This window comes from Pan troglodytes, chromosome 13 (genome assembly GCF_028858775.2).
Source record: "Pan troglodytes isolate AG18354 chromosome 13, NHGRI_mPanTro3-v2.0_pri, whole genome shotgun sequence".
NCBI classification, from domain to species: Eukaryota; Metazoa; Chordata; class Mammalia; order Primates; family Hominidae; genus Pan; species Pan troglodytes.
In genome coordinates this window covers 53,326,858-53,430,395 of record NC_072411.2, presented here as the reverse complement: position 1 = coordinate 53,430,395, position 103,538 = coordinate 53,326,858, and the positions used below count along the sequence as shown (strand labels likewise).

General features: G+C 40.6%; 1 protein-coding gene and 2 long non-coding RNA genes across 3 annotated transcripts; 2 read left to right on the top strand and 1 right to left on the bottom strand.

Annotated features, from left to right (window-relative positions):
• Positions 1-15,493: 15,493 nt before the first annotated feature.
• On the bottom strand, positions 15,494-37,971 carry TNFAIP6 (TNF alpha induced protein 6). The gene is made up of 6 exons (XM_516218.7): positions 37,795-37,971; positions 31,486-31,623; positions 29,352-29,513; positions 25,321-25,549; positions 21,971-22,011; positions 15,494-16,177 (listed from the first exon to the last, which is right to left on the bottom strand). The coding sequence occupies exons 1-6, from the start codon at positions 37,886-37,888 to the stop codon at positions 16,008-16,010; spliced, it is 834 nt and encodes a 277-aa protein (XP_516218.2). The 5' UTR covers positions 37,889-37,971; the 3' UTR covers positions 15,494-16,007.
• Positions 16,170-57,790, top strand: LOC134808041 (uncharacterized). The gene is made up of 3 exons (XR_010150078.1): positions 16,170-16,353; positions 22,647-22,768; positions 56,217-57,790. It is a non-coding gene; the product is annotated as an uncharacterized LOC134808041 (long non-coding RNA).
• A 32,049-nt stretch (positions 57,791-89,839) lies between these two features.
• Positions 89,840-92,409, top strand: LOC134807983 (uncharacterized). Its single transcript, XR_010149757.1, has 2 exons — positions 89,840-89,912; positions 91,816-92,409. It is a non-coding gene; the product is annotated as an uncharacterized LOC134807983 (long non-coding RNA).
• Positions 92,410-103,538: the final 11,129 nt, after the last annotated feature.

Below are 103,538 nucleotides of genomic sequence, written 5' to 3'. Positions count from 1 at the left end.
CAATCTTCAGACCAACGGGTGCACTTACTGGGCTCCTTCTATCTAAATTTCGTTGGTCTACTAGATCAGCTGCCATATGAAATCAGTATCAATAACCATTTGAGCTCTGTTTTCATTGAATCCCTATTACTGCATTTATTCTTCTATTCTAGGATTTATAACTAAGTAGATCCATTAGGACTAGGTGTTTGTACCAAGTAATTAGACAACTTTTGGTTCAGAGAAGCACCATTTAGTAATCAGACCCAGGTATTTAATAAGGTAATTATTCCTTTTACTCTGGAGATGTACCATTTGAAAATGTTTGCCATCAATCCACTTATTCTCCTGCTGCTTGCTTTTTTCTTTTTCTTTTTTTTTCCGAGACAGAGTCTCGCTCTGTCACCCAGGCTGGAGTGCAGTGGCACGATATCAACTCATTGCAACCTCTGTCTCTCAAGTACAAGTGATTCTCCTACCTCAGCCTCCCGAGTATCTGGGTCTACAGGCATGCACCACCACGCCTGGCAAATTTTTGTATTTTTTGGCAGACATGGTTTCACTATGTTGACCAGGCTGTCTCGAACTCCTGACTTCAAGTGATCTGCCTGCCTCAGCTTCCCAAAGTTCTGGTATTACAGGCGTGAGCCACTGTGCCCAGCCTAAACTACTTTCTGTCTCTATAGATATGCCTACTCTGAACATTTTATGTAAATTGAATCATATAACATATGACCTTTTGTGATTGGCTTCTGGCACTTAGTATTTTGTTTTCTAGGTTTATCTACATTGCAGCATTATCAGTACTTCATTCTTTTTGATGGCTGAATAATATTCCATTGAATAGGTATACCCCATTTTGTTTATCCATTTATCAGTTGATGGATATTTGAAGTTGAATTAAAATCCCAGTCTAGAGCCAAATTAAGGACCATAATTAAGAAATTACAGTCTTCAGAGAAATAGCCAAAAATGTGCTATAGAATCCAGGTTTGTAAAAGATGAGTGTTGTTCTAAACTATAGACCTGTACTAAGTAAGTCAATTAATTGTAAGACCTACCAAAGAGAAAAATGTCTAAAAGCAGCAAATCATGAAGGAGATTTAAATAATGCAACTGTAAAATGTTTTAAATACAAAAATATACACTAAATAAAGCAGTTATAGAAGCCTTTATTTTAAGGATATAATAGACAAAGATTAAAGATTATAAATTAGATAAAAATAAAAAATAAACTTTGGGAAACTTTCAGTATTCTGGGTCAGATCTAGTATCTGAAGTAAAAGGGGACTTACCTTCTCTTTTTGTAAATGGGCTTAAACCTAATTTAGGGGATTTAATTTTTTTAATGATTTAAAAATATATAATTGCAAGCTTAGAAAAATATCAACTATATGGTCAACATTTTCAGACATCTTTAAAATATAAACAAACTGGAAATCAATACTTGTTACGGCACATTGTATTAAATAACCCATAGTGTCTCTGTTCTTTAAGATGTTGAAGCCTGTAGATAAGGACATTTGTAAATATCGTGAGCAGAAGGGCCATTAAAGAAACTAATGTGGCCGGGCATGGTGGCTCACGCCTGTAATCCCAGCACTTTGGGAGGCCAAGGTGGGCAGATCACGAGGTCAAGAGTTCAAGACCAGCCTGACCAACATAGTGAAACCCCGTCTTTACTAAAAATACAAAAAAAAATTAGCTGGGCGTGGTGGCATGCGCCTGTCATCCCAGTTACTCAGGAGGCTGAGGCAGGAGAATCACTTGAACCTGGGAGGTGGAGGTTTCAGTGAGCCGAGATCATGCCACTGTACTCCAGCCTGGTGACAGAGCAAGACTCCGTCTCAAAAGAAAAAAGAAAAAAAAAGAAACAATGTATCACACTGGGTAGCTAAAAAACAGGACAATTATCCAAAAATCCATCTAGTCATGTGGCTCCAAGGTAGACATGAGCACCCAACAATTCCGAGTCCTTTTTCTAATTCCCAAGGGAAATAAAACAACTTTTCTGCTTAAAAAAAAGTTTTTTTTTCCTCTGAGAGAGTCTTGCTCTGTTGCCCCGGCTTGAGTGTGGTGGCCCATCTCAGTTCACTGCAACCTCCACCTCTCGGGTTCAAGTGATTTTCCTGCTTCAGCCTCCCAAGTAACTGGGATTACAGGCATGTGCCACCACGCTCAGCTAATTTTTGTATTTTTAGTAGAGACAGGGTTTTGCCATGTTGGCCAGGCTGCTCTGGAACTCCTGACCTCAGGTGATCCGCCCCCTCGGCCTCCCAAAGTGGCCGGGATTATAGCCGTGAACCACTGCTCCCAGCCAGAAAAAGAAAATTTCTATTAAAAATGACAGTGCCAGATTGCTTTACCAAAAAAAAGATAAGACAGATTTGAACATACATAGTAAATTGTGAAAGACTTAAGGAAAAATAAACATTATTTACCTTGGTTTAATAGAACCACCCAAGTAGTAAAAATCTAACAATTTAATGTCTCACCTATAACTGATATTTTGAGATCATTATCAGAAGAATATTCTTTATTCTCTGTGATAGAAATTGTGCAGAAAACAACATAGGACCCCCGAACTGCTATCCTCGGAATAGCCCAATTACACGATTGTCCCTTAGCTGGCATCTAGAAACTTAGATCTGGGGAGGGTTTTCAACATTTAACTGATAAGAGTGGCTCATTGTACCTAAAACTGTACAAACAATGTGGTTTTTTCTGAATACTTGCTTTTCTTTCTGAGAGTTTGGAATTTGTGTACATGCCAGGCAGGGGATGCCTACATGCTTACCCCCCAATAGAAGCTTTGGGCACAGTGTCTCTAGTGAGCTGTCCTGGTTGGCAACATTTCACATGTATTGACACAACTCATTGCTGCGGAGATTAAGCAAGTCCTATGTGAATTCACTGAGAGAAGCACCTTGGAAGTTTGTGCCTGGTTTCCCCTAGACTGTGCCCAGGTGCCTTTTCCCTTTCCTGATTGTGCAATAGGTCAGTAAAGACATATATAGATATCATCTATATGCCTTAGCCATGAGTATAACTATATGCTGAGTCCTGCGAATCCTCCTAGTGAATCATCATACGTGGGGGTGGTTTTGAGGACCTCTAACCCAAACATCTGGACAGGCGCGGTGGCTCACGCCTGTAATCCCAGCACTTTGAGAGGCCAAGGAGGGCGGATCACCTGAGGTCAGGAATTCGAGACCAGCCTGGCCAACATAGTGAAATCCTGTCTCTACTAAAAAATATAAACATTGAAAAAAAATACTTATTACAACTTCAATCACTTTTACCTTCTACCTTGCATTTCTGGTTTTGTAAGAAACATCTCATATACTAGAGCAGTTTTTCCCTCTTCTGCCTACAATATGTGAATGAGCTGTTGATTCGACGTAATTATCAAGTACGGTAGTCCCTCCCCTTCTCTGAGGGGATATGTTTCAAGACCCCCAGTGGATGCCTGAAACTGCAAATGGTACAGAGCTCTGTATATACTATGTTTTTGTCCTGTACATACATACCTATGATAAAATTTATATTTAGGCACAGTGAGAGATTGATAGCAATAACTAATAATGTAATAGACCAATATACTCTAATAAAAGCTATGTAAATGTGGTCTCTCTCTCTCTCTCTCTGTGTCTCTCTCTTTTTCTCTCTCAAAATATTGTATTGTGCTATGGGCAGCAGAAACCATGGAAGGACTACTGTATTTCAATATATTAGTGATGTGGAAAGAGCTGCTTTCAAATGCAACTGGCCGCCTAGACCCAGCCTTCTGAGGTTTGCCAGTAACTGCTGCCTGTGTACCTTGCCAACATCTGATTCTCTGTAATATTTAAAAGGACTATGCTGTCTGATGTTTTCCAATTGCCTTTGGGGTAGGTGCTGTCTTCTACATCTTGAATAAACCCTTACAAAGGGGAAGCTTTGTGGGAATCTATTGGGAAATGTTTTGAGACATTGATTGGAGCCCTTGAGAGAGAATACTTAGCAGCATTGTCCAAGAACATTGTGGTCATTTTGGATTAAAAAGAAACATACCAAACAAAATTTAAGTTAGGAGAAAAGGCAATTTTCTAACAGACAATGTTTTCTTAGAACTGACATACCTTAGGCTTCTGTCCAAAGTGTACCATTTAATATTTTAAGCAAATCTTTATTACTCTAATTCAAATATGGATACTTTCCTCCATAAATGAGTGCGTAAGACATATTCGTAATTGCTGCAGTTAACATTAAGCGTTTCTAGCCTTAAATAGCCTCCCTTTGATCAATTGTTTCCTTATATTCTTGAATTTACCATTCCTGAACAGTTCATTATTAATATAGCTACGACTTATAACAAATTTGTCCAGTAGACTCTGGCAACAGATGGCATTTTCATTTTAGAAAGTCTAAATACTCTGCCTACATTATTTCAGATGGTACGTTTGTGGAATAAAGTATTGAAATATGCCATATAGTCCTCTAAGAATACAGCTTTAGAATAGGAAACAAATTTTTCCAAATACTTAATGATATGTAACATAGTACGGTATCTACTATGATAATTTTTGGACATAGATATTGTGCCTGTATGTATTCTGTTTCATGCCTCTCCACTTCAAATCCTCCCTTCATTGCCTGCCCTATGAAAATGGAGGTGAGCCCTTTAAAATTTACTCTTTACCAGCCTGCACACTCTGTTAAGCTTTGTCAATAGAGGGTGATGGCTGGGGATGCGGTGGCTCACGCCTGTAATCCCAACACTTTGGGAGGCCGAGGCGGGTGGATCACTTGAGGTCAGGAGTTCAAGACCAGCCTGGCCAACATGGTGAAACCCCGCCTCTACTAAAAATACAAAAATTAGGTGGCAAATGCTTGTAGTCCCAGCTACTCAGGTGGCTAAGGCAGGAGAATTGCTTGAACCCGGGAGGTGGAGGTTGTAGTAAGCCAACATTGTGCCACTGCATTCCAGCCTGGGCAACAGAGTGAGACTCTGTCTCAAAAAAAAAAAAAAAAAAAAAAATAGAGGCTGCTGGAGAGATGGGGAAGGGACTTTCCTTCCTAGTTTCAGGGTTCCTGCTTAGCAAGTTCCTGCAGTGTATGTGGTTCATGTGGCTCCTTCAGCACCTAGCTCCTGCAGTGTCACGGGGTCAGGAGCACCCAGCAGCCAGCAGCTTCCCCTGGCACCTGCCTCAGATACTTTTGTAATGGAGGGTCTTCCCTAAGACACCTCTCTTTGAACAGCATTCCCCAGAAGCGTGATTTCCAGCGAGTTCCACCAGTGCTGTACCACAGCAACTTCTCTCCATCTAGTGAGCTAGAGTCACCCTCTCCAGCAAGTTCTGGATCTCAGTCCTGGGGGCTGGAGGCTCCTCCTTGAGTGCTCTTTCTCATAGCTGCTCTGTATATCTGCTTATATCTCCTTATGCGTTTACTTTTCACTAGCCAATCTCTCATTACTCCATTCCTCCGTAACAGTACTAGCATAGTAATTCTTTTTCTAAAAAATATATATATATTTTTTGAGACGGAGTCTTGTTCTGTCACCCAGGCTGGAGTGCAGTGGTGGGATCTCAGCTCACTACAACCTCCGCCTCCTGGGTTCAAGCGATTCATCTGCCACAGCCTCCTGAGTAGCTGGGACTACAGGCATGGGCCACCATGCCCAGCTAATTTTTTTTTGTATTTTTAGTAGAGATGGGGTTTCACCATATTGGCCAGGCTGGTCTCGAACTCCTAAACTTGTGATCTGCCCACTTCAGCCTCCCAAAGTGCTGGGATTATAGGCTTGAGCCACCACGCCCAGCCAAAAATAATGCTTTATATTAAATGTTTCCCTGTTCAAATTTCCATGTGGATTCTGTCTCCTGATTGGACCATACTGATACAGATATGAAACATGTATACTCTATCACCCAACTCTTGGCAGATAATAAGAATATTTATCCTGAGCCAGACAAGGTGGGAAGGTGGCACCGCCTATAGTCCTAGTTACTTAGGAGGCTCAGGTAGGGGGATCCCTTCAGCCCAGGAGTTTGAGGCCAACCTATGCAACATAGTGAGACCCTATCTCTTAAAAAAAAAATTAAAAGAAGAGGCAGGGCATGGTGGCTCATGCCTGTAATCCCAGCACTTTGGGAGGCTGAGGCAGGTGGATCACCTGAGGTTAGGAGTTCAAGACGGGCCTGGCCAACATGGTGACACCCCGTCTCAACTAACAAAACAAAAAATTAGCCAGGCATGGTGGCAGGTGCCTGTAATCCCAGCTACTTGGGAGACTGAGGCAGGAAAATTGCTTGAACTTGGGAGGTAGAGGTTGCAGTGAGCTGAGATCATGCCACTACACTCCAGCCTGGGGAAACAACAACAACAACAACAACAACAACAAAAACCCTGTCTCCATAAATAAATAAATAAATAAAATATGTAGTATGTAGTATGCTAAGTAGTTGATCAGTTCTAGGGATTTTTTTAAAAAGTAGGAAAGAGGATATAAAATTTTAGGGAAAAGGTGGTTGAAATAAAGGGCCAGGAAGACTTTACTAAGAATATGGCTTTTGAGTAAAGAGCTGAAGGCAACAAAGGAGTGAGTCATATGGCTATCTGGGAAGAGTACTCCAGGCAGAGGGAACAGCAGGGATCAAGGCCCAGAGTTGAGAGTGTGCTAATACGGCACAGTACAAACACCAGTGTGTCTGGGGTGGAGATAATGGTGGGAGGTGGGACGAGGGGTGACGGGAGATGAGATGACAGAGGTAAGAGGGGGCCAGATCATGATGGGCCTTCTAGGTTACGGGATGTGCCTCCTAGGTCACCCTGACTTTCTTCTGAGTGAGACGAGAGGCTGTCACCATTACAGTGAAATAATATACTGTTATTATAAACGCTCTTGTTTGTGCTTGAAAAATACTAAAAACTAAAATACTTGGTGTTTTAGAAGGGAAAAATAAAAATAATTCTATTAAGATTATTTTGTAAGTGATCCCCATTCACTTTTGCAGGGATAGAATTTCAGAAGGCAATGTGAAAATGAGCTGTGTACTGAATTATACACGTATATTTATTTTAAATGAACATATTGACTCAATTAAAGCTAATACCATGAAACTTTGCCTGTGGCATCATGAGACTCACTGTGAGGTTATTAAAACTTAGACAAAATTTAAAAAATAAAAATAAAAAACTTAGGTACGTAGTGATCTTATTTATAATTGACCGTAAAGTAAATGCTCAAAAATGATGATTTGTATTTTACAAACACTGTTAAGGATTTGGCTCTTCCAGTGGAATCCCAAGAGCCTGTGTCTTTAGGGAGTTTACTTTTCTGCACTTACGCTTTGTGGGATCTGATTTCTTCTAGTGGTTTGCTTTGTTGGGCATTTGTTTAGAAGGAAACAAAATAGCTATGGATATATGCTTTAGAAATCTAAAAAACAACACGAGACATGAAAACAACTTGCTTTCACAATAACAGAGGAAGAAAAAAGTTTTTTTGAGGAGGAAGAGTTGAAAAACAAATTCCTGAAAAACTTCCTTTTAAAAAATATTTAGTCCAAAAACCTGAACTCAAATCTTATATTAAACAAAATACTGAATATATACATATACCAACATCGGTACATTTGTTTTATTTTCAGAGAATGATTTTAATATAAAGAACATATTAAATTAAAAGTAAGCATTACTTAAAAAAAAAAAACCACCTCCAAACCCACACATAAGCACAGCAAAGAAAAGAGTAATAGAGAAAAGTCTACAAATAAATCTGAGCTGATATTAAATTAAAAACATTCAAATAAAGTAGAATTACTAGACACCAAGAATAATAAAGCAGACATGCAAGAGGATGCTAAGTTGAATAAAGAAAATTAAGTTTTAGACCAGGCGCAGTGGCTCATACCTGTAATCCTACCACTTTGGGAGGCCAAACCGGGTGGATCACTTGAGCGTAGGAGTTCAAGACCAGCCAGGGCAACATGGCGAAACCCCATCTCTACCAAAAAATACAAAAATTAGCCAGGTGTGGTGGCCGTGCCTATAAGTCCCAGCTACTTGGGGGCCTGAGACAGAAGGATTGCTTGAGCCCAGGAGGTTGAAGCTGCAGTGAGCTGTGACTGTGCCACTGCACTCCAGCCTGAGGGACAGAGCAAGACCTTGTCTCAACAAAAAAGAAAAAAAAATTAAGTTTTAAAAATATTTTTGGGCCAGGCGCAGTGGCTCATACCTGTAATCCCAGCACTTTGGGAGGCCAAGATGGGTGGATCACCTGAGGTCGGGAGTTTGAGACCACCCTGGCCAACATGGTGAAACCCCGTCTCTACTAAAAATACAAAAAATTAGCTGGGCATGGTGGTGGGTGCCTGTAATCTCAGCTACTCAGGTGGCTTAGGCAGGAGAATCACTTGAACCTGGGAGGCGGAGGTTGTAGTGAGCCAAGATTGCACCACTGCACTCCAAACTGGGCGACAGAGTGGGACTCCGTCTCAAAGAAAAAAAATGTGAAGGTAAGAGCAATTTACTGAAAGAATCATCTATATATATTATAAGGCTTTCTTTAAATCAGTTGTATAACCTATTTTTATAGGTCTTAGGATATATAATTATAATGTATCTTAAATCTTGCTAGTAAGGTTTATAAGTGATTCAGCCAAATCTGCAGAAGTCATTGTAACCTATCTCTAACCCTACTTCTACTACACTATTGAGATATGGGGGAACCTAGGTCAGCAGTAGTAGATGGTATTTAACATTATTTGAAATATTTCCACACATTTGTTTTTTATTTTTATTTTTATTTTTTTGAGACGGAGTCGCGCTCTGTCACCCAGGCTGGAGTGCAGTGGCACGATCTCGGCTCACTGCAAGCTCTGCCTCCCGGGTTCACACCATTCTCCTGCCTCAGCCTCCCAAGTAGCTGGGACTACAGGCGCCCACCAGCACACCCGGCTAATTTTTTGTGTTTTTAGTAGAGACGGGGTTTCACCGTGTTAGCCAGGATGGTCTCGATCTCCTCACCTCGTGATCTGCCCGCCTCATCCTCCCAAAGTGCTGGGATTACAGGCGTGAGCCACCGCACATTTCCACACATTTGAATATTATTCTCAGGAAACCCTAAAGGACTTACATTTATCATCCATATCAATAATAAGAGTGGCTGGGCGTGGTGACAGAGTGAGACTCTGTCTCAAACAAATAATAATAAGAGTGCATTGTACTTTTTAAATTTGCACACATTCTTCAATTTCCTATAAATATTACTCCCAAAGAGAACCAAAAAAATGAGAATTCTGATAAAGAACAAAAAACCTATGGAGGTGAGGAAAACAAAGTAAAAAAAAAAATCCATAATCAAGAAAGTGAAAAAGTATTAAATGTAGTAAGAAAACATATAAACAGAGAAATGTTATACAGGCCTTATTTAATATTCACCTTTAACATTAAGTTAATTTCTCCGAGTTTAAAAAAATAACAGTCTTCTGTTCATGGCTTCTTGTTTATGCTTTGTTATCTAGAATTATACTTTAATTCCTCAAAGTTTAAGTCTGCATGAAACTGATTATTAAGAGATGCATTACTTTTCTATCACTGCTGTAAAACATTACAACACACTTAGTGGCTTAAAACAACACTTATTTATTTATTTATTTATTTATTTTTGAGATACAATCTTGCTCTATCGCCCAGGCTGGAGTGCAGTGGCACGATCTCAGCTCACTGCATCCTCTGCCTCCTGGGTTCAAATGATTCTCCTGCCTCAGCCTCCCAAGTAGCTGGGATTATAGGCATGCGCCACCATGCCCAGGTAATTTTTGTATTTTTAGTAGAGACAGGTTTTCACCATGTTGGCCAGACTGGTCTTGAACTCCTGACCTCAAGTGATCCACCTGCCTCTGCCTCCCAAATTGCTGGGATTACAGGCGTGAGCCACTGCGCCCGGCCACATTTATTATCTTACAGTTCTGTAGCTCAGAAGTCCAACGCGGGTCTCACTGGTCTAAAACCAAGGTGTTGTCAGGGCTGTGTTTCTTTCTGGAGGCTCAGGGGAGAATCTGTTCCTATACCGTTTCTAGTTCCCAGCTGCAACCCACGTTCTTTGGTTCATGGCTTCCTTCCTCCATATTCAAAGCTAGCAACATCGCATCACTGTGACCCTGCTTTGTTGTCACCTTTTTTTCTCCGACTCTCTTTTTATGCTTCCTTCATCCACTTTTAAGGACCCTTGCAATTACATTGGACCTACGTGTATAATCCAGGATAAGCTCCCTATTTTAAGGCACTTAATTACATCTGCAAAATTGCTTTTGCCATGTAAGATAATATAGTCACAAGTTCCAAGGATTAGGACTTAGACATTTTAGAAGGGTGGAGGATTTCTGCCTACCACAAAAGGTTACGTTTAAAATCCCATTGTCTGACAACTACCTCCTATCTCTCCATTCATTCTCTCTTATACTCTGATTCCACAGTCTTTGAGCCTTTGTGGGAGCTTCACTTCATCAAGTCTACCACTTTTTCAGTGTGCCTTATTTCCCGATGTCCTCTCTTCCCTTCTAATTAAATTACATTCTGGCCGGGCATGATGGCCCACGCCTGAAATCCCACCACTTTGGGAGGCCAAAGCAGGCGGATCACTTGAGGTCAGGAGATTGAGACCAGCCTGACCAACATGGTGAAAACCTGTCTCTACTAAAAATACAAAAAATTAGCTGGGCGTGGTGGCGTGTGTCTGTAATTCCAGCTACTCAGGAGGCTGAGGCGGGAGAATCGCTTGAACCTGGGGGGCAGAGGTTGCAATGAGCCGAAATTGAGCCACTACATTCCAGTCTGGGTGATGGAGTGAGACTCTGTCTCAAAAAAATAAACACATAAATAAATGAAATAAGAAATAAAAATAAAAAAAAATCTGCATTCCATGGGTTTTTACAATCCCTCCTTTAAGCATGCACACTTTTTCCTCCCTTGCCCCTTTCTTGTTATACTCACACGGCAAAAACCCAGCAGTGGTTAACCCAATTCTCCCTCTAGCCTGTCTTTTTCTCGTGAAGCTGAATGTGGCTAGAAGAAAACACCCTTGCTGACCACTCTCCCGTTAAAGTCCATGACCATGAACTTCAGATGGGCCCTTCGTGCTGCCTGGTAATCACATGCTATTTCCTAGTTCATTCACTTTCCCACTTTCCTAGAAGACTCTTTCATGCCTTCTCTCTTCTCAACCTCTCACATCTACCTTTCCATCCTCACTGTCTTGACTCTTTCTTCACTGAGAAATGCAAAGCAAGAAGAAGTTCCTGCAGATTCCCACCATCTATCTTCCCCACCTGTCGACTTCTGTGGCCTCACACTCTGCCTTCCTCCTAAAGGGTCTGGGGGCAGAATCCACAGGGTCGTGATCTTGCATGTGGGAATGAAAGTTTATTTCCAATGACTTTTATCTGAAATCTAGCATGTCTTTCAACTATGAATGTAGTTAATAAATGTAGCATTAGCAGTACCTGTGCTTTTAGCCCCGAAAGACACTACAGATATATGAAACAGTTTTTGTAGAACTCATAAAATATTGTATACGTGTATTACCACTTTGAAATTATTATTATTATTATTTTTGAGACAGGGTCTCGCTCTGTCACTCAGGCTAGAGTACAGTGGCAGTGGCACTATCACAGCTCACTGCAGCCTTGACCTCCCAGGCTCAAATGATCCTCCCACCTTAGCCTCCCAAGTAGCTGGGACTATGGGCACATGCCACCACACCCAGCTAATTTTTTTAGAGACAGGGTTTCTCCATGTTGCCTGGGCTGGTCTCAAACTCTTGGGCTCAAGCCATATGCCTACCTCGGCCTTCCAAAGTTATGAGATTACAGGTATGAGCCACTGCACTCAGTCTACTTTGAAATTATGGTAGTTACTCGACCCACTGCTAGATCTTATATACAGCATTAATAAAGAAACACATGCTTTAATGTATCACAGTTTTTTTTGTTTGTTTTTAGATATGGGGGTCTCACTATATTGCTTAGGCTGGAGTGCAGTAGGGCTATTCACAGGCATAATCATAGCTCACTGCAACCTCAAACTCCTGGGCTCAAGCCATCCTCCTGCCCCAGCCTCCTGAGTAGCTGGAACTATAGGCATGTGCCACCACACCTGGCTTTGATTTTTTTTTTCAATGATTTGATAACTGTGTTTTAATATAATTAGTTTTCTTTGTATTCCTTTATATTTTATGCATTTGAAAACATTATACTGACCATCCAGAAATTTCACCCATCAAAGAATTTATGGTATATATAAAGGCTAAGAGTCCCTCCTGCAGGTGAATTATCCATGTCCCTCTCTAAATCCAGTCCCTCTATTTGTGCACTAGATACTATCTCCTCTCACTGTGCTAAGTGTCCTCCTTTTGCCCTTCTGGATCTGTTCTCCACCTTCTCCTTGCACTGGGCCCTGGAGCTGATCTCTGTGCAGTATCAACCAGATCTCGTTGCATTCTCACTTCTGTTGGGATGAGACAATGGGAGGTACAAGTAGTACAGAGAAGGGTGGAGGAGGGAGACTTTAGGGTATTTATCCTCAATCCCTCCCCATGGCCTTGGGTGGGCAGAAGCTCTTTTCCGGCTTTGGTTAGGCAACCCTTTCCTGTGGCTAAAGCTCCCTGTCTTGATTTCATATAACTGCCCCTGATTTTGCTCCTTCATGGCCCTCCTGCTTTGTGAGCACCCTGTGATTCACCATTCCTTGAGTGCTTCTCTTAAGTCAGCCCATTCCTCTATTATAATCTCTCCAGGCTCCCTCTTTGGAGAGTGTCATATGATTTTTGCCAGGGGCCTCACAACTGCATGGACTCAAAGAAATGGCCCCAGCAGCTCTCCCAGCTGAGTTCATTCATTCTCATCAAGAAAGTCTCCTTTCAGCCCACTTGTCCTTACAGCTACCACTTCCTTGTTAGCCAGACCCACTGTCTCCAATACCTCTCCTTTCTCCTCTAGTTCACTTTTCACACACTTCAGTTGGGCCTTTGCCTCCTCCCCACTGAAACTGCCCATCCAGGTCACTGATGATCTCACAGTGTCAGTAGTTTATAATGCAGCACTCTAACCTATGTTTAATATGTAGTCTATTTATTATGTATATTAATTATTATCTCTCTCCCTCCACCAGAACATAAGCTCCTCAAACCTGGGGATTTTTGTTCCTTTGATTCTCTGGTATTCCCTAAGTGCCTAGAACAGTGCTTGGCACATGCTTTTTTTTTTTTTTTTTTTTTTTTTAGAGAAGTCTCACTCTTACCCCCAGGTTTGAGTGCAATGGCTCAATCTCAGCTCACTGCAACCTCTGCCTCCCGGGTTCAAACGATTCTCCTGCCTCTGCCTCCCAAGTAGCTGGGATTAAGTCGCTTGCCACCATGCCCGGCTAATTTTTGTATATTTTAGTAGAGACGGGGTTTCACCATTTTGGCCAGGCTGGTCTTGAACTCCTGACCTCAGGTGATCTGCCCGCCTTGGCCTACCAAAGCGCTGGGATTACAGGTGTGAGCCACTGTGCCCGGCCGGCACATGCATTTTTGTTTAATTTAATTAGATGGTAATCATTGCTTGTTTAGGGATGGAAAGGCGTGATACCTTTCCTTACCATCATAAGGCCAACACTCCTATAACAAAGGCAGGCTAACAAAAGAAAAGCATTATAAATTTATTTAGTCAAAATTTTATGTGACATGGGAGCCTTCAGAAATGAAGACTCAAAGACCCAAGGAAAATTGTATTTTTATGTTTAGGTTTGATGAAGAATAGACGGCCATGTAGAAATGTGATTGGACAAATCATGTGATCTCATGGCAATAGACCAAGTGGGGAGGCCCAGTAAGGCCTGTCTGTCTAGATTCTTCTTGGCCTCTCTGTGTAGCACTCCTTCCTTCTGGGTGTGGGGCAGGACTCTTCTGGAATGAGGGTCTTCAAGGGAGAAGGAGGACAGAGAGACCTTTCTAGGTTTTATGGCGTGCTTTTTGGGAGAGGAGTCTGTAACTAGACTTGAGGAAGAGGAATTTTGGTTCTGGTTGCTTTTTTTTTTCTTTTTTTAAAGACAGGATCTCACTCTGTCTCCCAGACTGGAATGCAGTGATGCAATCATAGCTCCAGTGCAGCCTCAAACTCCTGGGCTCAAGTGATCCTCCCACCTCTGCCCCCCAAGTAGCTGGGACTACAGACATGTGGCACTATGCCCAGATAATTTTTAATTTTTTAATTTAAAACTTTTTTCATAGAGATGAGGTCTTGCTATGTTGCCCAGCCTGGTTTTGAACTCCTGAGCTCAAGAGATCCTCTGCCTCGGCCTTCCAAAGTGATGGGATTACAGGAGTGAGCCACTGCGCCCGGTGAATTCTGGTTTTTATGACTTGCTTTGGAAGAAGAAGACTTGGGGCAAGAGGGAAGATGGAAGGAGAAGGTCACAGAGATCTTGCTTCTGAGGCCTTCCAGTCTCCTTTAGCTCAAAGTACTTAGTATCCCAAAGTGTCATACTTTAGGGTATCGTCTGAGTCCCAACATCCCTCATTACCGAGTAACAACTGTGTTTTTCCTCCCTAAAAAGGTGAAGTGACAAAACAAAAATAAAATATAGATGAATACATGTCATATCTTATAATGGGAATTTTTATTCTCTTAAATAAAAGTTATAGGAGGTCATTGGTTTGGACTTAGCTTCTGTACCAGGCCAAAGAGACCAAACCAAAATGGAGTCACTCATGCTAAAGTTTCACACCACCAACCTGAAATTAGTTGTTTATCTGACCTCCCAAGAAACCAAGAGCCACAGAGAGATAATAGCCAAACCCTCAAACAGACCAGTTTTAGCTGGCATGATAAGGAAGTTGCCTCTGCTTTAACCTTCATAAGAAAAGTAACTTTGAAACAACCAGTCTGCTTTTTGTTTTCTGTTTCTGCTCTCCTCAGCCCTTTTATATCAATAAAACCAACCTCCTCTGCTCAGCTCATCAGAACACTCATTCTATGTTAAAAATGAGGTGCCTGATTCTAGAATTGCAAATAAAAGCCAATTAAGATCTTTAAACTAAATTTGTTGTCATTTTGTCTTTTGACAGTCCTAAACATAAATATGAGAAAAGAGACCTCAGCAAAATCAAGTATAGTTGCAAATAAATTTTAACATTTGATATATTTTAAAGAACCATAAAAGTAAAAGACAAAATATAAACTAAAAATTAAATTACAGCATATATGACAAACATGGACATATATAATAATTTCTAACAAATCAATAGAGAAGATTATATCAGTTTTTAAAAATAGTGAAAAAAGGGAATGGAAAAATAATTCACAAAAAAAATTAACAAAAAATTATATAACCATCAATCTCATGAATAAAGAAATGCAAATTCAAAGTACAGTGAGGCCTCATTTTTGCCTATCAAAACAGAAAATTTTATTTTAATTAACCTTTGATTCAGTAATTCTATTTCCAGGTCCTTGTCTTAAATAATTAGAGAGGTGCACAAATATGTGTGTTCAAGGATATTTATTGCAACAATATTTATGAAAACGACCTGAAATTCCAACAATAGAGACAGACTTAAATAATGCATAAAACATTCATATCATAGAATATTTTACAGCTGTTTAAAATCATGTTTTTGTAGAATAATCAATGATTTCAGAAAATGTTTATAAAGTTCAAGATTTAAAAAGTATAATACAAAACTGTACATAGAGCAGGATTCCAAAATTTCAAATGCAAATACATATAGGTACATATATACATATACCACAAATAGAAAAATGACTGAAAGAAAAAAATATGAAAATGTTAACGCTTGTTATTTCTGTGCAGTGGGATTATGAGAGATTTCATTTTCTCGTTTAAAGTTTCCTATATTTTCCAATTTTCCCTAAATTATGTATTGCTTTCACATTTAGAAAAATAATAAATAAATGTTAATAATAACAGTGAGATCAAAGGAGTTCCAAAAGATTCCAACATAAACACTGTGTGTTTTGATCATCCTTTTTTTTTTTTTTTTATAAGTGGCTAAATCTTCCAGCTAAAAAGTTTTTATTTCCAGTAGAAGTAGTACTTGTATTTTTTCCTTGACTGGATTTGGATACAGGATCCATTGCAACATATTTGATTTGGAAACCTCCAGCTGTCACTGAAGCATCACTTAGAAACTTCAAGGTCATGACATTTCCTGTTGCGGGGAAGGAGGCAAAAGAACAAAGATGTTACTCTCCTTTGATTTGGCTGACAATTCAAAGACTCTTCATTCTCATAGGAGAATATAAGAATTCATGAACAAGATTCCCAGAATTCAGAGGTCGATTCTCAAGCTGAAGAGTCTGTGGTTTCATTGCCTCATGGGACAGGGTGAGAGACGTTTGTATTTTTTCCTTTGCTCCTTCAATCTATCCTACAGGAAATTTTGTCTATTGTATTTATTTATTTATTTTTGAGATGGAGTCTCACTCACTCTGTTGCCCAGGCTGGAGTGCTGTGGCGCAATCTCGGCTCACCGCAACCTCTGCCTCCCGGGCTCAAGCGATTCTCCTGCCTCAGCCACCCGAGTAGCTGGGATTAAAGGCACACACCACCACACCTGGCAGATTTTTTGTATTTTTACTAGAGATGGGGTTTCACCATGTTGGCCAGGCTGGTCTCAAACTCCCGACCTCAGGTGGTCCAAGCACCTCAGCCTTCCCAAGTGTTGGGATTACAGGCGTGAGCCACCGAGTTGGCCTCTCTCTTGTATTTAAAAGGTACTCTTGGGCTGGGCCTGGTGGGTCACGCCTGTAAATCCCAGCACTTTGGGAGGTCGACGTGGGCAGACCACCTGAGGTCAAGAGTTCCATACCAGCCTGACCAACATGGTGAATCCCCGTCTCTATTAAAAATACAAAAAATCAGCCAGGCGTGGTGGCGTGTGCCTGCAATCCCAGCTACTCGGGAGGCTGAGGCAGGAGAATCCTTGAACCCGGGAGGTGGAGGTTGCAGTGAGCCAAGATTCTGCCATTGCACTCCAGCCTGGGCAACAAGAGCAAAACTCCGTCTCAAAAAAAAAAAAAAAAAAAAAAAAGAAGATACTCTTTGTAGAAGGAACATCCACGGAATTACAGGAGAATGGCAGGGCAGGTCAAACCAGCGATGGTTGGATGAGTTATTTACTAAATGATGTCAGAGCAACAAGTTTCACATTTATTAGAAATGAAGCTAGATTCCTACTTTACACAGAGCACCTAAACACATTTTACCGTAATATAAAGACCAAAATGTGCTAAATAAAAAGGAAAAACTTTATTATATAACATAAAATATAGGAATATTTATATCTTTTTCAAAAAGGAGGCAAAGGCCTTCTTTTTGTTTGTTTTTGGAGACAGGATCTCACTATGTTGCCCAGGCTGGTCTCAAGCTCCTGTGCTCAAGTGATCCTTCTACCCCAGCTTCCCAAAATGTTGGGGTCACAGGCATAAGCTGCAAATATATATAAACAAAAGCAGAGTATATACATTCCTAATGCTTGCTTTTATCTATTAACTCATTTAACCCCCACAACAACACTGCGAGGTGAGGGGGATACTTTTTAAATATTCATTTTACAGATAAGAAACTGAGGCACAGAGTGACTACTAAGTAGCTTGCCCAAAGCCACAGAACTAAATGGGCAGAGTCAGGTTTGAGCACAGGCAGTCTGGTTTCCGAGTTCATGCTCTGATTCTCAGACTGCTATTTTCTCATATTTGGAAGATTTGCCTAAATATAAAAAAAAATTTTTGCACGAGACAGACTGAGAGAAAATAGGGTTAATATCTCTAATATACAAAGAAATAAAAAAGAGAAAGACAAAAGCGCCAAAGAATATGCAAGAAATATAAATTCATAGGCAATTCATAGGTGTTCAAAGGGCTAATAGACATTTAAAAATGTGTTCAAAAACACTACCAAAAATTCAACTTAGATTATTAATGATACTTTTTTGCTCTTCTATTGTGAGAGAATTCAGAGAATATTCAGCTGGTTAAAATGCAAATTGGTTAGGTATGAGTCGACAGGCCTTATTAAAAAACAAACAAACAAACAAACAAACACAAAAATGGCCGGGCACGGTGGCTCACGCCTGTAATCCTAGCACTTTGGGAGGCCGAGGGGGGTGGATCATGAGGTCAGAAGATTGAGACCATCCTGGCTAACACAGTGAAACCCTGTCTCTACTAAAAATACAAAAAATTAGCCAGGCGTGGTGGCGGGTGCCTGTAGTCCCAGCTACTTGGGAGGCTGAGGCAGGAGAATGGCGTGAACCCGGGAGGCAGAGCTTGCAGTGAGCCGAGATCGTGCCACTGCACTCCAGCCTGGGCGACAGAGCGAGACTCACTCTCAAAAAAAAAAAAAAAGAAAAGAAAAGAAAATGTAAATTGGGAGTCAGCCAGGCAAGGTGGTTTATGCCTGAAATCCCAGCACTTTGGGAGGCTGAGGCAGGAGGACAGCTTGAATTCAGGACTTCAGGACCAGCCTAGGCAACATAGCAAAACCCCATCTCTACTAAAAATAAAAAATAAAAATTAGCCTTGTGCGGGAAAATCACTTGAGCCTAGGAGTTTGAGGCTGTAGTGAGCTGTGATGGTGCCCTTGCACTCCAGCCTGGGTGACAGAACAAGACCCTGTCTCAAAAAAAACAAAAAAAAAAAAAAAAAAAGAAAAGAAAAAGAAATGTAAATTGGCACTGTAGGAATCTATTTTTTTTAAAGTAGAATTACTGAGTAAAGACAGAGGTTTTAAAATGTTCATTGAAATGTTGAATAACAAAAGAAAAAAATCAGAATCAAATGCCTCAGAATGTTAAATATTAGTACATGACAAATTACAGTATATCCATACAGTGACCTATTAGTCACGAAAAAGAATCTGAATGATCTAAATATCGTACTCTGACATGGAAATATGTCCATAGTTTCCACGTATATAATGTTTGTATAATAGAAAAACATCTGGAAGGATGGTCACTACAGAGTTATCAAATGCCTTTCTGGGATGGAGAGGTGAGGAGAGTAGGCACATCCTTACTTTTATATCTCTTATTAATGTGGTAGGATTATGGACAATTTCAGGTTCTTTCTTTCTTTCTTTCTTTCTTTCTTTTTTTTTTTTTTTTTTGAGACAGAATATCACTCTGTCTCCCAGGCTGGAGAGCAGTGGCATGATCATGGCTCACTACAGCCTTGACCTCCCTGGACTGAGGTGATCCTCCTACCTCAGCCTCCCGAGTAGCTGGGACTACAGGTACGCATCAGGATGCCTGGCTAACTTTGTATTTTTAAATTTTTTTTGAAAGGGAATCTTACTTTGTTGCCCAGGCTAGCGTGCAGTGGAGCCATCTCAGCTAACTACAACCTCTGCCTCTCAGGTTCAAGTGATTTTCCTGCCTCAGCCTCCTGAGTAACTGGGATTACAGGCACGTGCCACCACACTGGGCTAATTTTTTGTGTTTTTAGTAAAGATGGGGTTTCACCATATTGGCCAGGCTGTCTTGAACTCCTGACCTTAAGTGATCCACCCGCCTTGGCCTCACAAAGTGCTAGAATTACAGGTATGAGCCACTGTGCCCGGCTGACTTCTGTATTTTTTTGTAGAGACAGGGTTGCATCATGTTGCCCAGGCTGGTCTCAAACTCCTGAGGCTCACGCCTCTCACCTTGGCTTCCCAAAGTGCTAGGATTATAGGCACGAGCTACCATGCTTGGCCAATGTCTTTATTTTCTATTTTTGTTTTGTAATCTATACCCTGGGTTGAGTAAGCGTATATTTAAAAAGAAAACCAGATCAAAATGTTAATAGTATTATGCTTGATAGGAATTTTTTTTTTTTTTTTTGAGATGGGGTCTTGCTCTGTCACCCAGGCTGGAGTGCAGTGGCACAATCTCAGCTCACTGCAACCTCTGCCTCCCAGGTTCAAGCGATTCTCCTGCCTCAGCCTCCCAAGTGGCTGGGACTACAGGCGTGTGCCACTGCACCTGGCCAATTTTTTGTATTTTTAGTAGAGACGGAGTTTCACTGTGTTAGCCAGGATGGTCTCGATCTCTTGACCTGGTGATCCGCCCACCTCATCCTCCCAATGTGCTGGGATTACAGGCATAAGCCACCACACCAGGCCTATGCTTGATAGGATTTTATGTTAACTGTATCTTATATCTTCTTTTTCTATTACTTTGTATCAATGTCCTCTTCCTGATTTTTTGCTAAATCTTTGGCTTTTTTGTTTTAACTATATTCTTTTCTGTTTCTTGATTTGTTTCTCTTTGAATGATAAATTGTGTGGGGTTTTTTTCCCCAGTTTCTTGAAGTTGTGCCAATAAAACCCCACCACTGATTTGATTACATTTGGAGTAAGTTGTCTATTTTAGAGAAAAAAGGAAAATGTAAAATTTCAGACTTCTTTTTTTTTTTTTTTTTTTTGAGACGGAGTTTTGCTCTTGTTGCTCAGGCTGGAGTGCAATGGCGCTATCTTGGCTCACCACAACCTCTGCCTCCCGGGTTCAAGCAATTCTCCTGCCTCAGCCTCCCAAGTAGCTGGGATTACAGGCATGTGCCTCCATGCCTGGCTAATTTTGTATTTCTAGTAGAGACGGTGTTTCTCCATGTTGGTCAGGCTGGTCTCGAACTCCTGACCTCAGGTGATTGGCCTGCCTTGGCCTCCCAAAGTGCTGGGATTACAGACGTGAGCCACCGCACCTGGCCTAGACTTCTTTTTAACTTCTTTGTTTAATAGGATTCTCATCCCCCAACTACCTCCTACAGCAATAAGATGTTTTCTTTCAACTTTCTGTTATTATAAAATATATTTTCAAGAAAGGAATGAGAGATAAGTAAACGGTTTAATTTAATAGGTTATCTTTCTTAAGGGAGTTTGTAACAGAATAATGAACTAACAAGGTTTAAGCATTAATCATTCAATAACAGAGCAGGAAGTTCCATCTGTTACAGTTATGACGAATAAATTAGAATTGAGTCACTGAAAGGCTGGGGTGTGGGAGTAAGTTAACTAGTAGTATCTGAGTACTTAGAAATTGCAACTCAATGTAGTTTTGTTGTTTATAGTTGCAGAAGTACTGTGATAGTTTTATGACATGGGAGAAAATAGAGCACATAAAAATGCCAGCTGCTGGTGCTGGTGATGGAAATAAAATAAAATACTGAATACATGTAAGAAAGGAAGTTTTTAGCCAGAAAATAGCAGTATGGGATAAATTAAAGAGTGATATTGCATATTGAGATAAATTTATGCGACTACAGGGCATTTCTTGAGGTACATTTCTTGGAACAAAGTCACAGAAAATAATGGGGGGGTGGGCAATATTTGGAAAGCACTACCTATTATATGTGGTCTTTTCAGATTTACTACGCATGATTAGCATATTAAAAGATCCCTGCTGTCTTCCAATAAAGAAACCTGTTTGATATTGTTTAACCCAACGTTTTCCAAATTTATTTGACCTTAGAGCCCTCTTCTCATGTAACATCTATTTAAATCTCACAGAACTTTGTTATTTGAAACATTCTCTGGAGAATATTGTACTAAGATAAAAATGTAATGAATATGATGTAAGATTGTTTTAGTGACAAAGATTTTTAATGACTTTATAAATGACTTCAACCCTTTATCAATGAAAAATTTCAGCCATTTTATTAGCACATTTATGGAAATCATAAACTATAGCAATATTTGTGGATTTGCAGATTCAAGACTCTCAGATACATTACATTTTCAGCAAAGAAGAGTTTATACATTTTTTAGTGCAAGCAGTTGGCATAAATCTTTAATTTTTTTTTTTTTTTTTTGCATTTTACAAGCTAGCAAGCTGCATCTAGTGTTGGTTCTTTCAACTTTAAAAAGTGAATAATAACTACTATTTACTATTTAACAGTGTCCCTTTACTTTCAGGGACACTGTAAAGAAACAAATCATAGTTTTGGTCCTCAATTTAGAACCTTACCTGTACTGATGATGTCATCTGGAAGCTCATCTCCACAGTATCTGAAAAGGAATTTTTAGAAAAGAGATGTCACACAAATGAATATTATACAGCTAGTAAAGTGGCTGTTACTGATAATTAAGCCTCTAAGTAATAGCTCATTGTTCCATAATTTTTAAAATTTCTATTGTTATTTTACCTGGATTTGTAAGAGAGAATAAGAGTTAAAACAAAGTTTGTTATTTGAAATAATCTTCTTACAATATTGATGATATTTTATTTTATTTTATTTTATTTAGATGGAGTCTTGCTCTGTCGCTCAGGCTGGAGTGCAGTGGCGCAGTCTCGGCTCACCGCAACCTCTTCCTCCTGGGTTCAAGCGATTCTCCTGCCTCAGCCTCCCAAGTAACTGAGATTACAGGCATGCACCACCACACCTGGCTAATTTTTGTACTTTTAGTAAAGATGGGGTTTCACCATGTTGGCCAGGCTGGTCTTGAACTCCTGGCTTCAGGTGATCCTCCCCCCTCAGCTTCTCAAAGTGTTGGGATTACAGGTGTGAGCCACCGCACCCAGCCAATGAGATTTTAAAGGAAAGATATGTGTGGCATTTTTACTTTGTGTAACTAGAAAATTTTGTGCAGCAGATAATTTGAATCTATTTGGAAAAATTAAAATTTTCTTTCTTTTTTTTCAGATGGAGTCTCGGTCTATAGCCCGGGCTGGAGTACAATGGCACAATCTCAGCTCACTGCAACCTCTGCCTCCTGGGTTCAAGTGATTCTCCTGCCTCAGGCTCCCGAGTAGCTGGGATTACAGGTATGTGCCACCACACCCTACTAATTTTTGTATTTTTAGTAGAGACAGGGTTTTGCCATGTTGGCCAGGCTGGTCGCAAACTCCTGACCTCAGGTGATCCAACTGCCTCGGCCTCCCAAAGTGCTAGGATTACGGGCATAAGCCACTGTGTCCAGCCTTAAAAATTTATTTCTAATTAATTTTATAAAGTTTTCTTCACAGTTGTAGAAGAATGGGCATATGCTTGGTGATATTAATATTTTGAATTCTAGGATAGACTGATTTAAATCTGGAAAAATTATTTTGGACCTTATAGGTGTAAAAGGATTTGATTTTTATCTGAATCATGACTTGAAAGGAACCCTTTTACACATATAAAAAGGTAAGGGTTTTACAGGTTTCTAAATATGTAATTTATTCTAGAGGAAAAGTCTAAATTTACCTAAAGGGTAAATTATATAATATAAATCCAAGAAATAACAAATTAGCCTGTTCAAACCTCCTAAAGACAGTAGTTTATTATTTTATATAAGATAGGATGTTGCTGTATTGCCCAGGCTGAAATACAATGTTTATTCATAGGCTTCTTCCCAATTCTCAGCACGGGAGTTTTAATCTGCTTGTTTCTGACCTGGGCAGGTTCACCCCTCCTTAGGCAACCTGGTGGTCCCCGACTCCTGAGAGGTCATCATATTGATGCTGCTCTTAGTGTGGACACCCCACCAGCATAGCGCACTGTAGCCCAGAACTACTGGGCTCAAGTGCTCATCCTGCCTCAGCTTCCAAAGTAGCTGGGACCACAGGTGTGCCTGCCTGTACTTTGTTCTTAATTCCCCAACTCTACTTCGTGTCTTCATCAAACTATTTTTATAAACTATCTTTTCTCTATAGCAGTAGTCTGTCAGCTAAAGAAGAAAACAAGGCCAGGTGCGGTGGCTCACGCCTGTAATCCCAGCACTTTAGAAGGCTGAGGCGGGCGGATCACCTGAAGTCAGGAGTTTGAGACCAGCCTGGCCAACATGGTGAAACCCCACCTCTACTAAAAATACAAAAATTAGCCAGGCGTAGTGGTAGGCGCCTGTAATCCCAGCTACTCGGGATGCTGGGGCAGGAGAATTGCTGGAACATGGGAGGCAGAGGTTGCAGTGAGCCGAGATTGTGCCACTGCACTCCAGCCTGGTGACAGAGTGAGACTCCGTCTCAAAAAAAAGAAAAAAAAAAAAAAAAGAAAAAAAGATGTAGAAAGAAGAAAACAAAACAAAAAATATTTTCCCTTAAAAAACTCTTCATTTTTGCAAGAAATGCCTTTGGTTTTCTTTGTATTTAAATTACACGTTCAAAATCAACATAAAAAGGGATTGAGTTTGTCATTTTTAAGTTGTCCCCATTACCATTTTTTCCCCATTAAATTACTATCATGTATAATAGAGAATTGAAAACTGATAGTCTATTGATAATTGATAGTCTAAAATATGGGTTATTAGGTGGGGACCTGAATATATAAAATACCTAATTGTACACTCTTTAATTTGCAATATATCATAAGACACTCAAAATTCAAAGTATATTAAAGATTTGGAGTGTGAAGAAAAAGGTTGTGTTCTAGCATGTTGAAAAGCCAAAGGAAAAATATTAAAGAGAGAAAGGGTTAAACTTTGCTTATTTACCTTACTTCCATAATACTTAGCACAATGCTTTGTAGGAAGAAGAAAGGCAACAATTACTGAATTTATAATCCTTTTTTTTTTTTGAGACAGAGTCTTGCTCTGTCACCCAGGCTAGAGTGCAGTGGTGCAATCTTGGCTCACTGCAACCTCCACCTCCCGGGTTCAAGTGATTCTCCTGCCTCAGCCTCCTGAGTAGCTGGGATTACAGGCGCCTGCCACCACGCCCGGCTAATTTTTGTATTTTTAGTAAAAACAGGGTTTTGCCATGTTGGCCAGGCTGGTCTTGAACTCCTGACCTCAGGTAATCCACCCACCTTGGCCTCCCAAAGTGGTGTGGATTACAGGCGTGAGACACCGTGCCCGGCCCTATAATCATTTTTAAGGTTGTAAGAAATTAGAACTTAAAAACCTGAACAATTTTTGCAACTCACATATCTTTCTTCCTCCTATTGTTAGTCAGATCTTGAGGTGTTTATAAAATAGACTAACTAGTTCTTACAACTTAGCCATAATCAAAAGGCAGCTCTCACTACTTTAATAAGTATGTTATAGTCAGATCTTGAGGTGTTTATAAAATAGACTAACTATTTCTTACAACTTAGCCATAATCAAAAGGCAGCTCTCACTACTTTAATAAGTATGTTGTAGTCAGATCTTGAGGTGTTTATAAAATAGACTAACTAGTTCTTACAACTTAGCCATAATCAAAAGGCAGCTCTCACTGCTTTAATAAGTATGTTGTAGCAGCCAGCTAAGAAAAATCTTTGTTGAAAAATGATATGGTGCTTTAGGAGAGTAGAACTATTCCAAAATCAATATTATAGGGACAGTTGAGGGAAAATTAAAGAAGCATCAAACAAAATACTGGACATTCATTTAACTTCCTGTATGGGGACCCATACGTACCTTCCCACAAAGCCATGGACATCATCGTAACTGTCATATATTTCAACATAATCAGCCAAGCAACCTGGGTCATCTTCAAGGTCAAAATCTAAAAAACTCAGGTGAATACGCTGACCATACTTGAGTCTAATGTGCCAGTAGCAGATTTGGTTATCTTCGTACTCATTTGGGAAGCCTGGAGATTTAAAAATTCGCTTTGGATCTGTAAAGACACCACCACACTCCTTTGCTGAAATGAGAAGAAAAAAACGTAAAAACCCCAAAGCATTAGGAAAAACATTATCCCTGTTAAAAATGACATTTCTTAGCAATCTATTACTTTTTATGAAATGTTAAGTGTCTTAGTATACAGCATCTATGGTATATTATGTATGCTTTTAGCTAAAGAATAAATGTATTTTTTCATCAATAGTTACTAAATTCTCTAAAATGAACATGGACTCTTTGTGAATTTATTTTTATTTTTATATTTTGAGACAAGATCTCGCTCTGTCACCTAGGCTGGAGTGTGGTGACCCAATCATAGCTTATTGCAGCCTTGAACTCCTTGGCTCAAGCAATCCTCCCACTTCAGCCTCCTAAGTAGTTGGGATGACAGGCATGTGCCACCCAGCCCTGGTAATTTTTATTTTTTTTTGTGTGGAAATGGATCTTGCAATGTTGCCCAGGCTGGTATTGAACTCCTGACCTCAAGTGAGCCTCCTGCCTCTGCCTCTGAAAGTGCTGAGATTATAAACATGAGCCACTGTGCCCAGCCATGAATTTTAAAAAAGTAAATATAGTAAGAAAAAAATGGCTAGGTGTAGTGATGCTCACCCTTAGTCCCAGCTAATTGGGAGGCTGAGGCAGAAGAATCTCATGAGCCTAGGAGTTTGAGGCCAACCTGGGCAACATAGTGAGACCTCCAGCTCTAAAAAATAAAAATAAAAATAAATTTTAAAATTAAAACAATTGTAATGTAATTAATTGTACTTTAAAAAATATTTTTATTTTATCTTTTAAGGCATAACATAACAAGTGTTTTGTGCACACGCCTATTTTTTGTTGTTGTTGTTTTTTGAAATGGAGTCTCACTCTGTTGCCCAGGCTGGAGTGCAGTGGCACAATCTTGGCTCACTGTAGCCTCTGCAATTGTTCAAAAAATTCTTATGCCTCAGCCTTCTGAGTAGCTGGGATTACAGGCATGAGCCACCACGTCTGGCTAATTTTTGTATTTTTAGTAGAGATAGGGTCTTGCCATGTGGGCCAGGTTGGACTTGAACTCCTGACCTCTGGTGATCGACCCACCTCAGCTTCCCAAAGTGTTGGGATTATAGGTGTGAGCCATGGCACCTGGCCTATGTCTATGTATTTTGACAAATATATACACATTTATATTACAAACAGCCCTATCAAGATGGTAGGGACTTTGCCCTGTGGTGTCACCATATGTCTTCAGGGCCACAAGCACTTAGAATAATGGATCCCATAAATTCTGCTTGGAAAATCATTATACAATTTCATGATCGCAAGAGACTTTAAAGTCACTCTAATCCACTTAAAAGGAATAATTTATAATTATTCTGTATACTGCCTTTACTGATTTTAAACTGATACCCTAATCCTAATATTTTAAGATTTGATGGAGATATTCATGTTTGTTTTTCCAAGTCATTCATCATTTAACAGATTTCAGTATGTTATAAATTGTCATAAGAAAAACAAACACATATAAAACAAAACAAAAACGCTGTCTCAGAATCAGTGGTTTGCAATATGACCTAGAGGGAAAGCTAGGAAGAAGCCCTGGTTAATTTTAATTCCATATCAGGTAAGTGTCTAATGTCTAGAAAAAAGGTGCTCCCCAGCCTTTCTATGCTCCTGTTCTGCTTTGATGAAATAAAGCAGAACAGGAGCATAGAAAGGCTGGGGAGCAACAAATGAAGGTCAAGGATCTAGTTCAAGCTTGGTGACTACTCTACACTTCATTTTCTTCATTGGTAAAATAAATGTAGCCATACCTTTCCCATTATCTATCACACAGGGTTATTCTAAGGATAAAATACAGAAAATAATTTAAGGATGTTATGCAACCCATAAGCTATTCTTACTGTATAATAAAATATACAACACATAGTTTGTATGTCTGCATAAGGATGTATATTGCCAGCTTTAGGAGTGAGTTGTTCCATCCCATAGCATCCAATCTTTGTTGTATATATTAATAGATTAGAAAAAATTCAAATATTGAACTAATTTGGCTGCCTATTTGGCTATATTTATTTAGATCTATATTTTATGTTATATCTAGTTACTGCCTCATCTATTATTTAGAATATCAGCTCTAACTTGGTGACATTGATTAATCAATAATGATTGCTTTATTTTTGTGAAGCCATTATTTTTTTTTTTTATTCCAGTGATGTTTCAGTGAACTGTTCCCCTAGTGCTAGTTCAGGCGGTCAAGTCTCCTTCAAGTTAACCACATCCTAAATAGTCAGCATACCGCCAAATCCAAAAGCGAGCTCAATGCACTGAGAATTGGGTAAAAACAAATCTCCCAGGATTCTGTATTCCCAGAGTGTATTCAGCCTCTCTGAGAAAAGAAAGCAACTTATAATAATTTATAATTTAGGATTATATTCTTATGAAAGGGCAATGAAATACTGAAAGGACCGTTTCATTGGCACTTCTTCAATGACTCTAGAGTTTAATCTATGGAAATTATCCAGTGGAAGCTCAGAGATCCTAAAGTTTATCAAGTGAAAGAAGAATCAGAGAATACATTTGAAAAGAAGAGTTACTCTTAAGAGTAAAAAAGAGTGGTCTGCATAAATATATTTAAGAAAATGTAAGAGAGGGAGGGAGGAAAGGAAGATACATATTGTTGACATAACTAAATATAGGACTAAATTAGTACTGTATAGTATAGGACTAAATAAGCTTAAAGCATGTCAAAGTGACTTGAAAGTTAAAGTTACATAAATGCACTGTTAAGTATTTATTCCTATTTTGTCTCAGTTAAGACTAGTTGTAGCTGTAGGCAAAAATCTTTCTACTTGGACTACACATAATTTTGAGATATAGGTTAGTTACAGACATGAGAAACTATTCTCCAAATGTTAATATCATTAAATAATAGATTTTATAATAATACACTAAAACCTCACTATGTAACTCTCCTACTGTGTTATGGAATTTCTTATAGGGTAAATCCAAATGGGACACATCTGAGGATGTTTATGATCCTAAATGCCAGGAAGACTTTGTAACATACTGTAATATTTTGTAACATTGTCCTGGTGGAAATATACCCAAAAAGAACAGCCTACTTTTTCTCCAAGACCATGACCTAAGAATAATTCTTTATAGTAATTATGAGTTAATTTTCTCATTATTTCCTAGTTGCAAGCAAACATGGAAAAAATATGAATAAAAATATATGGTATAATGATAGCTAGTATATACAGTATATAATTGTTAAACCATAGAATTAGAGTTGCTTAGTTTGGAAGGACTAGCATATATACACAAAAAGAAATTAAGGAAAGAATTTATTTGTTTACTTTGTCTCCTTTTCCCCATTGTATCAAAAGGACAATTTTGAATAGTTAACATTTGGTAGCATCACTTTATTGTTTTAGCTAATTTACTGTGACAAGTTTTTAATCTGCTTTTTTATTTTCTTTTTCTTTATGGCTGGGAAGTTCCCTGGCACAGAGAAGATCTGAATTCTCAGTCCCATCTGCCTAATCATTATTGACTCCTGATTTGGGGTTACTTAATTCTCTAAGTTTCAATTTCCTGATTTCTAAAATAGGTATAACAATAGCTCCTTGAAGAATTATTGTGAATATTAAGTTAGAGTGTAGACGAAGGAACACAACTCAATGTCGGGTATAGTATAAGCACTTTATGAATTGTAGTTATTAGTAGTAGTTATTATTACCAAAATCAATTATTTCTGGAAAAAGTAGCCATTTCTTTTTTAACAACCTCTTAGCAGCATGGAACTGTTTTTGCAAAACATAAAATTATTATTTTTAACACACCGTGTGGGTTGTAGCAATAGGCATCCCATCTTTCACTCCTATTGAGACGGACTCCATAATCAATAATGCCAGTTTTTCCAAATCCACAGTTGGGCCCTGGCTTCACAATGGGGTATCCAACTCTGCCCTTAGCCATCCATCCAGCAGCACAGACATGAAATCCTGCAAGAAGAAAAAGAGTTATGGACTAAACAGGTAAACTGTCTTGGCTAAGCAAAAGTCATCTTAGCAAAGATAGCCACTTCCAATAGTAAGTTTCTTAACTGGTCAAATCCAGTTCATGTAAAAGGGAGAAAATTGCTTCCTTAATTAGACAAAGTGTGAATACACATGAAATATAACTTCTGATTTTTATTGGAAAACTACCTCTTACTTGAAAAAAATGCAAATGGACTACAAATTATTGTGGGTATGAAACTAATCCAAGTTCAGAGCTGGCTTCTTTTCACAAATGACTTATGGAATGCCATGAGACAATTTCTGAAATTATCAATTTTGAAAAAATATTTTCAAGTGGTAATTTAATTTCTATTTTAGGATCAATTAAGATATTTGTAATATCTTATTTATTTATTTTTTGAGACAGAGTGTCACTCTGTCACCCAGGCTGGAGTGGGGTGGTGCAATCTCGGCTCACTCCAATCTCCGCCTCTTGGGTTCAAGCAATTCTCCTGCCTCAGCCTCCTGAATAGCTGGGCTTACAGGCATGCACCACCATGCCCAGCTAATTTTTGTATTTTTAGTAGAGATGGGGTTTCTCCATGTTGGCCAGACTGGTCTCAAACCCCTGACCTCAAGTGATCTGCCCACCTCAGCCTTCCGAAGTGCTAGGATTACAGGCATGAACCACCACGCCTGGCCTATTTATTTATTTAGAGACATGGTCTTGCTCTGTCATCCAGGCTAGAGTGCAGTGGCATGAACACAGCTCACTGCAGCCTCCACCTCCTGGGTTCAAGCAATCCTCCCACCTCAGTCTTTAGAGTAGCTGTGACCACAGGTGTGCATCACCACAACTGGCTAATTTTTTTGTTTTTTTTGTAGAGATGAGGTTTCGCTATGTTGCCTAGGCTGGTCTTGAACTCCTGAGCTCAAGCAGTCCAAAGTGCTGGGATTACAGGTGTGAACCACTGCACCCTATCAGATATTCGTAATGTTTTAAAAGATTTGAATAAAGATAAATTCTCTCATACATTTCAAACAAAGGCTCAGCCCTGTTTCCTTTGCTCAGCCTCAGAGGCTGTTTTAGTATCTGTCAATGCCACCAAGAGCAATTTTACTAGAGGTCCAGGATGGAAAGTAAAGACTATGGGCTTTGTCTCTTCCATTCCAGTTACTATGCCCCATGCTGCCCCCTGATTACAGACCAGCAGTCATCTGGGCAGGCTTTGGGGCATTTGAGAAAACACTCTTATTTTTTTTCTTGAGTAATGTATCAACTTTGCCGGATGTTATCCAGTCAGCAAAGGAGTTCTGAATGGGGGTGGCCCATTCTCCCCAAAGGCCAAGAGAGATGGTAGCAATCCACTTTTGTATAAAGAAGCATGTAACACCAGTTGATTGCTGGGATTTTCACCAGGTCTTCTGATACCATCTTCCCAGTTTCTTTCTGCTTCTATCTCACGACCTTCCTGTCCTCCTTTTCCTTATAGCTTTTGATCCTGAAGTACAAATACATTCTCCCACTTAATGGAAAAAAATTGGGGGAAAAAGCCACTAAATTCAATATTTCTCTACCAAGTAAATTTCCTTGTAAGACTCAATATAGTACTATAGCATCATTTAACAGCCTCCATACTGAGAAGTCAAAGAGACAGAACAATACTAAAAAGAATAGCAATGGCATTGAAATTAATGAGAAATTTAAATAATATTGAAATAATGAGGTTTTCATTTTCTTTTGACTTGTATTTTATTAGGTCACACTGGGTTAAGACTCCACATAAGTTGCTGGTACTAGAAACTGTCTGCCAACTCTAGGCAGATGGATAGAAGTCAGAGAGCAGAGATGTCCTAGGGGCTTAGTGATATATCAGAAGGGGGTTGGAGAAAGAAGTCTTACTAGGGCTTAGGAAAGATGGATTTTTTTCCTCCAAGGATAAAAAAGAAGAAAAATCATTGTGAAATCAGTTACCAATTTTTCTGGCTGCCTCTAGCTGCTTGTAAGTTGCGAGATGGCCGCCTTCAAATTCACACACCGCCTTAGCTTCTGCGTAGGTGAGCTTGTATTTGCCAGACCGTGCTTCTCTGTGGTACACACCGGCTGCTCGTTCTGCAAAATCAGATGATGTCGTAAAAGCACTGTTGTTCCTTCTTAAGGAACAGGGGAAATTTTGTGGCCTCAGCTGGAAGATTACAACAGCTATTGTTCCTGCCAAAGGGCTTTCTGGGTTGGCTGCCTTGGGTAGCTAAGTTTTCACTGTTAGGAAGCTTTGGGGAAAAATCTGAATGAGGGGGAATTTTAGGGGAATTTGGGGCCATAAACAGAAACTTTAGGCTAAATTATGTTTTTTTGTTTGTTTGTTTGGTTGGTTTTTGTTTTGTTTTGTTTTTTTGAGACGGAGTCTCTCTGTCTCCCAGGCTGGAGTGCAGTGGCGCGATCTCAGCTCACTGCAAGCTCCGCCTCCCGGGTTCACACCATTCTCCTGCCTCAGCCTCCCGAATAGCTGGGACTACAGGTGCCCGCCATCACGCCTGGCTAATTTTTTTTTTTTTTTTTTAAGTAGCGACAGGGTTTCACCGCGTTAGCCAGGATGGTCTTGATCTCCTGACCTCGTGATCCACCCGCCTCGGCCTCCCAAAGTGCTGGGATTACAGCCATGAGCCACTGGGCCTGGCCTAAATTGTGTTTTTGATCTGATAGCCTGAAATAAAGTTTTCGTTTTTTTTAATTTTGTATTTTTATTTTGTGAGACGGAGTCTCACTCTGTCGCCCAGGCTGGTGCAATCTGGGCTTACTGCAATCTCCGCCTCCTGGGTTCAAGCGATTCTCCTGCCTCAGCCTTCCGAGTAGCTGGGATTACAGGCATGTGCCACCACAATCAGCTAATTTTTGTATTTTTAGTAGAGACGAGGTTTCATCATGTTGGCCAAGCTAGTCTTGAACTCCTGACCTCAAGTGATCCACCTGCCTCGGCCTCCCAAAGTGTTAGGATTACAGACGTGAGACTCTGTGCCTGGCCTAAAATAAAGTTTTTAATACAACATTGTATTGCAACACTATCCACAGGTGATAAAGTTTTGGCTTTCTGTTGGATTTAAGCTATATAAAAACTTGCAAAGGTAAGCAATAGGGGAAAGAAAAGGAGGTGAAGGCAAAAGAAACTAGTGAAGATGGATCCATTATGTAGGCTCACAATGATGTAGAAAAATAAGCTAAAATATCCAATTGAGGGAAATGACTAATGCAATATAATTAAGAATTTAGGCCGGGCGTGGTGGCTCACGCCTATAATCCCAACACTTCGGGAGGCCGAGGCGGGCGGATCACGAGGTCAGGAGATCTAGACCATCCTGGCTAACACGGTGAAACCCTGTCTCTATTAAAAATACAAAAAATTAGCCAGGCGTGATGGCAGGCACCTGTAGTCCCAGCTACTCGGGAGGCTGAGGCAGGAGAATGACATGAACCCGGGAGGCGGAGCTTGCAGTGAGCCAAGATTGCGCCACTGCACTCCAGCCTGGGCGACAGTGAGACTCTGTCTCAAAAAAAAAAAAAAAAAAAAAAAAAAAAAAAAAAAAAAGAATTTAGTAAAACAAATAAAAACTGAGGAAAGATCTGAAGGGATCCAAAGCAAATACTAAATTAGGGAAAAGAAAAATAGATTCAAACACAGCAGAGAAAAAACTGGACACACCTAACTACCAGTTAATGCCTCAATTTTTTATCTGATTTGTCTTTTTTAGTTCACATATTTTTCCCAACATATTTTAGGCAGTGTTAAGTCATACATGAGTTGTCTTCCAATAGATCACTGTTTAAATGGATTGTTTTGAGTTTGGAGTCCCTTCTACCATAGAAACAATGTGAAAAGATTCCCAGGACAATAGTCATAACATTAGCTCTGTAGTTAGCTCTAATAGTTCTATGTAGTCTGACATTATGGTTAAGTCTCTGTATCCTGACCTGTGCAATCAGCCACCCTTAGGACCATTTGCAGTGAGGACATACATATTTCTTGGCACCAAGAAATGAATCCAGGAGAATTAGAAATATAGTTCTTTGTTTTCCACCCCAAACTGAAGTTGACATTGCCACAGCTCAATAAGAGAGGGTGCTTGTTTTTCTGAACTCCAAGGATCCTGCTCTTATACATTACATAGTAAATCCCATTACTCACACACAGAGGACCTTAGTCAATCTGATGCTCGAGGTCAGAGAATACCAGGAACATCAGTCAAGTTGTTTCTCTATTGAAAGATGCCTGCTGCCCAGTGTCCTTCATACGGCAAAGCCTCATTAAACTTTTGCTAGTTTTCAATTTAGTTACTTTGAACATCATACCACGGGGTATTTTGCTAGGTGCTGTGGGTCAGGTTCTATCCTCAAGGAACTTGGACACTAGTGAATATTTTGAATTTCTTTATCTTGAAATAGAGGAACACCAAAGCTTTTGGTAGAGACAGGAGGCCTGTTTAGCTTACTTACGTATTATAATAGAGATTGTTGTTAATCATTAAAAATGTTAAAAATTATATTTCCTAAGAATAAAGATTAAAAGACCTGTATTTGAAAACAAATTTTGTAAAAATTATTTTAATGTATACAAAGTTTTCTCAAACTGATTTTCTTCATATTTTATTTCAAAATTAAAATGTGATGTATACGGAAAAAATTAACGGAGATTTGGCCGGGCATGGTAGCTCATGCCTATAATTCCAGCACTTTGGGAAGCTGAGGCGGGTGGATCACCTGAGGCTAGAAATTCCAGACCAGCCTGGCCAACATGGTGAAACCCCGTCTCTATTAAAAATACAAAAAATTAGCCGGGTGTGGTGGTGCACGCCTGTAGTCCCAGCTACTTGGAAGGCTGAGGCAGGAGAATTGCTTGAACCAGGGAGGCAGAGTTGCAGTGAGCAGAGATCATGCCACAACACCCCAGCCTGGGCGACAGAGCGAGACTCCGTCTCAAAAAACAAAAAAACCAAAACAAAACAAAACAAAAAAATTAACAGATTAAAAAAATAATAATTTTAAGTTTTCCTCCAAGTAATTTTTCATTTTTTAAAAATCTTTTATTTTAAATTCGGGGGTACATGTGCAGGTTTGTTACATAGGTAAACTCACATCACAGGGGTTTGCTGTACAGATTATTTCATCACCCAGGAATTAAACCCAGTACCTCTGTTCCTCTCCCTTCTCCCACCCTCAGTAATTTTTCTTAAACTTTTGGTACCTACTGAAACTTGTCTAGTAATAACATAATAACAGAAATAGCAAAAAATTTTTGTTATAATTTCTGATTTAATTTATTAAATATTAACATTCCACTTTGTTCCTCTAATAGCACCAAACTTCCCAGTATGTTGCCATATGAACAAATAGAGAACTCTTGGAGTATGTACCTGACAATTTTAAATAAGGTGTTTTATTAAAAATATTTCTCAATTCAGAATTTTGAGCTATTAAGATGGACCTTTGTACAATGAATCCTAATTTTACCTTTCAGAAGCAATAATATTTTATTAATTTATCTAGTCAATAGTCATTTATTAAAACTGAAAATTTGTTTAATAAATGTTTTCTCCTTTTAGTGAGTGGCGGCAGTAGAAATGGACTTTGGTTCCACTGCTGTTTCTACCATGGAGTTGTATAACCAGATGAGCCTCAGTTTCCTCATTTGTCAAATGGGACTAATGATAGCTTCTGGACCACAGAAGGAACTCAAGATACGTCACTTTTCCTTTCTTTCTTTTTTTTTCTCTGAGACAAAGTCTCACTCTGTCACCCAGGCTTGAGTGCAGTGGTGAGGTCACGGCTCACTGCAACGTCTGCCTCTTGGGCTCAAGTGATCCTCCCACTTCAGCCTCCTGAGTAGCTAGGACTACAGGCATGCACCGCCACACCCAGTTAATTGCGTTTTTTTTGGTAGAGACAGAGTTTCTCTATGTTGCCCAGGCTGGTCTTTTTAATTCCTGGGGTCAAGCAATCTGCCCACCTCAGACTCCCACAGTGCTAGGATTACAGGTGTGAACCACCGCATCCCACCTTCCTTTCCCTTCTTTTTCAGATTCAACAATAAAAATAATTGCTTATCTGTGCATTTTTTATTCTCATGATCCATGTAAAATGATTGTAATTTCTTGTCCTTAACTGTTGTTTGTTTTTGTTTTGTTTAAGGTACTATTTTAAAAATTAGATGATACCGGAGTTAAAATAAGCCTTAGGGATCCTTTACTTCAACCTTATCATTTTACCAGATTGGAACCATAACCTAGAGAATTTAAAGTAAACTTGTCCAACTTGCGGCCTGCCAGGACGGCTTTGAATGTGGCCCAACACAAATTTGTAAACTTTCTTAAAACATTATGAGTTCCCTGGGCCAGGTGTGGTGGCTCACGCCTATAATCCCAGCACTTTGGGAGGCCAAGGTGGGCGGATCACGAGGTCAGGAGATTGAGACCATCCTGGCTAACATGGTGAAACTCTGTCTCTACTAAAAATACAAAAAATTAGCCAGGCGTGGTGGCGGGCGCCTGTAGTCCCAGCTACTTGGGAGGCTGAGGCAGGAGAATGGCGTGAACCTGGGAGGCGGAGCTTGGAGTGAGCCGAGATGGTGCCACTGAACTCCAGCGTGGGCAACAGAGCGAGACTCTGCCTCAAAAAAAGGAAAAAAAAAAAAAATTATGAGTTGCCCAAGACAATTCTTCTTCCAATGTGGCCCAGGGAAGGCAAGTGTCCTGTTCTTGATAGTTGCTAACAGATGTATCCCTTCTAATCCAACTATCTTTCCTTCCTAAATGGTTTCTAAAAAGATTATATTGATCCAACCAACTATAAACATCTGTTCTAGGCTGGCTGGTCAAAAATTTGCCCCAGATTGAAGCAATTTGCAATTATCCTGACCCTCAGATTTGTAGCATACATTAATAGACATTTGAATTTGCTTCTCTCTACCTCTGGGGCAAAACTTCTATTGTCCAGGTTTATATTTTTGTAACATATGACAACACTTTAAAAGACAACTCTAAATTACTTGATTATTAGAGGGTTTGATAATATTTCAAAGTTTATCTGCATGGATTTAATTCTTACTAGCTTTATGACATTTAAAAAAAATCCTGACAAATATGAGCGTATTTCCTATATTTGACTGTATACAACAAAAATAAAGAGATGGGCTCATTCCTCTACTAAATTTCAGATCCCATCTTGGCCAAATGGATCACAGTGAAATTCGTTCACTGGCTCAAGCTGAAAAAAATAGGCGGCAAGGCTGTGCATTACAAATTAGGCTTTTTAATGAAATCCGCATGGTTGCAGTTATTACCAGAGAGAAACATGCTGAAAGGGAAAATATTCTACAACTGTGCTGTTTAGCAAGCATAAAATCAAAATCTAGGTTAATTTCGCCTTCTCTTTATTTCTTTATTCTATGCAAGAATCTATGCATTTTCCCCCAAGAAATTCAATTTTTTTTACTATTAAACACAATAATGAACATAGAGCAATATCAATTTGTATCATGAGAATTAAAGCATTGTTTAGCATACTGTAATCTAAGGGGTGTTTTGGATTTTCTGCATTTTCCTTTTTTGATCTATTGTTTATCTTCACTGTTTGGCCTGTCTCATTCCTTACATTTTACAAAACAAAATAACAAAAGAAACTTTCCTTGTCTAACAAAAGGGTCAGAAAAGTATTTATATGGATAGTAGAAACAGAAAGAATCAAAGTGGTAAGAATGCATTCAGAAGGAGAAACATTTTTCACTTTTTTCTGTACTGCAAGCTGGCTTGGTCAAAATAGTCAAAATGTTTGAAAAAACTAAGATATAGACTATAGCTCAGAGTACATGAAGCAATTATTATAAAATTTTCGTATACTCCAATTTACCTGTTAGGATTCTGAAATCTGATTGCAAATGCATTGACATAAAAACAGAAGACTATATTGAAGTTTCTAGTTGGTTAAAGAAATACTCCTCACTGTACTACTACATCTGCTTTGAAAAGTTTAAAAATATATTTTCATACTGAATATAAATATTAACTGCTATTTTCTACTGAACAATTCACTTTATAAAATGCTATTTTTAAATTTTAGAGGACAAGAACACTTAAAAAAAAAAGCATGTGTATTCCAAAGGCTATCTTTCCTAAGCATTTTCTTTGAGAACATCAGCCTTGTACAGAATAGAAAAAGTTACTGCTTTAAATTTCCTTCTCCATGATTTAAAGAATTGACATTCTCAACAAGAGGCTCATGAGTGAAGGTTCTTACCAAGCCATATGGAGTTATGAAAAATTCCATCCTTGAATCCCCATCCTTGAGTGTCTTCCCATAGCAAGAGAAATAAGTAAATTAAGATGATCATATCGTCAGTTGTAGTGAAGTAACAGCCTGTTAGGGGCTGCTCACAAATTCTCAGAGCAGCGGCTGAAATGTGACTGAAACATCTGGTTTCCACATCTTTTAAATAGTTTTTTTCAACTGTGAGGTCAGCAAGTACTCTCCAATGGCATTTTCCGCTGTAGAGTTACACAATTATCTCAGTGTCTGAAGCAAATCCTCTGACTCATTTGCATTGGCAACCAAAACTAAGGAGATAGAATGATCATCTATGTTTTAAAATTAACTTACTAAGAACGGAGTTCATTTATTGTTAGTCACAAACACTTTTCTGTTAGAAAGTTTGTGTAACTTGATGCAGATTTAGCAGTGATTAAAAGAAAGTCAAACTTCAGTAGGAATTTCAAGATAAATCCTAAATGTCTTATTTGCAGTGTCAATTATGGGATATGGGGTTAAACACTAATCTTTTATTGGTAATGTTGGACTGGCTTTTCTAAACATTGTCAAGCCTGTGGAAAAAATTTAAAACAAAAAGTATGCACAGCTTGGAGAATCCTAATTTTTCTCCAGTGATATATGACTTCCTTACTCTCGGTCTGCTTTTCTTCCAGGGTGGGGTCTGTTGCAGTCTTTGGTTTGTTATGGTCAGCAGCTTAATAAATGTATCAGCTCCCAGAAAAGTCTTTCAATTTCAGAGCGTCAGGATGTTCCAGCAGCTTTGGGATGTCCTATTATAACACAGTTTTCCCAGGCCACAAATTCTTGAAGTGTTGGGAGAAAGGTGGGTAGATTAACAAAGTTAATAAAAATTTGTCCCTAGCTTCCCTAGACCACTCTAACTTTGAAGAAGACGATCAAGGTAATAGATAATAATTATTACAGTAAAGTCATCATGTCTTCAAATATCCCAAACTTTCCTCTTCCTTTGTGTAGAATCCTTGGGTAACATATCTGATAATACTCCCACTACCGCTGATGCTAATGGCATTTCCTATTGTTCATTGATAGCCATTTATTGGCAACTTTTGATTTTTTTACAAAATTGGTCATTTTTTGCTACTTAGATTCTCTACTTTTGGTCTCAAATTGCTTCCCATTCACTCCTATTATAGCATTCATTTCTCTCATGCTTTCTTAGTCCCTCCAATGATGTTGGAGTTCTTTGAAAAAGCCAACTTGCTAGACATGCTCTGGTTTGAAGTTAGCTTTGAATCCCTTAGACATCTTTGCTTTGAACATCTCAGGTGTGTTCTGGTCTCATCTCTTCTCAAAAGAGCAGTTAAGGGGATGTAGGCTGAGAGTACAGAATTTATTGGATGCTCACTGAGGTACACATAAAGTTACTAGCATTGAAAATCTTTATTTTGGGCTGGTGGCACATGAAAGATGAGGGAATTGTATCCAAGTTCACAGATAGGGTTAGTGAATTTAAGTTTGTTGCAAAAGAGAAAGGTATAGTTTAGACCAGGTGGGTGTGACTATGGAGAAGACAGGCATGGTTACTGAGAGCAAGATTCATAGGTAGTTGGAAGGAATAAACCATGATATTTCTTTGGAAAGTATAATTATATGCGTATTTTAAGTTTGTGGTTTAGGAAGTAAATATAACTTTAGTTGTGCAGTGCTACAGCAAAACCTTCCCATAGTCTTTCCAATTCTTTGCTTGTCACATCCTCCAGCTGTGCCCTTCCTGCATCTCTCTCAAGCACCTAATTTCCCCCTAGTTCTCATTTATCAAAAATTACTCTCAGGAAAGGGTTTGCAATTAATCTTTAGTTAGGCCAGATTACTAAGAACAGATACCCTTCTGTGTTCATTTGCATTTTAATGAAGCTCCAAGTAGAGCGAAGTGTGAATGTTCAACTTCTTTTAACACGAAAATTTAATGAGTTGCTTTGATGAATTAACCCAATCTGGGGTGGAGGATTTCTTTCTCCTCTCTCCCAACTCTCATGCAGAATATAAATATTTCCCCTTACCTCTGCATAGTGTCTGAAAATCTCATCCTCCATATCATCAAGGAAATAGAGAGTAATGCCTAATGATGTAAGTTCTGATTCTGAGGGGCATTCAATAAAGGAAAGAGGAATTGGGTTTTCATATGGAAAAGATGCAGAGGGTAATCCTGAGGACGAGAGAGAAGAAAAGAGAGAGTAGCAAAGGAAATGTTGCCTATGAACTTACCTTGGAAGTTGTCTAAGAAGCACCCTCTGCCCAGCCTCCAGCACACACCACCCAGGATAAGCCTCATGAGGAGCTGAGAGAAGATACACTGATAAAAGTTCCTTTCAGGCCGGATGCAGTGGCTCATGCCTGTAATTCCAACACTTTGGGAGGTCGAGGCAGGCGGATCACGAGGTCAGGAGTTCGAGACCAGCCAGACCAATATGGTGAAACCCCGTCTCTACTAAAAATACAAAAATTAACTGGGTGTGGTGGCTCGCTTCTGTAATCCCAGCTACTCAGGAGGCTGAGGCAGGAGAATCGCTTGAACCCGGGAGGCGGAAGTTACAGTGAGCCCAGATCGCGCCACTGCACTCCAGCCTGGGTGCCAGAGCGAGACTCTATCTTAAAAAAAGAAAAAAAAAAAGTTCCTTTCAAGGTTCTGGAAGACTTAACCAGTCAAGTATTTTGCCTTCGCAGAGGAATGCCCTCCCCTCCCACTATCTCTGGGTCAAGATGTGCAGTGGCTCCTTTCGCACATATCACCACTAGCTGAAAACCCAGCAAGACTGCTTTTTGTAGAGGAGTTCCTGTTTTGGTTGCTTTTCTACAATGTTCCAATGCCCGTAAGCCTAAGCAGCTATTAGATACCTAAAGGCATGGTGGAGAGAACTCCGTATCTGAATTGGGATAGGGCTGCACTGAACAAGCTTAAGATCTCTTAAGCTGCCACGATAGTTAATGATGTCACTATTGCACAAAGTTAACTGAAAAAATGAGACACTAGCCAGTGTGGTGGTGTGTGCTTGCAGTCCCAGCTATTCAGGAGGCTGAGGCAGGAGGATCACTTGAGCCTAGGAGTTGGAGGCTTCAGTGAACTATGATCATATCACTACACTATAGCCTGGGCAACAGAGCGATATGCTGTCTCGAAAGAAAAAAAACAGCAAGAGAGACGCTAAAGTAGAATTTTAAACATCTATTAGCAGTTAAGAGGAAATATTTTATATCCTTTTGACATGCTGAGTCTCAGCTGACAGGGAAAAGGGATGGAGAAGTGTCAGGTGAATATAGACAGGAGAAAAAGAAAGAGAGAAGGAAAACAGGTTCTAAGACAACGTGTCTGATTATACTTAAGACTGGATTTGAATGGCAAGATGTGCAAAAATGCAATTCTTTGATACACTGTATGAAAATTAAAATATACATTATATCCTTTATTAAGCATATGTTGCAATCTTGGAAAGAGCAGGAAAAAAACCAAGATGAGATTAGCAAAGGGTGGAGCTCCGTGAATCACAAAATATGTCAATACAGGACATTTTTAACACTGCCAATAAGGACATAAAATTGCAATACAGGAATGCCCCACCCATCCCAGAATCTCCACATGGACTAGGATAGGAATAAAAGCAATAAATGAAGAAAAACCCATTCCCCTTGAGTGTGACTTAAAACGATTGGAGAGAAATTCTTACGTGTGACATAGAACATACTTAAAGAAATGAAACATGTGGCATTGTACTCGTTCATTCAATAATCAGTGCAAACTTTTACAGGGTCAGTGAGCAGGATAGAGCCTAATTAGAACAATGGGAAATCTTTGGAAAAGTGAAATATTTATTTATTTATTTTTTTGAGACAGAGTTTCGCTCTTGTTGCCCAGGCTGGAGTGCAATCACAATCTCGGCTCACTGCAACCTCCACCTCCCAGGTTCAAGCAGTTCTGCCTCAGCCTCCCGAGTAGCTGGGATTACAGGCATGCGCCACCATGCCCGGCTAATTTTGTATTTTTAGTAAAGATGGGGTTTCTCCATGTTGGCCAGGCTGGTCTCGAACTCCTGACCTCCAGTGATCCGCCCACCTCGGCCTCCCAAAGTGCTGGGATTATAGGCATCAGACACCATGCCCAGCCTATTTAATTATTGTATATCAAAAAGCTTTGAGACAGTGAATATGAGCCTATGTACAACACCGAATGGAATAATGCACTTTCAAGTTTATGGGTAAACAGATGTCACAGAGAGATCCAAAATTGATGTCGGACTTCCAATTGTTAATGCAGTGTGACAGTTGTTAGTAATCTTCACCAAATATTTCCAGCTCGTCAACTTCCAGCAAACATGATAGCATTGTACGTGTGTCCCTCTGTGGTTTGGTGGAACCATGTGATTATTTTTGGCTAATGAGATGTGAGCAAAAATTATGTATGTCATCTTAGAGTGAGAATTTGATTGCTAATGCTCCAGAACTCTTTCCTTCCGGCATGGCGGGAAACATTTGTGATGACAGCTGCTCTTTCACCCTGATTCCTAATTGATCCCTGGATTTTATATAACATGAATGAACTATAAACCTTTGTTGTTTTACGTTATTGAGATTTTGGGGTCATTTATTACTGCTAGCATAACAATCTATCCTGATTTGTAGGAAGAAGTGAGCTAATATAGATATTAAAACAAAGGGTAAGTTTAAAAGGTTAGCAGTCTAACGACATTCAGATGCAAAAACTAAGACAAGAAGGAGAAATACGAAGAGGAGGAAATAAGAATGAGGAAAAGAAGACAGTGATTAATGGATTTAATATTCTTCCTCTGCTCACCTCCCAAACTCCTAATAACACACAGCTCCTCGATCTATGATTTGCCTCTCCAAATTTATTGACCAGTACCCCCCACCATATGCATTTATTCCAATCAGACTGCTTCCTGTGCCTCTAAGTCTTGAAAACATGTCTTCTTTCCTTGCCTCTTGTCTTCTCTAACTAGTCAGGGAATCACCGAACTCAGTGTTAGAAACCAAGAGATCAGCTGGCTCAAATTCTATCTGTTGTAAATCACTGCTATGCTGCCCTTATTTATTTATTTATTATTTGAGAAGTGAGGTCTTGCTATGTTGCCCAGGCTGACCTCCAACTTCTGTGCTCAAGTGATTCTCCTGCCTCAGCCTCCTGAGTGGCTGGAACTATAGGTGCACATCATCACACCTTCGTAACCTGAAATCCTTAAAACTTTGGCTCATCCTTAAACTGAGGCCTACAGAGTAAGTCTTACTTCCATTGGCTTTCAGGAAAAATTTCTATGACCTATGAAGCCCAGAGCAAAGAATCAAGCACATATATTTGAAAACAAATTTAAAATATGCTCACTTAAAATTTCACTTTTAAATATTTTTACAAGATGGGTTCTAAAACATTACGTTTAGAGTGATCCTATGTGATAAAAGGTACATCTTGAGCCTAGAAGTTCAAGGCCAGTCTGGGCAACATATTGAGACCCTGTCTTTACAAAAAAAAATTTTTTTAATTAGCTGGGCATGGTGGTGTGTGCCTAACTATTTGAGAGGCTGAGGCAGGAAGATTGCTTGAGCTTGGGATGTCGAGCTACAGTGAGCTATGATGGCGTCACGGCACTCCAGCTTAGACAACAGAGTAAGACAGCAAGACTCTGTCTCTGTCTCTCAAAAACAAATGAAAAAAAATTAAAAACAACAAATAAAGAAAAATATATGTGTAAATATATGTAAAGGGAAAGTCCAGAAAGATATACACACAAATGCCAAATATCTCTGCATGGTGGAGTTATGCTTTGATGATTGGGAGCTTTCTAATTTCTTCTTTTTTTTTTGTATTAAATGAATTTTTGTCTAATAAATATATATCATTTGTGTAATGAACATGCATCATTTGTGTAATGAATAAGAAAAGTTATAATTCATATACATATATTTATTTTTTATTTTTGAGACATATATGTACATATATTTAAAGGTCTTGGCCTAATTGACACAGCAATGAGACTGTTAAAGAATATTTGCTTATTTATTTTTATTTTTTTATTTGAGTTTATTTTTTTTATTTGAGTCTTGCTCTGTCACCCAGGCTGGAATTAAAAAAAAAAATTAAAAAACTAAAAAAAAAAAAAAAAGAAAAAAAGCAAGCAAGAAGATGGTAATATATATATATATTTTTTTGAGACAGAGTTTTGCTCTTGTCACCCAGGCTGGAGTGCAATGGCACGATCTCGGCTCACTGCACCCTCTGCCTCCTGGGTTCAAGGGATTCTCCTGCCTCAGCCTCTGGAGTAGCTGGGATTACAGATGCTCACCACCACACTCAGCTAATTTTTGTATTTTTAGTAGAGACGGGGTTTCACCATGTTGGCCAGGCTGGTCTTGAACTCCTGACCTCAAGTGATCCACCCTCCTCGGCCTCCCAGGTGCTGGGATTACAGGCATGAGCCACCACACCTGGCCTAAGATGGTAATATAATTTTTGAAAATAAACTTTTCCTTTCCATCATGTAGGCAGAGGCTACAGTGAGCCGAGATCATGTCACTGCACTCCAGCCTGAGTGACAGAGTGAGATTTTGTCTCAAAAATAAAATAAAATAAAATAAAATAAAATAAAACACTGTGAGAACAAGAGTATTAGGATTTTACAAGTTCCTAAGAAACTGGAGTATTGTGTTTTTAACCAAGTACGTGGTTAAAAGGAACTATTGTCTTTCCAAAGAAAAACAGATTAGTCATTATAGGATGAAAGCCAAGTAATAATTCATAGATTTGTGCTAGGTTACATGGAACAGAAGGTTACTTTTTAAATTTTAATTTTAATTTTTTGAGACATGGTCTCACTCTGTCATCCAGGCTGGAGTGTGATTATGGCTCATGGCAGTCTCAACCTCCCCAGGCTCATTTTTGTATTTTCTGTAACGATGGAGTTTTGCCATGTTGGCCAGGCTGGTCTTAAATTCCTGGGATCAAGTGATCCTCCCGCCTCAGCCTCCGAAAGTGCTGAGATTACAGGCATGAGTCACTGTGCCCAGACAACTTTTGGATAACTCCAGTGTACTTGAGGTCTATATCTTAGCGTCTAAATAGATATTTAATTTTTTGCAAATGTTTACTGAGGGCATTGTTTATGTTGAGCATTATGCTGTATATAGTAGGTAGGGATATAAAGATTAATAAAATATCATCTCAAAGAGTTCACACTTTCCTATTTGGAATATTCTCAAGTTGATTTGATTATTCACTTGGAAGTTTTGGAAAGGGGTTTAGTTAAATGTAATGCTATGTCCATTGTCATTCCACATCCTCTGGCACAGTGAAGGGAAAAATCTACCAGGAAAATGTTTGATCTTAGGATCTTTGGTACTGATAACGCTGGCAAGAGTAGCTGCCACCAGGGCTAGTGGCTTTGTCCATGAAGTATTAGATATAGTTAGGTAGGCCGAGTGCATCCTTCTTCAAAGAAATAATTTGTGTCATCGGAAACAGCCTGCCTTTAGAGACAACTTCCTTTCTGCCTTGATGTCCTGCTCAATTGCTATGGGCAAGATCTTTGCATCTTCTTCCACTCATCATCCCTTCTTTCAGTACAACAGGTAGGATGAAGGGAAGGAGAGAAATCAAGCACATCTCCTAGATCTTTCACCTCTGTTACCAAGAAGCACGAGTGAGAGAAATCCTAGGTTTCGTTCTTGATTTCTCTCACCAATCTCATCCAATCCACTTCCATGTCCTGTGGTCTCTACCTTCAAAGACAAAATGGTAGCAGAGATTGTTGGAAGATTACCACAAAGGTTCTCTTTTTCCTGGGCACAGTCACAGGCTCTATTTCCCTGCCCTTTGCCATTTTGTGCAGTCAAGTGGCTAGATTCTAGCTAGTAGGATGTGAGTTAACGTGAAGTATAACACTTTCTGTCCAGGCCCGTGAGGCGTTTGCTCATTTGCGATCTGATGCCTGAATGAGGACTTTTGAGACTTTGAGGAGAGTGGAACCAAAAGACAGAAAAAGCCTCATTTTCTGTGTGACCAGGTAGAGGGGATTGCACCAGTCAGGAACACCAAACAAAATTCTACTCGGTTAAGCCACTGGGATTGGGATTTACTTGTTACCCTAACTAAACAATACCACTGATTGGTCTGCCTCTTTCCATCTCTATGCTACCACCCCAGTCCATGACACCACCATCTCTTGCTTAGACTGTTATAATAGCTTCTTATCTCCTCCCTTTCTCTTTTGCTACCTAGAAGTCATTCTCTGTAAGGCAACCTGGATGCTGTTTTAAAAGTAGAAATCAGACCTTGTAACTTCCCTGCCTAAAAACCCCTCAAGTTTTCCTGTAGCACCAAAAACAACATCAATCACTTGATCCTGGATTCCAAGCTGCCTGCCATTTCCCATGCTCTGGGTCTTGTCTACTTCTTAAACCTCACCCATCCTGTCTTAACTTGAGCATGCCAAGCTTGTTCCCACTATAGGGATTTTGCAATCACTGTTTCCTTTTTTTGTGATAAATCTTCCCTTCATCTTCTTTCTTGCATTCAATCTCAGCTTAATTACTACCTCCTCGGTGAGGACCTTGTTACCCAATCTAAAGTAGCATTCAGTCACTTGTATTTTAGGACCCTATTTCTTTTTTTTTTTTGAGGCAGGGTCTCATTCTGTCACCCAAGCTGGAGTGCAGTGGCATGATCTTGGCTCACTGCAAGCTCTGCATCCAGGGTGCAAAAGATCCTCCTGCCTCAGCCTCCCAGGTAGCTGAGACCACAGGCATGCACCACCATACCTGGCTAATTAGGACCCTATTTTCTTAAATGTCAGGTTTTTTGAGGTATAATTTATGTCCAGTAAGAGTTACCCTTTACAAGGTATACCATTCTATGAATTCCGAAAAACACATTCAGTTGTGAAACTGTCACCATCACAATCAGGATGTAGAGTATTTCCGTTACCCCAAAAAGTTCCCTCAATATCGCTCTACTTTAGATCTCTGCATTGAATTTATCGCCATCTAATATTCTTACTTTACGTATTCATGTATCTTTTCATTCATTTATTTAATTGTTGTCTTCTACTAAAATATATGTCCATTTAAACAGAGATCTTATTTCCTCACTCACCTCTGAATCCATTGGTATGCTGTAGAGTCTCAACAACTATTTTTGAAGGAAAGAAAGTGAGAAGGAAGAAAGGCAGGGAGGGAGGGTAGGAGGGTCTCTATGACTTCACATGTCCAGAGGGGATGTGTAATAAAACCTTTTCTAGAGTGCTTTTGAGGACCACAGGAGATGTTGACTAAAAGCCCCTAGCATCATGCCTGGCATTCAGTAGTCTACAGTCTATGTAGTTACCATCGCCTTTGAAGTTAGTTTATCAGTCTTCCTTGGCCAGCTTGATGTTTTCAGTAAGACTGGTCTTCTTCTTCTTCTTTTTGCTGTTTTGTTCCATCCTGCTTCCTTCTACTGGTCCAGGGCTTTTTTCTCACTAGTGAGACAACTTGACAACTTGACAACTTTTCAAGGCATGCAGGTCACTGACCTCTCTCGGCAGCCTCCATACTAGCAGGAAAGGGAAGCTTTCAGGTTCCTTCTTGCTCTGGCCAATAATTGCATGAATTTCTTTCACAAGACCCACAGTCCTATATTAAGGAGTGAGATAAGGGATTCTCTGTTGTCTCCTGTCTTTACAGCTCCAGTGACTCAGCAGACAAGCTCACTGATATGGTTCTCATCTTGAATTGTAGCTCCCATAATCCCCAGGTGTTGTGGGAGGTAATTGAATCATGGGGGCAGTTACCCCCATGCTGCTGTTCTCATGATAGTGAGTGAGTTCTCATGAGATCTGATGGTTTTATAAGGGGCGTCCATCCTCCTTCCCTCGGCACTCACTTCTCTCGCCTGCTGCCATGTGAGACATGCCTGTTTTGCCTTCCACCTTGATTGTAAGTTTCCTAAGGCCTCCCTAGGAATGGAGAACTGTGAGTCAATTAAACTCCTTTTCTTTATAAATTACCCAGTCTTGGGTAGGTCTTCCTAGCAGCGTGAGAATGGACTAACACACTCGCTCTGCTGTGAGATTCCTGAGCTCTCTCAAGGATTTACTGTTCTTTCTAAGCCCCCTTTAGTGTGCAACCTTGACCTGAACCTCAAAGGAGTCAGCACCCTTCATGTCAGCCCTGATATCGTTTCCAGAGAGGCATTTGCCCATAGCTGATGCTCACTTAGCTTCAGGTTGCAGTTTTCAGATTTCCTATGGCATCCAATTGAAACTGCTCTGTCATCATTCTCTACCCCCCATCTCAAGGGGACTTCTGAATGTCTGCATGCACGGGGGACCTTTGTTTTAGTTCTTCTTAGCCAATTTAGCATACTGTGCAGCAATGTAAAGAATGAGAAGGAAGAATTCCAGTACTCATGGGGGGACATTTATTTAATCAGTATTATTTGAGTATTTTAAATGACAAGTAGTTACTGAGTAACTAAAATTAAATTAATCTAGAAATGTAAAAAAAGCCAAAACTGATTTGATCTGTTATCTAACTTGAGACCTGGGAGAAAGTTTCATGAGCCTCTTTCTGATACCCTCATCTTGCAGACATAAAAATGGATGCCCACAGAAATTAAACTGGCTAGTCAAAGTCATATTTATCAGAATCTGAACTAAGACCCAGGTCTGTTAACTCCTGTTCACAAATCATTACTAAAGTCAACATGCTATCTCCTGGCGAGGGAAAAAGGGGTGAAGGCCCAAATGAAAGCCTTTCTGGCTATTTAATACACTGTCACAGCACAGCCAAAGCTCAGAGATATCGATAGCCTAAGAATCAACTGGGGGAGGCTGGCACATAAATCATTGCTGTGGCACCCTTGAAAAAGAAGATAATATTGCATATATTGGGATGAAACAGTAGCTAATAGCGATAAATGCATTCTTTAAACAAAAAATTATCTTTAAACAGTGTTAGTGTCTTGATGAGATAGTCTTGCCAGGGCCAAAATGTTCCAAGTGAAGGGAAACACATTTATGGAGGTTCGGAAATGGAAACAGATGACTCCTTTGGAGAAGAGCAAGTTCTTCAGTATAGCTGGGGAGGAAGGGGCATAGTAGGAGATGGAGAGAAGTGGTAGGAGTTGCAGCCTGAGGGAAGCACCGGCCAAGTCTTCTTTGCAAAAGTAAGGAGTTTGAATTTTATCCTGAAAGCTAGGGGCAACCTGTAGGGGCCAAGAAACTTTCTAAAACATGTTTCTTTTCTTAATTACTTAAGCCTCAAGACTCTTTTCAGAGGTCCTCTCATTCATGAACTTGTTTGACTCCTTGGACAGTTAAGTGTATTTTATTTATTTAAGAGCTTTAAGGGTTCCAATCTGTTTGGAAGGAAGATACTTTTTAACCTGATGGTTCTCTCTCTCTCTCTAGATACACAGATAACATATATTTGGTATACTTTGCCATCAGGTGCTATTGGGAAAATAAATAAATATAAACAAGAACACACATTCCTTTTTTTTTTTTTAAGACAGGGTCTCACTCTGTATTTCTGCTCAGGCTGGAGTGCGGAGTGACACAATCACGGCTCACTGCAGCCTCGCCCTCTCAGGCTCAAGCGATTCTCCCACCTCAGCCTCCTGAGTAGCTGGGACCACAGGTGTGTGCTACCATGCCCAGCTAATTTTTGTATTTTTTGTAGAGACTGGGTTTCACCATGTTGCCAGGCTGGTCTCAAATTCCTGGGCTCAAGCAATTTTCCTGTCTTGGCCTCCCCAAGTGCTGGGATTACAGGCATAAACCACCACTCCCAGCCACATGTAATTTTAAAAAAATAATTATTTGTCCATGTTTGTTTCACTATCACCTAATGAATACCAGTTAGATTTTTTTTTTTCTTAGATGGAGTCTTGCTCTGTTGCCCAGGCTGGAGTGCAGTGGCGCGATCTCTGCTCACTGCAAACTCCGCCTCCCAGGTTCAAGTGATTCTCCTGCCTCAGCCTCCCGAGTAGCCATGATTACAGACACCCACCACAACGCCTGGCTAATTTTTATTTTGTATTTTTAGTGGAGATGGAGTTTCACCATGTTGGCCAGGCTGGTCTTGAACTCCTGACCTCAAGTGATCTGTTGACCTCGACCTCCCAAAGTGCTGGGATTACAGGTGTGAGCCACCGCGCCTGGCCCTACCATTTAGATTTAAAAATCTCCTCCTTAGAAACAGATTGTAGCCCTTAAATCTCTCCTATAGAGAAATTACAGAGCTGCCATGAAAGATAAAAAAATTAAAAAAATACATTCATAAAAGGACTAAAAACTAGAAAAAATATTGTCATCAAACAGACATTTTGAAAAATTCCAAAGAGAAACAAAATTAGCTGGGCACAGGAAAATACATAAGCAGGAAAGTACTTCTACTAAAGGTGGAAGTGGCTCCAGGATTGTTCTAAAGACACAGCAACGGATGTAAAGAGTAAGAGGGGTCTCTCTAGCAATCATTAGTGTGATGGGGGAAGCATCCAGCATGGTTAGTTGGTTCCTGTCCTGGCAAGTGGAAGAGAGCATAACTGTTCCCTCCTTGTGGGAGGACTGAGGGTGAGTACTGCAGTCAGAGGAAGGGCAGTATCCTGGAGGACTATTTTACCCTCAGAAGGGAAGAGAAACTGGTATTTCCAGTAGACAAGCTATTGTCACATCCCAAGAGGGCAGCAGACTCTACTCCTTCTTCACAGTAACTGGTGCAGACTCTGTTGAACAAAGCAGAATTCTCGGATCCCAAATACCCATATGAACTGAAAACCAAACATCATCAACCATTAAAGGAAGAGCAAAATCATGAAAGAGAAGCACCGAACTCAACAGACAGAACTAACACAGAAGGAAGCTGAATTTATATATCAAAAAGTAAGAGTAGATTATAATCATGAAACAAGAATAGAATATTCTGAAACAGAACCAATGAATGATGATGGCAATATAATCATTGAAATAAAAACTCAACTGGTAACCTGAAGAGCAGAATGGACACAATTGAAGACTGAATACAAAATGGGAAATTAAAAAGAAGAATAATTCCCGCACGTAATGCAAGAGAACAGAAAGATGATGAGTATGATAGAAATGGTGAGACAAGACTTAGAGACCCACATTTTTCACATTTATCTAGGCTATCTAGGCAGATCCTAAAATAATGAGGTTGAATATATTCTTATATGTTTATTATTTGTATTCCTAGCTCTGGAACCTTTTTTTTTGAGACAGGATCTCACTCTGTCACCCAGGCTGGAGTGCAGTGGTGCAATCATGGCTCAGTGTAGCCTCGACATCCCGGGCTCAAGTGATCCTCCTGCCTTGGCCGCTCGAAGCAGTGGGATTACAGGTATGAGTCACTGTGCCTGGCCTGGAACTTCTTTTTTATGCTAGGCTGAATCACTGAAGCTGGTCACATTTTTAAGTTGTTTTTTTTTTTAAATTTTTAAATAAGACTGTCTCACTGTCACCCAGGTTGGAGTGCAGTGGCACAATCTCAGCTCACTGCAACTTCTGCCTCCTGGGTTCAAGCAATTCAGCCTTCCGAGTAGCTGAGATTACAGGCATGCACCACCACACTCAGCTAATTTTTGTATTTTTAGTTGAAATGGGGTTTCGCCAAGTTGGGCTGATCTCCAACTTCTGACCTCAGGTGATCTGCCCACCTTGGCCTCTCAAAGTGCTGGGATTACAGGCATGAGCCACTGCTCCCGGCCTGCTGGTCAAGTTTTAAGGATTAGCAAGAATGATGACTCAGACTAGGCTGAGACTACCTTTGCAAGAACAAGGACACTGATGCTCCAGGTATGTTCTTTTTTTTTGAGACGGAGTCTCCCTCTGTTGCCCTGTCTGGAGTGCAGTGGCGCAATCTCGGCTCACTGCAAGTGCCACCTACTGGGTTCATGCCATTCTCCTGCCTCAGCCTCCCGAGTAGCTGGGACTACAGGTGTCCGCCACCACGCCCAGCTAATTTTTTGTATTTTTAGTAGAGACAGGGTTTCACTGTGTTAGCCAGGATGGTCTCGATCTCCTGACCTTGTGATCCACCTTCCTCGGCCTCCCAAAGTGCTGGGATTACAGCACTTTGCCACTGCGCCCGGCCCCAGGTATGTTCTTTTCCAGTGCATCTCATATTTGTCATGAAAGCATACCTACGGTTTGGTTAGCTCTGCTACCTTTAAGAAGGTGGAATCCTTCAGGTCAGAAGATCCCAGAACTATGGGTCTTTTATTCTGTTTTGGTTTGGGGAGGTGGGTAATGAAAGTCAGAAATGTTAGCAGGTGGGCACGGTGGCTCATGTCTGTAATCCCAACACTTTAGAAGTCCTGAGGCCAGGAGTTCAAGATCAACCTAGGCAACATAGTGATACTCCATCCCTACAAAAAAATACAAAAACATTAGCTGAGTATAGTGGCATGCACCTGTAGTCCCAGGCACTTGAGAGGCTGAGGTGAGAGAATTGCTTGAGCCTAGGAGGTGGAGGCTGTAGTGAACGGTGATTGCACCATTACACTCCAGCCTGGGCAATAGAGCAAGACCCCATTCCTTAAAAAAATTTTTTTAAAATGTTAGCACTCACGACTTTAACTTATGATCACAAAAGGGATTTCCAGTGTCACAATGGTATACTTTCATGTTTTATTTTTGCTTTGCCATTGGATGTACTCAGAGTTTCAGTGCTAAAGGCCTGCACCTTGCTTCTCATACAATCTTTGCCTATTTTTTCATTAAGTGTTGACATTTGCCTTTTTTTTTTTTTGAGATGGAGTTTCACTCTTGTTGCCCAGGCTGGAGTGCAATGGCCTGGTCTTGGCTCACTGCAACTTCCACCTCCTGGGTTCAAGCGATTCTCCTGCCTCAGCCTCCCGAGTAGCTGGGATTACAGGCACCTGCCACTATGCCCAGCTAATTTTTGTATTTTTAGTAGAGACGAAGTTTCACCAAGTTGGTCAGGCTGGTCTTGAACTCCTGACCTCAGGTAATCCACCCGCCTCAACCTCCCAAAGTGCTGGGATTACAGGTGTGAGCCACTGCGCCTGGTGACATTTGCCATTCCTTTTTTTTTTTTTTTTTTTTTTAAGACGGAGTCTTGCTCTGTCACCCAGGCTGGAGTGCGGGGGTGCTATCTCGGCTTACTGCAAGCTCTGCCTCCCAGGTTCCTGCCATTCTCCTGCCTCAGCCTCCGGAATAGCTGGGACTACAGGTGCCCACCACCACCCCCAGCTAATTTTTTGTATTTTTTAGTAGAGACAGGGTTTCACCGTGTTAGCCAGGATGGCCCTGATCTCCTGACCTCGTGATCCGCCCGCCTTGGCATCCCAAAGTGCTGGATTACAGGCGTGAGCCACCGCGCCCAGCCGACATTTGCCATTTCTAAGCATTCAATATAACATCTATGTTTCCCTTCCTTCCACTGGAAAAGAAACTATTATTATTCAAAATTCTGTTTCCTATTCCCTTATGAAACTCCTTTATCCTCCACAGGTAGAATACATTTCAGTCAGATGTTTTTAAAAGAAATTTTTTTGTAGACGTGGGGTCTTGGAGTCTTGTGATGTTGGCTAGGCTGGTCTCGAACTCTTAGCCTCAAGCAATCCTTCTGCCTCAGCCTCCCAAAGTGTTGGGATTGCAGGCATGAGCCACCATACCTGGCCTTATCTTAGACTATCTTAAAAAGAGTTCATTCTTATGATAACAATATTTTCTGAGTCAAAAGTGAGGTCAGGCATTGGCTTAGACAAGGATTTCATGACCAAAAACCCAAAAGCAAATGCAATAAAAACAAAGATAAATAGCTGGGACCTAATTAACCTAAAGAGCATTTGCACAGCAAAAGGAACAGTCAGCAGATTAAACAGACAACCCACAGAGTGGGAGAAAATCTTCACAATCTATACATCTGACAAAGGACTAATAACCAGAATCTACAACGAACTCAAACAAATCAGTAAGAATAAAACAAACAATCCCATCAAAAAGTGGGCTAAGGACATGAATAGACAATTCTCAAAAGAAGATATACAAATGGCCAACAAACATATGAAAAAATGCTCAACATCATGAATGATCAGGGAAGTGCAGATCAAAACCACAATGTGATACTACCTTACTCCTGCAAGAATGGCCATAATCAAAAAATCAAAAAAACAGTAGATGTTCACATGGATGAGGTGATCAGGGAACACTTCTACATTGCTGGTGGGAATATAAACTGGTACAACCACTATAGAAAACAGTGTGGAGATCCCTTAAAGAACTAAAAGTAGAACTACGATTTGATCCAACAATCCCACTACTGGGTATCTACCCAGAGGAAGAGAAGTCATTATTTGAAAAAGATACTTGCACATGCATGTTTACAGCAGAACAATTCCCAGTTGCAAAAATGTGGAACCAACCCAAATGCCCATCAATCAACGAGTGGATAAAAAAATCTGTGAGATATATATATATATATATATATATATATATATATGATGGAATACTACTCAGCCATAAAAAGGAATGAATTAACAGCATTTCCAATGGCCTGGATGAGATGGGAGACTATTATTGTAAGTGAAGTAACTCAGGAATGGAAAACCAAACATCGTATGTTCTCATTGATATATGGGAGCTAAGCTATGAGGATGCAAAGGCATAAAAACGATGCAATGGACTTTGGGGACTTGGGGGGAAGAGTGGGAAGGGGGCGAGGGATAAAATACAACACATGTGGTGCAGTGTATACTGCTTGGATGATGGGTGCACCAAAATCTCACAGATCACTACTAAAGAACTTACTCATGTAACCAAGTACCACCTGTACCCCAATAGCTTATGGAAAAATAAAATAAAATAAAATAAAAATGAGGTCAGGGCCGGGCATGGTGGTTCACTCCTGTAATCCTAATACTTTGGGAGGCTGAGGCAGGTGGTTAACTTGTGCCCGGGGGTATAAGGCCAGCCTTGGCAACATGGTGAATCTCATCTTTACAAAAAATTAGCTAGGCATGGTGGTGTGTACCTGTGGTTCAAGCTACTTGGGAGGCTTAGGTGGGAGGATCACCTGAGCCTGGGAAGTCAAGGGTGCAGCGAGCTGTGACCTCACCACTGCACTCCAGCCTGGGCGATGGGAGTGAGACACTATCTCAAAAAAAAAAAAAAAAAAAAAAAAAAAAAAAAAAAAAAGGGGTCAGGACATAACATTGACACATGGTAAGATTTGTTGAGCGCATAAACAAATGTATTCTTTTTTTTTTTTTTTTTTTTTGAGACGGAGTCTTGCTCTGTCGCCCAGGCTGGAGTGCAGTGGCGCGATCTCGGCTTACTGCAAGCTCCGCCTCCCGGGTTCACGCCATTCTCCTGCCTCAGCCTCCCGAGTAGCTGGGACTACAGGCGCCCGCCACCAGGCCCGGCTAATTTTTTGTGTTTTTAGTAGAGACGGGGTTTCACCGTGTTAGCCAGGATGGTCTTGATCTCCTGACCATGTGATCTGCCCGCCTCGGCCTCCCAAAGTGCTGGGATTACAGGCTTGAGCCACTGTGCCCGGCCAACAAATGTATTCTTTGAAAACACTCCTGTTGTGGAAAAGCCACGCCACAAACATAGCAGTTATTTCATTGAATGTATAGGTGTGGCTTAAAAAATAGCACCTGCAACCTAAGGAGCATACCAATCAGCATCAGAATGGTAATTTGTAAGAACCATACAGCCTGGTACTAGGAAGAACGCAGATTTGAATTCAGGTGAATTACCTTTGTGACCTTAAGCATATTACTTTCTCGCCGAACTTCAGTTTACTTGTCTGTAAGATGTGGGTACATATATGCTTTGCAGTGTTCCTCTGAGATTTAAGGAAGCTAATCTATGAAAAGGGCTTGCGATATTTGATGCACAGTAGGCACTCAATGAAAACTCATTCCCTTGTGACTTTATCATGCATTTCTCAAAGAGGTCCTCATCAAGTATTTAATTAGATTATCATAATACAGATAATATTTTTAATTTTGGAAAATTAGTTTTGAGTACACCACAACTGGTCTGGAATATTTCATTCGCAAGTTAGAATAAAACATAAATCCATTTAAAAAAAGGTCTTCCATTTCAGTCGTCATTATCCTCATTTCTCTCCATCTTACCAAAAGAGCAGTATCAATGGCAGTGGAATTGCAAACCAATTGGCAGCTGAATAACTTTCAACACTGTCTCTGTCACACACACACACACACACACACACACAAGCATGTGCACATGCACACAGGCTGCCTGAGTGCCTGTGTGCACTGAGGCACACAGTTTTCTGAAACAGAAAAACATTCCAGGAGACAGTGATGCTTTTAGGATTTTCCAAGTGGAATTTCCTCTCTTCCTTTCTTTTCTTGGTTTTGTGCCTCCCAGCAGGTCAGAAGAAGGTGCACAGCAGGATGTGGAGATCTCTCTGCTCTGAGCGCGGGCTGGTTCTTTGGATGTCAGGGAACTTCTCAAATGAGAAGAGACGGAAGAAGAGATTTTTGAGGGAGGAGAGAGAAAGTCACTTTACACCAGGGAAGAGGAAGAGAGGAGACTCAGAATGCAAGCAAACACTGCTGTTCTTCTTCCGCTTCGTTAACACGAATTACTGCCAACAATCTGCTGCATTCACATCTTGCTGGGTGTTTAAAAATCCATCCCAAATTTGCCTCATTTCTGTCACTCTTCTTGGTGTGCTTGTAGATGAATGGTTATAGAAGTTTATTTGTAAAAATGATACATATTACTTCTCTATTAAGATCAAATTTTTTCTCGAAAGAGTCAATACAACTAATTATTATGAAAATAAATATAATTATTGTACTGTTGAAATACTTAATATAATTATATGTTGTGTGGCGTCTCAGGCTACTTGCCCCTGACTGTCTCACCCACCCCTTGCTAACCTGGCTGCCTTTTTCTGTGGGACAATTTCCTCCTTAGCTTCCTGAATATTTCTCTATGTCAGACTTATTTTATCTTATTTTTCCAGATTAGAGGTTTTTGGTGGTTGGGAGAAGAAGTGCTGCAGATATACATGGCTTAGCTTTTCTCTACAATATGATTTTTAAAAGTAATGTTCATCTAACTAAAAAGCAAATGTTTTTCTCATCATTGTCAATTGGTTTTCAAATACTGTCCCTCTCTCTAGATACTATCTCCCACCCCTCCAGCCACATCAAAAGTCTCACTATAGGAGTATTGGGACTATGGCTGAAATTTTACTGTCAAGCGAACTTTTACTGCTTTTCCAAAGTTCTATCCAAATACCATCTCCTTTGTGAAGTGTTCTTTGCTTCTCTTGAAAGATTAATCACTTGAATCATTTCCTTCTCTGTGTTCTCATAGCACAAAGGACATACCTCTACTATGCGTAGTATATCTTTTTGCATATCCGTCTCCCCAACATTGGTTGTGACGTGAATAAGTGTTTTAAGCACTTTTATTTTTATTTTTGTAGACATGGAGCTTTGCTATGTTACCCAAGCTGATCTCAAACTCCTGGTCTTAAGCAATCCTCCCATGTTGGCCTCCCAAAGTGTTGGGATTACAGGCATGAGTCACCACACCAAGCCACACCAGTTTTAAGCACTTTTAATACATAAGGACAACTTGCCCTCTAGTTGAGTACCTTTTCTCCTCCACTCCAACAAACATTGGATAGCATAATTCTAAAACTCTTTGCTAACAACTTACATCACTTTGATTACTTTTGAGATGAAACATTAAACAATATGATTTTTATAGTAACGACTGTTTGTGTTTTAAACTGATCATGTTTTGAGGTCAGTTCAATTCTATTATTATGATGTGGCTCACCTCCCCCCAACCTATTACTCCTTCCTATTTTGCACTCTGGGGATTATATGGTAGTGTACTTATCTTGCAAAATATTGCACTGTGGTAATATGATTAAGTTATTTTATCAGAATATAGTATTAAAGCTATAATATGTTCCTGGAAAATTATAGTGCTGAGCCATTTCTTAATAGTTATTTCTGCCCAGTCACACTACTTCTGAATTACACATCACTACTAGTAAGTCCAATAAAAATTTATTCCAAATGACGTGTTTGCTAATAAATCTGGAGAAAATTTGAAAATTCCCTGGGAGTCAGCAGAAAATAGTTTTGTTTTTTTTTTTTCCTGAGACAGAATTTTGCTCTTGTTGCCCAGGCTGGAGTGCAATGGCGTGATCACAGCTCACTGCAACCTCCGCCTCCTGGGTTCAAGCTATTCTCCTGCCTCAGCCTCCCGAGTAGCTGGGATTACAGGTGCCCTCCACCACGCCTGGCCAGGTTAGTCTCAAACTCCTGACCTCAGGTGATCTGCCCATCTTAGCCTCCCAAAATGCTGGGATTACAGGCGTGAGCCACCGTGCCCGGCCAAGGCTTTACACATTTTAACAAATTTAGTCTTTATAATGATTTCCACCTTCTCCACCCTACTTGGTTTCCTGGGAGGCTGAGATTTGTAGACAGCATTATCAGGGTCACTTGCCCTCTGACCTGCAGGAGTGTATGGCTGATGGGAGGCACTGGCATGAGATTGGAGGAAGGAAGGAGGAGGGTCAGGTTGGGATATGTGTTTCCTGACCCCCTTCCTGCCAGATTGAGGCAGTTGTCTGCATCCCTGCTAGAGCATGGAGCCCTTGTGGCCGCCTACATACAGCTACCATCTGGGTGCTGATAAATCATTTCTCCCTTCCTGCCTGGGAGTGGTAATGGTGTTCTGCCCAAATCTTTATAACCAGTGTCTTTATTAAGCCTCCTCTGTTATCCTCCTGGAGTGCTCCATCTCTTTTCTGCCAGGATCCTGGCTGATATGCTTGATTGATAGTTTGGCTGAATGTAGAATTCTCAGTTAGAAATAACCCCTCTCAGAATTTTAATGACATTGCTTATTGCTTCTGACTTCTGGTATTGCTGTTGAAAAGTCGATATTTTGATTCCTGAATTTCTGTCTCCCCAACCCTAAAATCTTGTAAAAATCTTTTTGTCTCTGGTGTTCTGAAATGCCACAAAGTTGCATCTTTTTGAAAGACTTTTTCTACCACTGTGTTGGACAATGAGTTCTTAAAATCTGAATGCATATGTCCTTGAGTACTGGGAATTTTTCATGATGATTTTGCTACTGATTTTCTCCTTTCTTTTTTTCCAAGTTTTCTGTTTCTAGGATTCATGTTTCTATATAATAGATGTTGGAACTTCTAGTTTTACCCTCTAGTTTTCCAGATCTTTTCACTGTTCTTTTATACTTTTTGTCTTTTTTATTTACTTTCTGAGAGGTTTGCCTAACTTTATCTTCCAATGCTTCTATTGAGTTTTTCATTTCTGCCATCACCCTTCTTTAATTTCCAAGATCTGTTTTCTGCTCCTTGAATAAGCCATTTAAAAGTAGATATTTTTCTTTCATGAGTGTAATATCTCCTTTTGACTATATAAGGATATTGGTTATGTTAGTTTTTGAAGTTTACTTCTTCCTTCTTAGACTCTGTTTCCTCCAAGCTCCTTTTGTTCTTTTGTTTTCATCATCATTTTTTATATTAAATGTTTCTGCAATTCTGATAACCCATGAGTGTTTGCTCATATTTAAGAATGGGGAGTAAAATAATGAATAGTGTCCTGAGTGCACGGGTGAGTCTTGTTGACTATGACATTCATTCTAGGGTGATCTGGCTGGGCTATATTGTTGAAAAACCCTCAATGTCAGTATCTTTAGGTCTGAACCCTTGGACTGGTCCTGGCTGTCAGGTTGCAGGAGTGGTGTGGGGGACGAACGCCAGGGTCTCATCATTCATTATGCAAATATTCGCTTAATCATTCTGTTTTTAGTATATCACATTTATTCTCCATTGTAACTGATTTTGCCCTGTCCAGAGACCCTCTATTTTACTGCCTTCAAGGACAAAGACCCTCCAGTCTTCCACAGGGAAAGGAGAAGGGTGGTGGCCACGCTGATCAGGGTTGGGGCATGGATCTGGGAGTTATGATGATTCCACAACAGACTTTCAACCAATCTTCACATTTTTTCGACTTTTCTAAGTATATGGCACTATCAATTCCTGAGGCTTTTTTCTTTTTCTCTATAATATAAACCAGTTAATGTTCTTAGAATGCCTCACTACTGGAATAGGATTTAACTATCTTTACTGCTAAGGTAGTTGCCCCTCTCATATGCTTTCTAGCTTCCAAAACCTATATATTAGAGATTTTTAAGAAATATAACCTTTTAGTGTCATTTTAGCAGGATTTTAGGATGGAGAGAATATTGATGCTTTTGTTAAATTCACCATCTTTACCTACTTAAAGCTGATTATAACTTCTCACAGCTGAAAAGAGTAATCTATAATAGCCGGTTCTTTGCCTTCTATATACTTTAAAGCACTTGCTTCCCCAATATTTGGCTGTTTATTGATCGCTAATGAAACAAGACCACTTGATAATTTGTCGCGACTGGTAAGATATATTCTTCTTACATGGAAATGAACAATCTTTTTTTTTTTTTTTTGAGACGCGTCTCGCTCTATCGCCCAGGCTGGAGTGCAGTGGCGTGATCTCTGCTCACTGCAAGCTCCGCCTCCCGGGTTCACGCCATTCTCCTGCCCCAGCCTCCCGAGTAGCTGGGACTACAGTTGCCTGCCACCACGCCTGGCTAATTTTTTGTATTTTCAGTGGAGACGGGGTTTCACCATATTAGCCAGGATGGTCTCGATCTCCTGACCTCGTGATCCGCCCGCCTCGGCCTCCCTGAGTGTTGGGATTACAGGCGTGAGCCACCACGCCCGGCCAGAAATGAGCAATCTTATGAAAAAAGCAAGGGTGACTCAAGAACTGTGCTCTGAGTATTGTTAGAGCACCATTTTAACAACTTAATATGTCCCTATTAGGGCCAGGTAATTTTTGCCCTTGGCCACGGCCACCATGAAACTGTGGCATTTTGTTTTAGCACCTTCTTCTGTCTTTTGAAAACTCTCTCAATACATATGTTCTCAGGAGGAGGTAGTAGCCACCTTGGCCTCGGCAGATTCAGGGGACATGTGACCTTGGATCATCCTATTGGACATTCTCTCCTGCACTTTTTCATTTAACGGATAGAAGGTCGTGGGAACAGATGGAGGCCCTATCTGTCACAGAGGCAGAGGCCTTGTTGTCCTGTTGGAGGACAGTTGCCTGGGTTTCTGTTGTTTGACCTGGTCACACAGTCCTCCCTGAGATTATTCTCAGTTTTCAAGCCTGCTCATCTGGCCACTCATTAATTTAGTCAGCCTTGATGACCTTCTAATAAATTTCTCTTTTACTTAAGATAGCAAGCCATGTTTCAGTTGCAAACAAAAGCCCTGACTAAAAACACTGCAACCACAGGAAATAAATGTGCGAGTGCCACAGGAGGCTGGGAGGCTGGGATGGAAGAGAAACAAATCCACCAGGCCTTCAGTAAATAAATTTAAAATATTTGCCCCTTTAGGAATGGATTGCCAGTATTCACTGCCTATGAAAACAATGGTGGACTTTCACAATTTTTTTTTCTTACAATCTAAGAGGATGTCAATGGCCCACTTCTGTGCCTCTGAAATCCCATGTTTGTTTTACCAGAGCCAAAGAGAATGAGTCACTAATGAGGACCAGATTTGCCTTGTCTGAAATGCCAAGGGAGTTGTTTAGTAATATTTGGGAGGAATCCCTCATAAATAGCACCAATCTAAAATAGTTCAATAAATTAAATGGGAAATTCAATTGATTTTTGGGCTACCAATATTATGTCACTCTTATATACTCAGTTAAATCAAATGAGTTCAATTTGATTTACGGAGTACTAGTAACAGTTACTCGATTGACAGCAATCTAATCTGACACACACACACACCTTAAAATATTTTAAGTACCAAAGAAATAAATGAAGAAATCTTATTGTAAAAGTAATTTTAAAACAGCACAGATATATTTAAAGTAAAACCTGAAAAAGCCTCTTTTTTAATCCTCACTCTCCCCAATCTACCCCCAATCTCATTCCCTCACCATACATAACCTCTGTTAACAGTTAGATTTGTGTGTCCTTCCAGACCTGGCTGTTACTTTTTCTTTCTACATATCTATACACACATTTGTAGATGTGCCTTTTTACGTATTTTTAGTCTTAACCATGTTACTTTGAGGCGTGCTTTTTTATTTATCCAATATATTTTAGAGATCTTTTCAAATCAATACATGTAAGACTCCCTTCATTTTTTAAAAGACATACTGTATTATATAATATGGCTTAACCACAATTAACTTGGTGAGTACCATATTTCTGAACTTAAGTCGTTTGCATTTTTTTCTCTATTATAAACAATGCTAACATGGATATTCTGTGTTATATATTAAATGCCTATATGCACATAAGTATTTTGGTATAGTAAATTATTCCTAGAAGTAGAGTTGTAGGTTAAAGCTGTGCATGTTTAACATTTTCAAAGATCCTGCCCCCCATCAAATAGTCTCCTGTGGTTTTAATTTGCATTTCTGTGCTTACTAGGGAGTTCGAGCATCTTCCTTTATATCTTTGTTGTGAAATTACCTGCTCATACTATTTGTTGACTTTTCTAGTAGATTGATTATACCTTTCTTACTGTTTGCCTGAGTAGTATTTTCATAGTAAAACACTTACTTTTTTTTTTTGAGTCTGAGTCTCGCACTGTCACCCAAGCTGGAGTGCAACAGCGTGATCTCGGCTCACTGCAACCTCTGCTTCCCGGGTTCAAGCGATTCTTCTGCCTCAGCCTCCTGAATAGCTGGGATTACAGGTGTCCACCACTATGCCCGTCTAATTTTTTGTACTTTTTTTTTTTTTTTGAGATGGAGCCCAGGCTGGAGTGCAGTGGCGCGATCTCGGCTCACTGCAAGCTTCGCTTTCTGGGTTCACACCATTCTCCTGCCTCAGCCTCCCGAGTAGCTGGGACTACAGGCGCCTACCACCACACCTGGCTAATTTTTTGTATTTTTAGTAGAGATGGGGTTTCACCATGTTAGCCAGGATGGTCTCGATCTCCTGAACTTGTGATCCACCTGCCTCGGCCTCCCAAAGTGCTGGGATTACAGGCGTGAGCCACCACGCCCAGCCGATTTTTTGTGTTTTTAGTAGAGATGGGGTTTCACTATGTTGGCTAGGTTGGCCTTGAACTCCTGACCTTGTGATCCACCCGCCTCAGACTTCCAAAGTGCTGGGATTACAGGCATGAGCCACCATGCCTGGCATAAAACACTTTCATGATATGCAGAACTTTAAAAGCAAATGACAATTTCACCTCCATTTTGCCTTAATTGACTTATCTGAAGCAATATAAATACTTACTGACTTGCTGAACTTTTTAAGTTGCTTGCCAAGAAGTATATCAATGCCACTCACGTGCATTAAACTGACTTATACTGTATATCTCAAAAATAATTTAAAAAGACAAATAAATTACTGAAGTTATATTCGCTAGATAGCTCTTTTAAATGTTATACTTTTTTTTTTTTTTAAGAGACAGGGTCTCATTCTGTTGCCCAGGCCAGAGTACAGTGGCACGATCCTCCTACCTCAGCCTCCAAAAGTGCTAGGATTACAGGCATAAGCCACTGTGTACAGCCATTATTTACATTTTAATTAATTTAAAAATTAGCGTGTTTGTAGACCTACGCAAGTTTATGCTAACATTGATATGGAAAGGCACGAGTTCTAAAATAGGCAGCACAATCTTGAAAGAACATAGAAAGAAGAATCACTCTACCTGATATTAAGGCATACTATATGGCGATAGTAATGAAGACAATGTGTCCTGGCAGAGGGATAGACACAGATCAATAGAATAGATTTTAAAATCCAGAAATAGATCCACACAAATATGCTCAACTAATTTTTGACACAGGTGAAACATTTCAGGAGGAACAGACATTCAACAAATGATGCTGGAAAAATTAGGCATCCATAAGCAAAAAAGTGAGTCAGGACCTAAACCTTACACCTTATTCAAACATTAACTCAAAACAGATTATGAACTCAAAGGTAAAATGTAAAATTATAGAAGTTAGGGAAAAAAGAAGAAAATATTAAGGATCTATGGCTAGGTAAAGAGTGCTTAGATGGTATCAAAAACACTATTCATAAAGGGAAAAATTAATAAATTGGACCTCATCGAAAGTTTTAAAACCTTTGCTCTCTGAAAGATCCTGTTAACAGGATGAAAAGACAAGCTACAGATTAGGAGAAAGCTTTGAAATCCATATAGTTAACAAAGGACTAGTATCTGGAATACATAAAGAATACTCAAAATGCAACAGCAAAATAACAAACAATCCAATCAGAAAATGGGCAAAACCCATAGACTGTATACACTAAAGAGGTGTACAGACAGCAAATGAAAAGATATTCAACATCATTAGCCATTAGAGAAGTGCAAAATTAAAATCATGATGAGATATCACTATCAGAAGGGCTAAAATTAAAAATAATGACAGTAACAAATGCAGATGAGAATGTGGATAAACTGAATCACTCATATACTGCTGGAGGGAGTATCAAATGGTTAGTCAATTCTAAAAAAACAGTTTGGCAGTTTCCTAAACTAAAGAGGCAAAAGACAGTTCTTAGAATGGGAGAAAAAACTTACAAACCATGTATCTGATAAGGGTCTAGTATCCAGAATATATAAAGGACTCATAATAAAAATTGAAAAATTGGCACAGGATCTGAATAGACATTTCTACAAAGAAGATATTCAAATGGTCAATGAGTGTGTGAAAAGATACTCAACACCATTGGTCATCAGGGAAATGCAAATCAAAAGTAGTTCATGCCCACTAGGATTGATAGAATAAAAAATCAGATAATAACAAGTGCTGGTGAGAATATGGAGAAGTTGGAAACTTCATCCACTGGTGATGAGAATGTCAAATGGTGAAGTCACTCTGAAAAACAGTCTGGCAAGGATCCTTGTGGTGAAGTGTTACCATTGAGGAAACTGGGTAAAGGGCACATAGGAACTCAGAACAATTTCTTTCAATTGCATGTGAATCTATAATTATTTCAAAATTTAAAAGTTTAATTAAAGAACAAAAAACAACAGGCACAAAGAGGCTTAGGAATTTCGTTTAATACCTAACAGAAAAATCAATAATTAAAAAATTATGGTAGATATCTTCAAGTCAACTCTATATCAAAAAATGTTCCTTCTTAGAAAGGAAACACCTTTTTAAACAGCCTTGGCTTTTTAAAATTTAATTTTTATACTTATCAGAGTTTAAAAAGTCAGATAGTTCTAGAAGACTGAAAATACGGTAACTTGCTAGACTTCTCAACTGCTGCCTCATAATTCCCACTTTCAAAGTCAAACATTTTACATTATTTCAGAAGTTTCTTCAGGTATTTGGCTCTGTTTTTCTATAATAATTTGCTTATAGTGCTATTTCTTATTTTTTCATTTTAGACACCATTCATTTTCAACTATTTTGTGTATCATAAAAGATGAGGATTTAGCTCTCTTATCTCCTGCCTACCATCTCTATACTTTCCTACTCCCATCCTCCCAATATAGTTCTATCAGAAATGTAAAGAATATTAAGTGCTTATATTATCATGAGTATGCAAATATTATTCTTAGCCGAGTGTACTATGATTAAATATTAATTCTTGCACAAGTCTTTGTTTTTCTCTGGAAGTGATAATTGCCTTTTCCCTCCTATTTACTTAGTTTTCTATGTACCTGTTCCTAATTCAGCTCCAAACTGTTTACAGAATTATAAAACTGCATTCAATATTTGAACTTGATTGGTTTGCATGAGAATACAATTCTATATTGTTAATCATTTTTCCTTAAAACTGTAAAAGCTTATTCCAACATCCAATTTCATTGAAAAGACTGTTGTCTTTACGGTCTGTAATATTTTGTATGTGACCTATTTTTTTGTCTCTTTCTCTGGAAGCTTTTTGGATCCCTTCCTTCCTTCCTTACTTCCTTCCTTCCTTCCTTCCTTCCTTCCTTCCTTCCTTCCTTCCTTTTCTTTCTTCTTTTTTTTTGAGCCTCCAGTTTAATAGTTAATATTCAGCCTCCAGTTTAATAGTTTCTTGTTCTTTTGTTCTTAAATGCTATATATATTCTCTTATCCTTGTTAGAATATTAATTATAAGTTTTAAAAACATATTCATCTGTTCCTTGCATTATTGTGCACCCACATATTTGTTTATCTCCCTCTTCCAAGCAAGAAGCTTTTATCAAATGTTGGATGATCCTTGACAACTGGAAGCTCTGTATGTATGAGGTCTGACAAGTAGGGAGTTTATAGCAGAGTGATTGTTCAGGTATCTGTTTTTTTTTTTTCTGGGCAGTAGCTGTTGGCCTTCTTTTCTGGGGCTGGTCACTCTCTCCAGAAAGGAATCCTCCACTTTCATCTCAGGATGGTGGTGATGGAATGATCTGGGTGCTGAGGTTGGTAAGTCTCATTGTTCAGAATGCAGATTTGTACTTGATCTCTGTGTTGCCAGTAAGTTACCTCAATCATGCCTGCATACCTGCTATCCTTGAGTCTAGAGATTTTTCTGGTTTAACCTCCCCTGAAAATAATGTCAAGCCTTCTGCAGAAGAAGGAGGGTCAGTTGCCTGGCTGTGCAGGTTATGAGGAGATGTACTGGTTGAACTGCTTTTATGCAAGACATCAGCCAGTCCTCCCGATTTTAGCCTCATCTGCTTCCTATATTCAGAGACAACTTGTGGCTCTAATTTCTGGGCCTTTGAAGGACTTGGTAGCCAAATCTATGTGCTTCTTGGCATCCCTCATCCTCACCCCTACTGCAGTCATTTAGTTTCAGCTTCCGCTAGTCTGCTAAATCAGTTATCATAAGTCTGTTTTGTTGACATCTCTTGGTGGCTATTATTTCTTCTCCCATTCTCTCTGTGCCTATTACTTTTTGAAGTTTTCTTTTTCTCTCTCTCTTTTTTTTTTATGACGAGTCCCGCTCTGTTGCCATACTGGAGTGCAGTGGTGTGATCTCGGCTCACTGCAACCTCCGCCTCCTAGGTTCAAGCGATTCTCCTGCCTCAGCCTCCCAAATAGCTGGGATTACAGGCATCTGCCACCATGCCCGGCTAATTTTTGTTTTTAGTAGAGATGGGTTTTCACATGTTGGCCAGGCTGGTCTTGAGCTCCTGACCTCAGATGATCCACCTGCCTCAGCCTCCCAAAATACTGGGATTCCAGGCATGAGCCACCGCGCCTGGCCTAATTTTTGAACTTTTCCTTCTTTCTTTTTTTTTTTTTATACAAGGTCTTGCTCTGTTACTCAGGCTGGAGTGCAATGATGTGATCATAGTTCGCATAGTTCACTGCAGCCTTGAACTCCTGGGCTCAAGTGATCCTTCTACCTCTGCCTCCTGAGTAGCTGGAACCATGCCTTGCTAATTAATTAATTAATTAATTTTTTTTTTTTTGGTAGAGACAGAGTCTCACAGTGATGCCCAGGTTGGTCTCCAACTCCTGGCCTCAGGTTATCCTCCTGCCTCAGCCTCCCAAAATATTGGGATAACAGGCATGAACCACTGCACCCGGCCTCCATTTTACATTTCTTTACCAACAGTTTGGTGAGATTTTGGGTGGCAGTGAGGGTGAACAGGTGTTTTACTTTGCCGTATTTGAATGGAAGTCTAAATTTTTTTTTTTTTTTTTTAGACAGGGTTTCACTCTGTTGCCTAGACTGGAGTGCAGTGGTGTGATCTATGCTCACTGTAACTTCTGCCTCACGGGATCAAGTGATCCCCCCTCCTAAGCTTCCCTAGTAGCTAGGACTGCAGGCACACGCCACCATCCCTGGCTAATTTTTGTATTATGTTGTAGAGATTGAGTTTTGCCATGTTGCCTAGGCTGGTCTCCAATTCCTGGGCTCAAGTGATCCGCCTACCTCTGCCTCTCAAAGTGCTGAGATTACAGGCTTGAGCCATTGCACCTGATCTGCAAACTTCTTGCATTCTAATATAAACGGTGGTTGCTTCCAAAGGGTAAGTCTTATGGAGTATCCGCGTACTCAGGGAGTAAGAAAATAATGCCAGCACTGTCCACTGTATGTTCTATTCTTCTTTAGTAGGAATTTTCACATGGGCCTAAGACTGCCTGCTTAAGGACCATATCTCTGCATACAAGGCTTGCCAAGTGGTAGATTTCACAGCCAAATCTAGGTGTGTCTATGGGACTAATTTCTTTCTTTTTTTTTTTTCATTTTACTTTAAGTTCCGGGATACATGTGCAGAATGTGCCGGTTTTTTATATAGGTACTTATTACATAGGTATACATATGCCATGGTGGTTTGCTACATCTATCAACCTGTCATCTAGGTTTTAAACCCTGCATGCATTAGGTATATGTGACTAATTTCTTGCCAATTCTGTGATCTGGAATATAAAGCAACAAGATAGAAAACAATCTTCAATAGCAACCCTAGAGATAACACTACAGAGCAAGACAGAAAAATCTGGATTCTTGACACTGTGAAACTGCCGCTCCCTTGTGCTTGGAATGCTGTGTAAGAGAGACGTTAACTATAACTTCTATTTTGTACAACCCTCTCCTATTGCTTTTTATTTGTTCATGTTGTTTTTCTTCCACCAAGTAAATATTTTAATTAATAAACAATATTTTATGTTGAGGAAGTCAAGAATTATGACATGTGGTAAAGTGATAAAGAGGAAGGATGAAAAAGGAAGAAAGAAAAGAAAAATGGTTAATAATAAATATTTAAGAATTTTAAAATAAAACAAAAACAAAAGAATAAAACATTATTCCTTTAAGATTTAGAGAATAAAAAATTCTCTTCCTGCTTTTGGCATCTTTTCTACAAAGAGCTTCTGTGTACCATGTACTTTGATTTTTTTTTTAATAAGAAAATCTTGGAGAAAAATAGCATCATGTAATACTTGGTAGTTGACTAATCTTAGGTTTATTTTATTATTAGTGAAAAATGGGATGCCTTTCTTCCATTTCTATATTTTAGTCAGACATTATATCATGCAAACTGATTCCATTTTTAATAGTTGTTTTCTGGTGATTCAGTGTCTTTCTCATTTATTCCTTCACCGTGTCTAGATTCTTGTGTTGGGAGAAGATGATATTAGGCTGATATGTTTTATTTAACATTGACCAAAAAAGTTCAGAATGTTGATATTACTTTTATTTTTAAGAAATAAAACCAGATTACTCTTTAAATATCTGTTTTTATTTTTCTTTATTATTATATTTATGGGCATATAGTTTACATACAATAAAATGCACAAACATTACATGTTCAGTTCAATGAGTTTAGACAAAATAAGACAGAATACTTATAGCACCTAAGAACTTTTCCTCATGCTTCTTCCCAGGCAATATTCTTTGCTATGGTTTGAATGTTTGCTCCCTCCAAAACTCATGTAGAAATGTACTTGCCCGGCTGGGTGCGGTGGCTCATGTTTGTAATCCCAGCACTTTGAGAGGCCGAGGTGGGCGGATCAGGAGGTCAGGATTTCGAGACTAACCAGGCCAACATAGTGAAACCCAGTCTCTACTAAAAATACAAAAAATTAGCTGGGCATGGTGGCGCATGCCTGTAATCATGGCTACTCAGGAGGCTGAGGCCCAAGAATCACATGAATCCACGAGGTGGAGATTGCAGTGAGCCGAGATGGTGCCACTGTACACCAGCCCAGGTGACAGTGTGAGACTGTCTCAAAAAAAAAAAAAAAAAAGTACCTGCTCTTGTAACAGTATTAAGATGTGGGACCTTTAAGAGGTGATTAAGACACGAATGGATTGATGCTGTCTTGCACTCTCTCCCTCTCTTGCCCTTTTGCTCTTCCGCCATGTGATGATGCCGCAAGAAGGTCCTTGCCAGATGTTGGCACCTTGATATTGGACTTCTGAGCCCCCAGAACTGTGAGCCAATAAGTTTCTGTTCATTATAAATTACTCAGTCTGCGGTATTCTATTACAACAGTACAAACAAATTAAGACATCTTTTAAACCCTCAGAGTTAAGCAATGTTCCGATTTCTGTTATTGCAGATTAATTTTGCCTGTTTTGGGAATTCATATTTTGCTCAACATAATTGAGTAAAATTTTTTGAGGTTAATCTATGTTGCTGTGGGTATTGGTGGCTTTTTTTTTTTTTAACTGATTCCATTGTATAAAAATATTACACTTTTAAAATCCATTTTCTTGCTGACAGATGCAGTAGATATCCTCTTTCATGGCTTCCAGTGATCCTCACCTCCTGGTATTCATTCACATCCTTGTGTAATCTCCTCCCTATGAGGATGGGTTCAACCTAGCAACTCTTTTCTAATAAATAGAATATGGTAAACGCCATGGCGTGTCACTTCCAAGATTTGGATATAAAATATTTGACTTCCATGTCTCTTCTTCTCTGTGGTTCTTCTGGCCTGCTTGTTGTGATAAAGCAAGCTGTCATGGGGTCCACATGTCAAGGAGCTGAAGACCTCCGGCCAACAGTCAGTGAAGAACTCAGGCCATCAGTCTAACAGTCTGTGAAAAATTGCGTCTTTCCAACAGCCATGTAAGTAGACTTGGAAGTAAATCCTTCTCCAAGCAGAGCCTTGAGATGATCTCCAAATCCAATCAGCACGTTTACTGGAACCTTATGAGAGAAGATACTGCTGCTTTTTTGATGAGATTTTTGACCCGCAGAAACTGAGATAATAAACATTGTTTCCATTTACTTTTTGGGTAATTTGTGATGCAGCAGTGGATAGCTGTTATAACAGACATTTGGCTGTTTTTAATTTTTTTTTTTTTTTTTTTTTTTTGTGATGGAGTCTCACCCTGTCACCCAGTCTGGAGTGCAGTGGTGTGATCTTGGCTCACTGCAGCCTCCACCTCCTGGGTTCGGGTGATTCTCCTGCCTCAGCCTCCCGAGTAGCTAGGACTACAGGTGCACACCACCACGCCCAGCTAATTTTTGTATTTTTCATAGAGACGGGGTTTCACCATATTGGCCAGGCTGGTCTCGAACTCCTAATCTTGTCATCCACCCGCCTTATCCTCCCAAAGTGCTGGGATTACAGGCATGAGCCACCGCACCCAACCTGTTTTCAAATTTTGGTCAGTGTCCTATTTCATTATTTATTTTCTATTTGTTCTTTGTTTCTCTGTTTCAGTTTTCTTGCCTTCTTTTGGGTAATATACATTAATTTAAAATATGCCATTCTATCTCATCTATGGACATTTTTAGCTACACCTATTTAGTGTTATTTTTTAGTGGGTATTCTAGAGATTACAATGTTGATCTTTAACTTATCACAAACTACAAATACTGTTTTACTACTAAATAAATAATGTAAGCCTTATATAACCATATAACTCCATTTACTCTGGTCTTTTGTGTTCTTGTTGCCATATATGCTACTTCTATAATATGTTGTTATTCTTTTTGCATTAAACATATTTTACCTATACTTAAATATATTTGAAGCCAAAAGAATAGCAATGTATTGTGGCATATACATATAATTTATAGCAAAAATAATGGCAATGTATTTAAAGTGGCATTTTATGTTTACCTAGATATTCAGTAGGTGCATTTCATCATCAGAGTATTCGGTGTAAGATCTAATAATAAGACCTTATTTTGAAAGAAGAATAAGACCCTTAGAATTCTTTATCTCCAAAGAATAAATGACACCACAATATAGTAGTTACTTGGATTTCAGAGTTTGGAATCCAAGCTCTGCCACTTACTGATTATACAACATGGGGCAATGTACTCACCATCCCTTACTTTTCCTATCCGTGAAATGAAGATAAGAAAATCTACTTTACATCATGGTTTTCAGGAGCAAATCAGATAATCATTGTCAAGTCCTTGGTGTATTTTCTGGTATATAGTTATTCATCTTAACCACAGCTACCATCATTGTTACTGCTGCTGTTACTGTTGTGATTATTGTTGCTATTATAATTAGCATTACTACTATTTGTACTATTAGTGGTGGTGGTGGTGCCTAATTCTCTTCCTACCTGTTGCTTACTTCTATTCTTTCTTTTTTTTTTTTTTTTTGAGTTGGAGTTTTGCTCTTGTTGCCCAGGCTGGAGTGCAATGGCGGGATCTCAGCTCACCACAACATCTGCCTCCCAGGTTCAAGCGATTCTCTTGCCTCAGCCTCCTGAGCAGCTGGGATTACAGGCATGTGCCCCCACGCCCGGTTAATTTTGTATTTTTAGTAGAGATGGGGTTTTGCCATGTTGGTCAGGCTGGTCTCGAACTCCCGACCTCAGGTATCCACCCACCTCGGCCTCCCAAAGTGCTGGGATTACAGGCATGAGCCACCACGCCTGGCCCCTGTTTGTTATTTCTTAGTCTTCTTTTAGGGCTCTTCTATCTCTATTTACTCAATAACATTCATATTCTCCGGGATTGTGTTCATGAGTCACTTTTCTTGCCCTTCTACATAGTCTCACTGATTTTTTTTTTTTTCCTATGAGAATCAGGGAAATGGAGTCTCTAATTTTTTTTTTTTTTTTTGAGATGGGAGTCTCGCTCTGTCGCCCAGGCTGGAGTGCAGTGGCGCGATCTCGGTTCACTGCAACCTCCTCCTCCTGGGTTCAGGTGATTCTCCTGCCTCAGCCTCTTGAGTAGCTGGGATTACAGACACACACCACCACGCTCAGCTAAGTTTTGTATTTTTAGTAGAGACAGGGTTTCACCATGTTGGTCAGGTTGGTCTCGAACTCCTGACCTCATGATCTGCCTGCCTCAGCCTCCCAAAGTGCTGGGATTACAGGCGTGAGCCACTGTGCCTGGCCTGGAGTCTCTAATTTTTTAAGTTATTTTGTAGAGTATTAACTGACACTTGTATACAACCTCTTTTGTCAAGTTTTGGACTCATAATCCAAGCCTATTAGACATCTCCACTTGGCTATCCAGCAGATGCCACAAATTCACTATTTGCTAAATAGAACTTATCTTTCTCTTTCCAAGCCTGCTCCTCTGCTCATGTCCATACAGTAGTAAGAGTATCAGTAACATTAGATGTCCACACTAAAAACTGGAAGTAACCTTGGACTTCTTTTTTTTTTTTCATTTATCCATTAATTAATCATAAACCTGGATATATTGTACTGGAAGATATAACTGTGACAAGATATCAATCCTATGTCCTTAACAGAACTCATAGCCTGACAAGCTCCAATTGATTACTAAGTCCTACTAATTCAACTCCCTAAATATTTCTGGAATTTACCCTTTCTTCTTTGTTTCCTTAGCCCTTACCTTAATTCAGTTGTCATCATCTGATTATTCTGCATTTATTTTCCCCCTGGCTCATTTATTACTCTACAAGAATGATTTTTTTAAAAAATTATTTCCATCAGTTTTTGGGGAACAGGTGGTATTTGGTTACATAAGTAAGTTCTTTAGTGGTGATTTGTGAGATTTTGGTGCACCCATCACCCGAGAAGTATACACTGAACCCAATTTGTAGTCTTTTATCCCTCACCCTGTCCCACCCCTTCCACTTGAGTTCCCAAAGTCCATTGTGTCATTCTTATGCCTTTGCATCCTCATAGTTTAGCTCCCACTTTTGAGGGAGAACGTATGGTATTTGGTTTGCCATTCCTGAGTTACTTCACTTAGAATAATAGTCTCCAATCCCATCCAGGTTGCTGCAAACGCCATTAATTCATTCCTTTTTATGGCTGAGTAGTATTCTATTATATATATACACCACAGTTTCTTTATCCACTCGTTGATTGATGGGCATACTGGTTGGTTCCATATTTTTGCAATTGCAAATTGTGCTGCCATAAACTTGTGTGTGTAAGTATCTTTTTCATATAATGACTTCTTTTCCTCTGGGTAGGTACCCAGTATTGGGATTGCTGGGTCAAATGGTAGTTCTACTTTTAGTTCTTTAAGGAATCTCCACACTGTTTTCCATAATGCTTGCACTAGTTTACATTTCCACCAGCAGTGTGAAAGTGTTCCCTTTTTACCGCATCCATGCCAACATCTATTATTTTTTTATTTTTAAATTATGGCCATTTTTGCAGGAGTAAGGTGGTATCGCACTGTGGTTTTGATTTGCATTTCCCTGATCATTAGTGATGTTGAGCATTTTTTCATATGTTTATTGGCCATTGATCTATCTTCTTTTGAGAATTTGCCTACTCATGTCCTTAGCCCACTTTTTGATGGGATTTTTTTTTTCTTGCTAATTTGTCTGAGTTCTTTGTAGATTCTGGATATTAGTCCTTTGTTGGATGTATCATGATTGTGAAGATTTTCTCTCACACTGTGGGTTGTCTGTTTAGTCTGATGACTGTTCCTTTTGCCATGCAAAAGCTCTTTAGTTTAATTAGGTCCTAGCTATTTATCTTTGTTTTTACTGCATTTGCTTTTGTTTTCTTGGTCACAAAATCCTTGCCTAAGCCAATGTCTAGAAGGGTTTTTCCAATGTTATCTTCTAGAATTTTTTTTTTTTTTTGAAACGGAGTCTTGCTCTGTTGCCCAGGCTGGAGTGCAGTGGCATGATCTCGGCTCACCACAACCTCTGCCTCCTGGGTTCAAGCGATTCTCCTACCTCAGCCTCCTGAATAACTGGGACTACAGGCACTTGCCACCATGCCCACCTGATTTTTGTATTTTTAGTAGAGGTGGGGTTTCTCCATGTTGGTCAGGCTGGTCTCAAACTTCTGACCTTGTGATCCGCCTGCCTCGGCCTCCCAAAGTGCTGGGATTATAGGCTTGAGCCACCATGCCCGGCCCTAGAATTTTTATAGTTTTAGGTCTTAGATTTAAGTTTTTGATCCATCTTGAGTTGATTTTTGCATAAGGTGAGAGACGAGGATCCAGTTTCTTTCTCCTACATGTGGCTAGCTAGTTATCCCAGCACCATTTGTTGAATGGTGCTTTCCCCACTTTATGTTTTTGTTTGCTTTGTTGAAGATCAGTTGGCTGTAAGTATTTGGGTTTATTTCTGGGTTCTGTATTCTGTTTCATTGGTCTATGTGCCTATTTTTATACCAGTACCATGCTGTTTTGGTGACTGTGACCTTATAACATAGTTTGAAGTCAGGTAATATGATGCCTCCAGATTTGTTCTTTTTGCTTAGTCTTGTTTTGGCTATGCAGGTGCTTTTTTGTTTTCATATGAATTTTAGGATTGTTTTTCTGGTTCTGTGAAGAATGATGGTGGTATTTTGATGGGAATTGCATTGAATTTGTATGTAGATTGCTTTTGGCAGTGTGGTTATTTTCAGAATATTGATTCTACCCATCCATGAGCGTGGGATGTGTTTCCATTTGTTTGTGTTGTCTATGATTTCTTTCAGCAGTGTTTTGTAGTTTTCCCTGCAGAGTTCTTTCACCTTTTTGGTTAGGTATATTCCTAAGTATTTTAATTTTTTGTAACTGTTTTAAAAAGAATTGAGTTCTTTATTTGATTCTCAGCTTGGTTTCTGTTGGTGTATAAGAGAGCTACTGATTTGTATATTAATTTTGTATCCTGAAACTTTGCTGAATTCTTTTATCAGTTCTTGGAGTTTTTTGGAGGAGTCTTTAGAGTTTTCTAGGTATACAATCATATCATCAGCCAACAGTGACAGTTTGAGTTTCTCTTTATGGATTTGGATGCCTTTTATTTCTTTCTCTTGTCTGATTGCTCTGTCTAGGACTTCCAGTACTATGTTAAAGGGGAGTGGTGAGAGTGGGCATCCTTGTCTCGTTCCAGTTCTCAGAGGGAAGGCTTTCAACTTTTCCCCATTTAGTATTATGTTGGCGGTGGTTTTATCATAGATAGCTTTTATTACATTGAGGTATGCCCCTTGTATGCCCAATTTTGCTGAGAGTTTTAATCATAAAGTGATGCTGGATTTTATCAAATGCTTTTTCTGCATCTATTGAGATGATCATGTTATTTTTGTTTTAAATTCTGTTTATGTGTTGTATCATATTTATTGACTTGTGTATGTCAAACCATCCCTGCATCCTTCGTATGAAACCCACTTGATCATGGTGGATTATCTTTTTGATATGTTGTTGGATTTGGTTAGCTAGTATTTTGTTAAGATTTTTGTATCTATGTTCATCAGGAATATTGGTTTGTAATTTTCTTTTTTGGTTATATCGTTTCCTGGTTTTGGTATTAGGGTGAGACTGGCTTCATAGAATGATTTAGGGAGGATTCCCTCTTTCTCTGTCTTGTGCAATAGTGTCAATAGGGTTGTTACCAGTTCTTCTTTGAATGTCTGGTAGAATTCAGCTATGACTCTATCTGGTCTTGGACTTTTTTTTTGGTATCTTTTTTTTATTACCAGTTCAATCTCATTGCTTGTTATTGGTCTGTTCAGGGTATCTAATTCTTCCTGATTTAAATTAGGAGGGTTGTATCTTTCCAGGAATTTATCTATCTCCTCTAGGTTTTCTAGTTTATGCACATAAATGTCTTCATAGTAGCTTTGAATGATCTTTTGTATTTCAGTGGTGTCAGTTGTAATATCTCCCATTTTGTTTCTAATTGAGCTTATTTGGATTTTCTCTCCTCTTTTCTTGGTTAATCTTGTTAATGGTCTACCAATTTTACTTATATTTTCAAAGAACCAGCTTTGTGTTTCATTTATCTTTTGTATTTTGTTGTTGTTGTTTCAGTTTCATTTAGTTCTGCTCTGATCTTGGTTATTTCCTTTCTTCTGCTGGGTTTGGGTTTGGTTTGTTCTTGTTTCTCTAGTTTCTTGAGGTGTGACCTTAGGTTGTCTATTTGTGCTCTTTCAGACTTTTTGATGTAGGCATTTAGGGCTATGAACTTTCCTGTTAGCACTGCCTTTGCTGTTTCCCAGAGGTTTTAATATGTTGTGTCACCACTGTTGTGCAGTTAGAAGAATTTTTAAATTTCCTTCTTGATTTCGTTGTTGACCCAATGATCATTCAGGAGAAGGTTATTTAATTTCCATGGATTTGCCTGGTTTTGAATGTTCCTTTTGGAGTTGATTTCCAGTTTTATCTCACTGTGGTCTGAGAGAGTACTTGATATAATTTCAATTTACTTAAATTTATTGAGACTTGTTTTATGGCTTATCATATGGTTTATCTTGAAGAAAGTTCCATGTGCTGATGAATAGAATGTATACTTTGCAGTTGTTGGGTAGAATGTTCTGTAAATAGCTGTTAAGTCTATTTGTTTAAGGGTTTAAATCCATTGCTTCTTTGTTGACTTTCTGTCTTGATGACCTGTCTAGTGTTGTCAGTGGAGTATTGAAGTCCCCCACTGTTATTGTGTTGCTGTCCATCTCATTTCTTAGATCTAGTAGTAATTGTTTTATAAATTTGGGAGCTCCATTGTTAGGTGCATATATGTTTAGGATTGTGATATTTTCCTGTTTGACAAGGCGTTTTATCGTTATATAATGTCCCTCTTTGTCTTTTAACTGCTGTTGCTTTAAACTTTGTTTTGTCTGATATAAGAATAGCTAATTCTGCTTGCTTTTGGTGTCCATTTGCATGGAATGTCTTTTTCCACTCCTTTACCTTAAGTTTATGTGAATACTTATGTGTTAGGTGAGTTTCATGAAGGTAGCAGATAGTTGATTGGTGAATTCTTATCCGTTCTGCAATTCTGTATCTTTTAAGTGGAGCATTTAGGCCATTTACATTCAGTGTTAGTATTGAGATGTGAGGTACTATTCCATTCATTGTGCTACTTGTTTCCTGTATGCCTCTTTTTTAATTGTATTTTTGTTTTATAGATCCTATGGGACTTACGCTATAAGAGGTTCTGTTTTGATGTATTTCCAGGATTTGTTTTAAGATTTAGAGCTCCTTTTAGCAGTTTTTGTAGTGCTAGCTTAATAGTGGCGAATTCTCTCAGCGTTTGTTTGTCTGAAAAAGACTGTATCTTTCCTTAATCTATGAAGCTTAGTTTCACTGGATACAAAATTCTTGACTGATAATTGTTTTATTTAAGGAGGCTGAAGATAGAGCCCCAGTTCCTTCTAGCTTGTAGGGTTTCTGCTGAGAAATGTGCTGTTCATCTGATAGGTGTTTCTTTATAGGTTACCTGGTGTTTCTGTTTCACAGGTCTTAAGATTCTTTCCTTCGTCTTAACTTTAGATAACCTAATGACAACGTGCCTAGGTGATGATCTTTTTGCAATGAATTTCCCGGATGTTCTTTGACCTTCTTGTATTTGGATGTCTAGGTCTCTAGCAAGGCCAGGGAAGTTTTCCTCAATCCCCCAAATATGTTTTCCAAACTTTTAGATTTCTCTTCTTCCTTGGGAATGCCAATTATTTTTAGGTTTGGTCACTTAACATAATCCCAAATTTCTTGGAGGCTTTGTTCATTTTTTCTTATTCTTTTTTCTTTGTCTTTGTTGGATTGGGGTAATTTGAAAATCTTATATTTGGGCTCTGAAGTTCTTTCTTCTGCTTGTTCAATTCTATTGCTGAGACTTTCCAGAACATTTTGCATTTCTCTAAGTGTGTCCATTATTTCCTGAAGCTTTTATTATTTTTTATTTATGTTATCTATTTCACTGACGCTTTCTCCCCTCATTTCGTGTATGCTTTTATATATATATATTTTTCGAGACAAAGTTTCACTGTTGTTGCCCAGGCTGGAGTGCAGTGGTGTGATCCTGGCTCACTGCAGTCTCCACCTTCCGGGTTCAAGCAATTCTCCTGCCTCAGCCTCCCAAGTAGCTGGGATAACAGGCACCTGCCCCCCATGGCTGGCTAATTTTTTTGTATTTTTAGTAGAGACAAAGTTTCACCATGTTGGCCAGGCTGGTCCTGAATGTCTGACCTTGGGTGATCCACCCGCCTCGGCCTCCCAAAGTGCTGGCATTACAGGAGTGAGCCACCGTGCCCAGCTTTGTATTTTTTAATTTTTTAATTTTTTTTTTTGAGACAAAGTCTCGCTCTTGTCCCCCAGGCTGGAGTGCAATGGGATAATCTTGACTCACTGCAACCTCTGCCTCCTGGGTTCGAGTGATTCTCCTGCCTCAGCCTCCTGAGTAGCTGGGATTATAGGTGCCTGCCACAGCGCTGGGCTAATTTTTGTATTTTTAGTAGAGACGGGGTTTCACCACCATGTTGGCCAGGCTGGTCTCGAACTCCTGACCTCAGGTGATCCGCCCGCCTTGGCCTCCCAAATTGCTGGGATTACAAGTGTGAGCCACCGCACCTGGCCTCATTTTTAAAATTCCCTTAACTTGGACTTCATCTTTCTCTGGTGCCTCCTTGATTAGTTTAATGACTGATTTTCTGAATTCTTTTTTAGGCAAATCATAGATTTCTTCTTGGTTTGGATTCATTGCTGGTGAGCTAGTGTCATTTTTTGGGGCTGGTAAAGAGCCTTGCTTTGTCATATTACCAGAATTGTTTTTCTGGTTCCTTCTCATTTGGATAGTCTATGTCAGAGGAAAGGTCTAGGGCTCAAAGCTGCTGTTCAGATTCTTTTGTCCCATGGGGTGTTCCCTTAATGTAGTACTTGCCCTTTTCCTATGGATATGGCTTCCTGAAAGCTGAGCTGTAATGATTATTATCTCTCTTCTGGATCTAGCTATTCAGCAGGTCTGCCAGGCTCTGGGCTGGTACTGGGGGTTGTCTGCACAGAGTCCTGTGATGTGAACCGTCTGTGGGTCTCTCAGCCATGGATACCAGCACCTGTTCTGGTGGAGGTGGCAGGGGAGTGAAATGGACTCTGTGAGGGTCCTTATTTTTGGTTGTTTAATGCTCTATTTTTGTGTTGGTTGGTCTCCTGCTGGGAGGTGGTGCTTTCAAGAGAGCGTCAGCTGTGGTATTATAGGGAGGATCAGGTGGTGGGTAGGGGCCTAGAACTCCCAAGAGTATATGCCCTTCGTCTTCAGCTAGCAGGGTACATAGGGAAGGACCATCAGGCGGGGGAAGGGCTAGAAGTGTCTGAGTTCAGACTGTCTTTGGGCAGGTCTTGGCTGCGGCTGCTTTGGGGGATGGGAGTGTGGTTCCCAAGTCAATGGAGTAATGTTCCTAGGAGGATTATGTCTGCCTCTGCTGTGTCATGCCGGTTGTCAGGGAAGTGGGAGAAAGCTGGCAGTCACAGGCCTCACCCAGCTCCCATGCAACCCAAAAGGCTGGTCTCACTCCCACCTTTCCCCCGACTCCCAACAGCACCAAGTCTGTTTCCAGCAGTGGGCGAGCAGGGCTGAGAACTTGCTGCAGGCTACCAGTCTCCCAGCTGCAAAAGCAAGCAGGGCTTTCGTGTCTGCCCGCTTTTGGAGTCTGCACACCAGAATCACTCCCTCCCCAGAGTTCTGGCCAGGAGATTTTGCATTCTGTTGGAATTGTTACACAGTTCAGCTGGAGGTTTCCTTTTCCCTGTGGTCTTTTCCCAGTTCCTCTGGCAGCCCTCCCCAAGGACTCCTGTGAGGCAAGGCAGAAATGGCTTCCCCGGAGACCCAGAGAGCCCACAGGGCTTATCTCGCTGCTTCCTCTACCCCTGTATTTCACTCAGCTCTCTAAATTGACTCAGCTGCAGTTAAGGTCAGAATCTCCTCCTGTGATCTAGACCTTCAGGTTCCCCAGTGAGGGTTGTCTCACGCAAGTCTGTGTGAAGAGACCACCAAACAGGCTTTGTGTGAGCAACAAGGCTGTTTATTTCACCTGGGTGCAGGTGGGCTGAGTCCGAAGGAGAGTCAGCAAGGGTGGTGGGATTATCATTAGTTCTTATAGGTTTTGGGATAGGCGGTGGAGTTAAGAGCAATGTTTTGGGAGCAGGGGGTGGATCTCACAAAGTACATTCTCAAGGGTGGGGAGAATTACAAAGAAATTTCTTAAGAGTGGGGGAGATTATAAAGAACATTGATCAGTTAGGGTGGGGCAGAAACAAATCACAATGGTGGAATGTCATCAGTTAAGCTATTTTCACTTCTGTGGAACTTCAGTTGCTTCAGGCCATCTGGATGTATACGTGCAGGTTACTGGGGATATGATGACTTAGCTTGGGCCCAGAGGCCTGACATTCCTGTCTTCTTATATTAATAAGAAAAATAAAACAAAATAGTGGTAAAGTGTTAGGGCGGTGAAAATTTTTGGGGGTGGTGTGGAGAGATAATGAGTGATGTTTCTCAGGGCTGCTTCGAGCGGGATTAGGGGTGGCGTGGGAATTTACAGTGGGAGATATTCAACTGAAGAAGGATTTTGGGGTAAGGAGTGATATTGTGGGGTTGTTAGAAGGAGCATTGTTATTCTCTTATTTGGAAGACACAAGGTCCGAATAAGAGAAAGAGAAAAACAGGTATTAAAGGACTAAGAATTGGGAGTACCCAGGACAACCAATTACAGAGTGTCAAAGGGGGTTCGGCGTAATTATTTGCTTGGTTGGCGTGTTTTTGGGCTCTATCCTTGAGTTTTTTTATGTTGTCATAGACCAGGCTAGATTGATTTAGGTAAAAACAACCTTCTTCATTTAAAAATATACAGAGTCCCCCCTACCCTTTTTTTTTTTTTTTTTTAGCAGTGAGTAAGTTAGGGCCTCCTCGAATTTGGAGGAAAGAGAAATGCAAAGCCAGCAATTGTTTGTTAAAGAAGGATTAGAACGGGCTAGGAGAGAGTGACTGAGATTGATAGTGTGGTGGAGATAGCTGGGGAGAGGTAGAGGGTGGCATAAGAATGGGAATGAGAATAAGAGTAAGTATAAAAGTAAAGAATAGGACTTCATCAGGGTGAAAGTATTGGAGGGTACTTTATCACTGAAGATCTTCTATCCACTTCAAGATAGACTTAAGGGTGGCGATTTGAGGTAAAACCAGGAGCCACTAAATACCAAGAGCCTCAGAAACTGAGGTGGGAAGGCCAAACCGAGGAATTATGTCTGACAGAAGGAAAGAAATGACCATGGTGGCCTTCTCAGACCCTGTGGGAAAGGCCTCTACCCACCCAGTGAAAGTGTCTACCCATACCAAGAGGTATTTTAATTTCCTGACTCGAGGCATGTTGAGTAAAGTCAATTTGCCAGTCCTGGGTGGGGGCAAATCCCCAAGCTTGATGTGTAGGGAAGAGAGGGGCCTGAACAATCCCTGAGTAGTAGAATAGCAGATGGAACACTGAGAAGTGATTTCGTTGAGGATAGATTTCCATGATGGAAAGGAAATGAGAGGTTCTAAGAGGCGGACCAGCGGCTTGTAACCTACATGGAAGAGGTTATGAAATGACAGAATAGAATGGGCCTGTGAGGCTGGAAGGAGATATTTTCCTTGGTACAAGAACCATTTGCCTTGTGTGGGAAGAGATTGATAGGTGGAAGTTTCAGTTGGGGAGTAGGTGGGAGTGACTAGATGAGGAGAAAAACTGCCGTGAGGGATAGAAGTTGGAACGCTAGCTGCTTTTTTAGCTACCTTATGAGCATAAGCATTGTCCCGAGTGATGGGATCTGATGCCTTTTGATGGCCTTTGCAGTGAATAATTCTAGCTGTCTTTGGAAGTAAAGCAGCCTTGAGAAGAGTTTTTATTAAAGAGGCATTAATGATGGAGGACCCTTGTGTAGTGAGGAAAACTTTCAGCTCATAAAACAGCATGGTGGTGCAGGATATGGGGTCAGCATAAATATTGACGAGTAGTACCTTTACAAGAGTGAGGACCCGAATTAAGGCAATGAGTTTGACTTGCTGAGAGGTAGTGGAGGGGGGCAGAGCAGTAGCCTCAATGATAGATGTGGAAGATACTATAGCATAGCCTGCCTTTGCTGGTGAGTGGTGATTAGGCTTGATGGAACTGCCATCAATAAGCCAAGTGTGATCAGGGTAACGAACACGAAAGAAGGAAATAAGGAGAAATGGAGTGAATGTCAGGTGGATCAGAGAGATACAGTCATGGGGGTCAGGTGTGGTATCCAGAATAATGTGGAAGGCCGGATTGAAGTCCAGGCCAGGAACAATGGTAATTGTGGGAGACTCAACAAAGAGTGAGTATAGCTGAAGGAATTGGGGAGCAGAAAGTATATGTGTCAGGTGTGAGGAAGAAAATAGATTTTGGAAGTTATGAGAGCTGTAGAGAGTGAGTTGAGCACGGTTTGTGATTTTGAGGGCCTCCAAAAGTATTAAGGCAGTGGCAGCTGCCACACGCAGACATGAGGGCTAGGCTAAAACAGTAAGGTCAAGTTGTTTGGACAGAAAGCCTACAGGGAGCGGTCCTGGCTCTTGAGTAAGAACTCTGACCGCACAGCCCTGCACTTCAGCTGTGTGTAATGAAAACGGAGTGATGAGTTAGGGAGAGCCAGTGTGGGAGCAGCTTTTAGGGCTGTTTTTTAAGGAATGGAAAGGGGAGTGGGGAAAGGATTTAGGATCTGTGTGGTCAACTAGGTTTGCTTTTGTGAGTTTATATAATGGTTCAGTCAGGATGGTAAAACTAGGTATCCAAACGCGGAAGTACCTAACCATGCCCAGGAAGGAGAGGAGTTGTTTTGTAGAAGGGGTTGGGGTTTGGGAGATTAGCCAGACACAATCAGCAGGGAGAGCACGTGTGTTTTCATGCAGAATTATGTTGAGATAGGTAATGGATGAGGAAGAAATTTGGGCTTGACTGAAGTAATGGGGGCTGTCCGTGAAGCCTTGCAGCAGTACAGCCCAGGTAATTTGCTGAGCCTGATGGGTGTCAGGGTCAGTCCAAGTGAAAGCAAAAAGAGGCTGGGATGAAGGGTGCAAAGGAATACTAAAGAAAGCATGTTTGAGATCCAGAACAGAATAATGGGTTATGGAGGGGTTGTGGAGGGAGGTATTGAGGATAGGAGAGTATATGGCTTTGGCACCATGGGGTGATAGGCAAGACAATTTGGTTGATAAGGTGCAGATCCTGTACTAATCTGTTAGGCTTGTCCGGTTTTTGGACAGGTAAAATGGGGGAATTGTAAGGAGAGTTTATAGGCTTTAAAAGGCCATGCTGTAATAGGCAAGTGATAACAGGCTTTAATCCTTTTAAAGCGTGCTGTGGGATGGGATATTGGCGTTGAGCGGGGTAAGGGTGATTAGGTTTTAATGGGACGGTAAGGGGTGCATCATCTGTCACCAAGGAGGGAGTAGAGGTATCCTGTACTTGTACTTGTGGATTAAGGTGGGGAGATATAAGGAGAGGATGTGAAGGAGGCTTTGAATTGGGGCAAAAGATGACAATTGAGGTGTGGCTGTAGCCCAGGAATAATCAGGGAAGCAGATAATTTGGTTAAAATGTCTCAGCCTAATAAGGGAACTGGGCAGGTGGGGATAACTAAAATGAGTGTATAAAAGAATATTGTCCAAGTTGGCACCAGAGTTGGGGAGTTTTAAGAGGTTTAGGAGTCTGGCCGTCAATACTTACAACAGTTTTGGAGGCCAGGGAAACAGGCCCTCGAAAATAAGGTAATGTGGAGTGAGTAGCCTCCATGTTGATTAAGAAGGGGACGGACTTACCCTCCACTGTAAGAGTTACCAGAAGCTCGGCATCCACGATGGTCCCGGAGGCTTCTGAGGCGATCAGGCAGCGTCAGTCTTCAGCCGCTAAGACGAGAAGATCCGGGAAGGAGTCAGTCAGAGAGCCTTGGGCCAGAGTTCCTGGAAGAATGGCTGCCAGGCGAGTTGAACAGTCCAATTTTCTGTGGGGTCCCACACAGATGGGACATGGCTTACGAGGAATTCTGGGCTGCGGGCATTCCTTGGCCCAGTGGCCAGATTTCCGGCACTTGCTTCTGGGGGAGGGGGTTCTGGAGGAACCCCTGGCAGCTGTGGTTCAGGCGTTTGGAGTTCTTGTGTGCTGGAGCTGTGGCTGGGGTTTGTCTCACAGTGGAGGCAAGGAATTGCAACTTAGAAATACATTGCTACTTGGCTGCCTCTACTCTATTATTGTACACCTTGGAGGTGAGGTTAATTAAGTCCCGTTGTGGGGTCTGAGGGCCGGAATTTAATTTTGGGAGCTTTATTTAATGTCGGGAGCAGATTGGGTAATAAAATAAAATGCATACTGAAAATAAGACAGCCTTCTGACCCCTATGGGTCTAGGGCAGTAAAACGTCTAAGGGTTGTTGCCAAATGGGCCATGGACTGGGCTGGGTTTTTATATTTGATGAAAAAGAGCCTAAATCCTAGCTGATTTGGGAGAGGTCGGATAAAGAGAAAAGGAGCATTAACCTTGACTATGCCTTTAGCTCCAGCCACCTCTCTCAGAGGAAATTGCTGGGCAGGTGGGGGAGGGCTAGTCACGGAACAAAACTGTAAGCCAGACTGGGTGAGGAGGGGAGGTGATAAAAAGATTGTGGGGTGGGGGCGCAGAGGCTGAGGAAGAATTGGGACCTGGCTTGGCCTGGCGAGGAGCAGCCTGGGGAGAAAGGGAGGTCAGATGAGTCTGTAGAAAAGGAGGATTCAAAGGACTCAGAGCTCGGGGTGGAGACTGAAGGGACAGGAGAGAAAGAAGAAAGATTTGGGACAAGTCTCATTGGGAGCAGAGACTAGGGAGGGACCAATGTGTAAAAGAATGCCTGGATGTCAGGCACCTGAGACCATTTGCCCATTTTACCACAAAAATTATCTAGATCTTGTAGGACAGACAAATCGAAAGTGCCATTCTCTGGTCACTTGGAACTACTGTTGAGTTTGTATTGGGGCTAAACAGTATTGCAGAAGAAAATAAGACACTTAGATTTTAGGTCAGGCGAGAGTTGAAGAGGTTTTAAGTTCTTGAGAACACAGGCTAAGGGAGAAGAAGGAGGAATGGAGGGTGGAAGGTTGCCCATAGTGAAGGAGGCAAGTTCAAAGAGAAAGGTAGAGACACGGACAAGCGGGGTGGGGAGCAGCCCTGGGCTGCAACGTGGGTGAGCAGCCAAAGCAGGCGTCCCTGCAGTTGACTTGCCACCAAGGGAACGTGAGTGAATGACCAAGGCAGGTGTCCCCGCGGAGATCAGACACCAATGGAACGTGGGTGAATGATCAGAGAGGCGTCCTCGCAATGATTAAACACCAAGGGAAGGCTGCCTTCCCAAGTCTGTGACCGGCGCCAGAGTTTTGGGTCTACGGATAAAATGTGTCTCTTTTGTCTCTACCAGAAAATGAAAGGAATTGAAATTAAGAGAAGGGAGAGATTGAAGGGTGGCGCCAAGATTGAAAGGAGAAAGAGGTTGAGGGATTGTGAGAGAGATTGGAGAAGAGAGTAAAAAGAGGCTGCTTACCCGATTTAAAATCAGTGAGCTGTTCCTTGGGCTGGTTGGTCTGAGGACCTGAGGTCGTAGGTGGATCTCTTCACAGAGTAAGGGTGAGGACAGGGGACTGGTCTCCCAAAGGAGTCCCGCTGACCCGGGTCTTCGGCACCAAATGTCTCATGTGTCTGTGTGAAGAGACCACCAAACAGGCTTTGTGTGAGCAACAAGGCTGTTTATTTCACCTGGGTACAGGTGGGCTGAGTCCGAAAACAGAGTCAGCAAGGGTGGTGGGATTATCATTAGTTCTTATAGGTTTTGGGATAGGCGGTGAAGTTAAGAGCAATGTTTTGGGAGCAGGGGTTGGATCTCACAAAGTACATTCTCAAAGGTGGGGAGAATTACAAAGAAATTTCTTTGTAATTCTCCCCACCTTTGAGAATTTCTTAAGAAATTTCTTTGTAATTTCTTAAGAAATTACAAAGCGTGGGGCAGAAACAAATCACAATGGTGGAATGTCATCAGTTAAGCTATTTTCACTTCTGTGGAACTTCAGTTGCTTCAGGTCATCTGGATGTATACGTGCAGGTTACTGGGGATATGATGGCTTAGCTTGGGCTCAGAGGCCTTACAAGGGTGTGTGTTCTGGGGCAGACAATCCCCCTTTCCCACTTCCACAGCTTGGGCAATCACTGTGTTTGGGGTGTCTCCCAGGTCCTGCAGGAGCAATCATCTTCCTTCAGAGGCTCTGTGGGTTTTCTTGGCTTTCCTGGTTTATTCCTGCAGTAGTTCTGGAGCAAAAGTTCACGATGAGAGTGTCCACACACTGCTCTGTCTGTCCAAGTGGGAGCTGCAAACTGTCCTGCCTCCCATCTGCCATGATGTTCTCAAGTCTCTCTTGTCCCTTCTCTCTAAAATGCATTTGGTGAATTCATTCTTAAAAATACAGGTAAAGCCTCACATTCCCTGTGAGAACACCTCCAACCATCTTTTGCACATCTCTAGCATATCACGTTAGAAAGTTTTATTTGATATATTTCTCTCCTTTGAGTATAGGAAACCTCAGTTTCATGAGGATAGCAATTAGCTGCATTTATTTTGTTTGTTTGTTTTTGTTTTTGAGACAGAGTCTCGCTTTGTCACCTAGGCTGGAGTGCAGTGGCGTGATCTCAGCTCACTTCAACCTGCACCTCCTGGGTTCAAGCAATTCTCCTGCCTCAGCCTCCCGAGTAGCTGGGACTACAGGTGTGCGCCACCACACCCAGCTAATTTTTGTATTTTTAGTAGAGACAAGGTTTCACCATGTTGCCCGGGCTAGTCTCGAACTCCTGACCTCAGGTGATCCACCCTCCTTGGCCTCCCAAAGTGCTGGGATTACAGATGTAAGCCACAGCACCTGGCCTGTTTATTTTTAAAAATAGTACCAAGCATATAATAAAAAATCAATGAGTTAGTGAATATATGAATGTAATGAATACAAGATTCAGTCACTTAACTATGGAGTGACAACCATCGTCTTTTACTCATTTAACACATTTATTTGGCAATTATTTGTTTCATGTCTACTTTATGCCAGGCATCAATCCAGTACAGCCAATGAGCAAGACACACAAAGTCACTGCTTTCATGGAGCTTACATTCTAGCAGCAGTGACAGAGAAAAAATGGAGCAATAAGTAAACAAGGAAATTATCAGATAATGATGAGTGCTTTGAAAGACTCAGCATAGGCTGATATGATAGAAAAGAGGGTCAGGAAAGGCCTCTCTGAGGAGGTGACATTGAAGCTTAGATCTGAATGACCTGAAGGAGCCAGCCATGCCAGACAGATGGGAAGGCTGGAGCAAAAGCCCTGTGGCAAGAATGAACTTGACAAATTCTCCAAAAGCAAAAGGGAGAGCAAGGTGATGAAAGAGCTTAATGAAAGGGGGAACTTACTGTGAGGGGAAAAGTAGGCAGTGGCAGGTACTGTGGGGCTGCGTAAGCCAGGTTGGGCATATGGAGTTGAATTTATATGCAGTAGGAGGTTTTTCAGCAGGTGACAACATGATTTAATTTGTGTTTTAAGAAGATCACTCTGGTGTCTCATCAGAGGAGAATTTATAGTGGATTAAGAGGGGGAGCAGGGAGTCATCTCAGGAGGCTACTGCAGTTGTCCAGGGAGAGTTGATGGGATGGTGGCTTGGATGGTGATGGCAACAATGGAGAAGGGAAAGAAGTGTACTGGTTCAGGGACATTTTGGAGGTTTGCTCTTGAGTTAGATGAGTAGCATGAGGGGGTAAGAGCTTTCAAAGATAGTTTGATGAATGCAAATCCTTTATTCACTTTTGTTACCAGGAATTTAGTACTAAGGATTTTATTCACCTTTGTGACCAGGAATTTAGCACTAAGTATTAGTCAAAAGAGAAAAGAGTGTGAAATCCTTTTGCACATCCTAGCCGATGGCTATTGGGTCAAGTGGAAAGGTAGAGAAGACTTGTTTTTGGACAGAGGCTGACCTTGGGGATACTAAGCATTTTCTTGAGGAGGGGAGTGCTTTGGCTAACAATATTTAATATGCCCTCGCAAGATACCAAAACCAACCCGCAAGAGACGCATAGCATCTACTGAGGTGCCAACAATATCAGAAGTTGAAGATGCCAACACAAAAGGACCTCTTGGGCCTTTCTTTTAGGTGTGTCAGTGAATGTGAGATGTGGAGAGACAATGGAACATGGTTAACTGAAGTCTTTTTCAAAAATGCCTTCTAGGAGACCATCAGGCTGCCTACTGGAGCTTTGGCTGCTTTTCTAGCCAAATAGGAAATGTGTGAGTGTCCTAAGGGCTCGGGCCCCGTCTTAGTCATCTTTGAATTCCCACCCAAGGATTAGCAGAATGCATGACATAATACATTGCAAGAGCTGAGTGAAGATTTAAGCAAAGGGAAAAATGATAATTGTCCCAGCGGATAGTCCAGCCCTTTGTATGCTGTAACCTCAATATCAAATTTATGTTTTGTGGTTTGGCTATGATCCCATTAAGGCTAATTTCTCTTTCTTGGGAAACATTCGATCATAATCAATTCCTTTGTTCCATTTTTTTTTTTTTTTTGAGACAGGGTCTCACTCTATCACCCAGGCTAGAGTGCAGTGGCGTGATTCAGCTCACTGCAACCTCCCGAGCTCAAGCGATCCTCCATCCTTGGCCTCCCAAGTAGCTGGGACCACAAGGCTGCACCACTGTGTCCGGCTAATTTTTGTATTTTTTTTGTAGAGACAGAAAAATATCCAGCTTGGCTAGTCTCGAACTCCCGGATTCAAGCAATCTGCCTGTCTTGGCCTCTCAAAGTGCTGGGATTACAGGCATAAGCCACCATGCCCAGCCTTCCACATGTTTGATTAAATATGCTAAACCCAATTTTCCAATGTACATTTACAAAATAATTTTTATTTTTTGTTCTGTTGCAAATTTTTGTGTCACTTGATAACTGCCACCTCAGTTATATTTACTTATATGTACAAACATAATACATACAAATTTTCATTTGTTAAAGAAAATAAAATTTAATTGAATAAAAATTATGAATACAAATAAACAAGTGTAGAAATAAAGGGTACCCATAACTTTGCCTTCAAAGAAACTTTAAAGATTTACACAGGGACTTTTTTCTATGTATATATACGCATACACACACACACACACACACACACACATTTTGTGGGGGTGACAAAAATGGGATCACTGTAGACTTGATGTTTTGCAATTGGATTTAAATATTCTTTTAAAATATAAGTAATATAATTAATAAGTGGGAACTTAACTTTGAGTTCAGAGTGTGCTTCTTCTTCTTTTTCTCTTTTCTTTGACAGTATTTCTTTTTATACCTTTTATAACATAGAACATTATTCTATGAGCCCAACTGAGAAAATGAATGGAAGTTCAACTAAGTAAGATGTCAGCCCAACTTAAGGACTTGGGCATCTGGTGAGTGGTTGGACAAGATGACCTCTGATTTCTCCAACTCTGAGATTCTGTGAATGGAGACAGGAGATAGGAATTTGTAAGGCTAATTGGACTGAAAAGACTGAATTACTGGTATAAGGGAGTTCTGGGAAATTAGGTTGGAAAGGTGGATTATGGCCTGGTTGCATTTACATCTTGGCTCTCCAGCTGGGCATGTAGATGCATGTTGGGAGCAAATGCACATGAAAGAAGAGTGACAAGATCAGGAATCTTCTGCTTCCCCTTCTCTTTCCCCTTCCCCTTCCCCTTCCCCTTCCCCTCCTCCTCCTCCTCCTTTTTCTTCTTCTTCCTCCTCCTCTTCTTCCTCTTCTTCTTTTTTCTTCTTTCTTCTTCTCCCTTCCTCTCCTCTCTTTTCATCTTCCTCTTTTCTAACTTTTATAGAAAATGAATATCAAATTCTCTCACTTTTATGGGCCTCCTCTTCCTTGAATTCCCATATGAAGTAACTTGAGCTCACTTCCCACATAATGAAGGAAAGTTCTATGCCAGATACACAAATCTGTCCTCTCTTTTCCTATAAATCTGAAAACAGTAAATCTCCATAAAGACAGGGACTAGTTTTACCTACATCGTCTTACAATAGTATACAAAGACTTGCATGCAAATAGGACTCACTACAATTTTTACTTTTTATTTTTTATTATGGTAAAATACACATAACAAAATTTATCATCAACCATTTTTAAGTGTACATTTCAGTGGTATTAAATACATTCACATTGTTGAACAACCGTCACTACCATCCATCTCCAGAACTCCTTTCATTTTGCAAAACTGAAACTCGGCCGAATGCTGTGGCTCACGCCTGTAATCCCAGCACTTTGGGAGGCTGAGGTGGGCGGATCACCTGAGGTCAGGAGTTCGAGACCAGCCTGGCCAACATGGTGAAACCCCATCTCTACTGAACATACAAAAAAAATTAGCCGGGTCTGGTGGCAGGCGCCTGTAATCCCAGCTACTTGGGAGGCTGAGACAGGAGAATCGCTTGAACCCAGGAGGTGGAGGTTGCAGTGAGCCGAGATGGCGCCGTTGCACTCCAGCCTGGGGGACAAGAGCAAGACTTCGTCTCAAAAAACAAAAATAAAAACAAAAACCAACAAAAAACAAACAAACTGAAACTCTATGCTCATTAAACAATAACTCCCCATTCACTCCTTCCCTCATCCCCTGGCAACCACCATTCTACTTCCTCTGTAAATTGGATTATTCTAGGTTCCTTATATAAATGGAACCACACAATACTTGTCCTTTTGTAGATGACTTATTTCACTTAGCATAATGTCCTCAAGGTTCATACATAATCTATTCTATACCAGACTTTCCTTCCTTTTTAAGGCCAAATAATACTCCATTGCATCTATATGGCACATTTTATTTATTGACTCATCTAACTAAAATTATTTTGATAAGAATCCTGTAGCCCATAGATCCATTAAGGCCACAGACTTCTTTTGGGCCTGCAAAAGTCACCACTGTATCACTTAAAAGTTTCCCAACATTTCCTGATTTTGTTTGACAGCCTAGAATTCTTTGAGATGCTTTTTATTCTCAGACATAGCTGCTGTTCTTTCAGGGATCAGGGTATCTTAGGGCCAGGGCTGTGGTTAAATAGGAAGAAGGGTAAGATCAAGGCCACAAGTAGGTTAATATTACCTTATTCAACAAGTATTCACAGGTCACTCTTTTTGGAAAACACCACCTTAGTTGCTATGGTAGCTACTCTATATCACAATGGCCAGGTGGCCTTTGGGTGGACAGAGTGATATATAATTTGTAAATCAATGGGCTTGACACTACTTAGACTCTGGGCTTAATAACCAAGATAGACTCTTACAGAGAAGTTGTGCTTTTCACACACATGCAGGCATTTCCACAAGTCAAGAAACAGCAGAAGATACTGGACGCGGTGGCTCACGCCTGTAATCTCAGCACTTTGGGAAGCCAAGGTGGGCAGATCATGAGGTCAAGAGATCAAGACCATCCTGGCCAACATGGTGAAACCCCCATCTCTACTAAAAATACAAAAACTACCTGGGCGTGGTGGCATGTGCCTATAGTTCCAGCTACTCAGGAGGCTGAGGCAGGAGAATTGCTTGAACCTGGGAGGCAGAGGTTGCAGTGAGCCGAGATTGTGCCGCTGTACTCCAGCCTGGGTGACAGAGTGAGACTCCATCTCAAAAAAAAAAAAAAAGAAACAGCAGAAGATGGACAAGAGACTCTGCCTCCCATCTTCCCTTCACAACTCACCCTCCTTACCCCAACTACCTCCTTCCGGTGGCTTGGTTTTGAGGCCATGTTGTAAATTAGCTGCAAAAGAAGACCAGGGAAGACGTTTCTCCTACACCTTGCAAGCCCCCCTGTATTTTCAGTATTTCTGGTAAGGACCTCACCACATGTGGTGCAGAGCATGGTACTATGCAGAATGATGTAGAGAGAATGAATTTTCCCTTTCCAGACACATTGTATGTTATCACTGTTGTCAAAGCAGATGAAAAATCAGGTTGCCGCTGAGTCACAGCCTCCACAATGGCACACCCCCTCTCCTCCATGTGTCCAGAGAACTGATGTAATTTCTTAAGAGATTTCTCAGGAAAAAGTGATTGTTTCTGTGTATCTCCCAGTAATGTTACTTTGGTTTATGCTCATAAAATCATAGGTTGGCTGTAATCTTAATTAGCCCTCATTGAACAATATTTTTCTTATTTTTTTCCTAGGGTTTTCTTCAGTAACCGTATCTAATTTTTTTGTCATAGCAGTGTGCCCCAAGAAAAAGTTTCAGACAGCAGAAACAGATCTAAAGATTAATAGTATATAAAAGATTTTCTACTTTTTTCCCCCAAAAGTGAAGCTAATCTGAATGAAATGTAAGAAAGTGTAATTTTTCTAGACGTTTATGTCTGTACCACAGCAGGGGGGTTCCCTTGTAAATGAGTTATCTTGTTTTTTCCAAAAAGAAGTTTATTGCAAGGAGGCTTATTAACTAGTCCTGGGAGTTGATGAAAGTCCCATCTCTTTGCCTGGGGTGCGTAACTCAGTGGGAGTCAATTCCACACGGAGTTTTGGTGGCGATGATCTCACTATTTTATACCTCAGGTCTACACTTTAGTTTATGTAAAAAAGTTCCTTTCCCTGATGAAAAATGTCCCGTCTGTGACAAAGTTGTTCTTGCCTTTTCGTGTGTCCTTTTTTCCTCCCAGTTGGACATGAATCACACTCTTCATATTTTGGCATGTAGTAGTTATTAATTAATTCAACCAGTTGAAGACAGTCCCATGCCAGATTGTTACTGGCACTTGTTATTTGACATCTGTGGGTACAACTGGTAATGAGCAGGCTTTATCTGAAATCCTCAGTCAGCAGCACAATATTCCAGGAGATGGGACCATCACAGCTAGCATGCACGCCCTGCTGCTTTCTGCCTCCCACCTAAAGGCTAGGAGATGGCCACATAGATGCAATGATCTAGGGCTAATAAAGTATGGGCTTCCCTAAAGTTGCTTCCTTACTGGACTACTAGAATAACATTAAAGTTAATTTAAAAATTTCTAATTGATATATAATATTTGTACCTTTTTATAGGGTTCATATATTTTGTTACAGGCATAGAATGTATAATAATCAAGTCAGGGTATTTAGGGTATTTATATTTTTGTACTGAGAACATTTCTTTCCAGTATTTATTTATTTGTATTTCTTTGTACTGGGAACATTTCAAGTCCTCTCTTCTAGCTAATTTGAAATATACAATACAATGTTAACTGTAGTCACCTATTCTGCTATAGAACATTAGAACTTATTTTTTCTATCTAACTGTATATTTGTACCCATTAACTGACCTCTTTCCATCCCTGCCACACTCTTCTCAGCCTGTGGTAACTACCATTCCACTCTCTACCCCTGTGAGATCAATGCTTTTAGCTCCACGTATGAGTGAGAACCTGCGATATTTGTCTTTCTGTGCCCGGCTTATTTCTAAAGATAATTCTTTAGGTTAATATTTTAGCTCTGTAAAATTTCATTTAAACTACAGCCCTTAACCTAGGTTCCATGGACTCCCAGGAGTCTATGAATGGCTTAGGTGGTAAGTGAAACATCTGAAATTTCATGCAGGTTTTGTGTATGTAGGAATGCTTCTGGGAGAAGAATTCCTAGCTCTCATCAGAGTCTCAGATATATCTGTCCCTCCCTCACTCTCGAAGTGATTTGGGTGATTGCATTGTGATATATGTATAATAGTTCCCAATCATTTAGTCAGTTAACCTTTATTAATAAACATAGGATAAATGATTGCCTGAGAAGGGCACCGTATTAGTGAGGGTTCTCAAGAGAAACAGAACCAATAGGATATTTATAGATATATGGAAAGAGATTGATTGTAAGAGATTGCCTCATGTGACTGTGAAGGTTGAGAAGCCCCACAATCTGCCATCTGCAAGCTGGAGCCCCAGGAAAACCAGTAGTGTAGTTATAGTCCAAGCCCAAAGCCCTGAGAACCAGGAGCTCTGGTGTCCAAGGACAGAAGTAGATGGATGTCTCAGCTCAAGGAGACAGAATAAATTCACCTTTCCTTTGCCTTTTTGTTCTATTTAGGCCCTCAATAGATTGGATGATGCCTGCCCACATTGGAAACAGCAGATCTCCTTTACTCACTCCACCAATTCAAAAGCTACTCTCTTCTGCAAACACCTTCACAGACATGCCCAGAAATAATGTTTTCCCACCTCTCTGAGCATCCCATAGCCCCGTCAAACTGACCCATAAAATTAATAACCACAGGCACTATGTTAGACATTTTTGGGAGAAACACAGATACAGCACAACTCTTATTTTGGAAAAGATTACCATCTTTGGGAGAATGAATTGTATAATGGTTCCCCAAAGACAGCAATGCAAGGCTGTAAATGTGCCCAGTAAGTGGTATGGACAAAATGTGCTAAAATAATTTAGAGAATGGAGGGATCACTAGTGGCCCTTGGGTTGCTGGAAAAGGAGCTTAAATTGAGGCTGAAGATGCATCAGCAAAGCCTGACACTGGTGTTCAGTCAGCATGCTCTAGGGGTTTAGACCAGTTGTTAAATAATGAAATATTTTTGTGTCATTTGGCAAGTAGTAGCAGTCTTCCCCCGTCTCCATCCTAGCGCCTTCACCAAGCTGGCCATACCTGTTCCTCCACCAGGAATTCCCAACTTCTCTTCCCCTGACCTTCCTAAGATCTAGCAACTGAGGGATTAATGGCCAGCCTAGAAAGAATTCTCTGGGACACTGCTCCAGCACTCTGGTGAGAGCCATTCTCATGGTTCAATGTCCATGCTGAGCAGTTGTGTTTTCACTATCACCACTGCATGTATAGTGTGTGTGTGGGTTTGCTGAAAGTTCACTTGTCTGACTGTATGACTGAAATAATAGAAAGAAAAGAGGAAACAACTCAGGAGAGGAAAATAGTAAGAGAGAGGAGGCCTAGTACATTCTGGAGTTGGATAGCTGACTAATTCAGTGGGATGTGGAACGGAGTAATGGCTGATGAAGTTACTGATAAACTGTAGCCAGCCCGTGGTGGAAAGTTTGGTATTGGGAGTGACGCGAGGGAGTGTACATCTTACACTCCGGAATTTGGATTGTATATATGGGATGTCATCTGCAAGTGCTTAACATGTCGAATGACATGATGATACTGACCCTTTTAGAAGAATAATCTGGCACGAGTATACAGGATGAAAGGAAAGAGAATCATTAGCAGGGTAAATTCCAGATGTAGATTAGCCCCATGAAAAGTCCTGTGGGAAATTCAACTATGAATTTTCATGCAAGAGAGTATGGGGAAAAAGAGACACTGGCTGTGGCATGAGAAATGAAACTGGGCAGAATTTTTGAAATCAAGTTTTAAGAAATCTGTGCTATCTGGTCTCATTGCCCTTTGCAGGAGGCCAGAGGAGGTCTGTGGCCACATAAGGGGCTGTATGAGCAGCAGAGAAAACAATTGCTGCTTGGTATATCTTCAGAGACTACATCACAAAAAAACCCACTCAATATTACCCATCTTTCTTACGTGTAGTTTATTAAAGAATATGGCAAAAATGGCCAGGCACGGTGGCTCACGCCTGTAATCCCAGCACTTTGGGAGGCCGAGACGGGCGGATCACGAGGTCAAGAGATCGAGACCATCCTGGCTAACACAGTGAAACCCCGTCTCTACTAAAAATACAAAAAAATTAGCCGAGTGTGGTAGTGGGCGCCTGTAGCCCCACCTACTCGGGAGGCTGAGGCAGGAGAATGGCGTGAATCCGGGAGGCAGAGCTTGCAGTGAGCCAAGATCGCGCCACTGCACTCCACTCCAGCCTGGGTGACAGAGCGAGACTCCGTCTCAAAAAAAAAAAAAAAAAAAAAAAAAAAAAAAAAAAAAAAGAATATGGCAAAAATAAGAGAAACAGAATGAGTGAGAGAGAAAGATCTTAGACTTACTATCTGACTGACTTGTTTTTATGTGTTCTATCTAAATCTAGATCAGCAAACAACTAAGTCTTGGCAGCCCAGAATCCGTTCCTGGCACACACTGCACAATTCGAGGGGACACGAGGAGGCATTGTGTGGTGCCCATCCAGTGTCATTTTATGCAGTTGTCTTGGTGACTGTATTCAGGTCTTGCATTTTATATTTTAACCTATCTAATTATTTTCTCTATGCAACAGTCATCCCTTTCAACTCTTCTAATTATAGCTTAAAATCAGAGGACAATATTAATATTAATAATATTTAATTTTGCATTTACTGTTCAAAAAGTATTTTTATGTACATTAGCTAAATTAATCCTCACCAAACACCCTATAATTGGTAGGTAACATTATTGTCATCATTTTTACATTTGAGAAACTGAGAAATGGACCCTTGGAAAGCTAAAGGGAAATGCGATCAGTAGTAACATTTTTTTGAGCACCTATTATGTACCAGATCCTTTACATATGCCCAAGTTCACAGAGCTAGTCAGGGTCAAAGCAAAGACTCAGCTTGGTTCTCCTGGTGATTTTAAGGCTGTGCAATTTCCATGACAAACCAGCCTACCAGGTGTTGTTTGTCCACCTGAGAAAACTTCTATTTGAGTATTGGCACCAAAATTAGAGTTCTTATTCTTCAAAAAGTTGAAAAGCAGCTGAGGTCAATCTCCCAAAAGGCAACAATGCTTCCATTCCAATTCATAAAGTCGCGAAGCAGTAAGATCTGAAGGACACTGTTTTATTTTTATCGGAGATGAAGCTTGTTTTTATTTATAATTTCCCTGGACAGGTTTAAGCCCTGAGAAGGATGAATTAACTCTGGCTTTGTATATTAAACATTATCAAACTTCCCCATGCAGATATTATGTTATTAAAATGAGCCCTGTGTGTGAGATCATTCTATCTTGTTACATTGTACACTAGGGCAAACTATTTAGAATAAATTGAAATGAATAATTAATGAAAGAGAAGAGAATACCCCTTTCAAGTTCCCATATACACTTGCCCTGTTCTTTTTTCTTGGCTTCTCTTACTTCCTCTTTCCAGTCTTTAGTGTCATTTTGACTCATTTCCCCTCACTGTTTATTCCTTCCTTTCCCTCAGAGTAGCTATAATGGCAGCCTAGCTACAAGCAAGAAGCCAATGCTCTCTGAAGGAGATGGCATGAAAGACAGGAACAGCTCTTGCTCTTTCCTCAGGAAAAGCACACCAGGGTGTGGAGACAAAAGGACTCCATTTTGGATGCTGATCTGCCATGTTGAGTTCTGATTAGCCCCAGTCCCATGAATGCCTCCTAATTCCTCATTTATTTACTGTCCTTAGTGTAAGAACACGTCAAACCTGATATTATCAGACAAATTATAGGCTATAATGCATATGGCATTCTTGCCTGTTTTGGAGGGTTGCTTTTAATTGTCTTGCTGGAGCACGTATACCTTTTCCCTGTGGTATATAAGCCCTGGGTCTGGGAAGAAACAGTGCAGAGATCTGTCTTGTCGCCACACTTCCATCTTAAGTTTCCATTAAAACACTCCTTACTGACGAACTGGATCTGTCTGCCTTGTTCTTTGGTATCTCAGCTCCTTTGGCATTTGGGGGCTGCTTTGCATATACCGCCCCTTCATGAAACACAGGGACACCTAGAAATACCTCACTTTCCGTCTATGGACTTGGCCCCCAGGCTGGAAACAGTAAGAGGGTGCTGTGCTTCCTAATAGGCCAGGTGGCACATAAAACCCGTCCACCAGAATGACAATCTCTGGTCATGATTTTAGTGAACCAGTTAGTCTACAGCCTTGTTACTCAAAGTGTAGTCCAAGTGTGTCCGGAATTGGTGGGTTCTTGGTCTCACCGACTTCAAGAACGAAGCTGTGGACCCTCGCGGTGAGTGTTACAGCTCTTAAAGGCGGCATGTCCTGAGTTTGTTCCTTCTGATGTTCGGATGTGTTTGGAGTTTCTTCCTTCTGGTGGGTTCGTGGTCTCGCTGGCTCAGGAGTGAAGCTGCAGACCTTTGCGGTGAGTGTTACAGCTCTTAAGGCGGCGCATCTGGAGTTGTTCGTTCCTCCTGGTGGGTTCGTGGTCTCACTGGCTTCAGGAGTGAAGCTGCAGACCTTCTTGGTGAGTGTTACATCTCATAAAGGCAGTGTGGACCCAAAGAGTGTGCAACAGCAAGATTTATTGCAAAAAGCAAAAGAACAAAGCTTCCACACTATGGAAGGGAACTCAAGCTGGTTGCCACTGCTGGCTCAGACAGCCTGCTTTTATTCTCTTATCTGGCCCCACCCACACACCCTGCTGATTGGTCCATTTTACAGAGAGCCGATTGGTCCATTTTACAGAGAGCTGATTGGTCCAACAGGGTGCTGACTGGTGCGTTTACAATCCCTGAGCTAGACACAAAAATTCTCCATGTCCCCACTAGATTAGCTAGATACAGAGTGTCCACACAAAGGTTCTCCAAGTCCCCACCAGAGTAGCTACAGAGTGTTGACTGGTGCATTCACAAACCCTGAGCTAGACACAGGGTGCTGATTGGTGTGTTTACAAAACTTGAGCTAGATACAGAGTGCCGATTGGTGTATTTACAATCTCTTAGCTAGACATAAAGGTTCTCCAAGTCCCCACCAGAGTAGCTAGATACAGAGTGTCCATTGGTGCATTCACAAACCCTGAGCTAGACACAGGGTGTGGATTGGTGTGTTTACAAACCTTGAGCTAGATACAGAGTGCTGATTGGTGTATTTACAACCCCTTAGCTAGATATAAAGAATTTCCAAGTCCCCACCAGACTCAGGAGCCCAGCTGGATCCTGCACCGGGGCCGCAGGTGGAGCTGCCTGCCAGTACGGTGCCGTGTGCCCGCACTCCTCAGCCCTTGGGTGGTCCATGGGACTGGGTGCCGTGGAGCAGGGGGCGGCGCTCGTTGGGGAGTCTCGGGCCCCACAGGAACCCATGGAGGCGCGGGGGAGGCTCAGGCATGGCGGGCTGCAGGTCCCGAACCATGCCCCGTGGGAAGGCAGCTAAGGCCTGGCGAGAAATTGAGCACAGCAGCTGCTGGCCCAGGTGCCAAGCCCCTCACTGCCTGGGGCCGCCCGCCGCTCCCAGTGCGGGGCCCGCCGAGCCCACGCCCACCCGGAACTCGCACTGGCTCGCAAGCACCGCGCGCAGCCCCGGTTCCCCCCACGCCTCTCCGTCCACGCCTCCTCGCAAGCTGAGGGAGCCGGCTCCGGCCTTGGCCAGCCCAGAAAGGGGCTTCCACAGTGCAGCGGCGGGGCCGAAGGGCTCCTCAAGTGCGGCCAAAGTGGGAGCCCCGGCAGATGAGGCGCCGAGAGCGAGGGAGGGCTGCGAGGACTGCCAGCACGCTGTCACCTCTCACAGGAAACAGCACCATCAGCATCATCTAGGAGCTTTTGGAATGCAAAATATCCACCCTAATCCTACAGAGTCAGAATGTATATTTTAACATGATCTTCAGCTGATTTATATGGACATGGAAGTTTGTCAAACACGGGTGTACAGAAAGTCTTCTTGCCCAAAAACATATTTTTCCCTTTCTTGTAACTATGCCACACATTTCAAGGGAGATCTACAGAAATAATTTATTATACCAAGATATATATTAGGCTGGGCGAATATATATCTTCGTAAATACATATTAATCTATTTTGATAGATTAATTAGGTGGTGGCTCATGCCTGTAATCCCAGCATTTTGGGAGGCTGAGGCTGGTGGATTGCTTGAGTGCAGGAGTTCGAGACCAGCCTGGGAAATGTGGCGAAACCCCAATCTCTATAAAAAATATACACATAAAAAATTAGCCGGCTGGGCGTGGTGGTGTGCACCTCTGGTTTCAGCTACTGGGGAGGCTGAGGTGGGAGGATCTCTTGAGCCCCAAGGCAGAGGTTGTAGTGAGCCAAGATCATGCCACAACACTCCAGCATAGGTGAGTGAGACCCTTTCTCAAAATATATATGTGGGGGGGGGGAGGGGGGGCGGCGGGAGGGAATTACATTCCTATATTTAGGCTCACTAAGACCAACCAGAAGACAAATTTAACGTAATACAAAAAGTTGAGCTCCTTTGCCTCTTCCTTTTTTTTTTTTTTTTGAGACAGAGTCTCGCTCTGTCACCCAGGCTGGAGTGCAGTGGCGCGATCTCGGCTCACTGCAAGCTCCGCCTCCCAGGTTCAAGCGATTCTCCTGCCTCAGCCTCCCGAGTAGCTGGGACTACAGGCACCCGCCACCACGCCCGGCTAATTTTTTTGCATTTTTAGTAGAGACGGGGTTTCACTGTGTTAGCCAGGATGGTCTCGATCTCCTGACCTCGTGATCCGCCCACCTCGGCCTCCCAAAGTGCTGGGATTACAGGTGTGAGCCAACGCACCCAGCCACCTCTTACGTTTTTTAAAATTCTGAATAGGTTAGTGACTAGTGGGTTTCTTTGTTGCAATCATTTGATACCTCTTGTAAAGTACTATTTCAGACAGGAAAATAATCAGAAACAACATATTCAAACACCAATCCAAATCTTGCTGCTTGACAATTTCTAGAATGCCTCCGGCAGCCCCATCAGGCAAAACAGACTACAAATTCCCAAATTAAAAAACATAGTCAAGGCTGGGTGCGGTGGCTCACGCCTGTAATCCCAGCACTTTGGGAAGCTGAGGTGGGTGGATCACGAGGTCAGGAGATCGAGACCATCCTGGCTAACATGGTGAAACCCTGTCTCTACTAAAAAACAAACAAATAAAACAAACAAACAAACAAACAAACAAAAAACAATTAGCCGGGTGTGGTGGCGGGCGCCTGTAGTCCCAGCTACTCAGGAGGCTAAGGCTGGAAAGTGGCGTGAACCCGGGAGGTGGAGCTTGCAGTGAGCCGAGATCGTGCCACTGCACTCCAGCCTTGGCGACAGAGCCAGACTCCATCTCAAAATCAAACAAACAAAACAAAAACAAAAACAAACAAAAAAATAGTCAAGCAAAATACATGTCTTTTAGTATTTCCTTAGCTGTTTTCACTATGTTTATGCATGTTTTCTTAAAAACTGAGCTCCCTGAGAAGCTGAATTGACATATTCGAATGCTTTGCTCAATTCTTTCTCGTTTGAGATTTTTGGCGATAAAAGTTAATATTTTTATTTTTCCAGCATTCCAAGGCTATGTTCTCTTTGGGTCTCTGAAAACCTCAAGATTCACTGGGTTTTTTCTCCTTTGTGATTTTAGGTTCAAAGCAAACAGTTGGGTTTATCCGACCATCAGTTCATCCTATGAGAGTTCTGTCAGAAGCCATTTTTGGTTTATAATTGAGAAAAGCAAAGCAGGAAAACATCAGCAGTATTCTCAGACTTTCTTTAAGAAATTTCCTTAATATAATATCGAGATTTACTTCTATCTTACAGCCTTGAATACTACAGATAAATGTTTATTTTTGAGCCTTTAGTTTATAAGCAAAACACTAATTGTGCTTCTTTATAGCATTGTCAAGGATACCAACTTTATTCTCTATGTACTTTATTTAACACAACAAAATTTTCTAAGTGATTGTTTATGTTTATATGATAAATCAGTGGTCCAGGCAGATTTGACAAGATAAAGTCCTTTATTCTTTAATTTTATTATTATTATTTTGCTTGAATTTATTTCTATTTCTAAATATTTGATCTACCTCATAATATTTTATCCACTTATACAAACTTATTCACACACATGAGTATGAAAAGCCATACAAAGGGGTTGCTATAACATTGGGTCCAGAGTATTTTACTCCTACTCTAGTATTTAATGACTAGTTAGAAATAACTATTTATACAGTGTGCACTAGGTACAGTTACTGCAGGTAACATAAAATGCATTTTTAAATGACCTTATTTCTTAAAAGTACTTTTCTAGGGAGGAAGAACAAAGATAAAGAAAATGTAAGAGAAAAATTGAAAAAAAATCTCACCGTAGTATAAGATGAAACAAGTACAATTTAGTGAGTGCTTTCCATGGGCAGAGCACTGTGTTTAGTCCTTGAAATGCATCTCTATCTCATTCACCACACCTTTATTTTATAGATGAGAAAATTGAAGCTGAGAAACTTCAGTAACTAAAAATTGAAATTCAAACCCATTTCTGACACCAAAACCATGCTTTATTTATTTATTTACTTTTTGACAGGGTCTCGTGCTATTGCCCAGGCTGAAGTACAGTGGTGCAGTCACAGCTCACTGCAGCCTTGAACTCCTGGACTCAAGTGATTCTTCTGCCTCAGTTTCCACAAATGCTGGGTTTATGGTCATGAGCCACCATGTCTGGCCAAAATCATGCTTTTAACTATACAGTACTGCTTGCCTGATAAAAGAGTAAGTATTTTCCTTTACCATTTATGTAGTCCAATGGGAAAACTCTTGAAAACTAGAAGGAAGTTACAGAATTCATTTGTATCCCCCAGGATCTTGCACAATACTGGGCATAAGTGTTCCACTTTCCCCAAGGATGAACTGCAAACCAGATCAACACAATCTTAGCAACAGCAGCATAAGCTTGGTGTAGTAGCCTTTTCTTAAAATAGAATCATCATGTAATAGATATCAGGTAGCTTTCTCATAGTTTGCATAATCACTAAACTCTTGGTGCCTCCCATTTGTTTCATGCTATATTAGTCCTTTTGGACTGCTATAATAAAACATCATAAACTGGCAGTTTATAAACAACAGAATTTATTTTTCACAGTTCTGGAAGCTGCAAGTCCAAGATCCAGGGTCCTGCAGATCTAGTGTCTGGTGAGAGCCAGCTTATTGATTCATAGATTACCTTCTGTCTGTGTCCTCACATGGCAGAAGAGGTCAACAAACTCCTTTGGACCTCTTTGATAAGGGCATTAATCTCATTCATTTAGGCTCCACCCTTTATGACCTAATCATCTCCCAAAGGCCCCAGCCCTAATACTGTCACCTTGGGGGTTAGGATTTCAACATATGAATTTTGGAGGAACACAAACATTTAGTCCATTGCACATCCCTCTGAGATTTTTCACCCGATCTTTCTTCTCAGTCTACTTTCTCTACCTTAATGAATCAACTCAATTTTCACCTCTTCTGTGAAGGAAACTTCCCTG

Excerpts from the sequence above, each read along its gene's own strand:
- TNFAIP6 (XM_516218.7), bottom strand. The coding sequence starts at position 37,888 with ATGATCATCTTAATTTACTTATTTCTCTTGCTATGGGAAGACACTCAA. Across the intron at positions 31,624-37,794 it reads TCATAACTCCATATGGCTTG|AACGAGCAGCCGGTGTGTAC; the intron begins GTAAGAACCTTC and ends CTGATTTTGCAG. Across the intron at positions 25,550-29,351 it reads CTATTGCTACAACCCACACG|CAAAGGAGTGTGGTGGTGTC; the intron begins GTGTGTTAAAAA and ends TTCTCATTTCAG.